Source organism: Stylophora pistillata, chromosome 13 (assembly GCF_964205215.1).
Source record: "Stylophora pistillata chromosome 13, jaStyPist1.2, whole genome shotgun sequence".
Classification (NCBI taxonomy): domain Eukaryota; kingdom Metazoa; phylum Cnidaria; class Anthozoa; order Scleractinia; family Pocilloporidae; genus Stylophora; species Stylophora pistillata.
The window spans coordinates 16035131-16149114 of NC_142531.1; the positions used below are offsets into that span (position 1 = coordinate 16035131).

Genomic DNA, 113984 nt, shown 5'->3' on the forward strand with positions numbered 1-113984 from the left:
TACCAATCACCTGTTTCACCATCCACAACAACGACGTTAAATCCTCTTCTTTGTAGAGAATAATCTGTCCCATCCACCGTTAGGTAAGCTTTGCCGTAATTGTCTCCTTTTCCTAGGTCGTCGTAACCTTCGCTTCGAATATAAATGTCCAAAACACGAACTACAAGAAAAGGAAAAGGATAAATTTATGATTCGGCAGACCTATATAGCTAGTAGCCATAAATGTGGGGATGCATTACAGTTGCAACTGTTAGAAATGCCTCTCAGAAGAGCCAGTTTCGCATTCAAGAGGCGGTAAAAGACTATTTACGGTCTATTTATAGTCAAGACAGACATTTGATCAGCAACTTCTTACAAAAAAATAAATGGTCATGATTACCATGTTATAAACTGAAAGTGGACGCATTTACACTCTTAATCTCTTATGGTTTTTCCTTTATTTTCCAAGATTATTGAAGCTTCACGTAGAAATCTCAGGCGGTCGTCCCCTCTATTCTCCAAATATTTTGAAAACTGGTGTTTTGGATATGACGTAACTTTCAATAACTCCTCCCGCAGAGAAAGTAACAAAACCCATGCTTTTACGCCCTAGTCATGAAATAATATAGGAGCAAAATTTTTTTACATACCTGTCTTACATCGTAGTCCTACGTACATAGCGATGCAGGAACAAACATATCCATTAATCTGGTCAGTACAAGTGCCACCATTTAAACAGGGATTGCTGGAGCACTCGTTGATATCTGTGTGGAGGTAGAACGATTAATGATGCTTTACTTGACACCATTTTTCGAAAAGTTGATGGGTAATTGTGACATGTTACATGAAGTTCACTTATAGAAGCATCAGAAAACAAACGGTAACGTATAGCTAAAACGATAAAACCAGTGTGAAAATAATGGTCTCGGGAGAAATTAAATCTGGTGCTCTATATGGCCTGTTTCACAGTGGAGTCCTGTATATCCAGCTGGACATGCACATACATATCCGTTTACTTGGTCGTTGCATACTCCTCCATTTAAACGGGATTACTGGGGTATTCGTCGATATGTGCGAGAGAAAATTTAATCTCTAGCCTGGAGTGTGGTGTCTAGCCTGGAGAGGGGGAAAATTTAATGTTTAGCCTGGAGTGTGGTGTCCCACAAGGGTCATGTCTGAGTCCCCTGCTCTTTCTAATCTATGCATCCAAGCTATTCAGAGTGGTTGAAGATCAACTTCCACACGTGCATTGCTATGCCGACGACACACAGATTTATATAAGTTTCAAACCTATCAGTAACACATCCAAGGAATATGCAATCCGTGCGATGGAATGTTGTATCGAGAAGATCAGGCGCTGGCTGATCCATGATAGACTCCTTCTTAATGACGACAAGATTGAGTTTATTATTATTGGAACACGCCAGCAACTTAACAAATTACAGGCTTTGAATAGTAAAGTAGGTGGTTCAGAGATAAAATCCAGCTACCAAATTAAGAACCTTGGAAGCTGGCTCGATCCAAACCTGAATATGCGCCACCATATTACTAATGCATGTAAGGCGGGTTTTTTCCTACTTGCATAATATTAGATGCATTAAGAAGTATTTATCGAGAGACAGCTTACTCACTCTAGTACACGCATTCATCACGAGTAGGTTAGATTACTGAAATGCTTTATTGTATGGCCTTCCCAAAGAGCAAATAGCTAGGTTACAACGCGTTCAAAATGCTGCCGCCAGACTATTTATGGATATCGGGAAGTACTCTCACATCACTCCAGCACTCTATGAGTTACACTGGTTACCAGTACCAGCGCGTATACACTTTAAGATCCTATTATTAACTTTTAAAGCCATCCATGGCCTCGCACCCGCATATATTAGCAATCTTTTCGTTATCAAACGCAAGTCCTTGTACAATCTTAGATCTAACTCAGGTAATTTATTAGAGCCACCTAGAGGCAAAATGCTGGCAACCCTGGGTAAACGTGCATTTCAGGCAGCTGCACTGCATCTATGGAATGAGCTACCATTGCAATTACGCAATCTTCGATCTGTAGAAATTTTTAAGAATTCAATTAAGACTTTTCTTTGTAGGCAAACATTTTAATAGTAGTTAAATTATGAATCCTATATAGCCAATTTAACTCTAATATGATCATGTGATCGGTTCTTGGGTAAGTCATTCTTTCATGGAATGTTTTGAATATCAAAACAGTAAAATAACTGTGTATAGCTACGGTCTAGATCTTAAAGAATCTAAGCTACCTGACTCATCCTTTCATGTGAGAGGTCTATGAGGGGTTTGAGACGAGAAGGGAGAGATTGGATCATGAAAACATGATACATGAAAATACAGCTTAGGGTACTAACTCACCCGTTTCACAGCAGTTTCCAGTAAAACCTGGTTTGCAAACACAATGATAATCGTCTTTCTGGTAAATCGGTCGACAGAATAAAGCTCCATCTTGACAAGGATTGCTCGTGCAGGGGCTCTATTCCACAAGGCAAAAATAATTCTTAAAATAACACAGTACCAATTAGAGCTGAGTAGAGGACGTGATCTGCCTTAATTCACTCAGTAAGACAGGCTCATGAATAAAAAAATACTTTACACTATGTTGTGCGAAATTACCGGACAGTTAGGAAGAAAACAATGAAAGGAACAAATGCTGGTGGACGAACAAAAGGAGCTAATGAGCTCGAGATATCTATTGTTTACGTCCACCAACATGGCGGAAATGACGTAACGTGGAAGCCACCTGTAGCCCCCATCATCGTCGATGTAAAGACCTCTTAGGCTTTTATTCTCAGACTTTCAAGTATACAATGTCACGAATTAAACTTAGAAATTCTCTGAGAAGCTTCCGCGAACTTCGCTAAACACGTACGTCCAAAAGCCTTCTATTCTGCGCGAACTTTGCGCTCAATTTAGCTATCTCCTACAAAAGAGGTTAATTAACACGAAACATTAATATTCTAGAATGTACGAATTTTCTAATAGTCACGAAATTCTTAGTGGCACTGCACGTAATAACACAATGGAAACGACAGTCGTTTTTTGTCCTCCAATTATTTCCTTCAAGGAAAACAAAGAGGTTTCATCTTTAGTACTTTACGTGGAAGAAAAGTAAGCGCGTAGGTAAAGTCCAGTGACGCTGAGCTGATCTCAAATGCTGCTCCGGAGAGAACATAAAAGTAAACAAATCTGCTGTCAACGTGGGAATGGGAGGGTTAATCAGTGACTGAACCCCCTTTCTGGCTTGCTCAGCCTACACTCCAGTGATAAATTGGCTAATAATGTCGTTGGCTGAAAGACTGTCCCCAAAATATCACACTTTCCAATCGAAACTTCGCTTTTCGGCCAAATCATACTCATTTCTCGGACAACATCTCACCCGCAGACATTATCACCTGACTAACTAGCCGCCTACAGGGGCTCTTTTACTCTACTGATAATACGGAATTATCTGTTAAAGACTGAATCCGCGAATTTATTTTTAAACAATATCTGCATATAGAAAACCACTAGCTAAGAGCACCTAAACAGGCCAGTACTAACACTATTTCCCCTTGTATGTTTTTTTTTCCTTTTGCTTTGAATTTCCATCTTTCGACTCTCTGCCGTCATTATTATCCAGAAAGAATGTAATAATGAAGTCTTCACGGAAATTACAACGAGTTTGATATGAGTGAGCATGAAGTTCTGCTTTTGCGCTACCTTAGATTTAGAAAGAATGTTTTCGCTCGTGTAAAAACATGTTTTCAGAACAATTATTCCACAAAGAACTAATCAAAGGGGACACCTTTGCACTTACCTTTATGTTATAATGGTCAAAGCTTGTGCTTTGAAGAAAATTGGTGGAGTTGCGAAACTTGTCTGTGTTCAACAGCTCGCACATATCCCCTCCTTCATGGGAAACAGCAGCGAAATTTACTGAATAACATTCTTGGTTACTAATACATCGAAAAACACACCCCATAGGCTCGTAGACTATAAAACTATCCAAAATAGTAGAATTTAGTCGCTGTGAAGGATTTCCCACAAAATATGCGTTTCGTTCTCTTCCTTTGTCATCTCGTTTGAAGTCTTCAGCGCCGAACGAAGCGCCAGTACTCAGAAGTGATAAAAGTAGAAAGGCAACAAATAATTTGCTGCTCTCCATCCTTCAAAGATACCAAGAAAATCGCTTATTTAAAAAGAGATAATGACTAAAAGACACATTCAATGTGTTACATTTACTATAACATACAAAGTTTGTAATTTACCATCAAACCTCTGAAATAACTTCTCACCATTAAGATATAAACGTATCGCACGCTAAGACAGGTACGAAATCAGTAGTCTCTCAAATTTATAATACCCCACCGTTGAGAAGCTATATTGATTTACATAGCAAGCAAAACTATTTTAAATTGCAAGGAAAACGAGACTGTTGTAATTGGGTCTGAGATATGCTTGGAAGAATTCCCTGAATTAATCCGTTATAATTTGAAGGACTGTTAAGAATGGCTCGATTTATCGGAGTTCGTGTTCTCAAGATGAAACGTAGAATCTAAATAATCACCAATTGTTGTTGAGTCCCCCGGGGATCGCTCAAAGTAAAAGACTTTAAAGATTGTCTTAAGAGGCCAGGGGATTGAAGTCTTTGTTTGTTAATTTACATGAATTATTAATGAATTGTTCTGCTCGGATCGTAACGACCAGGCCAGCTTATTTTTCAAGGACAAAAATGTATTCATTTTGGCTCCACTACGCAATACAAAATGAATTAGAAAAACAATTAGCTTTATTTCGGCTGTTTTGGCCGAACGCCGCACCTATAACGATACGTTATACAAACTAGAAGAAAAATTATAGGGCTTGACTGAACCCCGGAAAAAAAAAAAGAAACTTAAGTGCTAAAGATTTCGAAACTACAAGACGTGAAGACATGTTGTTCTTTACGTAACCATCCTTAGGTGCGACACTTTTCCATCTACCATGCCTCTGAAAACTCTACCACTAACCCCGCTATGCTATCATTAATAGATGAAACTCCAATCAGGAGAGCGGGCATACGCATGAACCAGGTCAAAAACGACGCTCCTAAAGAACATGAATAAACGAAGTACGCAAAGACTTCTTCAAGATGGGTATCAAAGACCCTAATTATAAAAATCATTGCACAACGAGTAATTTTCATCTTCGGCTGTACAAGAACCCAAAACAGACTGCGCCCTAGGTTGCACAAAATTTAGACGCAGAGCCACTACACTAAAGGACAAATCCTTTGAGCCAAAAACGTTATTCTTTTCTTTATAAAACGATGCCCGATCTTGGGAAGAATCACCCAATCGTGTACAAAAGGGTTCTAAAACGATTCATAAAACGATGCCCGTTCTTGGGAAGAATCGCCCAATCGTGTACAAAAGCGTTCCAGGGCTTGCCATTGTCACATATTTAAATCCAAAAATAGGAAGACTTCCACATGGGAATAACTAAGGTTCCCACAGCCTTACACGTTCTCATATGAGTAATAAGTCTACTAATTTGCGATACGGTGAATGGACCCAATTATTTTCTCCCTCCCAGTTCTGGGCGAAAGCGTCCACGGCGTCAGCGCCAGGTTGGTAAAATCTAGAATTAAAGTCGAAAGCTTGGCGTTTTAACTACAGGCAAACCTATCCACTTTGTGGGGCCCCCATTTACAATCCAACATATGAAACACGTCATTATTCATAGAGTAATCGTCAGAATCAGTTATTCTACTCAAAGAATCAGCCTGGTGATTAGAATCCCTAGGGATCCACTTCATTTCAAGGGAAATGCCTGAACTCGCGCAAACACGAAAAGTAGAAAGCGCTAGAGACTGAAGCTCCTCAACCCTACTACCGTTATGAACGATGCTTACTACTCTAGTGTTGTCACTAAACCAAGCAACCTTTTTTACTCTGAAGATCAAGAGTAAAGGCGGAAAGTGCCAGGTCTACAGTCCTAAGGTCACGTCTCCTGTAGGTTAGGGGTAGGAGACGTTAATTTCCCACGCACGAGATTACTGTGTGATGGATGTCCTCCCCTGAGCTGGGATGGGTAGTTTACTGGGCCCGCAGTAATTGGCGCAAGCTGTTGCGGTGTCCCTGCATGTCGGCGAAGCTAATAAATAGTGTAAAGACACTGAGCCCACCAGTGGCCAAGTTTGCTGTAAGCAAAACAGGAACCTGGTTTGGCTTGTGACGCTCTGGTCTGCACTGTGGGAATAGGTTTCCCACCACATGGGCTAGAAGCAGCGGCTGCGACCGTCGTTAACGCAGTGGGCTCTCTTCTGTTTGTTGGCCTTGACTTCAAACGTCCGCTTTGTTTAGCGTGGGATCGCGTTCTAGCCTCTGCTCTGATAATCTTTTTCTCGTCATCGGAATACTCCACAAAATCGTTACGCTTGTATTCGCGAATCAGTGGCCACCCAAAGTCTGATATGTCAGCAAGCAGAATATGTTTCTGCCTCTCAGTCAATAAATTCTCACTTTTCTCAAGTGAAGCGTGAACTTTCTCAAACTGAAGTGGGGAACAGGCATCTTTCGCCTCTTCGATAACGTCGCTGACTTTGAGGTTGAATCGATATTGATCTTCGTTTCCTCTCTTTTTAAAACGATGAGGCTCATCAAACTTAAGCTTCTTGATTTCTTTGAGTTGGGAATCTGCGGTGTACGTATGCGAACGTTCCAGCTCGCTTGAGGAGTCATCGAGCAACGATTTCATAGACGTTAAAAGGTTCTCGCTCTTGTTTGTAACAGTCGATTCCAAAATTCTGACTACTTCGGCCTCGTCCATGATTGAGAATAAGTCACACGGAAGACATAAGTAAAAAATTACGTGAGCAAGACGAGGAGTCGGCCTAGAATGCTTCCCAAACTGATAAGCATCCTTTTTATAGCACTCCATTGTACCCATGCCGCATTTCAACTGCCTCAGTAACCACTGGTCCCATGCCGTAGAAATATTTCATTTCCGGCTAATTTGCATGCACTCAAACGCCGGAAATTCCATACGTAAACAGCCTTATAAAAGAAAACAATATCCATGATTTCTCTGTCGTAAGAAAGAGTTAACATATTCAAAGCAAGCACTCTTTCTATATATACAGAATCTGGTCAGGCCTTTTAAAACCTCAAGTTTGAAAACTTTAATCCCCTGGGTGGCTCGCCTATGAACGTTCTCAAAGACTCCAATTCTTTTGAAAATTTGTCCTTTTAATATGACGTAACTTTCAATGACTCCTCCCGCAGGGAAAATAGCGAAACTCATGCTTTTACACCTTAGTCGTGAGATTATATTATACATCAGTGAAATGTTTATCTGTGTGAAGGTAGAACAATTAAAGATGCTTTTCCTCACACCATTTTTCGAAAAGTTAATGGATAATTGTGACATCTTGCATAAAATCCATACATATAGAAGTGTCAGAAAACAAATGGCAACGTATATCTAAAACGATGAAACCACTGCAAAACTAATGATATCGGGAGAAATTAAATCTGGTGCATCTGACCTGTTTCACAGTGAAGTCCTGTGTATCCAGCTGGACAAACACATACATATCCGTTTACTTGGTCATTGCATACTTCTCCGTTCAAACAGGGATTACTGGAGCACTCGTCGATATCTGCGGGAGAAAATTTAATTAAGTTAAGTCATTCTTTTATAGAATGTTGTCAATATCAAACGGTTAAACAACTGTGCATTGCTGCGGTCTGTAGATCATAAAGAATTAATCAAAGCTACCCTGCTCATGATTTGGATTTCGTCACAGCTATTGAAATCAATGCTAAGAAGAAGTTAAAAAACGGGAAGGCTGCAAGACAATATACCATCTGAGGCAATTAAGGTGGGAGGGAAAACGTCAGAGGAGGTTCTTTTGGACCTATGCAACAGGATATGGAGTGAGGAGAAGATATGAGAGGAGTGGAAGAGGGGTCTGATAATCAAACTGCCCAAGAAAGGTGATCTGGCTACTGTAAAAACTGGCGGGGCATTATGTTGCTGAACATGACAAGTAAGGTGTTTTGCAGAGTGATCCTGGAGCGCATCAAGATCGCGCTGGATGAAAAGCTGAAGGACGAACAGGCGGGCTTCCGAGCCGGCCGAAGCTGTACGGATCAACTAGCAACGCTGGAGATTATTGTGGAGCAAATCATCATCAGAGCTCTCTTTGAAGGTTTTTCTGCACAGGTGGTACACAATGAACAGAGGACCCAACCATTGAATATGAGGACGGGGGTGAGACAAGGCTGCCTGCTATCTCCCCTACCGTTTCTGGTCGCCCTGGATTTGGTGACGAGGACAGCCTTTGACAGGACCTGAGGAGTCGTATTCTGTGGACCTTTACGACATTCTTAGAAGACCTTAACTTTGCCGATGATCTGACCCTACTGTCACACAGAATACAGGATATGAGGGAGAAGACACGAGCCTTGGAGACACAAGATGCAAAGGTAGGCCTGAAGATCAATGCCATCAAGACAAAGTTAATGCGTATTCGTACTAAACGTGGTTAAGGTCTTTCGATTGCAGTGGGGCAGATTTAGGAAGTGGATGAGTTTACATACCTCGGGAGCATTGTAAGTAAGAAGGGAGGCACTAACGAGAATCGTTCAGGCACGAATAAGAAAGGCGAAACAGGCATTTGCGATGCTGAGACCAATATGGCGATCCACTGCTCTAACAACCAAGATCAAGCTGAGAGTCTTTGGGTCAAATGTGAAGGCGGTGCTTATGTATGGTTCTGAAACTTGGAGATTGACCAAGACTTTGGAGTAGAAGTTGCAACTGTTCGTCAATAAATGCTTGAGGAACATCCTGGGAATTTGGTGGCCTTAAAAAATTAGCAACAAGGACCTTTGGAGACAAACAGGGCAGCGACCGATAGAGCAAGAGATAAGAAAAAGAGCTTAGGGCTGGATCGGCCACACGTTGAGGAGGCCAGATGGACATGTAGTCTAGAGGGCACTGGAGTGGAACACACAGGGGAAACGAAAGAGAGGGAGACCCCAGCCCACCTGGTGACGTACGAGAATTGCAGAGTTAAAGAGGAAACCTCCCGCGTGGAATGAGGCAAAGGGCACTGCACAAAATAGGGTTAGGTGACGAGCTCTAGTTGAGGACCTATGTTCCACTAGGAACGAAGAGGAATTAAGAATAAGAAGACCCTGCTCATCCATTAATGTGAGAGGTCCGTGAGAGGTTTGAGACGAGAGGGGAGAGATCAGATCATTCAAAATGATATATGAAAATACAGCTCATTGCACTAACTTACCCATTTCACAGTTGTTTCCAATAAAACCTGGTACGCAGACATACTGACTATATTCTTGCTAATTAATCGGTTGACAGAATAAAGCTCCATCTTGACGAGCACTGCTCATACAGGGGCTCTATTTTTCAAGGCAAAAATATTTCTTAAAATAATGCCACAGTTTACACTGGGATCACAGGAACACTCATTGGTATCTTTTAAAGATAAAAGTATAAATGCACTCAAGCGGCTCTGTTTGACTCGAACTTTGTCTGAAGTTCTTGGCGCTATTTGATCGAGGTACGCGTAGGAGTGATTTAAGAAATAGGGTTGCATACAGATTTTCTCTCTCGATCTCTACCGAAAAAGCTAATAAATTGAAACAGGGCACATGTCTCAAGCACCTAATGCGAGTTAATCTTTTAAAGGATTGCCGGTAAAAAATCCAAGTCTTCTGTAACAACTGTGCTATCGTAGCGAACGACTGATTCTCGTCAGTATTGAAAAAAGCCAAAATTGAGCCAAACTAAACATCTCACCTAAAATTATGTGGCGTTGGCGGCGAAAAGTCAATTCATCTATGATACATGTCGCGATTCCTTTAATTTTCAGTAAGGCGTGTAAATCATTAGGAAGGTTCCTTTATTCGGGACCTTGTTTTGTCTTGTCCTCGTTGGCGTTGTCTTCGCGGTTTGCTAAAGCTCTTTTAAAAATTATTGTACGCTACACTTGTTAGTACAGTAAGGTTTTATAATCAAAGATCACGCAAGAAGATTTTAACCCCACATATTAAGCATAGAAGAGATAATCTACATTTTCTCCTTCGAAGTACTACATTAATAAGTGAACTTAACTCGATAGCGACGAGTTTGTTTTCAAATCTACATCATTCATCTTCCAGTTCGGAAGTTTTTAAAGCTATCAGTTGAGCTTGAATCATTTAACATAATAGTAACTGTATCAAAAAATAATGAAAAAGTCTTCGAGTCAGAGGAGATTTTTAATTTAAAGTAAGGCGTAATGATCCTACACGTTTTTGAATATTTATTCTATCGAGTTATGAATTATTCATTCATTGGTCTCAGTAATGCAGTCTCAGTACTGTGGTATTTTTCTATATGCAGACTGGAATAAGGGATAAATGCTATTAGCCATCATATGTTCATGCAACTGATTGAAGACAGCTCTTTCAGTAAGTTTTGACACATACTGAAGATTACTGACTGGCCTATAGTTCTTAAATACCAGATCAAGACCGGTCTTCTTTAATAACGGATTAACCAGTGCACATTTCCAGTTTAATGCGAACGAACCAGACTCCAGGGACAGATTAATGACTTTAGTAATAACTGGAAGAAGCACGTCAATACAGTTAATCACCAAAGACGTTGGCATGGGATCCAAAATACAACTTTTCTTAGGAAAACCTTCAATGAGTTTACCAACATCTCCTTCTGATAATGGTTTAAAATGATCCAACAAAGCACCAGACCATAATTCAGTATCATCGCCAAAAACTTCTAATAAAGCTGAAGATGTTAATTTATCAAGCTTAGCGTGAATCGTTCTGATCTTATCAATAAAGAACGTGCCCATCTCATTGGCAAGAGTTAATAAATTATTTGATGTAACGTTATTGGTTCTTATATGTGCACGATCCTTCGCAGTGAAGCACTATTTAAGCAATAGTGAAAATCAGACCTGAAAAAAATTCAGGCCTGTACGGGATTCGAACCACTGACCTCTGCGATACTAGTGCAGCGCTCTACCAATTGAGCTAACAAGCCAACTGGTAGGCTCAATTGGTAGAGCGCTGCACTAGTATCGCAGAGGTCAGTGGTTCGAATCCCGTACAGGCCTGAATTTTTTTCAGGTCTGATTTTCACTATTGCTTAAATAGTGCTTTACTGCGAAGGATCGTGCACATATACGTTTCATAACCGCAGTTCATATATATGTATTTCATATATATTTGTTGTTATTGGTTCTATTGGATCTTAGCGCAGCATTTGACATAGTGTCCCACGATGTGTTGCTCGATCGTTTGCGTAATGAAGTTGGTTTACGTGGGAATGCTCTCAAATGGTTCCACTCATATCTTTCTCAAAGAAGCCAGCGGGTCTCTATAAATGGTACTCTGTCCAATTAATATGAATTGGACTGTGGTGTTCCATAGGGCTCTTGCCTTGGACCTTTATTGTTCATAGTTTTTGCATCAAAGCTATTCGCTATCATAAAGAAACATCTTCCTAGTGTGCATTGCTTTGCTGATGATACGCAATTGTATCTTAGTTTCAAGTCTGATGATAAGTCTAGTCTTGATGAAGCTGTCAGTACTATGAATAGATGTATTTGTAATTTAAGAAATTGGATGATTAGGGATAGGCTAATGATTAATGACGATAAAACTGAGTTGATCTTAATAGGAACAAGACAACAATTAGGTAAGATCAACGATGAATGGAATATTTCCGTAGGTGATTGTGATATTTAACCTAGTTCCTGTGTTAGAAATCTCGGTACCTGGTTTGATAAAAAGTTGTCTATGTCAACGCACGTTAATAAAATTTGTAATTCCGCGTTTTATCACCTACATAATATCAGGAGGATTAAGAATTATTTATCTCGCGATTCGTTATTAACGCTTATTCATGCTTTTATCACTAGTCGTTTAGAGACTTTTGTAATGGACTTTTGTATGGCCTTCCTAAGTCGCAAATAGCCAAATTGCAACGTGTGCAGAATGCTGCGGCTAGACTTGTACTGAGTTTAAGTAAGTATTCGCATATTTCTCCTGCGCTTTGTCAACTTCACTGGTTACCAGTACAACATCGTGTTCATTTTAAGATCATAATTTTAACATTTAAAGCTATTCATGGATGGGCGCGAAGGTATATCATTTAACTAATTAACATCAAGCCTAGGTCTGTATATAATCTTAGATCAAATCAAAGTTTATTACTTGACCCTCCTAAGGGCAAAATGCTTGCCACGTTGGGGGACAGATCATTCTCTGCTGCTGACCCGTACTTATGGAATGCTCTGCCAGCTGAATTACGTGATATTCAATCATTTTCCATTTTTAAATGTAAGCTGAAAACTCATTTATTTCGTGCAGGTTTCTCAAAGTACCCTGTCTGACAATCACTTTTATTAGTATTACTAATTAAGTTCCTTATTATGGACATTCCATATTATTCTTATTTTTAACATACATTGTTAATATTAATGTACATGCAATTAGTTTTATAAATTTGAATTTACTGTAGCATTCTAAGTTGTTAAGCGCTGTTGATCATTGAATGAAAATAGCGCTCTAGAAGTTATTAAATGAAATTAAATGAAATGAAATTAAATTAAATTGTACAAGGTTTTGTCTTTCATTTGGCACGAAGCAGACAGCAGGTGACAAATCGATTCAGGGTCCGCTTCTCGAAAATACCGGTAACTTAATGGGCCCGAAGCCGTGTTTTAAAATCAAAATTTAAAGGTTAGGAGGGCAGGTTCTGGCAGCTAAACCAGTCCTTTTTGTTTCTTTAGCTGATAGGTTTATTGTATCATTTTCAAAACTTTTAAAATCCCCATCTTGAATGAAACAGAACAGCTTTACGGGCCCGTTAAGTTACTGGGACGTTGAAGAAACGGGCCGAAGGTCCAGTGTGGCTTGGACTGACTTAGGCCTGATCGTATTTCAGGTATATGTTCATTAATGTTGTGATGAGAAACGTGGGGATTGTATTTTTAAGCCGTTTCTTTCAAACACCATTAAACCTGTTATCTACACCCAATCAGATTCGTTGATCTTCTTGACGGATTATTGTTTGACAGATTCTGATTCTCAGAGATTCTCGCTGTATTCGTCTCCTGCTTTCTTGAGAGAGTTATTTGCTGGCATAGGGAAATATCTCTCCGTAACGTTAATAAATGTTTCCAATTTTGTTTAAAAAGGCTGGTCTGTGGCAACTGGACCATTGCTGATATTGGATCGTTACAAGTACGTGTCGTCAGGGTTCTCATAACTGTTCAGAGGATGGCACTGAACGCATGAACCACATGTACAAGAAAAACAAGAAAAATCTTTTCGAAGATGTGGCAAAGCTGGATTTCCATCCTCTTCGAAAATCAATCGCGAAGAACAAGGAGACGAATTCATGTAATCAATTATTTAATACTGATCTTGTTAAAGATTCTTGCATGAATAGTCTAATTTTTAAACACAAGGTAGCGTTGCAAATTTATAATCTTTAACACGTTTTACTTTTTTTCACCTTTTCACTACTTTTTACCTTTTACTTTGTAATATAAGATATGTGGCTTTTTTGTGAGGAAATAAAGACTACTGCAACTACTATTACAATTCAGAGCATGTTTCTACAAGTCGCCTTTTAGGAAATCCAAATGCATAAAATTAATTCTTGAATAAAAGTTTCTTAAAATAAGCAATATGGTAGAAATCATCATTGGAAGTCACACGAAATTTCATGGTTTAACACCCCGAAAACCCAGGAGAGAAAAAGGAATATGTTATCGAAAGAAAAAGTCACAACGGTGACAGCATTTCCTGCTATTTTTAAACTAAAAACGAACATCAAAAGAGTTCAAAGCTTCATTACAACCAAACGCAGGTCTCCAAAACTGCGACTGATACTCCAGATTTGCTATGGTGACCAAAATATCTCCAGCTATTTTGAGTGGATTATGTTACAGTTTTGAATCTTTATGTTTTCTTCCTTGCTTTTTCGAGCAGCTCCAATCTATTGATTAACTGACAGGGGTATCTGCGGAAATATCTCACTAGGTCCCTGGTATCTGTCTTCTCTCTTTTGTGTAATCCACTGTGGTTTGTTCACTCCTGTGTATCCAGAAAAAGTAAAGGAATCTCGGTAGTTTGCCTGTAGAGGATCAGTAGCACCCAGTCTCTTGAGAGCGTCAATTGCCGGTGACATGTACGAAGCGGCTGAATCTTGAGTAGCAACTAAGACGATCTTACTGTGTCGAGAGTAAAGACATAAAGACACGAATGCAAGTGGTGAGATCTGTCAAAACTTAGGGTGAAGGAAAAAGAGAAAAAAAATGAACCCCCTTAGCTGTAGCCAATGTATAAAAAAGCCTTGACAAGATGTCTGTTGCCGAGTCGGGGATATCAGGTGACATTCAGAAAAGATATGAATGTCTACGTCTTCTTTCAAATAGAGTCCTTTTCCCTTAATAGGAGCCTTTTTTCCCCATACTAAGCCTTGGAGTAAACCCTCTCCCGAGTAAGTCTGTGAATCGAAAGTCTCCTTGGGGAAGTTTCGTGTTCTAAGGCCCAATCGAAATATAGCTGTGACAATGCTATTGCTTTACTTCAAACATCCGCTCATTTGTATTGAACAGCGAATAGCGATTTGCTGTTGCCGGAATTCAACGGACTGCTATAATTTTGGCGGAAAAAAGGCTTTTGTTCGAAAATACATTTACACGAGAAAGGTCGGAGTCAAGGAATCAGTGCAAATAGAAGCTCCCGTTGACAGGTCTCTGAAATAATAAATAATAGATTGACAAGGTACAAGGTAACCCCTCGAGGGCAGTAAGAAATGAGTTGCGGTTAAAAGACAATGAAGAAAAGAACGTCCTTGTACTCAAGCAAGGTAATCAAAAAGAATAGTAAAGGATAGCATTGTCTTCCGGACAGGAGCATTCATTGTCTGCTGAAATTAAATTATTAAGGAGCTTAAAGCGTTGTACGTACAACAAAAGTTACTGATTACATGTAGTTGTAACATACTTCCCGCTCAGGCTGTTGAGGTAGTCTCTCAAATTATTTCCACTCGAACTATCTGCATGAGTATCAAATGCTCTTGCTTCAAGGAAGACACCTGTAAATAAAAAATATATTAGTGCACCATATTATTATATATCTTTTCGGTTTTTTTTTTTAATCCAATAAACTGTCATGTAGAAGTTTTCGAATTTCTTTTAATTAATAAAACAAAGTGGACAACAGCTTGAAGTGGGAATTGGGGGACACTTGTTCATGTTGTTTGTTTTATTTTAATGCTCGCAATCCGCTCGCGAAAGGCTCGAATGGTGGTTGCAAGGGTTGAGACATTTTCAACGTTTTCTGGCTATCACGAAACTCGAAGAACATATGTTGTCTTTTTTCCTGTTTCCTAGACGAGTGAACGGAAAAGCGAATTCAAATGTCCTCTTAACGAACGATATTGTAAGTTCGTTCTCTCCCGCCTAGAAACAAACCTCCCACGTACTACACGTGACTCACTCTTAACACGCCAAGGGCTTGCCTTCGCTCGACTGACAAACCCCTAAAAAATAAATTATAATTTTAATAATCAAAAAGCAACTCCAGTTCTGCAGTCTACCAATCACCTGTTTCACCATTCACAACAACAACGTTATGTCCTCTTCTTTGAAGAGAATAATCTGTCCCATCCACCTTAATGTAAGCTTTGCCGCAACCGTCTACTGTTCCTGGGTCGTCGCAACCTTCGCTTCTAAAATGAATGTCCAAAACCCGAACTGCAAGAAAAGGAAAAGGATAAATTTCTAGTTAGGGAGACCCAGTAGCCGTAAATGTAGGAATATATTACAGTTGCAACCGTTACAAATGCCTCTCGCAAGAACCAGTTTCGGGAGTCGCATTCAAGAGGCGGTAAAAGACTACTTACGGTTTATGTACAGTCAGGGCAGAGACAGTCTATCAGTAAGTTCTTAAAAAAAAATAATGGTCATGCCGATTACCAGGTTATAAACTAAAAGTGGATGCATTTTTACTCTTAATTCCATCTGGTTTTTCCCTTTATTGACAAAGATTATTGAAGGTTTCAAGTGGAAACTTCAGGCGACCGTCCCCTCTATTAACTTTGTTCACCAATTTTTAATCTTTATTGGGAAATAAATGAAGGCATAGATGTGACAAGATAACAAGATAAGAAGGATAACGAAGCGAATTAAAAGCTAAAAGAGAGAAGCGCAAACGCAGACCCATGCAAGGCGCCCACCCAAGGAAATGAATTAAAATCTTATAAGGCGAGTGGTAAGTCTGCTGATTATGTCCCGCAGCGGAGATATTGTCTGTGAAATGAGCATTTGGCTGAGAGACTAAGCTTCGAGGGAAATTGTGAATTTTGAGGATAATCTCTTGGCTCTAAGCACAATCAGGCGTCATGCAATTAAGCCAGGAGCGGATTTATTCATTTTAAAACCCTCCCAATAATTTTCGCATCGCACGTGGACAGCAAATTTTGTTGTTGGAGCAGCATTTGAGATCAGCTTTTTAACGTCACTACCAGTGGATTCTACAAAACGAGTCGTTTTACTTCCATGTAAAGTGATTTTTACCACGTGATGTAAGGAAGCCAATAGAGTCAGGAGAAAATTAATGGTGGGTTATGATTACACACAGTGGAACCTCGATTTAACGAAGTGCCAAGGGACGGGGGAAGTTGGTTCGTTATATCGAGGGTTCGTTATATCAAGGTTCTGAGGCATACATTTTACTATAACTTTAACCGGGTTGAAACTGTATCACCGTTCGTTATACCAAGGACTTCGTTATATAGAGGTTCGTTAACTCAAGGTTCCACTGCATATACAGACTAAGAATCATATTAACGATAGTGACACCCACAATCCCGTGAGATAAGCTAAGAACAGACCAAGTCCACATTAAAAGACTGTCTGATAGAGACTTATATAAGTATTGTTTCAAAACTGATTCAAAGAACCTGAGGAGATAAAATCATTAAAGAAAGCTTCATTGCATATTGTATTCCACAATTTTACGGTGGAAAAAAATATGAAGCCTGAAACGTAATTGCCTTGCAGGCTGGGATAATAAGAAAGCAGCCAGCAGACTGGCCGCGGCGTGTACATGAGTGGTTCAGTGTTGATATCAAACACAGTGTTTACCTGTCAATAGCAATATAGACGTAAACAGCCCTATACATGTAAAAAATAACAAGATCCAGGATTTCTCCATCGTAAGTAAGAGGCAACATATTGTCCATATATGGATCTGGCGAGGCTTTAAACTCAAAATACATGGGGGGGGGGGTGGGGAATTCGCCTATAATCGTTCTCACTGTCAAGAAGTTTCAAAGACTCCAAGTCTTTTGAAAATTCGTCCTTTGAATATGAAGTAACAAGAACTCCTCTCGTTGTGAAAATAACGAAACATATTAGCAAAATGTTGACTTCCTACCTGTCTCACATCGTAGTCCTATGTACATAGCGATACAGGAACAGAGATATCCATTAACCTGGTCCGTACAAGTGCCACCATTTAAACAGGGATTACTGGAGCACTCGTGAATATCTGTGTGGAGGTAGAACAAGTCATGATTCTTTGCCTGATACAATCATTCAACAAGTTAATGGGTAATTGTGACATCTTACATAAAAATTCATTTAGCGAAATGCCAAAGAAGAAATGGTAACGTATAACTAAAAAGATGCAACTACGGTAAAACTAATAATATGGAGAGAAATAATATCTGATGCTCTTAATGACGTACCTGTTTCACAATGAAGTCCTGTGTATCCAGCGGGACAGGTGCATACATATCCATTCACTTGGTCATTGCATACTCCTCTGTTTAAACAGGGATTACTGGAGCATTCGTCGATATCTGCGGGAGAAAATTTAATCATGAACAAGTGATGTTTCTTGGGTAAATCATTCTTTAAAAGAATGTTGTGGAAATCAAAACGGTAAAAAAACGGTGTTTTCCAGCGGTATGTAGATCCTAAAGAATGTAAGCTGCCTTGTTCATCCTTTCATGTGAGAGGTCTATAAGAGATTTGGGACGAGAGCGGAGAGATCAGGTCATTAAATCAAAGGCTCTTGTGAGCAAACTCGTGAATGCAGATAGATAGGCTTCCAGCCGTGGAAGTGTATTTTTTGTTAGCAAGGGACACATACAGGTAGAGGTGCTGGAACAGACGGCTGAAAAGTGTCTCAAAAGGATCTGTGTTTAGAGTATTTGAGTTACTTTGCGTATTCCTATTCGCAGGACGTCCATGATAAGAAGCTGTTGAATGTTGCGCATTCGTTCGTTCTACCCTTGTTTGCTATGTTTTATTCTTGTGTTGTGCAAGTGTTACCTTTCCGGGAGGGGGATGTTCGTCGAAAATTTTGATATTTATTCCAGAACGATACCAATGTAGGCGTGGGTCACGCATTTTTTTTTTTACCCCTAAGAGAAAAATCTGGGTTAAAAATGCAACCCTAAACGAAACCTAAACGCTGAAAATGTTGGCGCTTTTTCCTGAAATCCCTAAGCGAGACCAAAATCTGAAATCTATACCCCTAAGTGAGAGGACAGGTATCCCCGTTTGTTTCACATAGAAGTCCTACCCTCGGGATTGATTTTTCTTCTAAGACGGTTATATTTTGGAAGAAACGAGGAGAATGAGGTGTTTTAAGTGAGCATAGGGCGTTACCCATTCACAGATTTTTGCTGTACTGTATATCAGTTCTTCATTTTGCAAGTGGCTGTAGAATCCGTGTTTCTTAGTGCCAACCGATTTTCGAGTCTCCTCGATTAACATTGATTGCGTAGGAAAATGAAATTCGAGTCTTATTTTCGTTTTCCTTTACGCTGTAAAAAGCCGAAATCGGACTTTCAATTTTCTCTGCTAGGAAGGAAACTGGTGGCTAATTATTACGTTGTGGGTGTGCTTTAACAGTAAATGAACATTTCATATCGATAACATGAGACCACATTGAAAAAGAGAAAAAACATGTATTAAAATAGATTAAGTACCAAATATTTCGACAAGTAACTTTAGTTTGCATTCAATTTGGATATGGTCAAATCTGTTGTAACCAGCCAGCTTCTTCCCTGTCACACTACACTGTAATTCAATTTCTCCCATTGCTTTTGGGAAGCAACCAGGTTAATGCAACCTGACTAGATAATTAAAAGACTGAGTTGGATATTTTATGATAATTTATGAGTTGTTCCAAAAATATTCATGCTTTCCAATAGGAGGTTTTTTTGGTTTGAACCGACCTTCCCTGCAACAAATCTTTGGTTAGCTTGAAACTTTCCTATTGAGAACCCCTTCTTCATCACAATTCACAATGATCTTCCATGGGCAAGGAGGGGGGGGGAGGGTGTGAGAAGGGTATCTTCTGAAAACAAGCAAATAGATGTAGAGCTCATATACTGAGTTAACACAATGTTTGAATGTTTCATTCATTGTTCAATAAATATTGTTATTCATGTAATAGAACACATTCAATTGTTAATTTTTTATAACCCCGAAGTTTACCAATGAATGAAAAAATATACATCAAAATATTTGGCTTTGTAAAGTCAATGTTGCAACAGAGTATTAGTAATGAATATTCAAAGGATTATGCAAGTTGTATAAATACATAATTACAGAATATTTTGTATCTAAACCTTAATGCTCATTCACAAAGTTCTGTCTTTGTTTATGCAGGTATATATCTGTCCTAAATGACTAACTGATGAAAAACTGTAGGCTTGTGACATACAAGAGTGCAGATTTTGTGTGATCTTCCACCAGATACTGTGCACTGTGCCAAGGTATACTGTTTTGCATTTGATAAAACTCTTCAACACCCTCAGTGATGTATTGGCCATAAAAAAAACTATATTGCGGAAGGATGAAGCATGTTAGTTCGCTATTAGTACAGGTTATATTAAGGTAAAAATATGTACAATTTGGCTCATGTTAAGTTTAGTCATTACAGGATGTTGGTGTTTCAGGTATTCAAATTTGTTTATGTGTCCAAGTTTCAGTGTTACAGTTTTGAACAAAACCTCACTGTATTTAATACATGCCCTTGTAGACAGGTATGCCATCAACATGTACTCCTTGTTGGGAATATAACAGATTAGATGCATGGTTTACAATGTAGTTGTACCAGCTATAGGTGTGATACATCAACTTGTGAAGCTGTTACAATGCAGTTATTATTGACAGCTGTGGTGGTAGGTTGGTGAAATACATACTGTATCAAACAGCCTTGTCAAAGTAGACTTTGCAACCATATTAGGTAGCAAAGAACAGCTGGTCTTGTGGACTGGAATGTCTATCAGATGTGCATGGTATTCGGTACCCTTGGTTATCCATCTGCCATAGTGAGTACAGTTGCGTTTTGCATGAATCCACATACCAGAATTAATCAATGGCACCAAGAGAGGTACATGTGCTGTGGATATATCATGTAGATACAAAAAAACCTCCTGAAAATTATAGAAAAAAGATATCCACTTTTAAATGACTGAATAATATTTAAAAATTTACTCTTAACATTTCATCGAGAAGGCTGTCTGCCACGAAGGGGCAGAATGAAAAAGAAAAAATATGCTTGGTCAAAACGAATGTCGGAAGGCTATTTTTTCTTTGTTGACATCATTAACACAGTTTAACACAGTCAAAAGTCTAAGTAATAGTAAGTTTAAATAAATTTTCATTAAACTGCTGGTCAGAGTTAGTGTAGCAATTAGCAAGTATTTGTAAGTTTAAATAATTTTTTATTAAACTGCTGGTTGGAGGGCCAGTATAGCAATTAGCCTTATAGGGTGTTTTGTTCAGACTACTAAATAACTTCAACTTTCGTCAACGGTTTAAATCACCCCTTTTAATCCAACGAAAAGACTGCTAACTTCAAGCGAAATGCACATTTTCCTATATCCCATAATACTAACGCAACAAAAATGTCCTTAGTAGGGTGGTCCCATCACAAGTCCGGTCTCACTAGGAGGCGTGATATCTTCCCTCTGCGGTTCCGGGCCCGAACATCCTCCCCACCTCTCCAATACTTTTGGGACTTGACACTGGTTTCCGTGTAACTTGTTTCTTCTTCGCCCTTTTCTTGACCTTTCGAGTAACACGCTCCCCACCGTAAGCACCGCTGTCAACAAATTCACCACTTCCAAATTGAGTACTGCTTGCTTCCAGACGATGTAGCCTCTGTACAAGTCTCCTGAGAAGCCCTTTCTTTGTCTTCAAAGCAACAGTACGAATATCAAGCCGTCTTTTCCAGGAAGCAATCTTTCAACTCTTCCCATCGGCAACTTTCCTCTCGACACCTTGTCTCCAATCTTGAGGGCTGGTTATTCATTCACCCACTTCTTTCTGACGGATAACTGGTGCAAGTACTCTCCCCGCCAGCGTTGCCAGAAATGCTTAATAAGCTTCTGCTGGTACAGATATTGCTGCCTCGTTGTGCTTTTGTTTGCTGAAAATTCGTCTACGAAATCTGGTGAGCTAAACAGGGATCTTCCAATAGCAAGAGGAGCTGGTGTTATAGGCGTTAGATCCCTTATGTCGTCACTTACTGTGGTGAGCGGTCTCGACTTAATAACAGCTTCAATTCTGGTAAGGATGGTGGCCAACTCTTTATAGGACAACAGCGCTTTGCCCAAGATCTTGCGAAGAGGTTCCTTCACTGAACGCACCAGCCTTTCCCACCAGCCGCCATGCCAAGGGAAGCGCTCGACGATGAACTTCCATTTGATTCCCTTGGTGGTCGATTTGGCCTGGAGCTCTTCCTGATCTATCCTGTCCCACAATCCTTTATTGACAGATGACCCTTGTGTGAACAACTGTTGGATCTCGCGGTCAGCACGTTTGAACGTCTTCGCATTGTCAGACCAAATGTTTCTACAGAGCCTTCGTCTACTGATCATGCGAAGAAACGCCTGAAGGAACTCATTCGTGGACAAGTCACCCGTAAGCTCTGGATGGGTCATGCTGGAGGAGGCACAAGTGAAGATGCAAATGTAAGCCTTTTCTGGGGAGGCACTCCCTCGTACGAACAATGGCCCTGCAAAGTCTACACCGACGTGAGTGAAGGCTGGAGACAATGACACCCTCTCTGATGGCAATGGCGCCCTTTTCTGTGAATATGGACCAACTCATTGACGTAGGCAAACAAGGCACTTTCCCAGGATTCTTTTAACTGCACGACGTCCCTTGGTGAGCCAGATCTCTTGTCGTAGAGCCGAAAGAGTGCTCTCAGCTCCAGCATGAAGTAATTCCTTATGCACACTTTTTATGATTTTCTCAACTGCCGCACGCCTATGCGGTAAGATTATTGGATGTTTGGTACCCTCTGGCAAGATTGAGTGCTGCAGTCTACGTTCTACCCGCAGCAAGCGATCTCTCTTGTCGTAATAAGGGTCCAATTTCAATATAGCACTGGTCTTTGGTAAAGGAAGGTCCTCCTTCAGCCTTTCACACTCCGCTTGGTATACCTCCTGTTCTATCTCCCGGTACCACCTCAACTTGGCATCTTGCAGCTCCTCGGCTGACAGCTCTTTGGAACCTGCACTTATTCCTGACTTAAAGGCTCGAACACCTCGAAGAACAAATGCTGTTACCCGGACTAGCGTCAGCCATTGCTCATATCGAGAAGGATCAATCAATGGTTCCATAGTAATCAACGCGCACGTTCTTGTCACCCTTTGTTTTCTTTCTTTCTCCACAGACTCAGTCAATTCGTTTGGAAACTCTCGTTGCTCAGGCAGGCATTGAGAAGGTAGCCAGCACGGTCCACTCCACCACAACTTGCTATCAGCTAAGACATTTACGGGCACTCCATGTGTCAGTAAGTCAGCAGGATTGTCCTCCCCTGAACAGTGTTTCCAATGGTGTGGGTCCCATGTGGACTGAATCTCAGAAGCGCAGTTTGCTGCAAATGAACTTGAACCTCTGATCCACTGAAGAGTTACCATGCTATCAGTCCAGCAAACTACCTGCTCTACTTTGAGTGTTAGGGATTCTACAACAAACTTAGGAATCTTGCGTTAACAACAGCTGCAAGTAACTCTAATCTTGATAACGATACAGCCTTTGCGGGAGCCACCCTTGATTTGGACATGACAAGATGTGTTGATGCATGGCCGGTTTCATCCAAGCACTTGATATATACTGCCGCACCGTATGCATTGGGTGAAGCATCACCGAAGCCATGGAGCTCTATTCTACAACTTGATCCAATGTTTTCCATGAAATAGCGGGGAATGGTGATACAACTTAACTGTGAAAGTTCTGATTTCCACGACCTCCACTGCTTAGCAATATCCTCATCCAACTGGTCCTCCCACTGTAAATCCTTTTGCCATACTTCTTGGAACAACATTTTCGCTCTGATTGTAAATGGTGTGATTAGTCACATAGGGTCAAAAACCCTCGACGCAATGCTCAACAGACTTCTCTTCGTTTCAGGGTCACGAACAGCCAGCGTATTTGGTGGCACGTTAAAGAGGAAGCAGTCAGTTAGTGTATTCTAATATATTCCCAGTGCCTTGAGCGGCTCCTTTGCATTGAAATCAACAGTACTGGACTCTGCCTGATCTTGCTCTGCAATGTGGCTAAGGACCTTCTTTGAATTACTGGCCCACTTTGTCAGATTAAATCCACCTCGTTCCATCATCGCACCAAAGGACTGCTGCAACTTCACTGTATCTTCAACATCATCAGCACCACTAAGGCAGTCATCCACGTACATTTTCGACAGTACTTCACTTGACGCATCAGGGAACTCTTCACTGCATTTCTTCGCAGGGCTTTGAACTGTGGCAATGGCCAGGAATGGAGTACAATTAACACCAAATGCCAACCTTTGCAGCTTGTACATTCTCGGTGGTTCTCACTCTGTAGATCCCTCCAAAGATATCGTAGGGTGTCCTAGTCTCGTTCATCAACCTTGATCTGGAGGAACATCTTTTCAACATCAGCCAAAGGTGCAATCCTACGTGCTCGAAGTTACAGGTTAGGTTGAAGTGCTGGCTCTGACGGATTACAGTCATTGAGAGATACCTCAGGCTCGTCATACGCTGAAGCGTCAAAAACAACACGGCATTTTGTAGTTTCCTTGTCCTCTCGAAAGACTGCGTGATGAGGTAAATACCTGACCTTCTCGTTATCATCAATTGTTTCCTTTACTTCTACAGCAAATCCCTTATCTACGTATTTGTTGATGGCATCCTCGTAAGCATTGGCTCTCTCTGGGTTTCTTCTAAGCTGTCTTTCGACACTCTCAAGTCTCTTGGCTGCATGGAGGTAGTTTGAATTCAATGGCAGAGTATCGCTTTTCCATAACAGCGGTACTTCATAACGCTCACCATCAAACTTCAGTCCCTCGTTGAACTTTCTAACAGACTCTTTTTCCTCTAAGGATATAGGTGCATTCCTTTTAACTACAATTCCAATAGATTCCAGCTCCCAAAACTGCGTAAGAATGTCCGTAACTGGATCAATGCACACGGTAGACAGCATGGATTGAGTGTTCTTGGAAGGAAGACCCTTGATGGGTCCTCCTACAATCCATCCAAGTGTTGACTCTACTGCTGTGGGAGCATGAGTGGTTTCCCTTTCTTGCATATACCACTCATAAATGAAAAGTAAAAGTCTGCTCCTATCAAAATATCGACGTTAACTGGTCACGAGGGTACGAGTCGGCAAGTATCAAGTTCTGCAGGTGGGGGTAATCTTCTAATCTGATCTCCACTGGTTCTAGTGGTGTGCATATCTTGTCAATGGTGAGGGCCTCCATGCTAACTGGCGTTGAAATGTTTTCTTGAACAGAGGCGAGTGAGAACCTGACTTTCTTCATTCTCTTCGTTTGACTGGTTTCTCCCCCTAACATGGATACACTAACGACCTCAGAAGGTCTATCAAGGGCAAACGACTCGGCAACCTTCTTGGTGATATAAGACCTCTGGTTTCCTGAGTCAAACAAAACCCTTACGGGTGCTCTCTGGAAACCGTCTGAAAGCAGCATGGCTGTCCCAGTCTGTAATAAGGTTTGTTGCATCTTGGAGTTGTACGAAGTCACCAATCCACTTAATGTCGTAGGTCCCTTTTCCTTCGGGGTAGGGTCCCAGTCTCCATGAAGTACAGTGTGATGACGCCGGCCACATCCTTCAACTTTGCACTTCGCTTGGCGGCAGACTGAAGAACAGTGGAAAGTATTTGCAGGCTTTAAACAGTTGAAACACAGCCGGTTCTTCCTTACTAACTGCCAACGTTTGTCAACTGACTTTCGCTTAAGTTCTGGACATTTAAGGGTTTCATGTTTCTGCTCTTTACACACATGGCAAGCTGCATAACTTCTCCAATTTCTCTCACTTGCTAGTAGAACAGCTGCTGAAAACACTTTCTCCCGGGTGTTCCTTACCTCAGTTCCATCCTCGTCTCGTCCCCCACTTCCTCTGGCTGTCCCACCATTCTCGCCAGTCATACTAGCATTCCTTTTTCCGGCCTCCTTGGAAATCACTTGTTTATTTAGGAACTTGAAGAAAAGTTCAAGATCAACACTTTCTTCCTTAGTGTCAGTTAGTTCTAATTCCCATTTCTCTGATAACTCAGGTAGAAGTTTGGTTTCCAATATTGGAAGGGGGGTACAAGAATGGGTCGTTGGCTTTTCGCCTAGGGCCTCCAGTGCTCTAATCCGATTCTTTAGAGTGTCATGGCGATCTAGCAAATACTCTGCTTCTTCGTTTGACCTTGGTAGCTGGACAATTGACTTGACCAGAGATGAAATAATTATTCTTTTCCTACCAAAGCGAAGTTTCAGAGCATCAACAGCATGCTGATAATTAGCACTAGTGACTTCAAATCCTTCGATTGTATGATAAGCAATCCCTTCAAGTACTGAACGCAGGTAGGTGAGCTTTTGAACAGCAGGTACATAGTCATTATCATGAATAGAAACTTCGAATTGGTCCCAAAAATTTTAAAATTTTAAAACATCTCCATCAAACTAGGGTAACTCAAGTTTTGGTAATTTTAAATGTGACTGTTTGTGCTCCGCAAAACTCAAAGCAGTTTGTTCCTCTACCTTGGAAATTGCTTGTTTAGATGTATACTCTTGAGCTATGTCTAAAGCATTATCAATCACTCGTTGATAGTCAATCCACTTTTGAGCTTCTTCAGCCACTTCATCATCAGAAATAAGAGCAGTAATCTCCTCTCTTACTTCACTGCAACTATCCATTTAGCCATTCAACTTTTGAACACGATTTTCCATTCTTGTGACGTTGTTGCTGGGACTTTTGCTTGTCTCAAATATTACTTGTATCACAGCATTAATGTCCATCTTAAGGATCATTCCTTTCCTTCTTAACAACTGAAAACTACTTAACTGATGATTTGGAGACTGTGACGACAAAAGTTCATCAGTTGATGCTGCAGGCACGTTGTCAGCTGACAAGGTCTGTTTAGAGCCTATATGAATCGATTCCTTAGTTTTGTTTTGCAAAGATAGAGGATTAGATTCTTCTTGTTTTATAGCAACGATAAGTCGAGTCATGAGAGCTGATTTCTTTCCTTTTGCCGGTAATCCTCTCCTTTGTAACTCAGCTTTGACTTGGGAAAGAGACATTTCACTCACAATTTCCTCCGCTGACGATGCACAGTTGTCTGTCATATTCAATCCTGTAATCGTTTATCTAGATGTTTACTTTTCTGCTTAGTGCTTTGCTTCCCTAAAGGTTTCTCAGATCCGGCTCCGAAGGATCATAATGTTTTGTTCAGACTACTAAATAACTTCAACTTTCGACAACGGTTTAAATTACCCCTTTTAATCCAACGAAAAGACTGCTAACTTCAAGCGAAAAGCACATGTTCCTATATCCCATAATACTAACGCAACAAAAATGTCTTTAGTAGGGTGGTCCCATCACAAGTCCAGTCTCACTGGGGGGGGCGTGATATCCTCCCACTGCGGGTCCAGGCCCGAACATAGAGAGATATCACAAAATAATAATTATGGTCTTCAGTGTGCTTCTGGAAATTGTAAAATTTTAGAATCTTGCTGGCTATAAAAGTCGATGTATGGACTTGTAAGTTTTTCTTAGACTAAGTACTTTATCAAAGTTACCAATAGTAACATTCTTCACAAAGCTGTGAAGGACATCTAAATTGGCTTATGATCACTGTAGTATGACTCAAGTGTACCTGCAGATTTTACAAGATGTGGTATATTTGCATAAATGTCATCTGTCAGAGTATGGTAGTCTGTAGTATACTGGTTAATCAACCGTGTATATCATCTTTCTTCGAATAACATTTTGTATCAAGTGACCTTACGAGTACTTTCCGAAGACAACCGAACAATCGATATAAAGCTCCCACCGTTTTTGAAGCCTTATTTTGTATACTCATGTTTATAATCAATTGCAAGCTGCGGTGAGCTTAGCCCCATGCAAAGCAGCAAACCCGAACAACGAGATTAAATAGATACATTATGAACACTTACCTGATGTGCTCTGTAGGTTACAAAGAACGAGCCATGAAAGACTCTTACTTCAAAACAAACGATGCCAGTGTATTCGCTAGGCTACATTCTGAACCATTTACGCCGAAGATCTTCGGTGTGGGTCTTTTCCTTTGTCCATATAATCCTTTAAAAATCTTGGCGTACATTTCGGAAACCTCCGCCTTGACCTTGAGTGGAATGCACTTTGCTATATTCGGTGGGCCGGGTGGTTCACTTACGTCAACAGAATACATTACGAATTCAAACCGGTCGAGCGTCGATACGTCCAAGAAGAGCCAAGAATAAAAGCTATAGCCAAAAAAAAGCCATTTCTCAAGGAAGTCGACTCACTTTCAGTTCAGACACGACTTCGCCACGACTTCGGCACTCGCGCGATGTACACTGATTTGAGCCCGCGATAGTCCCCAGTTTGCTTTTCTAGTGGTCAGCGGCTCATCAAAGGAAATAATTCACAGGAATCGACCAAGCGCTTTTTTTTCCCCACGATCCCCCAACACCTTCTATACTCATAAATGCTACGCATTCACTCGTACAAATGATACATGGAAATACAACCCATTGCACTAACTCACCCGTTTCACAAAAGTTTCCAGTAAAACCTGGTCTGCAGACACACTGATAATCGTCTTGCTGATAAATCGGTCGACAGAATAAAACTCCATCTTGACAAGGATTGCTCATGCAAGGACTCTATTCCACAAGGCAAAAAAGGATATTTCTTAAAATAACAAAACACCAGTAAGAGCAAAGGAGAGGACGTAATCTGCCCAAATTCAGACAGGCTTATGAATAAAGGTGGTACGTTTCTAGATAAACTATGGTGCTGCGGTCGATAGGGGGTATTAGAGAGCTTAAGCACCAGACGTTCTTGACAACACGAACGGCAGAGAAGCCGCGTAAGACTGGATCGAGGCCTTCGTTCTTGGCGCGAAATAGGAAGGTTAAGCAGTCGACGTTTTTCAGACACGGACTTCTACCCGTGTTAACATGTCTTTGCTAAAAGATGCTAGAGATATGACCTTAATGAGCAAGGGAATAAGTTTCTTTACCCCACTCTCTTGACAGAATGAATAATTCGTCAATTTATTAGGCGACTTGAAATTTACCACTTCATAGTTGTGTAAACAATGCGAACAAACGAGCGAGCATGAAGTTTTCAGTGCGTGATCTGGATGCCTAGAGGACCATTTCTCTTTTTCTAAATTCGTTAACCACAGAGAGATTTGTTATTCTTATGTTTGTAGTCGGTTGCTCAAAACCTAGCATAGATGCATACGATATACAATGTGCAGTTACAAAATACAACCGATGCAGAAAGGCAATCATCTATCTCATTTTGCACTTTGTTATTGTATCTAAATGTCGCTTAAGTGTCTTAATTCTAAATTATCGCTCAAAGTAATTTGTGATAAGCTTAAACCCGGTTTAAAAAAATCTTAGTTCTGCATTTGATGATTGAAATGGACATGAAATCAAATGACTTAACTCACCCAGACTTGGCGAGAAAATTGTTTGCCATTGTCGAATCCCGTTTAATCTATCGATTAAGCAAAAACCACTTTATGCGCATGAAAACGTTTTTTAATCACTTAATGAAAAGCAGAAGAGCTTTTTATGGTTTTGAGTCAATAATTTTCTCCTATAAACAAAATAACAGCATACTTTTGTGGCGTCCTACCTTCAACCTGAAAAGTGGCGTTCTGACGTCTGCGACGTGACCACGCGAACGTCATGACATGCGCAGTATGTACATAGTTCCTCTAATGACTTCCGGTAGGCGTTCGTGACCTCAAGAACGTCTGGTGCTTAAGCTCTCTATTATAAATCATAACCCACCCATTCATTCTTGCGCGATGCTAGCAGCTACTTTACATCACGTGGTGCGAAATCACTGGACAGTTATTACGCAACAATCCTGGGATACGTCGATGTTTCTCCTCCAGTTCTTTTCGTCGAGAAGAAACAAAGAGTTTTCAGCTCTATTACTATACATAGAAGAAAAATATGCCCGTAAGGTAGAGTCCAGTGACACTGAAATTGATTTTAAATGCTGCTCCGGGCAGAACACGCGATACGAAAATTAATGGGGACGGTTAATAAGTGAATAAATCCCCTTTCTGGCTTGCTCAGCCGATGCCTAAGAGATATATATGTTGGCTGATAATGCCAACATATATATTTCAACAAAAATTTCACATTTTTCCTCGAAACTTCGCTTTTCGCCCAACACAGCCGAATATCACCCGCCTGAAGGGGTGTATTTACCCTTTTGAAGTTATCATTTAAATAACTCGTGACTTTATCGTCAAAAAATATCCACATGCAGATAACCACTGGCTGAGGGCACTTACCAACAATATTTCCCGTTCTATGTTTTTTTTTTCTCTCTCATTAAATTTTCATATTTTCCACCCTCGGCCGCCATTATTATCCAGAAAGAAAGCAAAAATGAAGTCTTCACGGACAGTCACATCAACTTTGATGAGTGAACATGAAGTTATGTTTTTGCGCTACCTTAAATTTAGAAAGGTTTCGCTCGTGTAAAAACATATATTCAGAACATTTATGCAGCGAAGAACTAAATCAAAGGGGATATCCTCGCACTTACCTTTATGTTGTAGTGGTCAAAGTTTATGCTTTGAAGAAAATTTGTGGAGTTTCGAAACATGTCTGCGTTTAATAGCTCACACATATGCTTTCCTTCATGTGAAACAGCAGCGAAATTTACTGAGTAACATTCTTGGTGAGTAATACATTGAAAAACACACCCCATAGGCTCAGAGACCATAAAACTGTCCAGAATAGGAGAATTTAGTCGCTGTGAAGGATTCCTCACAAAATATCCGTGTCGTGCTCCTCGTTTGTCATCTCGTTTGAAGTCTTCAGCGCCCAATGGAGCCTCAGTATTCAGTAGTAATGAAAGTAGAAAGGTAACAAATAATTTGCTTATCTCCATCCTTCAAAAATACAAAGAAAGTCGCTAATATATAAAGAGGTAATGACTTAAACCCACATTCAATTTGTTGCATCTACTATAACAAATAATGCTTGGGATTTACCATCGAACCGTTTAAAATAACTTAAGACTTAAAACTTACCGCGCGCTAAGAGAGGTATGAAATCAGTAGCTTTTGTGTGTGTGTTTTTTTAATCAATCTCTTAAATGAAAATATATTTATGATACCGACCGCTGAGAAGTTATATTGATTTACATAGCAAGAAAAACTATGTCACTGAATTGCAAGGAAAACGAGACTGTTGCAATTGGGTATGAGATATGCTTGAAAGAATTCCCTGAACTGAACCATCATACTTTGAATGACCATCAAAAATAGCTCGATTTACCGGGGTTCGTGTTCTCAAGGATGAACAGAGAATTAAAATATCAATGGTTATTATTGAGTCCCCCGGAGATCTCCCAAAACGAAAGGCTTTTGAGATTGTCTCAAGAGGCCCTATAAATAGGGCCAAACAAAGGATTGAGGTGCTTGTTTGTTAAAATGATATAAATTATTAATAAAGTTGTTCCGATCGCATCATAACGAGCAATATAGCTTTTTCCTGTGTCCTTGTCAAGGATAATGTTGTACTCTTTGACATTTCTTTAAGTCGAAACTAACCTGCTGTGACCAATTTTATTAGTTTTTATTGTTTTTTTTAAGAGATTTATCTTTGTCGTTTTCATAACCGCGATTCTTGCGAGAAAAGTAATTTATTAAAAAAAGGTATATTTTAATACCGAACTTTGTAAACACACTATTTGCAATACATTTACATTACCTACACAAATTAAGGCTTTTCAAGTTTATTTTGTTTTGTTTTTAAACTTCTTCCGTTTGGCCTTTCTTTCCTTCTATTTTGTTGATTTTTTCCGAGAAACGCTTTTAAACTTTGCAAAAGTGCTACTTGGAAGAATAAATAGTCTTAACATAGAGTTTTTTATTTCGTATCTGCAACCGCTGCAACCGAGGCAGTTTCATTGTTCTAGGTTCAAGTGTCTTCAGGGTCAACACGTAGCGACTTAAAAATTAATACAATCATCGCTTGAAAAAAGATTTTGGACATATTAAGCTCACGTGGTCATAATTATTTTCAGAGTACATGCGATATTTCAAGGCTTTTAAAATAGTCCAAGAGAGCGGGAACATATGTTTTTACTATAATTTCAGAGCTGAGCAAAGAGTTTCCAGCAATCTGATCGGTCGAGGGGTTCCTTATATTACGCTATTTTTACGCGGTTTATATAAAATGTTAAAATAAAATGTTAATAAATGTTACTAAAATGTTATGATTTTAGAAATTTCTCTATTGTTCAGCTCTAAAATTATACTAAAACATATATTCACCTCAGGTTCGGTGAATATCGTCGAATAGTTGTTAAATGTGGGGAAAACATTGCAGCATTTGTAGCAATTTTAGCAAATGCTAAACATTACCCAATATAAAAATACAAATTTAATTACATAGCAACCGTCAAAGCCAGGTCGCAAAAATAGCGACTATCACTTCATCTTTAGTCTGTGTCTTTATAACGATCGCAGTTTAGAGCAGTGATTCATGTAAGAGGATTAAGGTATACCTCTCCCCACTATCTATTCTAACTCCAAATCAAACATGGCCGCTTGAATTAACGATTGTGACTTTGTAACGTTAACTCGCCCTCATAGGACACATGCACTGAAGGCTACCTAGCTTAAGATCATAACTACCACACTAGACTAATAAAATAAGTTAAATGCTCCAGTACCGAAAAACACAAGTCGCCAAAAGGGCGATTATCTCTACAGATTTGGTCTGTGCCTGGCGCCATAACATCTAAAACGATCGCAGCTTGGAGCACTGTTTTATGAGGGGATTACGCTACAGTTCTCGTTCGTTGTTAAATTGTGACGATTCACTTGTACATCTTAGAAAGGTTTAAATCTAATAATTGACTGACAGGGCTATTTGAGGGAAAATCTCACTCGGCCCCAGTCCACTGTCTGCTCTTTCTTGAGTAATCCATTGTGGTTTGTTTACTCCTGCGTATCCAGCGAGAGCAAACGATCCCCTTTCATCCGGCTGTACAGGATCAGTAGCGCCCAGTCTCTTGAGAGCATCAATCGCAGGTGACATGTACGCAGAACCTTCATCTTGAATGGCAACCAAAACGATTTTGCTGTGGCGAGAGTAAAGATAACATGTTAGAGTGACATGCAAAGGAGAGAGATTGTTTAAGACACGAGGACGAAGCTAACCAAAGCCCTTAGGGACAGTTATTGACTCGAGCTCTAATCAGCGGTCCCAGGCTCTCTGTAGGAGAATTGATTTAAATAAATGTCTTTCCAATGTAAAATTCTGGCCCTCTTGACACCAATCACGTTGAGTAAGTGTTCAGGTAAAAGGTCCAGCTAAATCGAGGATTGTCTAGGACGTTGTTCTGTTAAACAGCGGTTTAATCCACGAGCGGGCCCTCACTATGCGAGAAGGCCTTAGCGCTGTGGGGCACGCGTTCCTCCACCCGCGAGAATTAAAATTTTAGACCAGTCAGGGAGAGGTGCCAGACTCCTTGCAGAACTCTCGCCGGCTTGCATCTCATATTTTTCGCGGACGAAGAAACCTTCTTGCCAAAGCATAAAAATAGTATTGTAGCAGGCCCTTATTGGCAGCCTTGTAGGACGCGGGAAGATTGGAGACGAGTCGAGTAGGGGTTTGCGAGGGGTTTGGCACTAAAATTGAGGCCTCACTCACCGGCTTCCTAGAACCTTTGTATCCAACACAAATAATTACTTTAACTTTGTCAAGATGTCTGCAGTCGGGCTGGGTATATCATAACATTCACTCAGCGGAGTAAAAGAGTGCGTCTCTGTGTCGTATTACAACATAAGTCCTTTTTCTTTATTGAAAGCGAAAGATGGAGAAAACTCAAAGATACACACCGAATGCAAATATGGTGTCCAATTTGAGTGACCATTGTTCCGGACTCACTAGCATTTCACACATGTAATAACCCTTTGTGTTTCCACGTGAAGACGAGTTTAGTGAGTCCAAAACAATGGCAATTCAAATTGGACGCCATATTTGCATTCGGTGTATTATAAATAGTAAATTGAGGTTGAAGCCTTCGAGAAGAAATAAACCTTTTAGCTTTCTTTCCTTCAGCGCCTAGAATAGAGCGGAGTGTAAAAGAAAATGCAAGAAAAATTTCCTGCTATTCGAGCAAGCTAATCGCAAAGGACGGCGAAGGAAGGCTTCATTCTCAGGACTAGAGCATTTGTTGTCTACTCAAGGAGCTTCAAGTGTTGTGCACACTACAATAGTTACTGTTTAGTTTTCACATACTTGCCATTCAGACTGTTTAGGTAGTCTCTCAACTGATAGCCGCTCGAACCGTCACCATGAGTATCAAAATGATCTTGCCTCAAGGAAGGCACCTTTAAAAATAAGTTAACAAGTCAAATCGTCGTACACGTGTTCGGTTTTTTTTTTACTTTGAACATGCGAATCAAGTACACAACACAATGTCCCCGGCCAGTGCACTGACCATGAGGCCACCACGCCTCCACACGCTAGTTCTGTAGTCTATCAATCACCTGTTTCGCCGTCCACAGTAACAACGTTATATCCTCTTCCATAAAGAGAATAAACTGTTCCATCAACCTTAATGTAAGCTTTGCCGCAACCGTCTTCTATTCCTGGATCGTTGCAACCTTCGCTTTTAATGTGAATGTCCAAAACACGAACTACAAGAAAAGGAAGAATTTCGTAGGTTGACTAAGCAGCCACTGATGCAAGAATCCATTGCAATTATAACTACTACATTTCTCTTAATAAGAAAAAGCTTCACTTTCAAAGGGCGGTAAAAGAGTAATTATGGTTAACGTGTCAAATGTTTATTATTAATAGTCAGGGAAGAGACAGTCGATTTGCAACTTCATACTATTTACTATAGACATTAGTATAATTGCCGTAACAACAGTGGTGATTATAGAGATCCGCGCGCTCTGATTGGTCGATGTTTGCGTCATATCTCGCTATAATCACCTCGTGCGAGATGATGGCTGCCTCTCGTTTAGTCAGTGTTTCTAAGGAAGTGATAAACCCAAAAGGAAGAAAATTAAATAGCAACAGCACAAAAAATGATATTGAGTTTGGCAGAACACTTTTCAAAAGAAAATAAACGAAGTTTATGCTGACTGAATTTAACAAATCTGTTTAAAAACGCTGGTTTATTCTGATGCAATTTTAAAATCAACACAAAAGTTACAAAATAGGCGCAATTGTCTCTTATCTACAGAATTTACGTAAGAATTCGGAAGTACCTGGGCAATTGCTCTAAACAATTATTCAGTGAACATTGTTAAGTACTCCCACTTACTTCCTTTCAGGGATTCACAGAGCCTGGAGCGAATAATTTTTTAATAACATATTCGAACTACACTCAGACGAGATATAATCCTCGGAGACCCAGGGGCTGTGGGTCGATTTCAAGTTAGGGCATGAAGAGCCCCTGGGGACATTGTCTGCCAAGACTAGTTCCATACGGTCGCAGTCATTCTGCCATCTGATTGGTGCCAGAAAATCTTTGTGTTTTTCTGCCGAATCAGAGTAAAGTGTGCTTTGGAGTCCTTTCGTGTGTTGTAACACGGACAGACAAATGCTCAGTTGCTCGTTATGTTTGTTTGGGCCGTGCGACGGAGATTTGCTCGAGGTGAAAAGTTTCAGTCTCAGCACACAATGTAAGGGAAATCGATCAGATTGTCCGCGAAAATCTTACCGGAAATTATACTGAATACTTTCTCAGGTATCACTAGAGAACGTGTTTTAAAGTTTGCGAGGTTTGTATACAACACGATGGTTGCAGTCATTGATATGTCGCTTTAAACGTTAAACGAGATTAAAGCTTAAATCGTTCTAGATTTTTCGCATAATTTGCTGTGACTGAAACTTTGCCAATCCCATGAAGTTATTTCGTCGCACGGGCCACGCAGGTATGTCGAGCAACTGGTACTTGCGCAACTTTCTGTGCGTGCCAAAACCTAATCTCATCTTCGCTTGAAAAAAAAGAAAAGCTAAGCGTGGAAACTTTTGCTTAATAGGCGTGGGTAGATGACCCTGTACTATTAAGCTGACATTTGCAATAATGCAAACCCGCCCTTTCCATCCAATATTTCTTGGTCTTTGGTTTTGTTTTTCCAATTGCAAGCAGCATTGGATCGATTCCCAATGATCAAAGGTATTTAACTTGGTCTTCAACAATCGACAGAAGAGGTGAAATGACAATGACCAAGGGACTAGAAGAGAATCCGTGGCCTTCCTAGCTCAAGAATTTCAACACTCTAGGCAGCAGTTGAAAGATTAAACTCTTTCCAAACCTCTTCGGTAACTGCCCGAAAAAATCTCTCCTTCCCACGATGTTCTCGTCAATAAGTTTTTGTTCAGATTTTAATTAACTAACCGGAAATACAGCTAAGCTTTATCTAAGCGCTTGCTGGAGGTCGTCCACGAACTTAAGCCGTATTGTGAACGACTTTACTACAAAGGGAAGATTAGATTTTGGCGCACACAGAAAGCAGAAAGCTACGAAGGCGAAAGCGCCAGTTTCTCGACATACCTGCGTGGTCCGTGCGATGAAATAACTTCACGGGATTGGCAAGGTTTCAGTCACAGCAAATTATGCAAAAAATCTAGAACGATTTAAGCTTAAATCTCGTTTAACGTTCAAAGCGACATATCAATGACTGCAACCATCGTGTTGTATACAAACCTCGCAAACTTTAAAACACGTTCTCTAGGGATACCTGCGAAAGTATTCAGTATAATTTCAGGTAAGATTTTCGCGGACAATCTGATCGATTTCTCTTACATTGTGTGCTGAGAATGAAACTTTTCACCTCGAGCAAATCTCCGTCACACGGCCCAAAAAAATTAAACATAGCGAGCAACTGAGCTATTAGTCTATTTCCGTGTTAAAACACACGAAAGGACTCTAAAGTACACTTCACTCTGTTTGGGCAGAAAAACACAAAGATTTTCTGGCACCAATCAGATGGCAGAACGACTGCGACCGTTTGGAACTAGTCTTGTCAGACAATGTCCCCAGGGGCTCTTCATGCCCTAACTTGAAATCGACCCACAGCCCCTGGGTCTCCGAGGATGACGAGATATTTGATGTGAAAAGTTTATTTTGAGTCAGTCAGCCAGTCTTGTCGTATAGACATCCTAATACAATCTGCACTGCACGTATTCACTGAAACTAAGGGGTTCTAGAAGAGCCTGTGCTACGTCAGATACGTAAAACCACTAAAAAACGACTCTTTTTTTGGTGGCCAAAAAAATATGTGCAAGCGTATTCCTCAGCAGCACGATACCCGAGGAAAGGGTGACTAACCTGGTTACTCTACTAATCACACAGAAAAATCTATGAATGTAGTGTTATTTTAATGAGAGTTGTAGAAAATAAAATCCCATCAAAAAATAAAAAAGAAAGTAGTCAAAACTAAGACTGATTGACCTAGAATCACTAAATTTTCCCGAAAAACGCTTAAATAATCCTAAATAATACCACGCGAACCTCTTCAACGCTCCATCAAAATATTAATTTCTGACTGATTCGTTCCCATGTCACTCAAACGTCAGAAACTACATTATCCATAGAGGCGAAGCGGTGAGGCTTATATCACCAACTTTCACCTTAACTGATGTTAACAATTGTTTTAGAGTGTACCGCATAAAACAAAAAAACTAGCTTATTTCTGTCGATGTTAAAAAAAAATGGTCGGGAGTTAAACTCTTGACGCGCGATGTTGTCTCTTCGACTGCTCCAGTGTTCAATTAAGGCCGCGTTTTTGCGTCATCGACGCGGAATATTCTATTCTGACGCAAAATGAAAGACCGTGGAGTCATACTGACGCAAAAAACAAACAAACAAACAAAAACCGAAAAAAAAAAAAAAAGTCACCTCATGTATAAGTACGCTGGACATCCAAAGCAAATATGAACGCTTACTATCCTGAAATGAGCGCCAAATATGACTAGCATTTCAGACTACGTGCGTATAAGTACATTTTGTGTCAGGCGTTCCAAACAATTCCAAGAGAGACTGGAGCCTACTTAGATGTTTTGCATACGTTGCTTTACCGATTGATTGACGCTTGTGTTTACGTTTCATCATGAAACGACAACATAAGCCTAGTGTGTTTTTTAAGCAAAAGAGAAAGGCAGTTGAGCCTGAAAACATGATTTGAAGTTTAATTAGCTAGTTACGTGCGATCAGAAAGCATGAAATGGAAAAAGTGTTTGGCGTTATTTGTATTCAAGATTGGTCTGTCATTTTTTAAAATCGCGATTTAGCTTTACGATAATTTGACTGTTTACGTATACTGCAATTAACAAATAAAATCTGTTAAAAGCATGAAAATTACAACATACTGGTGATGGTTTGGATGATATCAGTTTTTCGAAGTTTCAATATGATAATTTGAGCCACACCATTTTTGAAATGACCCAATTTAAAATATCATGCGGGACATATGACCCACTTTGAGTAGATTCTAAATTGAAAGCTGCAGCTCAGAGGTGAATAGTACTTGGTAATCACTCCCTAACTAGCCAATCAGCGCACGGAAAGCACTATTTTTTTGTGAAGTATAAACTTATGATCATAATAGCCAGGTTTTAAAATGAAAGTGAACGCATTTACACTCATTTACCTCTCAAGGTCTATTATTGGTTTTTTTAAGATTACCGATTATTTCATGCGGCCTCACAGAAAGCTTCAAATCCTCTACAAATTCGTTCTCTGAATTTGATATAACTTCCAAGAACTCTTCCCGCGAAGTAATAACCAAGCTCTTGATTTAACACAGTGCTAAGGAAATCCTACACAACGTGCTGTTTACTTACCAGTCTGACATTGCAGACCTATGTACATCGCGGTGCAGGAACAGAGATATCCATTAACCTGGTCAGCACAAGAACCTCCATTTAAACAGGGATTATTAGAGCACTCGTTAATATCTGTGAGATGGCAAAATGATTTGTAATGTTTCATTTAACATTGTTTAAGTTACTTCGTAATCTCAACATCATAGATGAACTTAATTTATCAAATTGTCAGAAAAAAATGGTGAAGTTTACGTAAAGATAGACAGGGATCACCAGAACATTTGTTAATATCTGCGTGGAGATAATACAACATTATGAAGACATGATCGGTTCTAATAAGCTTAGCGACAGGAGCGGTAAAACCAGCGAGGTTCGAGCTGGTAAACGAAGTGAGCGAGAGGTCTTTGAGGGGTATGGCGCGAGCCAGAACGCTCTCAAGACCTCTCGTCGACCCGTAAGCTTGGCCACTCGAGTCACTATTTCACTTCAAAGTCTCCGCTCTGTCTACCAAACAGTTCTTACCTTTTCAACTCAGAAAGTTTCTCTTACAATCAAATTAATAATATCCCCTGTTTCATACCTTTTTTTCCTCTCACTTCCTTTTTGCTTGAAAATGTATTGGTTTTGAAAAGAAAAACTCCACAACAAAATACCTTTCGCCGTAGAGATTACATTAGAAAACTAAATACTCTATCATGTGATAACTCACCTGCTTCACAATAGGTTCCGGTGAAACCTGGTTTACAAACACACTGATAATCGTCTTGATAGTAGATCGGTCGACAGAATAAAGTCCCATCTTGACAAGGATTGCTCATGCAGGCGCTCTGTTCCGTTTTAAGAGATGATAAAATAACGTCAAGAACAGAACAGACGGTGCGATCTATTTAAGCTAACTCAGTGTTATAGTCTCAGTTCATCGCTCTCATGTTTTAATCATAAATTACTACCTTCTCACCAAGTCTCCTTTCTCCCCCCTCCCCGCCGCCTCCTTTGGAGAAAATATCTTACATTAGTATATACCAAAACAGAGAATAGCGTTGAAGGCGCACTCTGATTGGCCAGTTAACTCCGAATATCCTTTGCTATTTAGCTCAGAGAAACTCCGGAAAAAATGGCGTCCCGGTTTACATCCGTGACAAGCGAAGAAATCATGCACTCAAACTAATTTTTGGTGGTGTATATCATCTCAGTGTTTTAGTATATACTAAAACAACTATTCACCAAAGTGTCAGTGGTTAGCGGTGGATATTTACCTCGACGCTTCGCGGCTTGGTAAATATCCACCACTAACCACTTCCACTCAAGTGAATAGTTGTTAATTAAGCACTAATAATTATAGACTTAACCAAACCCGAAAGTAGAGTTCCAGTTAGTTTATTTTTCTTCGCTTTAGGTTCGTAGAACTACTCATTGGATGTACGCGTATAAAAGAGTTAATTCACGGGATCATTCATTAAAACTGAAAAATGGAGGTTTCATTTTTTTATGGTTCAGTGGGCAATGAGAGTCTATGTGGCAGTGATGATGACTGGGTTATGGGTGCAAATAATTAGTGGAGGATAAAAAGATATGCGTCAAAATAGGAAAAAAATAATTTGAAGTCCCTCAAAGTTAAGGAGGAGGAGCATAAACCAAATCGAAATACGGCGTTCAATTTGAATTACCATTGTTCTGGACTTACTATCCTCGTCTTCACGTGTAAACACAAAAGAATTATCACATCTGTGATGGGCAAGTGAGTCTAGAATAATGGCGATGCAAATTGGACGCCATAGTTTGATTCGGTGTATGTCAAAGTAAAAATATGAATTATAAGCGGAGGGCCACAAATAATTTCAGTATGATTTCCTTCCCAAAGCACGGGGTTGCAAATCCTTTGCTTACGCAGGCTTCGTATTAACTAGCCAACATGAGGCCGTCGTGTTTTGCCCCGCTCTGTGCCGCGGTACGCTGCAGTGAGACACCGCATTCGAGTGTGCGTACTCCATCATGTTGCTATTACGGTCTCCTGTTTACGCCCACAAATACGCAAGCGTATTATCTTTCCTTTCCCCTTTGTGAATATGTAATGCCACCGTTTTCCGCGTATGCTTAAAGTCGCACCCTGTATAACCGGTCGGCTTTACGGTCACTATGGGTCAAATTTTGGAAGCTTGATTGGATACAATATAATCGCTTTTTATCGGTATGGGGCTTTGCTGCGCACGCTACGATCTTTGCTATTACCCAGTGTAGATTGCAAACGCCTTATTCTTTTCCCTTGTTTATTGTTCTTGTTCAAATAGTGCTAATTGTAGTACAAATTTTGCTTGCCTTTTTTGTGTCATTTCGTAACGTTACGTAACGTAGCATGTATTTATACCTTATTGTACATGTTCATCATAGTCTATGCAGTTTTGTCCAGTAAGTTCGACTATATTTTGTCATTCGCTTTGTGCAGCTACTTCGCCGCTAGGCAGAGAATCAACAAAATCGCAAAAAATATAAGTTTTGTATTATGTAGTTTCCTCGTTGTCTCGTTGTAGCTTTCCTAGTGTATTTAGCTTAGTTTGTATTGTAATAGGTTTTCGTTGGCTCTTTTATTTGCAGTTTTTTCGCATCGGATATTGCGAAACTCGCGTGAAAATTATCTTAGAGTTGTTTGTCTTTATTAATTAAAGAATCAGTTGCCCACGGCAGTTACACCCAGAAAGAAATAAGGGTTAAAAATATTCATTAAGAAAAATTAAATTTGAGTATGAGCGATCAGGTGGGTCTGTTTTTTTTCTTTTGCGTGTGATCAGACAGGACATTCCATGACCTCTGTAATTAAGAATCTATAGTAGAACGCAAGTTTTTATCCGTGCAAAAGTATTGTTATATTCACAACCTTTATGCCACGAAAAAAATTAAACGTGATACCTTCGCACTTACCTTTATGTTATAATGGTCAAAGCTTATCCTTTGAAGGAAATTGGAGTTTCGAAACTTGTCCGCGTTTAACAGCTCGCACATGTGCTTTGATTCATGTGAAACAACGGCAAAGTTTACTGAATAACATTCTTGGTGAGTAATACATTGAAAAACACATCCCATAGGCTCGGAGACCATAAAACTGTCCAGAATAGTATAATTTAGTCGCTGTGAAGGATTCCTCACAAAATATGCGTGTCGTGCTCCTCGTTTGTCATCTCGTTTGAAGTCTTCAGCGCCCAACGAAGCGTCAATAGTTAGTAGTAATGGCAGTAGAAAGGTAACAAATAATTTACTTCTCTCCATCTCCTAATTAAAAATACAAAATAAAGTTCGTTTAAAGCGAAAGAGTGACTGAGGCATTCATGCAGGGCCTCACATCTACAGTAAAACATAATCAATATGTTTGAAATTCACCATTAAGTTACCGAAATAACATCTCACCACGTTAAAAGGATCGCGGCCAAAAACAGGCATGAAACAATAGCTTTTGGGACTTTTTTTTCAAAAATCAATCTCGAAAGTTTATTTATGATACAAACCACAGGGCAGCTAGATTAATTTACTGAGAAAGCCAACCTGAGTTAATAAATTTGAAAGGGAAGAAAGGAATGTTGTGTCTGATATACACTTGAAAGAATTCAATTAGTTCACCAAGTTTAGGCCCAACAAGAATGGCTCCATCTATCGGAGTTCTTGTTTTCATGGATGAAATGTCGGATTAAAATGATTATTGGTTAATTCTAAGTTCTCTGAAAATACCTCAAAACGGAAAAATTTTAATATTATTTAGAAAGATCCTAGAAATTGCGCAAAACAAGGGGTTGAGATGTTTGTTTATTAAAGATTTGAAAATAATATAAATTACTAATGAAAGTAATGCGATCACATCTTAAGAACCTGGTTGGCTTCTTTGTCAAGTGTAAAATTAATTTGTTAACATTGATGCAACGGGAACCAACCTGCTGTGACAAATTTAAATTGCAACGGATATATTTTATGTTGCCATGCGTCTGTTGAGTAATGGACCACCGATGACGTCATAAAAATGGTAAGAACTAAAACGTGGCTGTCACTGAGCGCTCCAATGTCAATCTGTTTGTTTTGTGTAATAATAGATTCATAGACTTTCTTCTTGTCTTTCTCATCCATTGGATTATTTCGAGAAATGTAAAATAATTTGATACTAAAAAGTGCAATTTAGTACCGTCCAAAACGCTACTTACAGTACATGCGTGTTACTTACATTAATTACTGATTTACTCAATTTTGCTTTGTTCAAAACTTCTTCCATTTTGCTTCTTATTTCTTTTATTCTGTTATATTTTGCGAAGAATGCTTTTGAATTTGGAAAAAGCGTTACTTAGAAAATTCAAGTTATTAAAAGTGTTTTCTTCTTTCAATTATCATTTTTTTTCTATCAAAGAAGTTGTTCTGAGCATGCCCCAATTGCATCAAGTGTGATCAATTTAGTTTTCCCGCGAGTTTAGGATCATAACTTAATCAATCTAGTTCTTGATCCTACTGTCTTTTTCTTGTGCCTTCTGTTGGCGAAATTGCAGCGTGATAGGAATGACCTGCAACGTGTGCGACATCGAACGACATTTTCCACGTTTGTATGGTGTCTTACATTAACAGTTTATGTCAGTGTTCTCAACCTCACGCTTACCCTTATGGAGGCAGGGCACAGTCAAAGATAAATCTCTCGAGTATTACCCCGAGTAAGAACACAGGAGGCCAGTCATCTTGCTAGGATGGGTTCCATTTGTAATAGCTTCTTGGCTTTTCGATAAATTCAAGGAGGGGAATAGTTCCATTATTTTTCAAAACCCGCGGTATTCTTTGAAATCTGTCTTTGCTTTATGTGGTGCAAAGGTGTTTCGCAAAGGTGTCTCTTTCGTTACGATTATCAGTTAATCAACTTCGCATTCTTTAATACCTTCAGGGAATTCTCACATCTTGAAATTTTAAGATGCTCGCCAATTCAACTTGTGGGCTGCCTTGTTTAAAAGTTGTACACCCACATTGTGCGAACAGTCAAACAGAACTTTTGTTGAAATGTTTCAAAATGCCGGAGCTGGTGAAAAGAAATTAGGAATCACAACCATGACAAGAGCTGAAATGCCATTGTCAGAGGTCACCCACATACGCATCCTATCTGCTAGTTTATGTTTGTAAATCAAAACACTAGATTGGCAGAACCAACAACTCATTTTAATTCTCATGTGTCCTATGCAAGTTTATTCTAACGTTTAAACCCACGCTAACAATACTGAAGTTGAAATCAGTTTTAAAAACAGAATTGCTGCTTCATTACTACGTTCAGGAAGTTACTTTCCAGAGCTTTTCACCTAAATAATATACCGATCATCCTCAAGAAGTGATATAATCAGGCAAAAACATGTACAGCCTTTCTATTACATAGCTGCATTGTCTCCAACCGTTTACTTTGCCATATTGTCAACTTTCTTTCCAGTAATCAGTGGGGGGTTATGTTACCCGTTGTGGAGAATCGTAAAACCGAGGCACTCGCATTTGGCGAGCACTGGGAAGCATGAAAAGATAACAAATTGAAAGCAATATCGAACATTTTAATTTAAGACAACTTATGTAAATAAAACTTGATTGAATCTTTTGCCATCTCGTTGGAAATTTCTAGGTAAGCAAAAGTAAACACTTTTTAATTAATTTTTCTGCGGTAGGTTTAACAAACAAACTTTCAATTTTTGGATTCAACTCCATCAGTAGATACATCAGTTTTATTGGGTCAGTATTTTTTAATGCTACAAAAAAATGAAGAGGATCAAATCGTATATGACGCTAGTGCTTTCTATTGGTATATACACGTTTTCCTCCGCTCAGACCTTCAGACGAGACGGCCAATATGATGTAAAGTACGCCAATTTTGTGAAGAATCCCTTGCAAAGACTTGACGTCGCTATTCTAGTCGCTATGGGGGTATACAGAGTCCAAGAGTGTATTCATCTCTGTGTCAGTCACCTACACTGTTATTCCGTAAATTTAGCTACAGCTTCAGTTGATGGAAAGCTTGGGTGCGAATTACTGAACACGGACAAGTTCCAAAAACCGAATGATTTGGCTGTCAGCGAGACCTTCGATCATTATAATATTAAGGCAGGTGTCAAGCTATTTTTTTGGGGGGGTAATTTAGCAAAGCGATTTTTTCAGAGAATAATAAATTTTGCCTCCTTACAACCTAAAAAATAGACAAAGAGGACGACCCAGTCAGTTATAATTAACAATTGGTTCATACGTCAGCGTGTGTTTATCGAGATATGAAGCACACGGGAAGTTTGGAGAGCACGAAAGATGCGTAAGAGTTGCTCGAGGCGTAGCCGAGAGCAACTCTAGCTTCTCGAGTGCTCTCCAAACTTCTCAAGTGCTTCATATCTCGATGAACGCACAGCTGACGTATGAACCAACTGTTTTATAACAATTTCAACGCTGTAGTTTATGTATAAAGGGCAGAAATTCCCTCTCCTACGCTTCAATGCGTTGTTTATTTTGTTTCGGAAAAGTATTTCGCTATGCTTCAATGATCTTCTCTGATTGGTCAAAACCTGACAGGTGAATTCAAGCGTGGAAATGAAGTTAGAGTTATGAAACGAGATAAAACCGTTGATTGTTTCCCTTTCTCTGGGTTCTTTCTCGGGAGTTAAAAATTCCATTCCCAAAGGAAAGGTAGGCAGATCTTCATCGGCTTGTTCGCTTGTTGCCATACCTAATTTAACTTTTTTGCGGAAGTTTTTCCCGTTTTTTAATGAAAAATGCTAAAGTCACTCGTGAGAAAAAAATTTTTTTCACGAGGCATTTGTTGCTGACGTCACCAGCGTGCACAATGGAAAATTGAAGCACGCTCGCGCAATTGAATTTGATTGCACGAATTACAAGCTATGTTATAAAGAACTTTGACCATTCTTTGAATTCATGGTCACGCACGACTTGGGGGATTAAGGGCACCTACACTGTACGTTACAGATTCAGATGCGACGTTTCTCGTTGGATTGTGGCTCATTTGCATTAAGTTGATAAATTTTGCTACACAGGACCATCATTGCATAATAAACTACTCCTCCGATTAAGTTAATAATGTAAATTGGCAACCGTATAGACTTTTTTAAGCTGACTCCGATCGTAGGTTTGGCTGTACGATACATCACTCGAGTTTGGGTGGAGTGTCAATTTTCTCTTCTTACGATTTTCGTTTTTAACAGAGCCCCTGCATGAGCAATCCTTGTCAACAAGGAGCTTTATTCTGTCGACCATTATACAGTCAAGACGATTATGAATGTGTTTGCAAACCAGGTTTTACTGGCCGGTATTGTGAAGCGGGTAAGTCTAAAGGAGAAGTATGATTTTGTTGCCATATAACTTTTATCTCCGCCATTGAAAATTGTGTATCAGATTACGACACTAATTGCTATTTATTATTTGAAAAGGTAATGCAACTTCTAAAAAAAGTCTTCAAATGTACTAAAAATTCTATGATGGACTGCGCCATTTTGAAACTTGCTCAGCAACCTGGTCGCTTACCTGTTACGAAACAAAGTCTCACTAAACGGCTAAGAACTGAACCTTAAAACATTCCCGACTCAAGCAATTATTATTTATATTTATTATTATTATTGTTATTATTATTATTGTTATTATTATTATTATTATTATTGATTATTTTCATTACCCTTAGTATTTGTGAAAACTGGAGTAGGAGCTGTTTGGGAAGTGCACATTACTTTTACGTTGCTGAATTGCCGGTTTTCAGCCTGGCGGCATTCACGGTTTGATTTTTTTAAACTTAAAGACAATTTTTATTCCTTGAATCCTTGTAACGTGGTACGAAGCTAATAGATTATTCAATGGAGAAATACAAGATTTGTGAAGTCTGACTTGTAATGACCACATTCCTCTATAATGGTTTTCTCAAGTGCTTCTCTAACCTTGTTACTCACGAGTGAATGCCCAAAACCAAAGGAAATGTACAAAAGACAAACGCAACTACCAAGCAGTTGACCGAAACGATTTCGGTACACAGAATATTTCCGAGTGACTGAGGTCATGTGACCAAAAAACAGGGAACCCAGCTAACACAACTCTTCTTGAAGAGTCTTATTCATAATTATCTCCTAAAGAGAGGATCATTAACCGTGTTCCTAATGACTTCTAAACATACATTTTTACTCAGATATCAACGAGTGCTCCAGTAATCCCTGTTCTAACGGAGGTACTTGCACTGATCAGATTAATGGATACGTCTGTACATGTCCCGTTTGGACAAAAGGAGTGGGCTGTGAGACTGGTAACTACTTAGTACCCGGTATAATTATAATAATAATGTGAAGGTGTAGTCTGATCGTCCGGGTGAGTGTAGTCCTGAGAAGAACTGTTGTCGGTGGCAGTGACTGACGTTTCGACAACCTGTGCGGAAGTCATCATCAGAGTCAAGTGAATGATCATTCACTTGACTCTGATGATGACTTCCGCACAGGTTGTCGAAACGTCAGTCACTGCCACCGACAACAGTCCTTCTCAGGACTACACTCACCCGGACGATCAGACTACACCTTCACATGTTACCCCCGGGTTCAAACCATTTACTGCATATAATAATAATGCTTTATCCCCTCAAGCCGCTTACAGCTGGAGATGAGAAGTTAACCGCATAAAAGATAAAATACACGGTCCATCATATTGCATATTTCATCTGTGTCAATAGATTTTGAAGTATAATGGATTTATTCCTTCTTTCAAAAGCTGCAATTATCTTTCTTCGCTTTGTGTATTTCAGTACGGGTCTTGGATATTCACGTTCGAAGCGAGGGTTGTGAGGATTCAGGAAGAGCAGACCCCTGCGGCCAAGCTTACATCAGGGTGGATGGAACAGATCACTCCCCTCACAGCCGAGGATATAACGTTGTCGTTGTGGACGGAGAAACAGGTCCTACAAACTGATCTGTACTGCTCGAGTAAACTTCTCCTGTTAAATCTCTGGACTCTATCGAGCACTTTTGAGGCAGGCAAAAAAAAAAGACGGCCATTGAAATAAGCCTTTTAAATCTGGCCTCCTTCATGTTCTTCTTCTGGGTGCGAAAAAAATATGAAAGTCTGATAGGAAAGCTATTCCCAGTCACGTAAATGTGCCTCAAAATCCGTTGCACAATGTTTGTGTTTCACAAAAAGTTTCAAACGTCGGCAAAGAATAGGCCATGTCGTTTATTCTGTGGTAATTAATACATTTGCGCTACGTGTCCTCTTTGATAAAGCCTTTCATTTTAGGATCTAATTTGAGATTCTGGCGGATATCCAAAAAAATGTTTTTAAAAAGGTTCAGTTTTAAAATAGTATCAACCTGAAGGGAGGGGTAGAGGCGAGGCTCCATTCGTCCCTATTGTACTTAAGTGTATACCTTCGTTTGACAATCTACCCTCCTCGAAATTGGTGGAAACGTATAATCCCAGAAGGTCTGATCATTAAGGTAAAGTTTAATCTCTTCTCAGACCTTTTATTTCTGATTAGAGCATTGTCCAAAGCTAGAACGAAACAAGAGCTGCGGGTGATTCAAAGAACGCGCTCGCCCTCACGTGATTGACTCCCGCCTTCTGACTAAATCGTAAAAAAAGGGCTTTGGACAAACAAGGGTGTCTTTCGCAAGTCCAAAGTAAGCCTTAGTAAGTCAATCGCTTTCCATTTGTACAGGCGCAGTGATTAGTGCAGGAGGATTTGACACCCATGACGATAGCTCGGCGGGTAATCGACTCAGAGATTACCTTAATGGTCTTCAAGGCCAGTAAGTTCTGTTTAAGTTGCCTTACTATAGTTTCATAATCTTCCACTGCCAATTCGTGAACGAACTGATACTGGTACAGGTGTGTTGTACCTTTGAAAACGGTTCCACTGAGTTAAGTGTCAAATCATCTCTGAATATGTTGAGATACTTTTTCTGACATTCATCATGATTAAAACAATAAACGGCATTTCTCTTCTTTCAAAAATTACCTATCAATGCTCCAGAACCGTTCTGAATTTCTCAATGTAGCACTTAGAAGTGAGAGTACAAGGTCCGAAGTCTCAGTATTGGTTAAATTAAGAGCACGTACTACGCCTGAAGAAGGAGCCATATCATTTCGTTTTGTTTTGTTTTGTTTTGTTTTGTTTTGTTTATTTTCCACAATTAATATTGACTTGCAAAGGTATGTTATGCGGTCCCATATTTTAACTACATTGTAATTAGCATTAATTCTTGTTTAGACTTTGTTAGCTCAATGCCATTTTCTCTTCAAAAATAATTTTACTCCACCAAAAGCACGGATCAATATTTATCGTTCAGGGGGAGGGGTTGCTGGGGAATTTTGGTTTTGTCCGGATAAAATTGATTTGATACCTGATAAGACTACAATATTTTTTTTATGGCCCCACTCGGTGGCTGTTTATTGGCAGTCAATTCTCCATAACCCCCCTTTATACTCTATTGGCGACCACTATTCCCCCTCTGTTTCCCCTGAAAACCATGTGATCCCTAATAATCCTCCACTCCACCCCCACCCCACCCCACCCCACCCCACCCCACCTCCATCCCCTGTGATAAATAATGACTGGTCGCTCATTAGCTCTCACAGGTATTGATATCTTTTTTTTTTCCGCTGACAGTAAAATCGTGTTAGTCGCTGTTCAAGATGAAGCCTCAAAACACATGTCACCAGCGATTGATGCTATCAGGAGATTGGGCGCTACTGATCCTGTACAGCCGGATGAAAGGGGATCTTTTTCTCTCGCTGGATACGCAGGAGTAAACAAACCCCAATGGATTACTCAGAGACGGGCGAACAGAGGACAGGGACCGAGTGAGATTTTTTCGAAAATTTCGTTATCGGCAGGTGCGTTTAGGTGTACGTTTTATCTATTGTCAGTATTAAGTATGAGTCAAGAGATTATAAACTGTTTATAATCTTTTGGAGTGAGTTCATGAGCGCACTAGGTAGGCTTGCCACAATAATCAAGATGATGTTATGCTAACGCTCGAAACGTCAGCTTTAGAAAAACTTGTTACGCTGGCAATCTACATTGATCAACTCAGTTGATAAGAGCCAAACTGTCTTATAACATTCCCCTCCGACGCAGCACCCCAGTTTCTTTTAAAAAATTAACTCCTTCATCAAAGAAACATTGCCAGTTTAAAGGGTGTGTTTAAATGCACGTTTTATCTCCAGATCTTAAGAGTGAGTCCATAAGCGCACCAGTTACGCGGGCTACATACCATCTCATTGATGCCAATGAAACTTCGTAAAGATAAAGTTTCGAGCGCTAGCCCTTTTTTCTGACGAAAGGCTAACGCTCGAAGCGTGAGTATCAAAAACTCTTCGCAGTGGCAAATTCACATTATCAATTCAGTCGATAAAACCAAATGATTTATTTGTATCCCCCACCGACGAAGCACCGCGGTTTCTCTAGAAACTTACTTCTTCATCAATGAATCATTGCCAGTTTAAAGTGACTACTCCAAAACTGCGGTAAATGTATGAAGCCCTTCCTATGACCGTATTTAAGGTAGCTGAAAACAGTTTTACTTCAGACATACTCAGACTTACACTGTAAAGTGCTATCGTTCGTAACTCTGATTGGACGAACGACGTATTTTCACAGTTGTTCGCTTTCCAATATTTAAAAAAATCTCAGTATGTATGAAATAAAACAATGTACCATGGAAAATGTTCGGACGATTCTTACTCAAAAATACGAAGGAGTGAGCGTAGGGAAAGAGCGGGTTTTCTGATGCATCGCAAAGTGTATTTAAAAATCGTTCAAGCACTTTCTCATCGTGTCTGGTGGGGCGATGATCTTGCATGAGCATATGGATTACACAGAATACTTAAAGGCGCAGATATGTCACTACTAGCTAACGTACGAAAGAATGACTGTAAATATATAATTTCCATGTATTTGAATTGCAAATAATTAATAAATAATAATTAATAAATGAAGATGAGAGTGATCTTCGCAGGAATGAACATTACTTAGTGAAATTAACGCTCGAAAGAAATTCAGGTTCGTACGGGAGTTGAACCCACCGGTGCAGAGCCCTACCAACCGAGCTACTACAAAAAACACAGAAGGTGTTTGGTTATCAATTTGCAATGATCATATCCTCCCTAAACCCTATTTAGATAGAGAGTGTTTGGATGAGTGGGTGATAGTTTCTCATGGCGTAACCAGAGGGAACTCGGTCAATCTTCTTGAGAGCTCTTCAAACTTCGAAGGTACTTTCCATCTTGATGAAAGCACGGCCAAAACTCGAGACAACCATTTTGAAAGCGGTAGTTTAATGTTTCATTAGGAGATGTTCTCTCTGCCACGATTCGGTACACGCACACGGACTCTCCATTATCGAGGCATGCACAGTGGCAATGAGAATCTGAAGCACTCTTTCGTAGGTATGCAACATTGCACGAATTTACTAGTAAATTATAGGATGGTTTAAATCACGGGTAACCTAAAACTGCTTTACCAGTGCATCTGTAACCGATTTTAAATTTTTTTTCTGCGGCGAAATAAACACACACGTTTGTTTAATGGTAATTTATCGAGGATCGAAACGCGCCAATCACAGCTGTAGAATACCAGCCAATCACAACGGAACATCCTCCTTTCTAGGAAGACACGAAATCAGTCGACCTTATCGCCTGATGAAGACTAACAGTGTACAGTCAAAACGTCACGATCCTCATCATAAGTGAATATATCGTGAGACAAACGACAGTACATTATTGTTGTCGTACTTTATCACGATGAATAATCACAACCTTTTTTACGAAGACTGCAGATATGTTTGCTGAGTTTCTACGTTTTGTGTCGGAATGATGCAGCGTGGTTTCTGTCTCTTGTCTTGAAGACATTTTCTGTAAGTCCGATGCACGTTTCAGTAGTGCTGTTGTCCTTACGTGTTACGGTGGCATGGCAGATAACTGAAGATTGGAGGCAGTTCCGATGAGTGGGCTTGGGTCCTTTTGTCGGCAGTTGCAAGTATTGTTGTCTTTTGTGTTGGTGTTACCCGTGGTGTCATCGATTTGTTCGGTTAAATTTAAAATGCACTTGTTGAAAGAAAGAAAAAAAAAACAAGAAATAAGAAAAATCAGAGGAACTAAAACAGCTTAGGTTGCGATATATCGACGTTTTAAATGCGAGTACAGCCGTCATTTTATTGAAATCCTGGACAATTTTTTTATTTCCAAGTAAAACCGTTTTCTCCATTAAATTCTCGGCTTTTAATTCATAAATAATTTGCTTAACTAGAGTACAGATTAAGTAAAGACTGGTAGTTTCGAAAGAAACTGTTAGGGGCTGCGTCGGTGGGAGTAACGAAATAATTTGGATATATCAACAAAGTAGAAATGGTAAATTGGCCACTGAAACGATTACAAAAGCTGATGTTTCGAGCGTTAGCCCTTCGTCGGAACGAATAGAGGAATAGTGGGTTGTGTGTGCTTTTAAAGGCAGAAAATGGAACTACGTGATTGGTGGGAACAAGGCAACGGGAAAAAACAAAAATAAATTAGTGGAATGAAAAGCGTTCGTTGATCCCTGTGGGATTTAGACTGTCGGTTTGAAAGATGAGCTTTTGTTCAAGATTTTTTACGGCTTTCCGTGCCACCTAAGTGTAAGGAAAGACCGCAGATTGCCATATGTTGCTTAGAATAATTAGGTAAATACAGATGAAGTATTTTATGGAGTTGAGCGAGCCTTAATTATTTAAGTTCCATTGTGATTGAGGAAAAGCAAAGGAACTGAAGGAAGACTATGCACACTGAGACTTAAATTGGACTGTAATTGGATTAGCTCTGGGAGAAACAGAAAGATTCCTAAGGCCGGCATTTACGAAAATTTGCAATGAAAATGAAACATATGTTCCTACAGCAAAGTTTGACACAGCTAGGAAATGAGAAAATTAGCTAAGTTATGAATACTACGAGGGACAATAATAGCGCTGTCTGAATAGAAGGATAATATCTAATCATAACAGATACTGAGTAGCAGCCAGCATAATGCGAAAGTTAACACGGTGGCAGTGACATCTTTAGAACGTTGCACTCTCTTTTTGCGCGTAGTTTTCTTGTTTTGACTCAAGATTCGCCTGGAATCTTCTCGATTTTACGAAATGGCGAGGTAAAGCATGGCGTTTAGAAGGAGAGGAGTGTACCAGAATCCAACACAGTTTAGTTTTGGAAGGGCGAGTACTCTCCAAATGCGTCACTCCGGTGCAGCTTATATCTAAACCCTTCTGGGCTGGTTTCTGCACAAGTCTAGGGGAAAACAAATCTAAACATGAGACAAGCATGGCGATAATCCAAGTGGCGTAAGGAAAGAACCGGCATAGCTTTGGACTCATTGTTTGAGAAAGAAAGCGAAGATCTACAGCTCTATTAAAACCAGGCTTTAAAGACACTACAGCGAGATGTCTACAAAGAAAGGACTCAACTTACACAGCACTCGTCCAAGAGGACCGCTGATCAGCCGAGAGCTACTCTACATCTCTGCTAGCTGCCCGAGAAACAGGAAAATCCGATAAAACTGATCGGACATGGCCATGTTTACAATGAACATGTTGATTCGCTTTTTCAGAGTTTTTGTCTTGTAGACAACTATTCCAAAATATCAAACAATAGATAAATGTTTTGGCAATTCTTTCATCTTTCGGATTGACTGTGCAGCTCAAATTGAGCTGTGTTCCATTGTTCGCCGCAGTTACGTTGGCCGCCATTCTTGGAACTGAGAGATCTGTTTCTGTTTTAGCCAGCAATTCTCTTACTCTGAAATCTACCTTATCTTTAAATCGATGAAAAAAAGTATACACATTTGCTAAAAAATTGTTTATTCCAGCATCTCAATAACTTTTCATTTTGTTCTTAGCAATCCTTTTGGGTTGAGTGAAATGGTCTCATACTCTTCTTGGTTTTGCCTGTGAGACCTGACTAAATGCTTCGTGACAAAAATTCTATTGAGTTTTGAACTGCTGCTTTTCCATTAGATGGAAGTAGAACATTTACTTAATTTTTATACATTTTGGAAATGCAAGGGAATTCCTATTTCCATTCCCTTTTCCTTTCCTTTGAAACGATAGAACAACAGGGAAGTTTTTTTTTCCCTTCGGTGCTTAGCCATAAACAGTTTGGTACAGCTTTTACCTTGTTCTAAAATGAAACCATAACTATTCCCTAAAGTAAAATCGAGAACTAAATCGTTAATAACAACATTAACACGCCAGCTGTTGTCCTTAATAACCCCGGCATCACAACGGCTTAGCTTTTGAGTGAATTGGTACCATTTCTAATGACTTGTTGCTATATATTTAAATTTCCTTCATTATTCCTTCTATGATAGGCTTATCTAAGATTTAGTTCTCCATTCGCATGCAGCATGATCCCAAGCCATTTTGAAATAACTGCGGTTTATGTGAGAAAAAAAAAAACATGTGACCATCAAGTATTAGAAAGTTTTAGGTGGGACTGAGCGGCTATTTGTCTAAACGGCAATATGCTTTAGAAGTTGATTTCGATCATTCTAAAATGGCTTTTTACTTAATTGCTTTTGTGCATTGGTGTCTATCATAAGCCTTTTTCTTATAACGAATGTAAACTAATTGACTTTGACCAAAGTTCGAACAAATTGCACCATCAGTTCTTTGTGATTGCTGCGGCTATAAGAACAATTCGTGGTCAGTTTTTCATTAAACCCTTGCACTTAAAATAATATTTCAAAAGAGATTTAGTCATACTTCGTCATGAAAAAACTCACAAGACTTTTTTTAATTACTATGCGAATATACAGCTAACCTAACACTCTCGAAAAGGAATTTTCTATGATATTCCAGAATTTTTTTGAAGTTCTGAGCCCAAAAGGGTTAAATTTGGACCAAATGGGCTGAGAAATTACACATACTTTATTAGAAGTTACTCCAGAACAGCACCCCAAAGCAATATTTTGACACAATAAAGATGATGTAATGTAATCTTTATTTAAACACGATCAATTCATCGGCCCATAAAAATACATATCACATACGCTAAGATATTTAAAATTAAAACTACATACTATAACACTAGCTGTTTTCCGTGAATGCCGTGCGTTAGACTTAAAGAATGTCATTGATCTTACGTTTAAATAACCCCAGAGACTCTGTGTTCCTTATATCGCGTGGTAGACTGTTCTATAATGTGGCGCCATTGTAGCTAAAGCTTTTTCTGTAATAATTAGTGCGCGGTAGTGGAACATTGAGCTTATTTTCAGAGTCCCTGAGGTCATAAGCAGAGTCACGCCACGTAAACTTTGAATATAGATACCTTGGAGTTAGCCCGTGCAGCCATCTAAACATCATGGTGGCTTTATGGATTTCCTGCTGGCGCGCAAGATTTTTCCACCCCAAAAACTCGAGTAGCTCAGTTGCATCAGCATCATAGTTAGAGAATGTCAACACACGGGCTGCTCTATTCTGCAATTTCTGCAGTTTCTCTCGTAGCATTTTCCCACAGGTACCCCAAATTAAACAATGTCACGGTAATCAAAGTGAGATTTTACTAAAGCTTGGTAAATGAGATGTAAGGTTGATCCTGGGATCATGTGCTTAATTCGCTTTAGGGCCGCGAGACCAGAAGCGATCTTTTTCGTTAGTTTTTCTATGTGACTATGCCAATCGAGTTTATCGTCTACTATTACACCAAGCGATTTTGTAGCTGTAACCTGGCTCACTTGAGTATTGTTCGTTCTAATTGTTGGTGAAGCTGTGAGAGTATTCAGTCTCTGCCTCGACCCTATTAGCATGTTTACGGTTTTAGTCATGTTCAACGTGAGTTTGTTCGCTTGTAGCCAGTTGAAGACATTTCTAGGTCTTCATTTATACAAAACTGAACGTCCTCAAGATTGCTTCCGGCATATGTGAGGTGCGTGTCATCGGCATACATTCTCGGTTTACAATTTGATAAGCAATTTGGAAGATCGTTGATATATAATAAGAACAATAATGGACCGAGGATGCTCCCTTGAGGGACGCCGCAAGTCAATGAGTAGCTATTGGATAGCGACCCGTTCACAGAGCATTTGTGTATTCGATCGGTTTTCCAAATATGACTGAAACCATCTGAAAGATTTGCCATGTATGCCATAATAGTTTAGTTTCGATAGAAGGATCTGATGATCAACAGTGTCAAAACGATTTTCTCGTTATCAATATTATATGCCCAAGAATCTGTCACTTCCAACAAAGCTGTTACAGTTGAATGATTAGCACGAAACCCCGATTGGTTTTGACATAGAATATCGTGCTCTTCCAAATAGGCATATAACTGTTCATAAAGTATCCTTTCAAACACCGTCGCCATTATTGGAATCACCGATATTGGGTGGTAATCGTTAGCATCACCGCGGTCACCCTGTTTATAATTTCCTCTAAATTTCCTTTAAATAATTTCCTTTAAATTTCCTGTTGATGATTTCCTCTAAAGAATTCAACAAAAGCAACGCTTTATTTTTATACTAGATAATCGTTGAGTTATGGTACATAATCTTTAAAATCATTTGAACTAAATCTAGCCATACCATAAGTTTTCAAACGTGATGAGGATATTTTATAAGGTTTGGATCCATTAATGACATACCGAGGGGAAATATCCATTTATCCTCTAGTAAAGACCTATAGACCTATCAGTATTTTTAAGGACTGTGCTTTGCATAATAATGTTTAACTGAGGTAATTTTGATTACATTGCTTTTACCTGTCATCGTTAGAGTACTTAATTCTATCGCTCTTTATCTAAACTTGCAAGAAAACATGAATACTATGCTGTCCCTGGGTTGACTCTGGTGCACGTGGGACAGTACCTCATGAGGTTTTTAAGACCTTGACGATAATTTCCCCAAAAAAAGCAGATGCAAGGGTTTATAGCACAGTTCAAACGAGCCAGAGAAGAAGAAATGGCTGCAAAATGTCGGAAGCCACAAGACGAGGCCATAGTGCTGTCTGGTGGATAGAGGAACAAGAACCATCAAATAGTGGCGAGCAGCCAGCAAACTACGAAAGTCAACATGATGAAAATTGACATCTTTAGCAAATTTCTCTCTCTGCTTAAACGTTGCGCTCCTATCTTGGCTGACCCCTCGCCTGGAATATTCTGGGATTTTAATTTTAAAAAAACTATAAGATAAATTATGGCAATCAAACTAAAGGTATATGAAAGAATAGTGCAAGGATTGGCACTAAGTAATTTTGGAAACTCGAGGACACCTCAATCGGTTCATTCCACTTGCCTTCGCAAACCAGCCCTTTATACTCATCAAATTTAAGGGCCAACAGTTCGGGGATATGAACAGCCATGGCAATGATCCAAGTGGTGAGAGTAAAGAATTTGCAGTGCTTGCAATTGATAAGTTGAGAACGGAGGGGAAATACTACTGCTCCAAATCGACCAACGGCTATCAAAACTAGGCTCTGGACAGATACAAGCCTAGATACTTTCACCAAGAAGGATATTACCTTACATAAGGACTAAAAAAAATTAAAAATGTTATTATTTAAGGAAAAAAAAGAAATAAATACAAAAGTGAAAGAAATACCCACCCGAATGTAGCAAAACTAATCGAGTCGGGTGGTTGCAGATAATATTAGAATATATCAAGGTTGGAAATAAAAATTACAAGGAGATTACAATATTGCTAATTTAGAGAAGTGAAATTGATTCAAACAAGTATATGATTATGAGTAACAACAAAGCAAATAAAGTAAATTAAAGTATGAATAGTTTACAGTTGGTTATTGATATGGAAGGTGCTACTTTAGTTCCATGAGTCCAGCAGTCATTTTAGCAACAATCGTTTTTTAGAGTCATGATTGTTTTCATTGTTGAGTAATTTTAACAAAAGTGTATGGACTTTTTTGCTAAAAGACCGTTTAGGCAATGAGCGCAAGCTACACGGGAGATTATTCCATACTCTAGGATCAAGTTTTGAAAATGAAAAGAGTTGTTGGTTAAGCCTTGATTTGTTGAAATAATAGTTGCCAGCATTAGAAAATCTCGTATTGTATGTGTGAATTTTATGAGATTGAGTAAAGAGAGCTGATCGATAATTTAGAGAGTGTAATGCCAGATGATACATCATGCATTTGGGCAGCCACAGTTTTAAGGTACAACATGCATGTTAACCGGTAAAATATTTGCAGAAATAATTAGTAGTATAGTATGAGCTCTATATTCCATACCATAAATTATCGAAGAACACGCTTTTTTAAAAGACTGAAGGATTTTGTTCATACGAGTTTCAGCAGCTTGCCCCAAGTAACTATGCCATAGTGTATATAGGGAGATATCAGAGAATAATAGAATTTGAGGAGTGTGTCAGACGGGACAAAACGTGTGATGTTGGCGATGACACCTACAGTTTTACTTATTTTGCAAACTATGTAATTAATATGATGTTTCCAACTTAGAGTACTATCAATAAGGACTCCCAAGTACTTCATGTATTCCTTATGTTCCATGGAAGTGATAGTGTTAGTATTACGTATGATGTACGATCCTCGCAGTAGAGAGCGCTATTTATGTAATAGCGAAAATCAGACCTGAAAAAAATCAGGCCTGTACGGGATTCGATCCACTGACCTCTGCGATACTAGTGCAGCGCTCTACCAATTGAGCTAACAAGCCAACTGGGAGCAGGCCGTTAAGTTGACTCGTAATAAACCCGTGATGATAAATCAGATACAACGAATATATGAAGTTCATATATTTTGAACCCAGTTCATTTGGTAGAGCGCTGCACTAGTATCGCAGAGGTCAGTGGTTCGAATCCCGTACAGGCCTGATTTTTTTCAGGTCTGATTTTCGCTATTACATAAATAGCGCTCTCTACTGTGAGGATCGTGCATCATATGTATCTAATGCCGCAGTTCTAAATATATGAACTTCAGTATTAGTATTGTTATCAATTATTTTTAAGACAATAGTTGCTTTTGTGAGGGGTGGAAGATTACATAATTAGATTTCTTAGTATTCAAAGTAAATTTGTTAGCATTTAGCCAGTCAGTAACGTTTTTCAGCTCATTATTAACAACAGTCTCAAGAGATTTCAGACTTTTATCAGCATAAATTAAATTGATATCGTCAGAAAATTAAAGAGATGAAAATCAAAGATTTCAGAGCAATTGGGGATATCGTTTATATAGATTAGAAGGAGAAGTGGACCGAGAACAGATCCTTGTGGCACACCAAAAGAAATTTTCCTTTTCTTTGAGATATTAGGGTAAATTTGAGTGGATTGAAAACGCACTTATATGCCACGTGCATGCCAATGTTTATGAAAGACACAACAACTGGAAGCTGGAAAATAGAAAGCAGCATATCTGACATACCCAGGTTTAGGATAAAAAAGTTGATTGTTTTTCGCATAGATTTCGTCCTCGTGAAAATGATTCCAATGAGGATATTTCCAATCAGGGACACTACAAAAATCGAACAATAAACTACGGATATTCCAATTTTTGTAGCTGTATTGCTGAAGCAGCTCAATCTTTGTGTTCCATTCATTGCTGCAGTCAAGTTTGTCGACATCTTTGAAACTGAAAAGGCAGCGTCTACAGCTAGTAGTTTATCTGACTTTACATTTGCGGCTTCTTTTACACTTTTTATTAAATGAAACAAACCTGATCATTATCTTCTTTTTTAGTAAAATTGCTAAATGCAAAATCGCAATGAATAAAAACGATTGCCACTCAAATTCTCCCCTTGCCATAATTAAGTTGCAGTCAATGAGTAAACTTTTGCTTCATAGGCATGCGCAGGTGTTTTGATATCTTTTTGAATAGGCGGCTGCTGATGGTGTATTAAGTTGCTGTGACCGTAAAAATGGCCTTGAGGGGAGACACAGAGCGAGAGTCTGCTTGCAGACCACAAACAGCTGAGAGAGTGCGACTCCGCCGATAACCAGTTTTCTTGGTGGAACTCTTGTTTTAGCTGTGTTAATCGTTTGAAAAGATGAAAAATCTTGGAGAAAATTGATCAATATCATGTCCAGAAGATATAGATTCAGAGGTTGATTTGTCCTCTCGTGATTACTTAATCCTTTATATTTCTACCGTAAGTGCATTTACATGAGACAAGAAATATAAGTGATAGAAACCGACGTTTCGGTGCATCTTGCGCCATTATCATGGTTATATAATTGATGATAAAATGCGGTTTGTGAAGAAGCTAAGTTGAAGCTAATATTCATCCCCATAAGACAAGATTATCTTCAAGAGGCGACTATTTTGTTAGATCTTTGTAGAAAGTTCAAGATTAGATATAAAAAAAGGGCATTTTCAAGAAATGGTGTTAGAATCTGGAATAGCTTGTCTTGAATTGTGAAGTGCGCCGGCTATCAAAATACAATTTTGAGAGTAAAATTCATGATTTCCTCCTCCAGAGACTCGTAAAATATGACGATTATATTGAATTGTCTACTTTAATAGCACAACTATAAGACCCCAGCTTGTTCTGTTTTCTTGCCGTATCTTAAATATATTAATGTAGTTGTAATTTGTCTAGAATTTTGAATCTCTTGCTCTGTAAATCTTTTTATTTCATAATATACGTATTAAACACTGCCCGCCTCGACTAGCCTTTGCTGACTGCGGGCAGTGCATATTTTTTGTAATATTTTAGTATGTAAATATATCATTAAACTGTTAAACTGTGTTTGCATAAAAGAGTGCCAAGCTAATTACATGAATACTTTAGCATGAAGAGAATCCGACTGTACGTTTAATCCTGGTTTAAGATCTTGAATACACAGCATTTCATTAACAAGGCAGTCAAACTTGTTGGTGTATTTCTTGATAACATTGAAGCGTTCTAGGAAATTGTTCGGAGTAGCAGTGTTATCGAAGAACACACTTTTTTAAAAGAAGGATTTTGTTCATACGAGTTTCAGCGGCTTGCCCCAAGTAACTATGCCATAGTGTATATAGGGAGATATCAGAGAATAATAGAATTTGAGGAGTGTGTCAGACGGGACAAAACGTGTGATGTTGGCGATGACACCTACAGTTTTACTTATTTTGCAAACTATGTAATTAATATGATGTTTCCAACTTAGAGTACTATCAATAAGGACTCCCAAGTACTTCATGTATTCCTTATGTTCCATGGAAGTGATAGTGTTAGTATTACGTATGATGTACGATCCTCGCAGTAGAGAGCGCTATTTATGTAATAGCGAAAATCAGACCTGAAAAAAATCTAGGAAATTGTTCGGAGCAGCAGTGTTATGTTCCTTGGAATAACGCCTGTAAATAGATGACGTCTTTTGACGGTGTCCCTCGACGGGCATGTGAAGGTGGCCCTTTGTGTACCCGACATAACCTGCATCGCACAGGTCACAAAGTATTCATTCTTGCTAAAGTATTCATTTACTTAGCTTGGCACTCTTTCATGCAAATTCGCTTTAACTTAGCCTCTTCACAAACCGCATTTTATCACTAATTATGGAACCTTGATAATGGCGTAAGATGCATCGAAACGTCGGTTTCTATCACTTATATTTCTTGTCTCATGTATTTCCAAATTGTTTCTTGTAAGTGCATTTGTAATTTTTTTCTAGTAACTAGCTTTACGTTTTGTGCGTCAGCATTCGAATTTCTTTGATGTTTTACAGGCTATGTCCATATTGCCTACATATAAGCTTACGACCATGAACATTTGTTGTAAATCGTCATTATTTCTTATCTGCTTTCGGAACACTCCGTTGGTGATTGTTCTTCAGTAGGACTTTATCTCCAACGAAACTCTTCTCTTCGTCTTAGAAGAGATTCTCAGAAATTCCCAGTATTTTGGCAATGAATTTCTTCATTTTGCAAGAATTCTTCTTAATCTTCCGCTGTCAAGGATAACTTTTTCGGCTGATGCAGTTCACAGTTCATGGGTATCAAACGCTTTCTCTTGATACCGTTGGCAAGCTAAGCAGAACGCAGCACACATTGCATAATAATCAGAAAGGTTTTTCAGATGAGCAGGCATCTTTTGCACTCAACATGAACAAATTTTAAATTAAGCATAATTTGAATATTAAATAGGACGTCTTTTAATTTATAAATAATCACACAACGTAATAATCTAATAATCACACGACGTAATAAATTAAAGTGAGCCGTTTGCTTACTAAGAAGAACATACTTCTTCATTGGTCATATATAATTTTAAGTAAGAACAATTTACCTAGCCATGGATCGTACCTTTTTCAATCACACCACTGTCTATACAACTTTGAATAGGAGAGTTATTTAGAGTAAGTTATGTTTTAGCTAGCTTAGTTAGAGTCTTGTAGGTAAATCGAGGACAAAAAACTTTGGTTTAGGACATATTTAAGGTTGGATAGGAGAGGAAGATTTCCTAAAGGCATTTTTGTCCACTTACCCCATCACAGTAAGCCTGGACAGTTTCAAATAAACCGTTCTCATTTTATTTTAGGAAACTGAACTGAAACGGCGGCCATCCTTCAAACAGTTCCCAACTACGTCAACTAAAAGGCAATTGTCTACACGCTCATTGTGGTTGAAAGTTATCATTGTATGGCGTCAACTGGGTAAGAACGAGTGACGAGGCATGGAGGAATAGAGTTACCGGAGACCAATCGCAGTATTTGAACTTTATATAATACGCTCGCTAAAAAACGTCGTCTATGGATTTAATTGACGAAGATCCCGAACGCTACATAGAGCTCGAAATTTTCGCTTTGTTAGGTAAAATTAATGTAACAAACGCAACCTATTTGTGCAAGGAAACATAAAAGATATGATACAAGAAAACCCCTTTCGCAGAAACAAACAATGACCCTTTATGCAAAAAAAAGAAAACAAAAAAACAAAGAAAACAAAAAAAAACTGGGAGGGACCGAGATGAAAGCATACATTGAGACTGTTCAAAGACTGCATATTGCCAAGTACACAGGAACGTATTCTGTACTAGAGATCAAAGGAGCCTGTGGACTCGAATTCCGCCGTCTTCTCAGATCCGGTCTTCGATCTTACCGAGTAAAAGGAAATTCGTTCGGAAGAGATTGGAGCAAAAGGGGGGGAAGGGTAAGGAAGGAAGTACTGAGCGCGGGCTCGTTTTCCGAGCATCTGTTAGTAATCAAGCCCAAAGAAATTGTAACTCGCAAAAAATCAACGAAACTATTCACACAAAGTGTTGAATAGGGATAATTTATTTTAAATTCAGAGATGTGAGTAGAAGGTCATCCAACTGACTGCATACAGCAATTAATAATTTACGAGACTTCAAACAGTCTCTAAAATATTGAAAATATTACAATTATAACAATCATTAAACAGTTTCCTGACAAATTGTACAATTTACCCTTAGTTGGAGTAAACGGACTCAAACAAACGTATTTACATCCCTGTATTACGGGGCCTTTGTAAGTAAAAAACAACTTGCAACAATTATTTACAATTCTTATGTACTTATATGATACCTAAAATTCATGTTCATTCACGACTTGTATTCACTCACATTCCATACGTTCACCACACTGAGTTCTTAAGCTGGCCACTTAAACCCTTTCACTCCCACGAATTACCAGGATTTCAATCATCCCCACACTATTAACACACTATCAAGCAGACTAGTGATGAAAATAAACCGAAGGGTTTATGCGGAAATATAACTAGACACTTAATTTTCAGAAGTACCATAAGAGGCCAAAGTCTTCGCACGCTCTACTACATTTGGATTATTTGTCCGATATTTCTCATGTCTCTCCCCTCCCCCCTCTACAATTTCAATGTTGCTTGGTGCTAAAAAGAAACGTTTTTGACATAAATTAAAATTTTCTTTTTGTGAAGGGTTAAAAAACAGGTGTCTGTTGCCTTGGTTGGATGCTCAGAGACCTAGACAATACACTAACAATTCTCTTTGTTTTCTTAAACTTAACGGTTTGAGCAAATCAAGAACTCTTTCCCCTCGAACGCTTTGCAAATTGCTGTTACGATCTGTTACTGGGTTAGAAATCGCACCTCCTCTGCCGTAATATTTTGACAAAGGAGAAGTTTAAGACATAAATCAAGACTAAAGCCTGATAAGGCCCTTGGACTTGTTCACTTCAAAACTACGTAAATGTTAATTACCAATTTGTTGCGCTCAAACTTATACCAAACTAAAAACTAATATAAAACTTCATAAATGATAAAATTGTGAGCATGCAAAGAGAGAGGCAAGAAATATATGTCAAAGGCTTAATTTTGATATACCTGACTACCCAGTTACTTAAGTGTTGCCTATATCATAATTTGGGGAGATGGTTGAAGTACAACAGTATACCAGAGCAGGCTGTTTAAAGGAGCTTCCACCTTGATTTGTGAGTAACACTCTCTATTTCAGTACCTTTTCGATGTCAAACTAAAATTTTGAAGTTCTCCTCCAATTAAACGGTTTCCTTATGGAAAGCAAACTAAAGTGTTTCGACATTGTTTTTCACAAACGCAAGGCACCTGGAGGTTTCTGTGTATCCTTATTAAAACTGGTGCCATGCTTAGCGCACAATAACAAGTTAAGAAATTGAAAAAAAAAAAAAAAAATAGAAAATTCTCCTAAAAACGTCCCTGGTCATTTGCAGTATTGTACTGTTCCAGGGCAAAAGTAAAACGTTTTTTGAAGCAATTAAAAAAATGAATAAATAACAAAAAAAAAAACAATACATAAAAAATGTGTACTTCTAAAATGCAAAGAGGACGTGATGCTGTTCGAAAATTAAAAAAAATAATAAAAAAAAAAAAAATTTCCAAAAAAAAAAAAGCATTTCGTTTCAGCAAAAAACCTGTTCTTGACAACTTAAACATTTGTTTATCTAATCGAATCCTCTTCTCAAACTTCTACTCACAAAGGCGAAACTTGAAGCATTCTGAAACTTCTTAGATAGCTACGACAAAGCCTTATCAAATTTAAAAAATTCGCGCACTTCAAGAAATAATTACTATTCCTAAATCTTAACAGGTTCTTCTTTTCTATACTTACATATGCGTGTTCTCCTTTTGCATGACAGTCTTTTCGATTGACCAATTTGTTACAATCCTATTTATCAAATGGTCATAAATTATAATTCATAGATAATGTGAGTAAACCAGTTAATTTTTAATTGGAAAAGTCCCAATAAAAAAGGAAATTTCCAGAGACCCATCAGTGAGAACGTATGAAGACACGAGGGAGAAAACCAAACCCACTGCTTCAGTAGTGAAATGAGAAAGATCGTAAATGACTACTGCACTTCCATTCAGTAGGTAGTTGCTTACACTGGGAAAAACGCGACCTTGAGACCGAACAAGTAGCGTCGAAGACAGCGAAGATAATTCACTTTTACATCACAGCCAGGATTCACAAAAGTCACATCATAGCTTCAAATAAGAGCCTCAGCCCCTCTCCCCACAGTGCATGGCTGGGAAGGACTTCTGTGTAACCGTTGCTGGTGTCTTATTTTTGGAAGTCTTTCTAAAGTTCTGATCAAATTACTGAAAGTTGGTCGTCTATCTGGCTCGAATGCCCAACAAACTGTTAAAGTGTCCTAGAAAAAGAAGGAAATGATCTTAATATGAGGTAGAAAGGTCCAATGGCGAGTGCGTCGAAATTGCAATCCGGAACTCCCAAGTCCTGCTTTGACCACCAAGGCCGAGTTGTTCAAAGTGCAGATAAAGCTATCTAATGGATAAGTGTAAACAAAAGGCATTGCGCTATCTACCGGATAGAGATTGATCGAGTGGCCAGCGTTCACCACAATTTGAACAACCGGGATCAAGACAGTCGCTTGATTTTTAAGTTGTGTACAATTCAGGGTAAGTCTTCAAGGAATAATCAACGCTACAACAACAGCATTAATATCACAGCGTAGATGTGATGCTTGTTATTGGACAATGTACGCCTCATGCCTATGTAAACGAACAGTAGGCATCATGTGCGGGCACAATGTTGTCGCGCATTTCGCCGAGGTTTTTTTTTTTTTTTTTTTTTTTTAATGAAAGCGTAATACCAGTGGCTGGGTTGTTTCACAAATTTTGTCATACTTTTAATCAATTGGCAACAGGATTCTGTAGCGTCCAATTTGGTCTGTAATCATGCTCGTGATTAACAAAATCGGACCCTCTCTTCATGGTCGTCCAAGTTTGTTAATCAATGATGAGATTACAGGCCCAGCTGGATTCCACTCGATACTATTAACATTACGAATCAGCCACTTATTACACAGTTTGGTAAAATCAGCCACTTATTACACAGTTTGGTAAAATCAGCCACTTATTACACAGCTTGGTAAAATCAGCCACTTATTACACAGCTTGGTAAAACGCATACCTTAACTACCATAGGAACATCTACATTTGCTAGCGACTGTTTGACTCCTTTTCCCACTTGCCAGATTATCGATTCAGGTATGTTTTTCTCAAATGGCCATGAGCGAGAACACATCTCATACCAGACAGTCCTACCAACCAAGACAAACATATCAGTTCCATTAAATAGTTTCAAGAAATTTCAGCTGGGCTAGAAAAAAAAAAAAATGTTTCAATACACTTCTCCTTTTGCACAAGTGCAAGTTCTTTTTACTTGTCCAGGTCATAACCTTGGTTGTCCAAAAAAATCTGACAACAACAACAACAACAACAACAACAACAAGTACAGGAAAAGACATAATCCACTGGAAATTAGTGGCAGTCCTCTGCGTAACGAAATCAAACACATGAAACTTACACAAAATGATATTTCCTTCACTCTCCGTTAGCACCTCTTATTTTTGTAGCAAGAAAGTTATCCACTATGGAAAAACGTGCTATTTACTATATTCTAAGTCAGGTAAAAATAGGAAAGGTTTGTTTATCATTTTGTTGGAAGTCCAATCGGACAAGTTCCTTGCCCAAATGGAAATGTTTTCCGTCTTAGGCGTTCGGACAGGCCCAGTTTTCCTGCCCTGCATTTATGTACCGCTCAGAACACTTGCATAGCGATCACATTTGGAAATCAAACAGCTGCTCGGCGAACTCTGAGCATAATATACTTTCTCCACACCGTTAGGGACCAGTCATTTTATTGCCCAAGAGGGTTGGGGGTGGGATGATTTCTGGGGAGAACACATGGTTTTCAGGGGGGACGGGAGAGAGATCAGTCGTCGCCAACAGACTATACTGGTATGCAAATCTACGAACTACAGCAGTAGCAGAAAAAGAAAAAGGAAAGAGAGGAAAAAGCGAGAAAGATCAGCGATGTATGCTTGCGAACCATTAGCAATGACTTACCCAAAGGCATACATATCTGTTGCCATGGTGAACTGTGAAGAGTCTGGCGCATCCTGTTGGGTTGTAAGCGAGCGAAGGATTTCGGGAGCTAAATATGGCAGCCATCCTTGTGGGATCATTAACATTCCTGGCCTGACAGATTTGGTAGTCAAACCAGCCACACTAAACAACCCGAAGTCTGTGATCACCACGCGATTGTATGACTCCAGAAATACATTCTTAGAACGTAAGTCAGTGTGAACGATACCTCGGGCGTGAAGATAACCCATACCCTGTGTGGAAATAATTAGTAAGATTAATAAAGAATACGTTACAAAGAGACTCAGTGGCTTATTTACAGCGCTTGGTCAGCTCATGTTGCAGAGCGCCGGACTGCAAGAGGTCGAGGGTTGAAGCCCCAGACCAGACCAACTGTCTTCAGGGTCTTAAAGTAATTGAGGAGAATGTGCTGAAATTGCTCTGACATCCGCAAATGGTTAGACGTTGTAGTTGTATAAGGACTAAAAAACCGTAGGCCTCGTTTCCTGTATCTTCTCTACTGGTTACGAAAGGACGTTTAAGAACCCACGTACTTCTCGCAAAGAGTAGGGAACGAAGTTCCCGGTGTTGTTGTTTGGCCTTGTTATTGTTAATCAGGCCCCCATTTAAACCAACTTTAAGCTGAACTAAGCCAGCCTGTCTAACTGACGCAAATAAATGGTAAAGCACATTTCTACTTGCTTACTTACCTGAGAAATTTGAGTGCATAGCTGTGAAATTTTATCCAGAGGAAAGTTGTCCTTTCGAACGTGAATATGCGTGTAGAGGGAAAACCCGCGACACATGCTGCAATCGGATAAAAAGAAAAAAAAAAGACGAAATGCTTAATAACAGAATTTAAAAAAAAGCAAAGAAACAAAACAAACAAATGTACAAAGAAAAAAATAACCAAGAGGAACGTTGCTACCGCCCCAGCACTAGCGTTCCTCTGCATTTCTCATATGCTAAGACGTGGATAGGTATTCAAAAGCGTTTTAAGGGTCTCCCTCTACCTCCGCAACAAGACAACGAGTTATACACTCACGAAAGACGGTAAAAACGCGCTACGAAACAGTTCTTTATTTTTTACAATACGTGACTTCTCCGTTTTGCGCGCCAAGTCAACAAAACTTACGCGCATTTCAGCCTCTCTCTACCCCACATCTCAGTGGTTATGTTACATAATTTATTACTTAATTAATCAAAGTAATTTAACTCCACCAAAAAAAAAAAATGTTTCAAAGATTTTGCACTGGTCTGCAATCTATCAATACACAACTGCATAGACCACTTTCATAAATGGCTGCCGTATAAATATTCTTCTGTTTAAATTTAAATTAGCCCTTCTGGCCTCGCTTGAGGTAATGTATTCTTTTGAATTTTGTACTGGAGAACGAGGCCAGTAGAGCTAATTTAAATTTAAACAAAAGAATATTAATCCGGCAGCCATTTATGAAAGTGGTCTATATGGCACTGGATAACTTTCCGTGGCATCCTATAACAAGGGAAATTATAACTGGTTATAAACGAAAGTGTCGCTTTCTGCCTACCTCGTTATGATGGCAAGTTTTGGAGGATCCATACATGCGCCCATGAACAGCACCACATTTTCATGGCGCGTCTTTCTAAAAGTTCCAACTTGGAACTTAAAGGCATTGAGTTGCTCCTCTGTAGGATTCTCAATTTCAATCATCTTTACAGCCACTTCACCGTGCCAGTGACCCCTGAAGTAAAACACAATTGTAATTGGAATTTAGAGAATATTTATCGTGTGGTTTGATCAAGCAAGTGAGATAAGTCCTGGGAAGGACTGTAATCGATGACAGTAGACAAGTTTTCGAAAACCTGCGCAGATGTCATCATCAGATTAAGGCGAGGGACTGTTCGTTTGTCTTGCTACTTTAGTCGGCTTCGAGAAAACTGATTGGTTTGTTTTGCCGAGGTCTTTTTGACTATAGGATTCTGTTAGAATGCCCGGTATGTAGTGTGGGGCTACCGACGACTCTCCTAAATATTTAACTCTCTCCGCAACAGACTTTGGAAGGCTGGTTTACTAACTTTGAGCAGTATACTCTCACTGAACTTATGTTAACAAAGTACCATCGACCTACAAACGACATTAACACAACCAACAAATCGAAGAAAACAACCTAATTCAACAGAAAGATCTTAACTGACAGATCTGAACTAACTCACATGTTTTGAGTCTTACAGCGACTAATTTTACGGCTACATGAGCTTGTCACTTTCCACGACGGTGAGTTCCCCTCACGTTGTCGACACGTGAGTTACTGCAACTAACCCAGTTCTTTTCAAGACCTCTATCGACCGGACGACCACAGCGCGCGATCAACTGGTCTGGCTTTACGATGATATTCTAACAGGTCTATTTAAGCAATAAACGTATCGCATTTTCTAACGGTTTACCGGCGTAATAGCCTACGTCAGATACTTGACTTCTCGTGTGTTCTTCAAACATCCTTGGTGGGTTATTAGTCGATAACCCGTTAAAAAGTGCGGTCTATTGCTTACATAACATACAAATCAATTTTCTATGGGTTTCCCAATACACTAAACGATTGGTTTTCGACAAATTAGGGCGCTCGTAGAAACTCAGTTATTTTATAATCTTCGCTACAGATCTGTAACTAACCTGTAAACTTTACCAAATCTACCACTACCCAGTGGACTCCACGTGATATTCAATTCTTCAAACGGTATCACCCACTCTGACATCAGGCTACCTCGTTGCTGAAATACAAACAATCCAATGTTAATACTCCCATTTCCCAATTCATGACAGACCTAGTGGAATTCGTGCAATACACTCCTAGCGTTCTCTTAGAACCGACTCGGAAACATAATAATTTCTTTTCAGTCGGAAACGACACTTAGGGTCACGTCTGTTGTGCTTATCACTCCCACAAATGATAAATAATGTAAATATGTAGCTTCTCCATACAATATTTCAACAATACCCTCATTTAGCTAATGAGAATAAAAAAAAGTTATGAGCGTACGGATGTTTTTCTTCCTCACGACTTACTTTCAAGAAAATGATGTGAGGGGAGGGGGGGGGGGGTGGGTTGAGTTTGACCTTTTCACTCCCATGAGTGACCAACAGGTAATTCTCCTTACAATATCAATAGGATATCAAGGAAACAGTTGACGAGAATAAGGAAAAGATATCAATTTAGGGAATAATCGGTTGACCCGATACCAACTTCTCAGAACTGACATCATAAGAACTGTGTGGACGACAGTAAGAAGTACTACTGATCTTGGGAGTGAAAGCGTTGGGCTGAAATAATCTAAGCAATTTGAAAATTCCCAAAATTTCTTGAGTAAAGAAACAATTCCAGCTTTGTTTCATTCGCAGGAAGCTTTCGTTCTCCGCTGTTTCATTCAACAGCATTCTTTCAACCACATCAGGATGGATTTAAGTCAATCTTTTATTTGATATATACTCTCTGAAAATCATTTAAACTTAAAAAAATATTAATAAAGATTCCGTTTGTTTAGTTTGTTTATTTTTCTGAGTTTGACAAAAGGGGAGAAGTCAAATTTTTATGAATCTCAAATGCTCAGGAATCATTTACTCACATGTAAGTCCAAGAGCATGTCCTTTTTATTAACCTTTCGTTAAAAACGCATATAAATTATCAGTTAGTCAAACATGCAAGATCCTACATTTAAGTTAATTTATTTGACAACTTGGGTGACGCACGTACAGGCAAGGATTTACTCGTGTTAGCTGATGTTGAATGTCAGTATTGAGTTATTTCATCAGAAGTGGGTGACCATGCAATTAATAGTCAATTAAGAAATGAAATCTCATTTTTTCAAGTGTATATTATACTATACGATATAACTGTGGTTATATGATTAATTGAATTATAAACGCATTTTGATTGGTCCTTTCATATGATCTATTGGAGTAAAAAACGCATAGATGACGTTACCATTATCAACATTTTGCTTTTTTAACATACAAAACAAATAGGATCCATGTTGCCATGGGTTTGTAGAGTGGGTAAGGATCAAATAAGACAAAAAAAATGTATTAAAAAAATCAGTGACAGACTTGGCTGCGCCTCATGTGCCACTTGATTACTCTTACCACATTTTGATGTCATCTGGTATCTATTACTCAACAGACGCAAGACAACATGGAATCTATTTGTTAATTTGAACCCGGGAGAAACAGTTGATCGTGAGAGTGAGAGTGCTTTTGAAGAGGACTGCTGTCGGTGAAAACTACTTAACAAAAGCCTTGACGCTAATGGACTGGAGATGCAAACAAAAAGTAAGCCAAAGAAAACCGACGAGGGTTTCAAAATGAGCGAAAAGGTCCCTCTCGTTTTTTCTCTCGCTCGCCCGCCTCCTCGCTCGTCCCCTGAAGCAACCTGCCTGGAACAGACTACTACAGTTTCCATAACCTAACCGGAAGTCATCATCAAAGTCACGTGAATTGTCAGTATCTGAACAAATTCGCACCCACCCCTCCCTTAATCCAACATGAACACTGACTTGTTATCAGTTGACTATTGTTGGGTTAAGTGAGGGGTAAGTGCGCAGTTGCTTGGATACTGAAATTGACTCATTGTGACTCTGATAACGACCGCGACAGTTGACCCTGTCATGACCTATTTCACTTGTTGAATTATTGTTCCCTGTCACCAATAATGGAACTTTTACGAAAACACCCTCCACAGCACAATCAGACTGAAAAATCAACAGTTTACCTACGTAATGCTAGAAAGATGCATGTGTCACTGACAATCAAGTTATTTTTAGACTTAGTGACTGAGATGTGCATTTAGATTGTTAAACAAAAACGGTTAAAAAAAAAGAGGACCAATTGCAATTTAGGCGGTACAGGCATTTACGTCAGTCGATGATGTTAAATGTTGTACAAGCAGTGCTTTTGGAAAGGGATGACTAAGCACTTCCAGTCAATTCTTCACGGCTTAAAATGCATTACAGTGAACGTTTAACTAATACTATACTTCAGGTGAACGATGATTTCATTGTCTCAGCATAACATGGGTTCCAAAAGGTCAGTCAAATTCCCTCGAGTCAAACATTTTATGTGAAAATCACGTAAACATTACCACTCGGCTCCGGTTCCATGTCTTGCTCTCAGGGTCTACATCAGAAATTTGATTGTCTAATGAGTCAATGCCTGGGACATCCTCTCCAGACAAAGTCTGTCAATTGAAAAAAATCAAAGGTCACCATCTCTCTTCTTCTATGAAGCATTTTTTTTTTTTATTTAGCAGCTTTAAATGTAGATTTCAAGCTCTACCATGCGTTACAAACTGGGCTCGACACTAACTTTTCAACTTACTATCCAAGTGGCTGGTGACATATTAGACGTTACGACAATTTCAGTTTGTTTACAAGCCAAACTGCCTAATGGAAATCGAAAACCACTAGCCAAAACTGAACTTCTACTAGTCTGTAGGTAGTAGGCTACCGTTAGTGTCGAGCCTTGACAAATGTACATCTTAACAAGCATTAAGAAAGCCGACGCCAGAAATTTTCCTGCATGAAGACCTTTTACCATAAAATAAAACAAGTCATGCATATGGCCACAAAATATCCTAAACTATGCTGCTACCGACGCGCTTTGGTCACTAACACAAGTTTTGGGACGCTTTCGTTGAAAAATTCTCTATGCCAAAAGAAAACAAAAGCATTACTCATCGTGATATCGATACGAAAAACTTCATTTACATACACTTTCATTGCATATCAACAAACTTGTTGAAAGTGAAGTTTCTCTTTAACAATACAGTGATGATGACGACGACAAAGAAGTTCCAAAACTGCTTGTCCGAAGTTAAGAACTACTGCACGTACACTCTGACGAATTTACGCGCGCGTAATTTGCGCGTAAATCTGCCATCTTGCACGTATTTTACGCGCGTGTAGGTGCTGCTACTCCTGCGGCCGGTACTATACAGTGCAGAAGTGCACAAGTAAACGAACAATTACAGATGAACTGTCATACGGCTCTCTTGCCAGTTACTCACGACAGGTTTCTTGCGAGCTTTTACTCAAAGTATTATGACAAATCACTTACCGAGTCATTACTTGTTGTGGTGTTGCTGCTTTGCCGCGACTTAACACTTTCTGTCCTAACCAGGGTACTGGTTGACTCAATCATTTCGTTACTGAAATAGTGCAAATCAATATTTCTTAATAGGAAAATTAAATAATTGAGGAAAAAAAAAAAAACCAAGCCATCAAACCAATAAACACTACAACAATATCTAAAACCAAATGCATAATACCTATGCAAGGAAGCTGTCATTTTTGAAACATCTTAAAATAAGAGAGAGAAATCAATGTCAATACTGTGTTGTAGCCAACATCTACCATAATCTGACTGAACTAAGGGTCAGTACGATGTGGCACGCTATCACATGAGTAAGTTATTCAGCGAAAACTGCGACACAGTACAAGTTAGGGAGTTCAAAGCGAAAAAGCTTTTAGGTCTGGGAAACCATATTGTCATTGACTATAATAAAGCAACCAGTTACAGAGTAGTCTTGATAGCAACCCAATGTTTGACAAAAAGCCCGTCTCACAAGTAATCGAAAAACGTGCCTTTTTGTTTTGCAACAACAGCGAACAATATCGCCGTACAAGTGCACTAAGGCTGGACGGCTTTTTTCCGGACCGGCTCTGCTTTCACTGACTTTCTATGGAATTGCGCGGGCGGGGCCAGACAGGTCATTTCTCATATGATAAAATGAAGTTCTGAGTAGGTGGAAACCTGAAGCGGACTGGCATTGCATCCAAGCAGAGATGCGATATTCCTAGTTGCTTATCATATGAGTATTAGAGTTTTCATTTACCGGTGAAAGAGAAATGTGACTCTGGAAACTGGTCAAGTTCTTCTTGTGCAGACAGACTAACATTAGCTGATGCTGCCGGAAGAGGCGAAGAGGGTGGTGATGAGGTAGACGATGACGTGGAGCAAGAGTCAACTCCTTTTGGTGTTTCAGTTGGAACAGGCGTCCAAGATTTCTGGTCTACTGTGTTCAGATCACCGTGGCTACGGTTCTGGTTGAATTTCTGTTCACGCACATATTTCTCCACTTGAAGGGCGATACTGGATGGTTCTGAATTTGTTCTCTTCACATGTGGCCGTATCATCGGTAAAGACCGGTAATCAAACGCTGTTGGCGATAAAAATCAAAATCAATTTTGTTCGATTTTTTTAATTGAAAAATACCATTCTGAAGAAGGAAAGGGCTATGGACTGACAAACAAATGGCCTCAAATCTTATTTGATGTTCGTGAAACACTTCACTGTCTAAAAACTATAGTACAGCGTGTTTTTTTCACCCACCTGACCCTCTGCAACGAAGCAAACATAACTCATAACTTGCCAAATTTTGTATCAGTACTTAGCTTTGCTAAGAAATTCCACATTCCATTTTACTCATATGAAAGACCTGGCGACTACCTACATGTACAAAGTGGCAAATATCACGAAATGCTGTTACTCATTTCACTGTTTGTATTCTTTATAAACAACTCTCCAAATTCAAATCTGGTCTTTTACAATTGACCTTCAATGTACACGTAACAGTTTCAAAATTAAATTCGGGACGACTGACTTACAGTTCATCCAATTTTCGTAATATTTCTTGCCATGAATAGAACAAAACTTTACAAAATACAAGTTGTGGCCCGATAAGAAGGACTTACCTCGTCGCACTTGAGCTGTGAAAAATTCACTATACCCTTTAGGAAGCTTACAGGAAGCAGTGGCCTTTTTTGCACATTTCTTGTGAAATTTGAGCCTTCAAAAATGAGGAAAAAATAACAGCTTAACAGAGTGAAATCTTTCACATGTTACTTTTGACTGTGATAATATAGACATAATTACTCAAATGAATGATAAGTGAACAAACAAATAAACAAATCCACTACCTGAAAAGGAAAAAAAAGACAACAAAAAGACAACATATATCCACACTCACTTGCAGTCTTTGCATTTTACGCCAACCAAAAGAAGCTTATGGCAGTAGTCACAAGCTGGACTAACCATAAATGCCTTTTGTGAAAATCTGACCAGAAACAGAGAAAATATGGTTTAGTCAATTACAATGAAAACATTGGTGAAAATATCTTTCAACTTCTACACCCTAACATCAGTGTGCATATTAAATGACAGTATGCATTCTCCATACTCTTCTCTAATATATTAATTAAAGTGCTGACAAAGAGAATTTGTTCAACAATCAAGAGCTCCTTTGGTTAGTGATCAGTTCCTTTATTCTCCTGACCTTAATGTGTGATTCAGGGTTTGTATTGTAAGGAGAAATTAGTGCTAGTCACTCCTAAGGGTCAAAGGGTTCATTGAAGGACTCACTACTCAAGAACTCAGTAGGAGACCTCGATTTCTCTCTTTCACTCCCATGAGTGACCAAGACAAAATTTCTCCTTACAATATCAATACAATATCAAGCAGACAAGTGATGAGAATTTAGAAACAGTCATATCAGTTAGGGATTATTAGCTGATCCAATACCAAATTCTCCTGACTAATCTTGGGAGTGAAAGGGTTCAAATGCAGCCTTCATGTTTGGTTCAGAGCTCTAAGAGCTTGTGTAAAATGTAAGTTTCACACATTTAGTTTTTAAGAGCTAATTGAAAAGAATGTGCAGTATTGTGAAAACCTTGTGTAAGAGACATAAATTTTTCCACTTGCTTTTCAACTTGGTAAGAAATTTTTGAGTAAAATAAATTTCACTGATAATTGTAAAAAGAATGTCTGGATTTTATCTTCATGGGTGCCTGAGTGCATACAGAAATGTACCCACAGTAAATTAATGCTTTACACCCTAACACCAGTTTACATGCATGTATTCTCCATTTGATTATTCCCTATACATTTCCTAGAGTGCTGACAAGGAGAATTTGTTGAACACTTAGGAGCTGCTTTAGTTGGAGATCATTTCCTTTACTCTCATCATCTCTATGAATGACTCTCCAGTATTGCTGTTAGGAAAGATCTGATGCTGGTCATCTTAGGGCTAATAAATCACTTTACCTGTGTTTGATTGTATGTCCCATTCCATAGTGAGTTATCCTTGATGGAGAATTGTTTATTGCATGGGAACCTGGTGGAAGATTTATAACACCGATTAATATGGTTTACCAAAGCAGCAATTTCAAGTACAACAAGAAGATGCCTTGTTAATGACCACAAATTGGTTAATGCTTTATGGGTACACGTACTTAACTGTAGCAGAAGTTTGCCATCTCAAAATCAATCAATTAAAATATGTGCAAAAAATAATAGTTTTAACATGAGAGTGCAAGAGTGAATATGTTTGTGCAAGTTTCATAGTTCTCGTATTGATACCAAAATATTTTTGTTTCCATTGCCATAATTATGTAATAACCATTGTTGGTGAACTTACTTAGATTGTGATCCGACTCAGAGTCAGACTGAGAATGTAATGAGATCTCTCCACTTGTACTCTTAGGAATATTTATCGTGAGGGGAGTGACAGGTTCCAGCCTTCCTCCTCGCTTTTTACCACTATTTAGATATGGATTATCATTATTGTTCACAAATATTCTGTTTCCTGTTAAGACAAAAGTACCATGATTTAGAGGGAATTAGGATTTCTGTCACAAAAATATGATAATTATATTAGCGTTCAGTCATTATTTAAAACCCGGAAATGGGGAAGGGGGGGGTGTCAATGGCAATGAGGGAATCATTAGAGGGGGGGTGTCAATGCCAATGCCAGAGGGAATCATTAGGATACTCCAAAGCCTTATGGAGGGATCAGGTAAATAACTCTATTGCAACACAACCAAAATTCTTTTAACACTCTCTCCCCTCCTCCCCTTCCCTCCTCCCCTCCCTCCCCCCTTCAATATTAAAAAATTAATGGGTCCCTAATAAAATAAATCTAGACAGGTGTACATGTGATTATGCATGATACACTTCCCACACTTTTTTCAAATTCCTGAGTAGCATTTCATACAAATGGTAAATTAAAATCCTTCTTTGCTGAAATGAAGCTTGCAAGAATTCAGAACATGCAAGCCAAAGCTCTCTGATGAACTAAATGTGACAAAGGATATGAATAACAAGCCAGCTGAACATGTAATATCATGTACAACAAAAGCCTGGCCTTTCTATAGTAAACTTCCCTGATCATTGTGACCAACCCCTTGTCTTGTAAATTTGGTCAACTCTTTACACCATAACATGAATAGACCTATTCTCCTTACTATTCTCAGACTCTATACATTTCCTAAGGTGCTGACAAGGAGAATTTGTTCAACAGTCAAGGGCTTCTTTAGAAGGTGATAAATATATCTTATTAATCATGCGCGAGGGCCGTACTGGGAGAATATCGGCCCGAGGTCTTGAGAGTACGGACCAAGTGCAGTGAGGTCCTTACAAAATAGACGGAGGGCCGATATTCTTCCCGTATGGTCCCGAGCAAACTTGGTTAATAAGAGATTTATTATACGACTGCAGTTCAAAGGGACACAAGTGCGGTATCATTCGGGACCATTAGGAACTGTGCCCAGTCCAATACTTAGAGAATATTGACCAGCAATAGAGCATTTTGATTGGTTGATTTTTAATTAGTTATTGGCCCTCTGACTGCTCGACTCATGGAATAATTGTTTTATTAAAAACGCCCTCAAGAAATTATTATTTTGTAAGAAGAAACTGGATTTTTTAGCTCCCTTTTGATTTTAAGCTGACGCCTACGCTTCCCATATTTGTAGATTATGGTATATTGGCTGATATACCATAATGGCTAAGCCAATAAAAAGTCTTGAATTGCATTATCCAATGGTCCAGTTTTTAATAATTTCCATTATTCTTGTGTCCTTAATTCATGTGATTCAGGGGTCATATGGTGAGGAGAAATTAGATACTGGTCACTCTTAGGGGTCAAAAAGGTTGGTAATGGAAACCAGACTGTGAAGAATTGAACAAAAATCTTGAGAAGCCCTTCTCAGTTACATTGGCACCTCTAAGAACACTTCACATGACAAAATAAATAGGTGATAACCAATAAGCTGAAGATAGTTCCTTTCACGACAGAGTCAAAGTCTTAGTTGTAACAGGAAGTACCTGTACTGAGCAGTACAGTCTAGTCAACACAATAGAGTTGGAAGCAAAAAATCAACACCACATTCACCTCTGTTGCTTATTATCTGATAAGAACTACCATTCTGCAGAGCTGGCATTATGATTGATTTTGTGTGTGTGTGTGTGTGTGTGTGTGTGTGTGTGTGTGTGTGTGTGTGTGTGTGTGTTTGCAACCAGAGCAAAAACATTCTCCTCAGATTTTGAGCATTAAATATCACAACATAAACTGAACAAAAAAGAAATGAAATGGTCTGACTGTACCAACTCTAAATCTGCTTACAACTCTCAAATCCAATTATTACGCACAGGAATGTACAACTCCAACTTGGACTCCATTACAGTCACATTTAAAAACAAGCCATTGGGGCTAAGAATGTTACCCTAATCACCCACATTCAATATACACACTCTATCAACCCTTTCACAACCAAGATATCATTAGCAATTCTCCTTACTGTCTACCTTACAATTCTTAAGATGTTACACAGGAGAATCTGGTCTTGGATCAACTAATAGTCCCATAACTGATATTAATTTTTCCTCATTCTCATCACTTGTCTACTTTATATTGTAGTGTTATTGTAAGGAGAAATTCTGTCTTGGTCAATCATGAGAGTTAAATAAAGGGTTAAAGGGGAACTGAACCCTAAAAATGAACCATTTTTTAAATTGCAGCTTATAGTTCGAATAGCAATGTTCGAGGGTTTTTTTCAGTCTTTGGGCCCAACTTCGCCTCGGAAAAATAGTTTAAAGTGGTATTTTGGCCTCCTAGTACGGCGGCTCAGAAAAGGTATGTCAGTGGTCATTTTAGCTTGCTCTTACGTCACTGGTGGGGAAGAAAGATAATAAAACTGTACTCTTCCTACAGAAATTTGGTTTGGCTATGAAGTTATCGAAGTTGCGTGACCTGTAATGGGGATTAACTACGAAATTGAAATAGTAACAGTTGTTTTTCTTAACTTGGTTCCCCAGCACTGACGTCATAAACGACTGCTGCTGACCTATTTTAAGCCGACAGTCTTACAGCTCCAAAAGCGGGAAAAAGGCAACTTCAAATTGAATTTTCTCGTAAAAAACAAGGAGTGAACAAAAATGAATATCGGCACTTTATCTTACTCCTCTAAAGCTAACTAGAAATTAATGCAAACAATATACCAATTTTAGGCTTCAGTTCCCCTTAAGTACTACTCCTTACCTAAATTCGCATCATCAGACACACTTCTTTTGATCATATTGAAATAAGCTGGTTGGGAATTCCCAATGTGCTTGGGACTCAGAGTACTATCCGTATCACTTGCTGATAATGTCGACAGTCTAGAACCTTCAGTATCGGCATCAGAGCTTGGTGATGACAGGGGCACATCACTGTCCAAGGTGACAGAGGAACGCGAGGAGCGGTCAGAGGGGCTGATGGAAAGGCTCTTTTCTCTTGTCTTTCCAGTATCCCAAGAATCCCAATATATATCTGATGTGCTGTCTTTATGACCCTGTTTCTGTCGTTCTAAAGTGAAACAAAACAAAATTTTTACATGATGCTAGGTGCCACAGTGCCATTGCATGATACAACGCATGCAAGCAACCTTTGGGTCCAAAGTTGGAACCCCTGACTCACAGAAGAGATTTTAAACATGTAACCTCTCCCTCTAATATCCATATATTTTTCAATAAACAGGTAAAAAGAATATTCAAACTTAACAGGTCAAAGTTGTTATGATAGTCTTGATCTAACACCAAATTCTTGGAACTTATAAACAAAGAAATGTGTCGCAGCATGGAAGGAGAATAAATAATCATATCTTGGGAGGTAAAGATAAAAACAGATCACAGGGTTCTTAATGGAATCTTGATGCACAGCCACTGTTTTACTAGTTTCACACCTAACACTGAAGCACATGGCCATAGGCCATGTATCTTGGGCCTGTAGGGCCCATGCTACCAGGGAGCCTTTTGCCTTCACTTCACAGCTGCCGTGTTGTAGCATGTTGGAAGGTGTCATCTGCGAGAGGCCTGGGCTAAAAATTTACAAATTTGATATGGCGACCATGTTTCAGTCATACTGTGGTTTGCTGACAGGCTGACTAACCATCAATACTAAACTTGATTATGTGTTCAAAAAGTCATTATTTTAGTTGCATTTGATTGACGAATCGATCTACTAGTCGAAGCCCTTTAACAGTCATAACACTTACGAGTCACACCCATGACAAGCGTTACAGATAACGGGTTCAACTGAGAACCCTGAATCAAATCAGATCAGATACTTACAATCCTGAAAATTAAGGAAAATTGTTTTAACATTGTCTCTGAACCCAGAAGTTTGAGAAGTTTGGTGTCATTTGTGATTTGGTTTTCTGGCCGTATGGGTTCGCTCAAATGACAGTGTAATCAAGTGTTCATTAATTGAAGTGTTCATTAATTGAAGCTTTTTCTTCCATATATTAGACACATTCCTTGAACATCAATGCAGTTATCCTTCCAGGAAGGGCGGGGGGGGGGGGGGGGTAGTTTGATGATCAATGATTCCTTTTCATCAATCAGTTAAGAAGTACTGAAATAAAGTTTCCTAATAGCAATTATCAATAGACTTGGATGGACACATTTCACCCATGGAATCTGATGACCTCTTAAATCTGATTTCAAGATTCCGGGATTTGTTTTATAAGGGTGGCAAAAATTTCCAGAGGTCATAGAACTTTTTTTCTAGAATGGAAGGCATCTTATCTTAAGCATTTCTTCAATTGCTTGGATTGTAATACATCATTGTACCTGTATAAGCCTGAAGATGTTTCAGAGCTGCAATTAACCTCCTACTTTCTTCTTGTCCATCAGCATAATTCTCCAACATTGCTTTTACTTTTTCATCAGACAAAGACAGAAGACCTTCCACTGTGCTACACTTCTCTTCCAAATTCTGCCAATGATAAAAAAAATTCACGTACTTAACTCTTATTAACTGAATTTAAGGTTCATACTGTAAGTTACAGATTAAGCTTTAACTACTCAGATTTATGTTACTTTGCACTGGTGCAAAGTGCATGGGCCATATACCTGCAAGGCAAAACTCTAAATCCCATAGCTTATGGTCCACACCAAGAAAATGAGATTCGTAAGATAATTATTAATTATTCTGTATATCCCTGGATTCAAAATAGAGGGAGACCATTTCAATTCAAACAAACTTATGAATTTAGTGGACTGTGCAGCAAAATATAGCCCATTAAATTGACCAATCACATCAAACGTACTTGCAGTAATGACAAGGCCTGAAAAAAATTCAGGCCCATATGGGATTTGAACCCATGACCTCGGTAATACCAATCCAGTGCTCAACCAACAGAGCTTGTGCACATAAATGATTTTCATATATGTGACCGGGCACAGGATTTCCTACACTAACGCTTTTCCGTTAAACGGGTAAAAACAAACGGTTTGTAAATGGATAGCAAACGGGTGGTAAGAGCGTTTAAACGGTTTGCATGTCCGTTTAAACGAATAGTCCAAAGCATTAAACGGTAGAGCAAAGTCCAAAAACGGATTCCGTAAACCGTTAAACGGCCGAGAAAAAAAATAAACGGATGGCTTAAAATGTTAAAAAGTTGAACAGCATCTATAATTATTTTATGGATAGCTCAAAACGTTAAACGGAAGGACAAAAACCTTGAACGGATGAGGAGGGCTAAAGAACAGCAGGAAGCCATGTACATATCGATCAGAAACCGTTGCGAACAATTATACGAATTGTTCATGCGGAACACTGACGTTTCATGCTAATAATATTCGACTGACAACAATAGAAAACTAAGTAAAATTAAATTACTAGCCTGCAATTAAGCTATCCACTGGTGAGTGAAGCGAGCCGAGAGAGAGTCTCGCCCTGGAGAGCTCGCAATGCGTTTGAAAATTTGTATAAGCAGAGGAAGCAATCTGTCAATCATACCATGTGGACTGAACATTCTCGACAGAAAGAAAATAGAATTGAGAAGCAAAGTCGTTTTTTTTTTTTTCATGTTCCTACATTGTTTCTTCTACGTATTGACTGAAATGAAAACGCACTATCAAGTGAAAAACGTTAAGAAATGCTGCTGATTTTGTAGATTTCACCGTCGGTTAATCGAAACAATTTTGTATACGCATGTAACAAAACTCAACTTTCTTTCACTCGTGTTTCATCTAGCATTTGATTTCGTAAAGTAATGTGTAATTACAGCTTTTATAAAGCAATTTCCGTTTCCTTTCAATCGATGGAAATAAAAGATGAGAAACTCGATAGCCACGGATTTTGTAAATTTTGCCGTACACATCAATTGACATAAATTTGCATAATCATGAAAACAAATCTCACTCTCCTCGTTAAACGGATGCAAGTAACTGTTAAACGGATGTATTTTATTTTAAACGGATAGGTTAACCGTTTAAACGTTTTGTCGAAAACGTTAAACGGATGAGCAAAGCGTTTAAACGGATGAAGAAAGCATTTAAACGCTTTAATGATCCGTTTTAAACGGATGGTAAACGGATGGTAAACGGATAGTAAACGGATTGATTCATTAAACGGTAAAGCGTTAGTGTACGAAATCCTGTGCCCGGTCACACATTCAGATTCATTGAATCCTCATTTTTACAGGTTTTATATGAAGCAACATAATGACCAGCTTCCAGTTGGCTTGTTATATTTCTTAAAATGCTGTGCATAAAGTATGATTTTCATACAATCATGAATATTAATTAACTGAAACACTACCATAAAAATTATAAATTTAAAGTAATCTCTCTCTCTCTTTCTCTCTCTCTCTCTACCTATACATGTATAGATATACTCATGATTTATTTTTTCTTCAATTGTTTAATTCGTGCCAAATTTCTTTCTATTTTTGTTCCTTTTCAATACTGTAAAAATATTCAACACAAAACAAAGTAAAAAAACTAATAGGAACAAAGTGGTTTAAAAATTTTAATTGAGAAAACATATACACCAAAACTAACTAGTGTCTACAAATAATATTATTGTTAGTCCAATTAGCTGTGACCAAGGGCTTACAATTTAAACGTCAACTTTAAAAAACCCTTAACAGGAGCAGTTTACATTATCAAATCAGTGCATAAAACCAAATTATCATAAGACAGTGTGTTAAGATGAGAAACAGCTGTGATGTCACCCTTTCTGTACTTTTTGAGAAAAATTTTAACAAAACACAAAAAGGACCTTTTTCCATTTTCACATTGCCTCATCTAACCACGTTTTGAATATTCTCCCAATTCACCATGTTTACATGAAGCAGTGTAAACATAGAAAAGTCCTCTATTGTTTAGGTTTATCTTCTTAAAATCAGCTTCTGCAATCAACATTAATTTACATATAATCATACTGTAAAAAGGCACATCTATTCATGATGCTAATTTTTTTTCCTCACACACCAGTAAAATAACATGGAAGAGAGGTGTTTACTAAATTTTTACAACAGAATCCAGCCAACATGGATAAATATTTAAAACTCTTTGCCTTGTTCTCACATCACTTGTAAAACAAGTTACATGTACCAGCTTTCCTTGATGTAAATGTTTGACATGATAACACTCAAACTTTCCCTGTTACATTCTCAGAAATATTTTTGCCAAAAAAACACAAAGCTGTTAGCAATTTCGTGTAATTTCACTAGCTTCTTTCACAGAATCAGTAAGCCAAAAAAAAAAAAATTAATATTGACAGAAAGTTCAAGTGATCGTTCAAAAATCCGCTATGGTGGGGTGATTGCTATACAAACATGCATGCACACAAAAACACTGTGGTTTTTGATTTTACATAAGAGGGAAAGATAAGAAAAACCAAATATACCTTGATTGCTTCTTCATTGATTCCTACCACCTGCAGCCATTGTTCTAGTTTAGGATAATAACGGAGTTTTTCGCAGTCATTCCAATCTTCGTTGCACTTATGCTTTGCAACGAGCTGCCTCGAAAACAGTTTGACGAGCTTTCCCTTTAAAGAAAATGAATAAAATTAAGAAATATAACGGTGGTAACATGTAGTGATAAAAGTAATTATTCAAAGTCTTTCAGAGCTCGTACAGGTGTTAAATTTAAACTCTTCAGGCATTCAATTGATTTCCACAAGAATTATTATAACATGTACAATCTAAGATAATAAATTTTCATGATCCAATATACACAATTTCCCTTACAGACGTATTTACAAAAATAATATTTTTTCCTGTGGCAGAAAAGTTGGTTTTACGGAATGGTTGCCTCAAGACAAACTTCATTTAATCTCGTAGCCAATATCTTCAAATTTTTACAACTGTTAATGAATCTCCGAAGAAATAATCGAGGCGCGAACGAGTATTTAATACTGCAGCACAGATAACTTATAATCCTGCGCGACGAGAAAGCGTCATTTCAGTGTCCAAGATGCTGCGTAGGCGATGGTCAAACGTTTTCTAGGGCAACCACGAACGAGTGCCCAAGATTTCGTGTCAAGATTCGCTATAACGTAAACATCAATAAAAACAGCTACTCTTGAAGTCACGTAGGAAACGGAATCATACAGCAAACAAGTTGAAAATCTTAACACCGGCATGTCGATAAAGACATAAACACGTTTACAGTCATACATAATGGCATATACTTGAAAGTAAAATTATAAATGAATACTTCAGGATCAAGTTATACATTAAGCGTAGGCGGGATGTCTGGCATCAATATAATAAAGATCTCAAGCTAAAAACGTTCAACGCACGCCAATTTTGTTATCCGCGATCTGGCGATCGACTGCCGTATAATGAATCACTTCCAAAAGATCTCCATGCACTCCAACCAGAATCGTAAAAGTTATAAAGTTTACCTCTAATGTGCGAATTTCCTGCTGGATCAAGTCACTGTTGGTGGAGAACTGTGTCCGTAGACTGTTCAAGCTGGAGGCGTTTATGTCTATCATACCCTGTACTAGCTGGATCTGCTCGAGTACCTTCGAGACCGCCAGTCCGTTGGTCGACATTTTGACTGTTTTCAGTCTCTTGATTGCCCGCAGCTTACGTTTGCAAATAGGAGAGAAATAAATCACAAAATTTTAGTATGTAGCGCTTGTGTACAGCTTGATAGAGAATCATTTTTGTCCCGGGAAAATTAGTTCCTTTCCTCCATGATTTCATCGATAAAACTTTCCGAATGCGACCTAACGAGACACTGGGCTCAAGGCACGTGATGTGGGAAAATCTGGGGGGAGGGGAGGGAGGGTACGTTTACGAAAGGGTCAGGGAATATATATAAGGAAAGAATATGGGATATTCTTATCTATATCTACGCGACCCTATGTAAGGTCCTCTCTTGAATATTGTGAAAATAGTTCCTCCATGGGAGCTCTCCCAACCTCCTGAAAATTTCTCCCATCAGTTTAAGAAGCAAGCGCGTTACGATTGAAGTTGTGACCGTTCCCGTTCATCACCAAAACAAATTTGGCACGATCCGGAAACCCAAACCCGATCTCATATAGCCTTGACAAGTGGATGGTGAGCAAATTACGTAAAGTACAAGTAGATTTTTCAACCGTCATTTCTAAAAATATATCCTGGGGCAAGTTCCGTATTGCGACCGGAGGGAGAATAAATACAGACATAACCAACAGCGGGGAGACCGTGAGGGGGCTGAGGAGGGAGGGGTGGGGGTGAGGGGTAGCTTACGGGACGGACCTGGCACAGGGATAATACTGCAGTTATATCCGGTGGGTCACTCATCAGTAAGCTTATTCAAACTGTCAGAAAATGATGTTTTGTTTGTTAAAATACAAGATTTAAGATCACGCCTGCCTACAGCTTCTCCTGCCCAGCTCAGGCCGAAACCACACGTGTTTTGTGGGATTTCTAACCATGTGAATAAACTTTATAGCTCCCCACCCCTCCCCCCACCTCAATTCGCGTTAGTGTACCAGCTAGACCAAGTAAAACCCAGATATGGCAGCCTGTGTGAAATTGTTGTGTTCAAGGATCAGAGGGACAGAATCTCTGTCTGCCCCCCCTTCCCCCAACTAAAAATAGCATTTTTGCAACGGAAATCGGAAGTACATTAAGCCTTTCAATCCTAAAGGTAAATAGTTATATTTAGACTTTCAAATCATAAAATAGCAATCGATGATGTTTAGCACGGCAACCTGTCCATTAGTAAACATAAGCAACACAGTTCAAACAGTTTACGTAGGCTAATAGAATTTTGTCCACAAACTTCCGATGTTCGAGTTATTTCAGACTAGGGTTCCGTTCTTATAAATACAGGCTTTGATACAACTTCAATAAGCCTCAAATTCCGAAGAATAAAACACTTTTGTAACCTCACAATTCTGGTTAAGGAAATGACCAGTATCTGAGCGATAGAGCTGCAACCGTCTGATATTTTCGAGCATAGCTTTTTATGTCGCGTCGACCCCGACAAAGCCGTATTTACATCCAGGGTTCCGTTCTTACAAATGAAAGCTTTGAAACAACTTTGAAAAAGCCCTAAGTTCCGAAGAATAAAACAGTTTTCTAACCCCACGTTTCTGGTTAAGGAAATGGGACCAGAGCGATCGAGCTGCAACCATCAGGATATTTTCGAGCAAAACTTTGTCGCGTCGATCGTGACAAAGCCGTATTTATACCTTTTGGTTTCAAAGTGATCAAATCAACTTTCACCTAAGCTTTCTAACTCGTTCAGGGTAGCGTTGAACTAAAAAAAAAAATCTTGCACGTCTTTCTACTTTTTCAGCGCCTTCTGTTTAATGGACCCACACAGCATAATTTTAGGTCTTTTCACCAACGTGTAAAACTTTCAGATATCACTCCCAACGCAGTAAGTTACCATAGTAACACTTCAGCCGCTTCAAGCACCTTTAATTTTAACTTTAATCGGCGTTTTAAGTCTAAACGGATTGAGATGCGCTCATTGATTTTCATTATTTATTTTTTTAAACTCTAATCTACTACTGGGATCTGTAGATCATTATGACAATGTTCAAGAAATTGTACAGAACATTTTAATGACCACAAGCTCATTAACCATGGGAACAAACTGATCACATTATCAGTAAGTCAATTAAAAAATTATTTTTTTACAAAATAAGATTTCAGTGGTGTCAAAAAATAATGTTAGCGAAATAATGAAAACGCTTGTTGTCATCTAAAGACTCTACACCGCACAATTATCGGTCCGTCTGGGCCTCTGCGCTAATATTGGCTTCTCTATATGGTACGGCTCCAAAATATACCGAACATCTCTACGGAGGTGCAACCACAAATACAATACATGAAAGTGATGAATGGAAAGTATTCGCTTGTTTGGGCATGTTAAAAAACGGAAATATTGTTGCTTTCCCAAAAAAATTTGGCCAGAGGCCAGCTTTGTTCGAAGTAAATTGTTGCATATGCTCTACATTTTTTCCTTGAACGTTTGAATTAATTTCGCTTTACTATCCTAACCATTGAGAATTCCAGCCTTGACTTACTATGCTTGCGACCGAGTCTAAAATTATAGAAAAACTATCATCCCCTTGAGGTAATAGATTCAAAAGACACAAACTGAAATGATCGATGGGTTTTGGGCATTTTGAAAACCGCAGTGTCACTGTCCGGAACCGGGTAAGGAAACAGAGGGCACTTCATTTAAATATGTACAAAGAATATTGATAAATTACATAATGGACCCTAGCAGCTTTATTATCAGAATTTCAGAGCTGATTCCTTTGTCAATTAAACTAACTGGTTTGAACACGAAGTTCCAAATTGTACAGTCGCGTCGATTCTGCGAGTTCAATTTTTTTTTTAGTACAGATGAATGCAATTTTGTGTCAAAAGAATCGTTTCGATGTAAATGCGCGCGCCCTTTTCACAGACAGCCGGGTTCAAAACCACCTGTTCTTTCCAAAGACTTCCGCTTGAGTTCGCTGAGCTCAGTTTGATGCTTTCAAACCGTTGGAAATATACATCATCTTAAAGTAAAATGCATAATGGTTCAAAGTTATCTCTCTGCGTGATCATTTATCGGGTTCATATCATTCATTTTCATTCACAAATTTCAAACATCAGACTCGCTGTTGGTACACATTCCTACCCATCATAAGAAATACTTTTTATCCGAACAAAAGACTCGTAGCAATTAATCATTTTGTCTCTTGGTGATCAATATATCGAGAAAATGACGACAATCTAATGTTTTTTCGCATTCATTGTGTATCAGTTTGTAGCTTCCATTTCCTGAAAGTGAATGCATCGCCCACTTAATCGTGCTGGTTCTTTTCCTAATGTTGTATATCATAGCGCATAGATAAGAGCTGGAAAATTGAATAAACGATTCACCCGCGCACGAATATTCGCTCACACTCCACTATGAAGTTGATAAAATCTTTACTTGTTGCAAGGAAGCAAGTTGTTTTTTTAATCGCGTTTGATAAGACCAACTGAAGTATAATCCGTTCAAATTAACCAGCCGATTGACGCGAAACTAATTCAGAGCAATAGATATCGTACTTCAAAAATGCATATCATACTTTTAGATTTTGGAAACCGAAATTATAACTGAATAGCAACAAAACAAATAACTTACAGGATTAAAAGCCTTTTGCCCGAAATCCGATTTTCATAGCTTTTCGTGCAGTTTAGTTTTTTGCAAAGCAAACGATAAAATAGACCATTGCGTTTAAATCCGAGGTTAAGCTTTAAGCATAAGTATTCTACATGTGACAATGTATACTTGAACTAATATCAGTGACTCTTTAGTAGAAAAAGAAAATAACCCATTTACCTCAGAGTTTGCCGGATACGATGCTCGACGTTTCGAACCATCAAGGCCATCCAGTATGCTATCAATACTTCGATTTAAGCCATGTGAACTGAGACGATACCTCCTTTGGCGACCGGGGACAAGTTTATGGATCAGATGTAACGCCTCCATGACAAATAAAGGCACTGATGCAAGTCTTATGTCACTGTATTTTTTTCTTAAAATCTCGACTATGAAATCTTATTCACTTTGACAAACACACAGTCCGCGAGGTTTGTTCGCATGATTGCTGCAAAACTCTTTCTGAGATGATAAGTAATCGGCCACCACTAATTACTCCTTGAATTAGCGAGTCGATCGATTCGAAACCGCCGTATCAATGAGAAAACTTCTGTTAATAACCGACTTTCCAAACGTCTGCCGCACTATGGATTGTCTTAGCTTGTGCAGTCGCTGGGACCAGTTCGAATATGTATTACCTCTGAAACGACCAGAAGGATTGACAGATAAAATAACCGGCGAAAATCGTCGAAAATCTGAATTGGTTGGTGTAGCTAGTAGCAACCATCCAACTAAAAATGGCGTTTATCAGCCCATCAAAGTTCGTCTTGTAAGCTTCAAAACTCCAACAATATCAACCTGATTTGCAAAACACACGGGTGCCTGCCAGAAGATATTTTGATGACAACAGGACGAAACTCGCAGGTGCCCGGGAGTATATTGAAAGACAATAATGGTATAATGGTTATACTACAGCACGCTGTTCATGGATCACTGATCGATGTGCTTTGTGGGATAATCGGGTTTTGTGTTATTTCAAGCCCCGAAGAAATATCTGTGCGTTTTTTTTCAGTCCAGACTGGTAATAGACATATAAGGGCCTTTCGAGAAATTTTTCTAATCACAGTTTAATTTATGCAAATATTAATGACCATATCCCGCTGAACCAATTAATTATTAGATTATTTTCACACAGGTCACTAATTAAGTAAATTTCATGGCTGTTCTGCTATTGGTCATGTTAGGTTTTCATATATTTCCATTTTACAGATATTTATCTCATGACGTCATTTGACAGATGTTGCGTGTTTAGGTGACGTCATAGAGACACGAAAAGTGGTCGCGTAACATTCTAAGCCGCCCTTTGCATTATCTGTCACACTCGTTTCAAAAGCAGACCTGGTGTTTTCAGTCAACTCACGATCAGCAAAGCTGACTGTTTTGTTTTTTGTCAAGGCGTGAGGCCGCAAGTATAGAATTAGAAAAAATATGTTCTGTTCTTCATATTAAGACAGACGCGATGTTACTTGTTAGTAAAGGAGGTCGACATAGCAACAAAGACTCGAAGGGAAACTAAGACAATATTTCTATTTTTAGTCTTGAACACTTAGTTTGAAGGAGTAGATTGTTATGATCATTGTAGCAGTTGTTTCGAGAACGAAACGAATGATGTAGAGTTACGCAAAGAAGGATTGAAAATAAATTTGGAGGAAGATAACTACAAAATCTCCTGATTCAGCTGATACTCTTAGCTGGACTGCACGTGTTGGGGGAAACCTGGGAAACTAGAATTTTGTCCTTGGGTGCAAAGTACATGCATGAGCGACATAAATGAACTCGAAGCTGAAAAGCCTAATTGGACTTTGGATTAATGAAATTTCATTCCTCTTCTGATATTAAATTAATAAAGGCTGATAGTTTCGAAAGAAACTGTTTGGGGCTGCGTCGTTGGGAGTAACGAAATAATTTGGATATATCAACAAAGTTGAAGTGGTAAATTGGCCACCGTAACGATTACAAAAGCTGACGTTTCGAGCGTTAGCCGTTCGTCGGAGCGACGAAGGGCTAATGCTCGAAACGTCAGCTTTTGTAATCGTTACGTTGGCCAATTTACCACTTCAACTTTGTTGATATATCCACATTATATGATATTAAATTAGCCAATTGGAAGAACGATTTCCAATTTTTAAGGAAGTAGCCCATTGATGGAGTTTAATTGGCTTGATAACTCAGAATACCCAGCGGAAAGAATGCGCATGCCTTTGGCTGTGCGTTTCTTTTTGTTATCATACCCACCATGCCACCACATGCAAGAATATCAATGAACTCAACCTAAGTATCGAACCACGGCAAATTATTTTGAAACTTAAGGTAGAACTTATCTATATTTACGTCAGCTGAAAAAATTAAATCCTTCCTTGCGAAACCAATGAAGGGCAGTTTTAATCAAGTAGTATCTGTTTCGTTTAGTAAATAGGCTTTGCCTTTGATGACAGATATATTTTAATTAACACAACTCGTGATTGACATTAATTCCTTACAATGATTTAAAAGTGTTTGCTTGTCGTGTTTTAAACCAGTTTTTTCAGAAGAATCAATAAGAGAGAGAAGTCGATTTTTATATCTGTTCGCTTACCCGAATCTGCTAACCTGAAGTGAGAAACTTGTTTTTACGACCCGCCACAGAAGTAAGTTTCCAATCATGTTTTTCTCGAATTTTTCTGCGAGATTAAGACTTAATTTGTGTTTTAATGATTTCCAATTACAAATCAAGTGTATTTCTCTTAGATCGAATAATTATTAAAGCTTGCATGGATAATATTATACGGTTTGTGGTGGTCGTCTGAGCTGACCAGTTCCGAGTATGGCAACATTTCAGTATCGAAAGTAGCCGAAGATGGAAATAAAATTTAAAAATATACGCAATAACAATGAACAGATTCTCAAAAATTACATATAAATCTTGGAAGTAATTCTCATACGGAATTTCAGTTAAACGATATTTGGTAAGTGGCAGGTCCTCTACGGGGATGCCCCCTATAGAAGGGAAGACTTTCTCGTTCAGGAACTACAGCTATGTGGGTTTGTAAAAGGATATGAATTTCACCGGATGATGTGTAAAGGAAAGCAAGGAAAAGTGATTGTTGACGACGTCTGCTCTCAGTTAGGGTTGACCTATTCAAGACTCTGTGGCTCGGTCATAATAGGGACCTTATGAAACCACGACGGCGACGGCAACGAGGACGTGGAAAAACAAGATCGAGATCTAATTGGCAGAACAATAGCTCAGCACGCGCATTTTGAAACTTTGTACATTTCGTAGCCGTCCTATGCAAAACAACAACGTGAAATCGCCAAAATTTCCGTCGTCTGCGAACCGAAACCGCGACGGCAAATTATTTTAATTTCCATTTGGAACTCAAAGGCTACTTTATACGTCGTGCTGAAGTTGAGCTGTGGCGCTGTATGAGACAGTAGGCTCTACAGCCATTTTAGAAATTCTGACTAAGAGTAGAAATTCATTTTTTAACCGAAGTCTTCCTTGGCGTCGCCGTCGTGGTTTCTTAAGGTGCCTAACGTCATGTCAATGGTCCGAAGTCACAAGACCTCAAAACCATGCCTGTAGTGGGTCCTATTCCAACTCAAGCCTGAGACTTTTCTGCTCCACTACAACTGAGGGTGTTAGTTTCGGCAAATCAGCTGCTCATAATAATGAAGTACTTGATCTATTGAGCACCGATACTCATAAATAAAGGGGGTGAGTTTCTAAAGAAACTGTGGTACTGCGTTGGTGTAAAGGGGGGGGGGGGGAGAAGTTGGGGGTTTAAAAATAATTTTGCTTTTATCAAGTGAGTTGATAATGTGAATTAGCCACCGTAAAGAGTTTCAAAGCTGACATTTCGAGCGTTAGCCCTTCGTCAGAGCGAGTGGTGAAAGGCTAATGCTCGAAACGTCAACTTTGAAACTCTTCACGGTGGCAATTTACAGTTAACAAAAGAGCCCCATGTCAACAATTCTATGCAAATTGTATAATGTAATTTGTTCTGTCACGCGTTGTGTGGCTCCCAGGCTGATCGGGCATGTCTTGTAATTTTAGTTGTTAAACTGAGTTGTTATATTAAGTCGCTGGCGGTGTAAATATATTTTTGATTCACCAATTAAAAATTGCTAAATAAGTCACAATGACAGTACTGGAGACGGCCTCCTTTTCTTTTTGAGAAATTAAACGGACAAGACTAATGAACCAGAACATAATTTGTAATTGTGGTTTTTGTATAGAATAAAAGCATCAGAGGAATACTGGAAAAGAAAACGCAAAATATAAAATTTTATCTCTGGATGAATATTTTGAAGATGCACAGTAATAATATATTTAAAAAATCCCCTCTTTCTTGAACTAGACAATGAAAAAGTATTTAGAGTCTGTTCTCTACTTATTCTGTTTAACTCATCTATCCAAAAGTCTCCTAGCTCTGTCTCCTTAGAGTCAATCTCATCATTTAACTGTCAGGGTCTTTTTTCCTGTAACGAATGAAATAACAACAAATTGTAAAACAAAATACGGTCACACCAGGCGCAATAGGAAAACAAGTGGTTTCTGCTTATATGTATATTTGATTGGTCGAGAGGCACTTTCGAGATTCTACATTTTACACCAATTTTACGTCAATTGTTACTCTCCAAAACTAGGCAAATTATCAAACTAGTCTTTAAATTCAAAGTCCCCGACTGGTAAGCCATAGCCATGATTAAAAAGTCATATAATAATTCTCAATAAAGAAACGACAACTTTAAATTTAAATTTACAAGACATGTTTCGACATTCTCATGTCATCTTCAGTTGCAAATGAGCTTTTAATGGTTGTACATTTAAATTTATAATAAGGTGCGTTGCAAATTACGTGTCCGGACAATTCGAATATTAAATATGCGTAAAATGAAAATAGCTCGCGCATAACTAGACCAAAAAAAATCATAATAATAATAATAAATAAATTAATAATAAAATACAAAAGAAACAACATAATCAAATATAATAATATAATAATATAATATAATATTATAATAATAATATCTAATACTTTTTGTGAATGAATCTTACCTCTCCTTGCCAAAATCCAGCCTCATATCATCTCCAATCAGCGTAAACGAAGCCCATTCAGACACTTTGGTAAAGCCGTTATTTCTCATCCACTTCTTGGCATGATGAAGAGATTCACTGGCACTTTTTCCATCAACAAGGTGTTCGTAGAACTGACTCATCAGCCGCTGCGTAGGTGAGTCTGGAATGGCCCAAAGTGTAACTAACACCGAGCGAGCATCAGATCCAAGGAACGCACGGGCAATTCCAATAACTCCCTCTGCCCTAATCTGTCTATTTCCACTGTGACAACAGCTAAGTACCACCAGTTTAGCTTTGACTTTCAGTCGTGAGACATCAGCCATGTTCAACATATAAGCTTCTTTTGGTGGGATAGTGTTTGGACTGTTGGGAGTAGCAATTGGGGAAAGTGTACTTTCTCCTCTTTCTGCGTTACCATTGGCAGCAAAATGTATCAGGCTCACTGAACTTATCCTTTCAAGTACCGCCTCCATTGTTGCTTCCCCTTCTACCAGGGGCGGAACGCCCACCAGTCGTCCGACCATCTCCGCTTCCTTTCTAGCACCTGACAATGGCAGCAGCCAATCAACCTTGGGATTGCCTATTATCAGGGCACCAGTATTGCTGTGATAGTCCTCAGGGCTGTCATGAATGATCTTGAGTGTCGTCAAAGAAGGAATGACACGGATCCTACGAGTCTCAGAGAGGTATTCGGCTCCCTCCTTTGCACTCAGGGCAGCGAAGGGAACTTTGTACAAAGTGCGGTCAGGAACAATAGTGACTTCAGACTCCTCAAGCAAATCATAAACTGGGGCAATAAAGATTTTTTAACACAACGATAGACTTAAAATGACTTCCTCGTCCTCCTCCACCAGTCGCAATCTTGGGGAGCTCTTTTTCTCAGGGATAAGAGATTGCAATTCGACCACATTTAAAGACCGATCTTTATAATCTTCAATAAGCAAAATACCAAGACTCCGGAAATTATCAGCCAAAAATTTACTCAAAGGCAAATCTTTGGACAAGCCAGCTTGAACAAGATTCTCTTCTAGTGATATTCGTTTAAAATGAATGGCTCCATTTGTTTTCAAGATCCACAAATGCACTTCATTTTCACAATAATAAGCAATGTAAAGACAGGTAAAGTCATTTTCCTTTCTCAAATGTTTTCAATGCTAAACCAAGATTGTGGATTAGCAGAGATGTGCGTTTCAGCCGAGTACTTCTTGGTCATCAAGTCTGATTGGCCTCTAGCTCGACCCAACTCCTCAACCAAGTACTTCTTGGCCATCAAGTCTGACAGGCCTCTCGCTCGACGTAACTCGTCAACATAAAGAGCGTCACCAACATTTCTGGTGACACAAAGTAAACTACTTAGCAGCTTGTAGGGATAAATTCCTGAGTCTTCTTGAAACGATGGTTTGAACTGATCATTGACGCCCAAGAAATATCTCAACTCCTCATACTTTTCAATGCATAGATGAAGACACGAAGGGGAGCCTTTGTTTTTTTTATTTTAGATAGATACAAAATGGCATAATATTGAAGGATTTGGAACTCTTTTCTTCTATCTCCAGTTTCTCTGGATATGGATAATGCTCTCTCTAAGCATACTTCAGAAGCTTCGTGATCTAGCTCTGAGAATTCTAGAAAGGTTTGCAAGATCTGCTGCTTCCCCTTCTTTATTTCCAATTTCAGTTTTGATAACAAGCGCTTTTCCAAAATGCTCTTTAGCTTTGTCGCATTTCCCGAGAGATTGAAACAAATTACCTAGGTTTCCGTAATCGGCTGCCTCTCCTTTTCTGTCGCCAATTTCAGAATTGATGTTAAGCGCCTTTTCGTAATACTCTTTAGCCTTGTCGTATTGCCCGAGCGACTGAAACACAGTACCTAGCTTTCCGTAATCGGCTGCCTCTCCTCTTCTATCGCCAATTTCAGAATTCATGTCAAACGCCTTTTCATGATACTCTTTAGCCTTGTCGTATTGCCCAAGCGACTGAAACACAATACCTAAGCTTCCACGATCGGCTACCTCTCCTCTTCTGTCGCCAATTTCAGGATTGATGTCAAGCGACTTTTCGTGATACTCTTTAGCCTTGTTGTATTGCCCGAGCGACTGAAACACATTTCCCAGGTTTCCATAGCCAGCTACTTCTCCTTTTCTGTCGCTAATTTCAGTATTAATGACAAGCGCCTATTCGTGATATTCTTTAGTCTTATCGTATTGGCCGAGCAACTGAAACACAGTCCATAGGTTTCCATAGTTAATTGCCTCCCCTTTTCTGTCGCCAATTTTAGTATTGACTTGAAAAGCGCTTTTTCGAAATACTCCTTAGCTTTGTCGTATTTCCCGAGCGATTGAAACACAATACCTAGGTTTCCGTAATCGGCTGCCTCTCCTATTCTATTGCCATTTTCAGTATTGATGCCAAGCGCCTTTTCATGATACTCTTTAGCCTTCTCGTATTACCCGAGCGATTGAAACACAATACCTAGGTTTCCATGGCGAGCTGCCTCTCCTTTTCTGTCGCCAATTTCAGAATTCATGTCAAGCGCCTTTCCGTGATACTCTTTCGCCTTCTCGTATTGCCCGACCGACTGAAACACGATACCTAGGTTTCCATAGCCAGTTGCCTCCCCTTTTCTGTCGCCAATTTTAGTATTGATGAAAAGTTCTTTTTCGAAATACTCCTTAGCTTTGTCGTATTGCCCGACCGACTGAAACAGTTCCTAGATTTCTGTGGTCAGCTGCCTCCCCTTTTCTGTCGCCAATTTTAGTATTGATGAAAAGTACTTTTTCAAAATACTCCTTAGCTTTGTCGTATTGCCCGAGCGACTGAAACACAGTTCCTTGGTTTCCGTAGTCAGCTGCCTCTCCATTTCTGTCGTCCATTTCAGTTCTGATTACAAGCGCTTTTTCGAGATATTCTTTAGCCTTGCTATATTTCCCGACCGACCTAAACACAGTACCTAGGTTTCCGTTCTGATGACAACCACTTTTCTGAGATACTCTTTAGCCTTGTCGTATTTCCCGAGCGACTGAAACACAGAACCTAAGTTTCCATAACATGATGCTACTCCTCTTCTGTCGCCAATTTCAGTTCTGATGACAAGCGCTTTTTCGAGATACCCTTTAGCCTTGTCGTACTGTCCGAGTGCATGAAACACAACACCCATGTTTTCGTAGTCGGCTGCCAGTCTCCTTTTCTGTTGCCAATTTCAGTTCTAATGACAAGCGCTTTTTCGTGATACTCTTTAGCCTTGTCGTATTACCCGCGGGACTGAAACACAGTACCTAGGTTTCCGAACACGGCTGCTTCTAGTCCTCTGTTGCCAATTTCAGTTCCAATGACAAGAGCCTTGTCGAAATCCTCTTTAGCCTTATCGTATTGCCCGAGCGACTGATACACAGTTCTTAGGTTTCCGTAGTCAGCTGCCTCTCCTTTTCTGTCGCCAATTTTCGTTCTGATGACGAGCGCTTTTTCGAGATACTCTTTAGCTCTGTGGTATTTCCCGAGCAACTGAAACACAGAGCCTAGGTTCCCATAGCCATTTGCCTCTCCTTTCCTTGGCGAATTTCCGTATTTATGAAAAGTGCTTTTTGGACACACTCTATAGCCTTATCGTATTGCCCAAGCGACTTAAACACAGTTCCTAGGTTTCCATAGTCGGCTGCCTTCCCTTTTCTGTCGCCAATTTCGGTTCTGATGACAAGGTAGGGGCGAGGAATTTTGTTGAATGACGATATTTTGAATGTCCGGGAACTTTCGAACGCTTAGTCATAATAGAAGGTATGTCATTAAATAACTATGCATAGTAGAAGTTGAATAATCATTTTTGTTGGGTAAAAAGTTTGGACTGAAGTTGAACAATTAATTTTGTTGAGTAAAATAAATATAGCTACTGAAGTTGAATAAATATTGTTGTTGAGTGAAAATAATTTTGGTTGAATATGAAAAGAAAATGCGTGTCGTTAAACATCAATATAAAATGTTGAATATAACTGTAAACTGTTGAATAAAAATATATTTTGTTGAGCATAAATATAAGTTGTTGAATATAAATATGCAAGTTGTTGAATTTTGCAACATTTGGCTAACCATAGACTGAGGGAACGCTCCTAGGTTTCCGTAACAGTATGCCCCTCCACATTTGTCGCCGATTTCCGTTGTTATGGCAAGGGCTTTCTCAAGATACTCTTTCGCTTTTAGGTTTTCGCCAAGTTTATGGAAGATAATTCCGAGTCTAGCACAGGCGTTTCCTTCTCGAACTTTTTCACCAGTTTGTCTCTTTATATTTACTGTTTTTTCATAAAGTTGCGTAGCTTCTGTAAGCCTGATTTGACTCTCAATTATGTCTGCAAGAGCCATGCTTATTTCTCCCTTTCCTACTAAGTCACCAGACTCATTGTATAGGACAAGTAGTCTCCTGCCGTATATTTCTGCATTTATGAAGTCAGAGATACGACGATAAGCTTAGAAGAGAACTTTATAGATGGCGCCGTAGGACAGTAAAATGAATTGGTTTTCTCTGTTTTGGTTGGCGTTATTTAGCAAAATCAAGCGTTCGCTGCACATCTCAATGGCTTTCTGAACGCGGTTTGAGTTTAGCAGGAACACAGCTACAGGGAAGGCTATGCTCACGAAAGTTATCACGGCTTCTACCGTTAGGTTTTCCATTGATATCCTCTCCGACCTGTTATTTCATCCATATTAGGGAAACAATTAAGTAACATAAGTTAACTAAATGATCAGATAATCTGGATTTGTTGTGATTTACTACGAACAGGAAGTTAGATGTGACCTTGAAAAAAGAGCTGGGTCGATTAGTTTTGGTAACGAGGCTATGCTCATGGAAGTTATCATGGCCTCTACGTTGGGTTTTCCATTGCCATCCTTTTCTGTTACTTGATCCAAATTAGATAAAGAAAAATCATTTTTAGTAAAACAAGTCAACCAATGACTCGATAAAATGGATTAATTACGAGTCACTACGAACAGGATGCTATATGTGAACTTGAAAGAACGGGTTGGTTTGATTGCTTAGTACCGAGCTGAAAGTGTTAGAATTCACAATATCGACTTTAAAATAAGAAATAAAAGGGAAAGGGGCTTGGATTGGTTAAAAGGGGAGAAATCAACCGATTACATTCGGTGAAACATGTAAAATAAGCTTGACCATTTTTTTGAAACGGACTGTGCGACTGTTACGCGGTAAAAGTGAACTGTTATACAAGCAAAAGTATGATGCGCACTTAAGCTTGACTATTGATCACGTGTTGGGGGTTGCGTCATTAAGTGAGGGATTTTGAAAGGTCCTGGGTTTCTTGAGAAACAACGAGGATTGATAAACTTTTAAGATGTTCCGGGGAACATGCCTGCGAATATTTTGAGAAATATTAAAATTTGAAAAGGCTCTTCCGCAGTTTATGACTAAGTAATAACCTTACTTATGAGATAAATATAACTGAAAACGAATCGATTCTTAGCTGATGAGCAAGTTGGACAAAATGTGATGTCACAAAGGTTTGAAGAGGTCCGGCTTTGTGGCAAGTGCACTTTACTTCAGAGGCGATTTTTACAGAACATGATATGACTTTATAGTCACAGCACAGGACAGAACAAAACAACATTCATGTTGGCCTCCATAATTGAAAAGTTAATTAATATGCTATAAGTAATTGTTAAGTCAAGTCAGTCGGCACTTTCAACACCGCAAATATCGTCTGACATCATCAAGGGTCAGCATTATACGTATGCTTAAAAGAGGATAGATCTTTGTTTTTGGTCACGTGATTTTGGGAACCAGTTTCTCAAATAAAACGATTCTAATGAGGTTAAAATAGCCGTAACTGGTTTGAAGAAAGCAATTAAATCAATTTAACGGTGGAGTGAAGAAGCATCCATCCAGCGGAAGAGTACACTAGCCCATAGCAACGAATTTAAATAAGTTTCAGTTTCTTAAAGAAAGTTAAATCAAACTATCTGCGTCAGCGTTCAATGATATAGACTGTCTTATCTCCTTAGGCGAGATTTAGGTGTTTTGGCAGCGCTAGACAGAGATACAGATCAAGTCCTTTACAAAAATTCTGTACCGTGACTGAGAACCACTTATTTCCAAAATATTTTAGTGAAAAGTATCTCGGGTATGAAATGCGTGTGTACGTATGATGCACGATCCTTCGCAGTAGATAGCGCTATTTATGCAATAGCGAAAATCAGACCTGAAAAAAATCAGGCCTGTACGGGATTCGAACTACTGACCTCTGCGATACTAGTGCAGCGCTCTACCAATTGAGCTAACAAGCCAACTGGGAGCAGGCCGTTAAGTTGATTCGTAATAAACCCGTAATGATAAATCAGATACAATGAATATATGAACCTCATATATTCATTGTAACCAAATGCGTGTGTATAGGTAGAAAACAAAAACTCGATTCGTATCTAATGAGATCTTTCGTTGAGCTCTCCTAAAAACAAGGCTAATTTAATAACGATGCCGATCATAGCCACTGGAAAACTACGCGATTAAGCACCTCGGATTTGCTATGATATCAGGGACAGTCCACAGTGAGGAACAATCCACAACATAAATAAGTCTGATTTTAGTTTTTTAATCATCAGTTTCTCAAATTGAAAGATACTCAATAACCTTAGCCAATGAGCCAGAGGATGATTATCAATTATAAATTATAAAGTATAAATCCACAAAGGCTTGAAAAAGTCGCTATCGAACGAATTTATTTCACGGTGGCGGCGACTTTTCACAGCGAGGCATAACTACATAGTACACGCACAAATATCGAAAAAACAGTCACTAAGCAACGATAGCTGATGAAAATGGAGTGACTATAAAAGATTGTTGATCGCACTTACTAAAATGTTGACTATGTGGCTAATGTTTTCAAAACTGATGAAACAACCAAAAATAAGGATTTGTAGTCAGGACTTTTCCCAACCTTCCAAAACTTCCGCCATCACAGTGTTTTGGGGATCCAGACCACTTGCGTTTTAGGGGATAATTATTCCCTCCTCTTCACCCCCCCCCTACCTCCCTCCCCCCACCCCTTCGTGGGCTAATCGAAACTAAGGAAAAGGTTCAATGCGAAACTTTTTTTCGCACTCGTGTACCTGGCTATTGCGTCCTAATATTAGTGTTCGACTCTTATGGTCTTGATGATAAAATGCTTATTGATTGAGTATAGTCGGGGTGGACGCAGAAATATTTGGCTTTCAGCCATGAACCACGAACCTGGCTGCACTTGGTCTGTAAGTGATGACCTCGAGCCAATATTTTCCCATCCGACCCTCCCACTCGATTAGTCAATAAGTACATAACATTTCGGTTTTGTATGTAACACATTTTTATAGCTAACGGTGGATTTGAACAGGCAAAAATAAAAAAAAACTATCCTTTTTTAACAGGAAACATCAGACTTCATTGTTTCTCGCTTTGGAACGGTTGAATTTGCATCACAGGCTCGATCACAGTACAACTGATCGAAGTTTCCCTCTTTAAAAGGTAAGCTGTCTATGCGTGATAAGTAGCTCATTGTCTTCATGAATTTTTCGTTTTCTGGCAGGTGTGATTTGCACAATCGAAGACAAAACTCTACCAAACTTAAGTGACATGTGTTTCGGTTTGGTACTTCACACTTTTATAACTACTGATGGATTTGAGCATCCGAAATATGAAACATTTTAATCTGTTTTACATTAACGTCAGGCTTCAATACTTCCTTCGGAAGATTGGATTTGCTGATCGCAGTACAATGAAAGCTCCTGTCTTAAAAACAGTAAGCTATCTGTGCGTGAAAATGGACCCATTGTCTTTATGAACTTTTCATGATCATTTTCTTGCACGTGTGATTTGTATGAACTTAGACCAAAAATACTTACTGGTATGATAGATAAGAGAAACGGACAAAGTGAATCGGTAATTTGCTCTAGACTAAAATATCTACATCACAGTCTCACCTTCGAAGGTGTCAATCCAGTGACTAAAATATGATAACAAGCCAATGAGATGACATCAGAGAAAGGATCTAGCTTGACTCTCAGTAATAATAAACAATTGATACTTCTTTTGGGGAGGTGAGAGGGGGGGGGGGGGGTGAACCTGAACCATATTTATGTTGTAGGATCGGTGCAACCGAAGAGACTCCTGAAAACTCGGAACGACAATTCCTGCGGGTTTTACCCTTTTGTTTCCTCTTTTTCCCCAGACAACTGCAAGAAACTTGCACTGACAGGGCAGTAACATCGAGCGATCATATGAATGATAAGAATTCTATATGGCACAGGTTCATCGTTGTCTTAGAAAAATAACCGGCTTGATAAGCTTGCTTCCCGTTTATTTTAGCACATTGTTACCCCAACTTAGGATAAAAAAAATATTCCTTTAAACACCTCTGGTTTTTGTGACTACTGTGCTTTCCTCTTAGGAAGGCCTCAGCCAAAATGTTACGGTGTCGTGTAGTTCCGCAAACCTTCCCCCAAGTCCCTCGCGGTTTTAAAAAATAGCTATTGTTAGACTTCATAGCATCTCTCGTGACTCGTCCTGGATAAGTTTTGACAGTGGTCATCGTTAAAAGAATCTGATCGGGTTTTGTCGGATTCACTTTTGGTTGTTTCGGATTTAGTTCGATCATGCAGTTTCATCTCTGCATTTAGATATTGTTATTGATTTGAATGTAAAAGCTACGTCGTCAAAAGTTCTCACCTGTGCGTTTTGCTCTGAACATATTGAACATATCCTTTGAAAAGAGAGAGAATCTAGCTTGACCCCCATTACGTATTAATCAACAATTAATACGTCTGTTGGGAAGGGGATGGAGTGTTCTGTCTACTTGTTCTCTCCAAGTCTTTCTGCTGTCTTCGAAAAATTGCAATTAGATTTCTGAATTACGATGAAACATTGACCAATTAAAACGTTCGAGCGTGACTCGCATGACTGTCGGTTTTTATGAGATGGGCAAACCATTTATATAATTTCAAAGTTTGCTGCAAATTGAGACTTGTCAAGTTGGTTCCGTGCACTGGATAGCAGAGAAATTTAGTGCCAAATTTGCAACCAGACTCTGTAAGATTTTACGTTCTATATCCCTGCATAGTTAATCGAGGGGATTAACTATGATCCCTGTCAGTTTTGTGTAAACGTGTCTTGTGAACGACTTATTTTTCTGCGGTTGATAAATGTCCAGAGTTTTGGTGTGTTGATAAAAATCGTTTATTTCTATTCAGGGTATTCTCATTTTCTCTTCACTCTTTTGACGGAATTTGAACGAGTGTTCAACGGACGAGCGCTTTTTGCCAACTCAGAGGACACGAACGCGTACAGCCACTTGCACCAGCACACTTTCTAATGCCAAGAAGATCTATCTGTCGACCTTCAGGTGTGTTAGAGAAAGCTGACCAGTACCGAAGGAAGTAGAAGTAAGTCCAATTCTTTGATCAAGATGATTATCAGAATTTTAGAGAACGTGAAAAATTAAGCATCCCTTGGATAATTGAGCAATTAGGGAAGTTTTTAAAATCGTCCCAATTTATACTTAGATTGTTTCAGTTGTTTTCCTTTTAAGGTGTTCTTTTAAAACATTTCTTTGCCATTATTAACTTGAAATCTCTATTCTGTTAGCTGAAAAGGCTGATATCCGATGGAAATGGAAATGCAAAGCTTAAAGAGACACTGTCACGCTCGACCGTCATTATGTAATTATTGGTGAGTTGAAGAATTATGCATATATTTTGCATTTAAATCAAGTCTAGCCAAAGCAAACGCTGACGAGAGTGAATTCCTTTTACTGAGGAACCTTCGGTGATCTTTTGTAAATGTAAAAGTGCTTGTAGGACGAAGCGCAAAGAAAATAGTTCTCGTGGGTGCCCGTGCAAAGGGACTCGGAAACGTGCTGTGTCCAGATGAATATAAATGTGGACTGAACAAGTAATAAACCTTGCAGAAACAGGGTACGCATATAAAGTTGAATACATGCATATAAAGTTGTATACAGTCACTTCTTCTGTGGCTTGAATGTCCAAAAAGCGTACGAAATAATTTGTGTATTCCCTTTCTTCAGGATTTGAACGAGCAGTCGTCATCTGCCTATGAAGGCCGTAGAGTTCGCCCGAGGCTTACCTATATTCCAATTATAATGTGTAGTAGAATAAACATCTGCCTTGCAAATGCTACAAATGTCTGTGACATCTTGCATTATTTTATTTCCCTATCAGTAAAATCGCTGTCACTGAAAGACTCATAACCTGCATCAAATTTTGTCTGCAGCCACAACTTAAATGTATTTTCTTCCACATAGATACGCTTATGGTTTCTCAGCCACGCTTTCTTGTATTCTCCTCTGTCTTCAACCTTTCGTTTCCGCCCTGAGTTGATGCGTGTACCGCCATGTCCGGATCCTCCGCTAGACGCCATTTTGAATTTGTGAATGCCAGTAACTTGAAAAAGTCAGTCTGACTTTTTCAAGTTTCGATCAGCTAAACGAGCATGCGTAGACCGTGACCATGTCCCTTAAACAGTGTATTAAATTAGGTCATTTTTAAGCATATTCGATAAATCCCTACCTGCTATAAGATCACAAGAAAATCCATCTCCCATGTTAAAGTGTCGATTACAAGCGTCCTTATTGTTTTGAATGGTAGCTTCTCTATCAAGAGGAACGCTTGCGAGAGCTCCTGTTCTTGAATATTTCTGATACCTTCCTTCCACTTGGGAAGATAATCTCTGGACAGTTATGTATTCCATCTCAGCTGCGGAGGCATCTTTTCTTCGCTTATTAGAAAGCTTCTACTTGCGTATCAAGAAATAGTATATTGTTCCGGCTCAACTTCACACATTAAGTAGTAAACAATAGTCCTTTTGTTCTTTGTAGCGCTGAGGGACTTTGGCCGAAGCGACGCGAAAAAGTTCGTGACTAACCGGAAAAAAAAAATTTTGGCATCACAATTTAGCTATTTTGGAAGAGTAGGTAGCGAATATTTGCACACGACAGATAAATTGTCACCGGAGTACCCCAAGGGAAAATTAAACGCTGATTTAGCCGCTTCGGGGAAGTGGGTAGCGTAAATTTGTCTCGTCGAGTCAACTCTCAATGGTCTACCCCTGGAAAAAATTGACCGCTAATATGGCAATGCATACATCGAGAATTCAAAATACGTCATGTGTCTCATTCAGACCACCTCTCTCCGTATAAATCTTTCTCCAGAAACTGTCATAGTTCTAAACTTAAGTCGTCATATATAGTTCTAAACAAGTCTGGTATTTCCGAGCGTTTAAATTTCCCGCTCGTATGCTAATCGTAAGCTTCGACAAATCCCTCGTGTGTTCTGAAGCTGTTGCGCCATTGTTCAAAAATGGCCATATAGGGTCATTTTTCGCTTGTCTAACAAAGCCCATTGTTATCAAATTTGAGTCACGTTTCTTTCAACTGCTGAAAATATTTTTTGTCGTTTGCCTTGGGCATGATTCCGAAGGCAAATATTATAACAGCGAAAATACAGTAGACTGTCTACCCAATGAGTGAACCACCGTGCGTGAGCAAGCGACCACATCAACACAGGTGACCCAAGACATACGCTTGCAAGGATTTGTGGGCTATGGCACTCATAGGCCATGGAGCAGTTTTGTTTTAGTGAGGCGAATTCGATTCAATTTTAGTTTAATTTAAAAACAGTTTTATTTCAATGCAATTTAATGTAAATATCAATCGAGAACTGTGCTAAAGCTAAAGAAATAAAATAATTTCATCTGAACTGAATTTAAACTAACGAGATAAGCAAACAAATACAATAGAAAATATTGAAATTAGTTAAGAAAGTCGATAAAAACGCTATGGCACACATAGGCACCATAGGTCGTCACCTTTGTCCTCTCGCAAAACAACACCGTCCAGGTGTCGGTGCGTCTGCTTCTACTGAAAACAATGTCAAACGAAGCCCAAACTCGCAAGGATTTAACTGTCAAACACCCCGCAAAAAGGTGAAACAATTTCTCTAGTTTTTCTAAGTTCCCTTCATGGGAGTTCGGTTGTAAAATATTTCTTCTAGTTTGCGTGTTCAATTTCGTCGGGACAATTCTAGTTTTGTCTGCCAGTGTGGATAGGCCCTTAGCGAAAAAAATGTTCATTTAGACAAATTTTCTGTCATCACCAACACTTGACAAGTGCGGATCGTTTGTCGTGACTCGACAAATTTTGGTCGAAGCGGACAAATTTTCAAACGCACCGTCGACAAAATTTGTCTGGGTAAAACCTTGGCAAAATCGACTTGATAAACAAAACCAGGATAAACTTGTCGATCATTTGTCGGCTGACACCAGTGTGGTAATTGAGTTAAGTTCAGTTTTACCAAAATATTGCAGTGATTGTCTTTGGCTGCGAATCTCGCGGATTTTACAAATCCAGACAAATTAAGGTGAATCCTGGTAACAAGAGTTTAAATCCATACGAAAATTAAAGCCGCCACTCTTATGAGCAGATTAGGATCGGTTAGGCGCTGGAATGTCCCATCTTATGACAATCAAGGGAACAATTTGCATGCAGCCAGAGCGAGTACAACGGGTGGAGTAATTGTCCAGTCTCCACTTTACCAGTCGAACAATGAAGCAGTAAAGAAGGCACAAGATCCAAAAGAACCCACTCGAAGCAAAGGGGTGAAGGGAAAGCTACATTAAATAAATTACTATGAAATATAGTATCGGTTTTATTTTTGATTGTTGACCGAATTTGACACTTTGACAGCTTCGAGACTTTTAGTGCGGATGCAACAGAGGAGACAAAAATTTGTCTCGACAAAATTTGTCCTTTGATTTCGTCGGGACAATTTTAGTTTGTCTGCTATTGCGGATAGGCCCTCAGAAATTGTTTCACCTTTTTGAGGGATATTTGACTGTTAAATCCTCGCGGGTTTGGGTTTCGTTTGACATTGTTTCCGGTCGAATTAGACGCACCGACACCTGGACGGTGTTGTTTTGCCAGAGGACAAAGGTGACGACCCTCCCCTGGGAGATTTTCATTTATTCGATAGACGCGGTCGCCAAGCTTTTACATTTGAATCCTGTAGTAAAGGCAAAAGGATTACGCGTACCTACAAAGCGATTTTGCAAGAATGGGTGGTAAAATACCGTAAAAGGGAGCGGCTCTCGGATCGATGCAGCGGAATTTGGAAAATTTTGCCGCTGGAACGGGTAGACTTTAGCTAAGCGCTCGCGGGTGTAAATTCGAGGGAGATCAGTCGACTTTTGTGGAATTTATTGGCCTTCGAGTGGCGACGGTTGATGTTCGGGACGGGCAACCCTAACGCCCGGAAAATGAGGAATTCGGAAACCGGAAACCAGAATCCAAAAATAAATCAAAAACGAAGTTTTTCAAGTACACAAAAGTTAAGTTGCAAATTTTTTCACCTGGAAATATAAAAAGGTCAATAAAAAATGGCATTAAAGCACAGCTCTTTTGATAAAAAAGGACTCCCGGCATTTCAGTTCAATAGGCGACCGTCACTCCTTGTGAGGGCTATGGATATACTAACCCAGAGTATTGTGCATCATAATTTGATTCTAAGTACCCGAAAAACGACTTAAGTGCGAGTGCTTGTAACTGCCTCGTTGTTAAGTGATCTGCATGCCAAAGGTATAACTTGGCCTTCGTGCCCAGTAGATACACAACAAGTCAGCAAATGTCAAAGAGAAGGGGCATTTCTATTAATAAAAAATTAATAAATAATTAATAAATAATTAATAAATAAATAATCAATAAATATTCCTGGCCACAATCTACACAACTGATGACGTCACAGAGGAAATTTGGGCCGCGCGGGAATTGTCGCTAATTTTTGAGAAAAATGCTCAACTTTGAGTCGGCGGGAAACTACTTGAGCAATTCCATGAAGGTTCTAATACAAGAATTCGATCAAGTAATACCTAAATTGTAATAATTAGAAATAAAAATGAGGAGGAAAATTTCGAGTCACGTGCACTTTAAGGGGGGACTGTCATCATTTTACTTTCCACCCTGCCCAAGTAATCTAAATCCTTAGTACCAGTGGTAGCGAGAAATGGTCTGTTTATGTCCGCGTGGGCCTGGAATCTGTTTTTAAACAAAGATGGAGGATCAAGGCATGAACAGTGTCATGAAAAAGAAAACCTTTAATTTCCAATGTTTGAAGAATAACTTGTCTTGGGTTGTGCTCACTGGTAAGTTTCTTTACATACTTAAAGTTTCGTAAAACAGTTCAACCACTCGACCAGCATCCTTAACTATAAGCTGAAAAACTACGAACTAAACTTGAGCAAAATTACGAACTAAACTTGTATGTATTTGCTTTATTTTAAGATTCCGGTTTCCGAATTCCGGATTCCGGATTCCGGATTCCTTATTTAAGGGTTGCCCGTTCGGGAGCGGTTGAAGTTTCCAGCTGTTAAATTTTTTATACACAGTTGACCGGTAGCACCACACGCGTTGTAAAGAAGGTCGCCAAAACAGCGTTAAATGGACCGCAAACGACAAAGAAGCAACGGGAAAAAGGAAAGGAAACTTCATACAATGTATTCCTCGCTTTTATTTTCCTCTTTAATTTTTTCTTAATTTTTTTTTATAATTTTTTGTATTAAACAGTTGACTGGTGACACCGCACGCGTTACTAAGCAAGTCGCCAAAATAGCGTTAAAACGACCGTTGGCAACAAAGTGGCTACGGAAAAAAGATAAGGAGACTTTACATGTTTTATTCCCCACTTTTATTATCCTTTTGAATTTTTTCTTATTTTTTTTTAATCATTTTTCCTTTTTTCAACGGCCCTCACATACGCTTGAAATTCGATCTCAATATGTTAGTTAATGCCGTTAATGAATTTTATACCCAGTCACACACATTACGCTTGGGCCGCCTGTGGGAACATCTGCTTGCTACTGTTTTACTCTGCAAATTGATTGCCGAAGACAAATGTTCAAGAGATTTTATAAAATTAATCTCAACTACCTTTTATTTTTACTCTTTGGAATGGTTACAGAATCAATTGCTAACCTGCTTCCCTTTGACAAGTCATATTAGCCACATCCAAACAAGGGTAATGTATGTAATTTTCCAAATGATTAGAAAATACGTTGAAACGAGAAGAAACCGTTGATGGCCATGACAACAGTCTAGAAAGATAACTTGAAAACAAGTAAAAGCAATGGTAAATATAAGTATGCAAACACATGTCATCTTCTTAATTACAATCTGCAAGTGACTTATTGAAAAAGATTCAAAATAATGCTTCCATAATTTTTCCACTTCATAAAAATCGCACAACAGACATTTGTCCCGATCCTATTTTTAAACCATCCACTTCTTTTTTCGATCTTTCAAGCAGATGACCAAAAGAAAGGGTTTCTTTAAGATGTTACGTCAAAATCATTCCTCAAATGAATAAGGTTCTGTTAACTAAACCTAATATAATACTTAAATTCTAAAGATATGTACGTTATTCACCAGACGTGAGGTCCGTATTGGGAAAAACTGTGCTCGAGGTCTTGGATACAGGCCGAGGGCGGTACTCAAGACAGAGGGCACAGCAGAGAAAAAATAATATTCTTTACTTAAGAGCCTCATGTCAACAATGATTCACAATGCCAATACGTACTTTAGAGGAATGTTGGAAAAGAAAACGCAAAATATCAAAATAGTAATAGTATATTAAAAAATTCTCTTTTTCCTGAATTACACATTGACAATATCATTCCAATCTGTTCTCTACTTATTCTATTTAATTCATCTATCCAAAGGTATTTATACTATGTTTCACTTAGATTCATTCTCATCATTTCAACTGTCAGGGTCTTCTTTCCTCTAACAAATCAATAAAAACACTAAACTGTAAAATAGAATACAGTCATACCAAGCGCAGAAGGCAGGAACACGTATAGCCTCCGCTTACACTGATTGGTCTAAAAAGCACTTTCGATTGTTACTCTCCAAAACCAAGTATAGATCAAACTAGTCTTTAAACTCAAGGTCACAGACGGCCACCTCTGATCATCAGCGACTGTTAATTTAGCCATGGCCACCTTCAAATGGTGTATAACTAATACTGTGACCTTTTATCATGAATGAATCTTACCTTTGCTTGCCAAAATCCAGCCTCACATGATCTCCAATCAGCGTGAACGAAGCCTACTCAGACATTTTGGTAAAGCCACTATTTCTCATCCACTTCATGGCCTGATGAAGAGATTCACAGGCACTTTCTCCTTCAACGAGATTTTCATAGAATTGTCTCATCAGCTGCTCTGTAGCTGAGTCTGGAATGGCCCAAAGTGCAACTAACACCGAGCGAGCACCAGATCCTAAGAAGGCCCGGGCAATTCCAATAATTTGATAGGAATGCGGCTTCAGTGACGCTTAAATGCCGTTTCCGACTCAATTCGGTACAAGCTTACAACAGCTCTTAAAATACCAGCATTCACTGCCATCGCGTAAGTTGACGATCGAGTTGGGTATCAAAGACCATATAAATGATACATCACCTTGATGTGGATGACACATGCGGTAATTATTAACGAAATAGGACACTGGCGTACTCCTACTGAAATGTAATGGAAAATGTACTTTCATTGAACACAATAAATCAACTGTCTTTATTTTACATCCAGTTTTTAGGATATTTAGGGCGATCTGGGCTTTTGTCAGGTGTCAGTAAAAGCCCACCACAAATGTCAGTTGTCAGTTAGTTTTTCAGAGATTTGTCAGTTGTCAGTTAACCCCATCCAGACCCTCAGCTATATGTGAACTTGGAATACCGGGCTGGGTTGATTACTTTTAGTACCGAGCTGAAAGTGTTAGAATTCACAATATCTAGTTAACATAAAAGATAAACGGAAGTCCAGCCTTGTGACAAATTCACTTTATTACGATGGCGATCTTTCCACATCATGATATGACTTTGTAGTCACAGAACAGGAAAAGACAAACCAGCATTCATATTGGCCTTCGGGATTAGAAAGAGACTTAATTCTTTTTTTAACTCTTTAATTCTTTAACAATTTTTTAGATTAAAACTAACGGGCAGCACTTCTACGAATAGTACTTTTGAAACCTCTTTATTCTCCGACGCGTTCTTTCTAGCTGTCGGAGACATCTTCTGGGAGTTTTACAAGTATAACTAAGCACCTGTATTGATAACCCAAATTTAGTGGCTATTACGGGGGCCAATGGCCATAGAGGCTTAGCCGAACTTACAAACAGAAACAGGAGAGGCTGTGAAAGTTTTAAAACGTGTAAGGCAAGGTGAGAAAAATATTTTGGGAACCATGGTTTTAGCTTAAAAAAAAATTCGTTCAACTTTAGTGGCGATTTTTGCTCAACATGATATGACTTTATAGTCACAGGACAGGACAAGACAACAGCATTCGAATCGGCCATCATGGTTAAAAAGTGACTTATGCTACGGTAACCTTAAAGTTAGAGTTAGCTGATTCTTTTTAAAATGAAACGACAAAAACAGTAAACATCAGTTAGCACTTTAATTTTTCCTTCTTTCCAAAACTAGGCCAACCCATGCATGATTGTTAAGTGTTTTGTTAAGCGGAAGCGAATAAAAACTTCAAAACATCTCGACTAATATAAAGCACATAAAACGATTTTGTGCTTTTTTTGATCTTTTAAAAGATAGGTAACGTCTACGTTGAAATTTTAGCACTGACTTATCCACAGGCAGCCTAAGCTCACTGCTAGAAAAGCAGACGTGACTCTTACCGTGTTGCGCAACGTTTTATATTTATAAAGGTTTGTATGGGATGTTATCGGTTTGCCTTAAAAGAGAGAAAAAAATGTCTTGTTTTGAAATAAAATGGACTTACCTTATTGCCTTGTTGTTTTGTTTGTTGATTCCTAGTGTCTCAGGCCATTTTGAAGCGTTTTCGGTGAGTTAGCGCTGTATTGGTGTTCAACTGCTAAAAGAAAGACGGTCCATAAACTGCCTTCTGTGATATAGCGTTCCAAGGCAAAAACTTTGAAATGCAAATTTTTATCGAGCGATGCCGCATTTCCTCTGCCGATTTTAGTATTTCCAAATTGTCGTGGATGGCATCAACTTGTTCCAAACTCTTAATCTCCTTAACTCCGTGTTAACGAACACTGAATAGCACTTTTCTAAAACAGAAAAGCCTTCAATTCGAACCAAAATTCAATCCGCTGAGCCGCAAACCCGGCCAGAAGATGGGCTCTGTGTAATCTCTGTCACCTCTCGGTAACAGATAGTTGCCTCAAAATATTCTTTCATATAATTTTCGGGGGAGAGTTCTATTTCATCCCTAAAACCCTCTGGACAAAGACTTTACCCGGTCTCCGTTCTTCGAACAAGTGAAAGTAGATTTAACCTAGGAAAAGGTGCCGTATTTTAAAGCATAACAATGTGGGCAAGGTTACTTCCCATCTTTGCGGGTGTCATTCGGGAAAAACTAGTACGCGCGCTAGTTTCGAGAAAACCCTAACAAACTATACATCAAAAGAAAGCTTAATAAATGTAGTTTACGATGAAATTATAATTTTGGCATTTGTTTTCATTTAGGGAGTGTCAGGAGCCAGTAAGTCGTGAAACGACCGAGGGAAAATAGCTGACGTTAACCGTGATATCCACCGGCAAGGCATCAATCAACAACGTGTCAGGCTTTTCCGATATTTTGATTGGTTGTCTAGATAATTGCTTTGTTTTTCTATCAAGGATGGTACTTGCTTATTGAAAGGAAATTTCGTTTTTAACCCTATGTACGACAAATGTAGAACTGATGGAGCCTTCTTTGTTCGCAATTTACATGCCAGTGTGGAGAGGAATGCCAGGAATGTTTTTCCCTGACAAAATGGTGCCATTTCTCTCTTCTTTGGGCCTGTTTTTTTTCTTTTCCTTTACCCAAGGACTCCTCTCTAAATTTGATTTATGTTTTTATCCATGAGAAAAGACTTTCCTCAGGCAGAGAACTGCCACGTGTCAAATTTGTCAAGTACGCACGGTAAGCAAAATATGCAAATAACATGAAATTTCCGCGAATATTCCCCTTGTGCTCCTATTTACGAGATTATGACACCTTCCTGATTTACTAACTTTTATTAGAAAATACGTTTTCCTAAATAAGTCGGTCGCTTTTTGAGATTTTAAAATTTTCTGTTTGTAAACGTGAGGCAAAATTTCTAACTTCAATCTAGTCCAATAAAAGAAGAAACGATATTTTCGGCCTCTGAAGATGGGAAGTAATCTATTTTGCCTATCTGGACTTTGCCCTGTGCGTGCGAAATACGTGATAAAATGCATGGAATAGACACGCAATCGGGTAAAATCCAAGGTAGCTAAGCACTTGAGAGCTGCATGGAAAATCGACTGACTGTACCATTATGTTCCTTGTGAAATATCTTCAGTTAAGTAGAATTCACGGTCATAAAATTTACTTTGTTTACTGGAAAATGGCTTTTCATCTGCTGGAAGTCTAGTCCAATCTAGCCAGTAAAAAGTAAACACGCAATTTTAGCGGGAAAGTATTGTTTAAACAATACTTAATTCATGGAGAAATTTTAGAAGCAAGGAAACGAATATTTAACATGGCAGTCGACGCAGAAAGTGAATATAACTAGGTGATCTTTTCAGCCTTTGCAAAAAGAACAGCCACAAGGCAAAAAAACAAGATTATCAATCAAATATAATCTATCCAGGGTCAGAAAAACTAGCCCTTCCAAAACAACACGCTCTGGTGCTAAATTTGTGTTAGGCCTTTTGCTGACGGTGTTTACCTTACAAGTGAAGGAGTGGTAACAGAAAACATGCACGGTTTAACTTGCAATTGGTGGAAAAAATTCCCTAATGACCTCTATAATCCCAACAGATCATAGCGATATAGTCCTTTCGAAGGACTATATCCTTTCGATCATAGTCCTTTCGAAGGACAACCAATACACTGGGTAGATGAGCACAAAATTCTGGTACCGGTAGATGTCATTCTTACCTCGCTCTTTAAACGAAATTCAAAATGGAATTCATAATAGGCAATGAAACATCCTTCAGTCGAGAAAACGAACTAAAGTAAGCGCAGGACTGCGTCAACACTAAGTAAACTTCTCCTTTCCTTTAGCTATTCTTCGACTTCGAAAGCGCGGAATTACGGAAGCACTAGTTTAACGGCCCTCTCATTATATCATTCTTCGACTTCGTGAGCGCGGGACTACGGATGCACTACTCTTCGACTTCAGGTAAGCTTGACTGTGGGACTGCTGGTCTAAAATGTCCTCTCTATTAATATTATTTTTTGACATCGGGACCCCGGGAGCAATCCATTCGTAATAGTCAGTAGTGGCCAGGTATTTTAAAGTTGCTCCCATCAACATCTCAAGCAATATTTGATTCAAACTTTTTTTTCTCACGTTCTACTCAGTTTCCTTTAGAACGAAAAATAACCATGGTCGTATAACGATCACAACTCCACCGCTTTCCCAACTCGACTAAAACGTTTCAAGTTACTTCGCGAATCGCTCTCTCCGAGTCACGCGTTGATTCGCTGAAAATTGAA

The 113984-nt window shown here is 39.0% G+C and overlaps 4 protein-coding genes, 1 long non-coding RNA gene and 2 pseudogenes across 13 annotated transcripts; 2 read left to right on the forward strand and 5 right to left on the reverse strand.

Annotated features, from left to right (window-relative positions):
* Positions 1-13401: 13401 nt before the first annotated feature.
* Positions 13402-30652, reverse strand: LOC111327623 (uncharacterized). Of its 4 annotated transcripts, none has more exons than XM_088743004.1 (8): positions 30620-30652; positions 30130-30478; positions 28094-28211; positions 17770-17883; positions 17457-17570; positions 15623-15772; positions 15021-15111; positions 13402-14242 (listed from the first exon to the last, which is right to left on the reverse strand). In XM_088743004.1, the coding sequence occupies exons 2-8, from the start codon at positions 30475-30477 to the stop codon at positions 14008-14010; spliced, it is 1170 nt and encodes a 389-aa protein (XP_088599130.1). In that variant the 5' UTR covers position 30478; positions 30620-30652; the 3' UTR covers positions 13402-14007. The 4 variants fall into 4 exon arrangements, with proteins under 4 accessions (XP_088599130.1, XP_088599131.1, XP_088599132.1 ...); XM_088743005.1 differs by lacking the exon at positions 30620-30652 and adding an exon at positions 29358-29506 and having other exon boundaries at positions 30130-30269; XM_088743006.1 differs by lacking the exons at positions 30130-30478; positions 30620-30652 and adding exons at positions 29012-29058; positions 29200-29351.
* Positions 30653-31440: 788 nt separating this feature from the next.
* On the reverse strand, positions 31441-41745 carry LOC148717846 (uncharacterized; annotated as a pseudogene). The gene is made up of 6 exons (XR_015994591.1): positions 41304-41745; positions 39097-39214; positions 38406-38519; positions 34094-34243; positions 33843-33934; positions 31441-32679 (listed from the first exon to the last, which is right to left on the reverse strand). The product of XR_015994591.1 is annotated as an uncharacterized LOC148717846 (transcript).
* Positions 41746-44068: 2323 nt separating this feature from the next.
* On the forward strand, positions 44069-62469 carry LOC111327631 (uncharacterized). 2 transcript variants are annotated; one of them, XM_088743007.1, is made up of 7 exons: positions 44069-44477; positions 45578-45695; positions 46546-46677; positions 47149-47298; positions 48057-48147; positions 49008-49234; positions 61844-62469. In XM_088743007.1, exons 1-7 carry the CDS (start codon positions 44136-44138, stop codon positions 61849-61851), a joined length of 1068 nt encoding a protein of 355 aa, XP_088599133.1. In that variant the 5' UTR covers positions 44069-44135; the 3' UTR covers positions 61852-62469. The 2 variants fall into 2 exon arrangements, with proteins under 2 accessions (XP_088599133.1, XP_022787588.2); XM_022931853.2 differs by having other exon boundaries at positions 46546-46659.
* LOC148717847 (orexin receptor type 2-like) lies at positions 55565-58948 on the reverse strand (annotated as a pseudogene).
* Positions 62470-62561: 92 nt separating the features above from the next.
* Positions 62562-89455, reverse strand: LOC111327630 (kinase suppressor of Ras 1). Of its 2 annotated transcripts, XM_022931851.2 has the most exons (20): positions 88583-89455; positions 84660-84845; positions 83655-83798; positions 80588-80732; positions 79017-79322; positions 76116-76283; positions 75743-75812; positions 74670-74756; positions 74395-74489; positions 73536-73859; positions 72969-72999; positions 72758-72848; positions 71784-71879; positions 70273-70305; positions 69323-69420; positions 68220-68393; positions 67380-67476; positions 66652-66923; positions 65714-65843; positions 62562-64931 (listed from the first exon to the last, which is right to left on the reverse strand). In XM_022931851.2, exons 1-20 carry the CDS (start codon positions 88730-88732, stop codon positions 64767-64769), a joined length of 2862 nt encoding a protein of 953 aa, XP_022787586.1. In that variant the 5' UTR covers positions 88733-89455; the 3' UTR covers positions 62562-64766. The 2 variants fall into 2 exon arrangements, with proteins under 2 accessions (XP_022787586.1, XP_022787587.1); XM_022931852.2 differs by lacking the exon at positions 70273-70305 and having other exon boundaries at positions 88583-89454.
* Positions 85852-103634, forward strand: LOC111327614 (uncharacterized). Of its 3 annotated transcripts, none has more exons than XR_015994594.1 (6): positions 85854-85897; positions 90922-91029; positions 100868-100964; positions 101668-102877; positions 103080-103163; positions 103519-103634. It is a non-coding gene; the product is annotated as an uncharacterized LOC111327614 (long non-coding RNA). The 3 variants fall into 3 exon arrangements; XR_015994596.1 differs by having other exon boundaries at positions 102686-102877; XR_015994595.1 differs by lacking the exon at positions 90922-91029 and having other exon boundaries at positions 85852-85897.
* LOC148717848 (tetratricopeptide repeat protein 28-like) lies at positions 92153-99145 on the reverse strand. The gene is made up of 2 exons (XM_088743016.1): positions 93444-99145; positions 92153-92863 (listed from the first exon to the last, which is right to left on the reverse strand). The coding sequence occupies exons 1-2, from the start codon at positions 93986-93988 to the stop codon at positions 92842-92844; spliced, it is 567 nt and encodes a 188-aa protein (XP_088599142.1). The 5' UTR covers positions 93989-99145; the 3' UTR covers positions 92153-92841.
* Positions 103635-113984: the final 10350 nt, after the last annotated feature.

Excerpts from the sequence above, each read along its gene's own strand:
- LOC111327623 (XM_088743004.1), bottom strand. The coding sequence starts at position 30,477 with ATGGAGATAAGCAAATTATTTGTTACCTTTCTACTTTCATTACTACTG. Across the intron at positions 17,571-17,769 it reads AGGACTTCATTGTGAAACAG|ATATTCACGAGTGCTCCAGT; the intron begins GTACGTCATTAA and ends ACCTCCACACAG. Across the intron at positions 15,773-17,456 it reads AGGACTACGATGTGAGACAG|TTCGGGTTTTGGACATTCAT; the intron begins GTAGGAAGTCAA and ends CTTTTCTTGCAG.
- LOC111327631 (XM_088743007.1), top strand. The coding sequence starts at position 44,136 with ATGAAGAGGATCAAATCGTATATGACGCTAGTGCTTTCTATTGGTATA. Across the intron at positions 44,478-45,577 it reads TCGATCATTATAATATTAAG|AGCCCCTGCATGAGCAATCC; the intron begins GCAGGTGTCAAG and ends CGTTTTTAACAG. Across the intron at positions 45,696-46,545 it reads TGGCCGGTATTGTGAAGCGG|ATATCAACGAGTGCTCCAGT; the intron begins GTAAGTCTAAAG and ends ATTTTTACTCAG.
- LOC111327630 (XM_022931851.2), bottom strand. The coding sequence starts at position 88,732 with ATGGAGGCGTTACATCTGATCCATAAACTTGTCCCCGGTCGCCAAAGG. Across the intron at positions 73,860-74,394 it reads CACAGCTCAAGTGCGACGAG|CGTTTGATTACCGGTCTTTA; the intron begins GTAAGTCCTTCT and ends TATCGCCAACAG. Across the intron at positions 71,880-72,757 it reads CCACAACAAGTAATGACTCG|ACTTTGTCTGGAGAGGATGT; the intron begins GTAAGTGATTTG and ends TTCAATTGACAG.
- LOC148717848 (XM_088743016.1), bottom strand. The coding sequence starts at position 93,988 with ATGGTCGGACGACTGGTGGGCGTTCCGCCCCTGGTAGAAGGGGAAGCA. Across the intron at positions 92,864-93,443 it reads CTGGATTTTGGCAAGGAGAG|GAAAAAAGACCCTGACAGTT; the intron begins GTAAGATTCATT and ends CATTCGTTACAG.